Source organism: Adiantum capillus-veneris, chromosome 14 (assembly GCF_014529385.1).
Source record: "Adiantum capillus-veneris isolate H3 chromosome 14, ASM1452938v2, whole genome shotgun sequence".
NCBI lineage: Eukaryota > Viridiplantae > Streptophyta > Polypodiopsida > Polypodiales > Pteridaceae > Adiantum > Adiantum capillus-veneris.
In genome coordinates, this window is record NC_140944.1 from 53,446,045 (window position 1) to 53,590,223 (window position 144,179).

At 44.0% G+C, this 144,179-nt stretch overlaps 1 protein-coding gene across 7 annotated transcripts; it reads left to right on the forward strand.

Annotated features, from left to right (window-relative positions):
• Positions 1 to 23,455: 23,455 nt before the first annotated feature.
• On the forward strand, positions 23,456 to 105,128 carry LOC147442379 (uncharacterized). 7 transcript variants are annotated; one of them, XM_086528568.1, is made up of 18 exons: positions 23,457 to 23,652; positions 24,311 to 24,481; positions 64,439 to 64,609; positions 65,020 to 65,120; positions 65,202 to 65,310; positions 65,454 to 65,577; positions 69,772 to 69,909; positions 69,998 to 70,117; positions 70,194 to 70,249; positions 74,775 to 75,506; positions 75,601 to 75,759; positions 76,178 to 76,266; positions 76,391 to 76,475; positions 76,562 to 76,685; positions 76,763 to 76,884; positions 76,982 to 77,111; positions 104,151 to 104,206; positions 104,357 to 105,128. In XM_086528568.1, exons 1-18 carry the CDS (start codon positions 23,560 to 23,562, stop codon positions 105,050 to 105,052), a joined length of 3,276 nt encoding a protein of 1,091 aa, XP_086384694.1. In that variant the 5' UTR covers positions 23,457 to 23,559; the 3' UTR covers positions 105,053 to 105,128. The 7 variants fall into 7 exon arrangements, with proteins under 7 accessions (XP_086384696.1, XP_086384694.1, XP_086384695.1 ...); XM_086528569.1 differs by having other exon boundaries at positions 65,229 to 65,310; XM_086528571.1 differs by having other exon boundaries at positions 23,557 to 23,695; positions 64,420 to 64,609.
• Positions 105,129 to 144,179: the final 39,051 nt, after the last annotated feature.

Consider the following 144,179-nt stretch of genomic DNA (forward strand, 5'->3'; position numbering starts at 1 on the left):
CTGCCCTTCAAAGGCCGCACCTTTGGCATCACCAAAATCACCACTTGGACTTCAACTAGGAGCATCAGCACACTCCTCAGTGGGGGCACCAGAAGATGGAGAGGAGGAATGGGGGAACACAGCCGGCACAAAGACAAAGGCCTCTCTATAGCTCAGGGTATCCACAACACCCATATCCTCTCAAAAAACACCTTTAAAAACACTCTTCTCACTAGCAGACCACCGCCTGCTCATTTTCCACTGCTCATACACCACACAACGCACACCTACTGCCATGGCTGTCTCCACCCTTACACACACACACACACACACACACACACACACACACACACACACACACACACACACACATAGCCGCTCAATCTCACTCTCTCACACCAAACACCGTCGGTCCGGGGGGGAACACACATCCACATTGCCGGCACCGAGGGGAAACACAAGAGCAGGAGAAAGAGAAGGGGGGAAGGGAAAACGACAACAAGAGAAACACAATGGAGGCTTCACCTCTGCTCAAACACTCTTTAAAACTCATTTACATCAAACAATGCACCCACATGGTCGCCGGGCAAGAAAACACGCACTTGGGGCTTTGCAGGCACACACCTCTGCACAAAAAAACCAACCCAAGGACTCACACACACCCTCTAACTCGGCTCTCTGTAGGCTCACCGACTCAAGGCCCCTACTCTGGCCAAAAGCCTAAAAAATGGCTTATATAGGGTGCCCCTTTCAATTTGGGCATCTGGGCTCTGATTGGTCCACTTTGCATCTATATTTGGTAAGTTTCGGGAGGTAGCCGCCTCTGGCTTCATCTGCTCTCTTTATCTCTCTTTGCACTTGGGGGGGGGCATTAGCGATGTTGCTATTGCCCCTTGGTATTTTTATCTTTTTCTTTTTCCTTCTTTATATCACCCTTGGGGAGGCCCACTTTGCACTGCTCTCTCGATTTCTTCCTTTGACCACCTTTATCTGGCCCTCCTCTTGACCCATCTCCCACCAGCCTCCTCTCTCTCTATTTCTCTCTTCTCATTTGCTCTTTTGGTCTCGACCTCCCTCCTTGCCTTTGCCTTTGCTTTTGCTTTGCCTGCCTTGGGATGAGTTTGTACACATAGCGGCCCTCGGGCTCTCTCTTGGTCTCCCTTTGGGCTTCCCCTCTTACTCTCTGTCTTACTGGCCGCAGGACTGCTCTCCATCTTTCCATGGGACTGCCCCCTTAATCATGCACCGGGGAGGGGGGGCATTAGCAATCTCTCTATTGCCCTCCCCACTTTGACCTTCAAAAAGTGACCTTCAAGGATCGGAGCAGGAACGGGCCGGTGGCGGGCTTTGCCACATCACCAGCCGACACCAGCTTCCTCCCTGACTTGAGCACACTACCGTGCAAGGCCACCACAATGCGCCACCCACTAGGCCAAAACACCGTCGAGCTTCGCCCTCGCCACTCGTGCACAACATGGGAAGCACTCCGAGCTGCGCACGCCATCGCCCACTACTCCAAGTAGCTTACCCGCCACTACGATACACTTTAGCCTCCAATGCCTTGGCTCATATTCCCCATCATGCTTTATATCATCATGTGCATGTGGGACCATTGAAGGCCACGTAGCAGCTTCCAATCAAAAGCTCTCCATGCCTCCAACAAAATGCCAAAAGAACTTTATAAAGCCTCACTTTTTGCTCATGCTTTCCCTAGCCTTCCCACTGTCACCTGACGACCCATTTTTCGAGCCTCAAAACCCAGTCAAAAACTCACAGAGCTGACTTCGACTTCTACCAACCTTGCCGCACTCGGCGATTCCTCGAGCCCCCGAATCGAGGCCACAAAAATTGAGAAAGTCATCTGCAACCAACTCTAAGCAAATGCACCCAAATCTACCCGTCCGTAGCTTCGTGCTCGAGGCTCAGAATCATGAGCCATGACTTTCGGATAACTCCACTCGGCATGCTCTATCGGCTTAAACTCTGTCAAGGCCTAAAAAACGCAGACGGTGCATCCTCTGATGCGGTCAGGTGGGCACTAACCAGGCCCCCGGAAAACCTTCAAGTAATCATAACTTGCTATCTAGAGCTCCGATCCGCAATCCGAGAAAACAGGCACGCTCCATAATTCGAGCTTACACATGCATCTACTAACAGCAGCCTTGGCCACCTGTCCCCAGCTGTCCTGCTCATCGGGGATCTGCAACACCTTCTAAATTTGAACTTCAGTATCTTGCACATCAGGGCTCCGTTTGATGAGCCGTCTGGACCGACTTCTAGAACACATTGAACACTACACTCTAAAGCACTTGACTTGGATCTTCAAGCACCTTCACTTGCTACCCCAAATGAGACATCTTTGAGCCTCCTTGGCCAAAAAGCCGCTTTAGACATACTTTTCCGCTGCCACTAGTCTGCCCAGGACCTTGGTACCTACCCTAGCCTTCTGCACTGCACTTGCCTGCAGCCTTTGCTTGGCATAAATCACTTTCCAGCTTGGACCAACTTTGGCTGCACTGGCGTGTTATCCATCAGTTACAAGGTTATCTCCACTTTACATGGTTGGGAGGGAGGGCAAGACACGTTTGTTGGATCAGATAGTGTGCTGATAGAGTTAGATGTGTTGATGAGGCAAGATGACGATCGAAGAGGTGCTAAAGTGCTATGGGATTTTTGTGTGCATGGATGGCTACGTGCTTGGGTGAAGCACTATTGGAGGTTGATGCAGATGGATGGAAGACAGCAAAGCCAAGTATTTGATCCAGGTGGACAGACTATGCAGGGGGTGGGGCAACCCACTTGAGGATTGGTAGTAGGAGGTAAAAGTAGAATTTTGTGCATATGATAGTGGTTTTTTTTGTTTGCTCACAGTGTTGTCTAGTTTTGCTATTTTTAGTTTCAGTAGTTTTGTTTTTGGGCAACAAGGGGGTTGGGCAATGATGGTGCATCCAAAAGGTATCGATGCCAAAAGGCGTGGAAAGCAGTATCAAAGATGCTTACAGATGTGTGACTGGATGTCAAAGCATATGTGAAGATCCAGTGCGGGAAAAGGTATTCAAGATGTGTGTGCCTCCTCGGACCTCTGTGTGTGTGGGAGAGAAAGAGAGAGTGGTGTGTGCTAAGGGCAAAATCAGGTGTGTTCGGTTGTCAATTGTGTGAGTTTTGAGGGTGAACTCTAGTGGATTGGGGTGTAGTAATTATCCTGGGCTATAGAGAGGAAAGTTGTTTGAGTTCCAGGTGCGTTCCTTTTTTCCCCTATTCAGTGTTTTCAAGGGGCCATGCCCACGCCTCCTCCTTCACGGCCCAAGCTCGCCCACAGAGATGGGAGAGAGAGAGAGAGAGAGAGAGAGAGAGAGAGAGAGAGAGAGAGAGAGAGAGAGAGAGAGAGAGAGAGATCAAGCAAGGTAGCTTTTCCCCTCCTCCATAGCTCCTCAGAGAAAGAGAGAGAAATAGAGAGAGAGACAGAGAAATCAAGCAAGGTAGCTTTTCCCCTCCTCCATAGCTCCCCTCTCCCCTAAGCTTTGATACCAATTTAAGACCGCAGGGACTCAATCATGCAACTCTCCACCCAACCTCACTATATATAGACTTCCAGCTTGCTAAATATGGCACCCCTTAATTGCATGTGAGTCTTGGCCCTTGTCCCTGGCCCTTGGCCTGCTCGGTCTTATCCTAGGCCTGACATTATGTATGCCCAACTTGGTACTAATGTTCTTCATTCTATTGACAAGAGAAGGGAGATCTTTTGTTGGTTGGATCGTGAGACCATAGAGCTACATTTTGAGAGAAATTTTGAAGTGTTTGGCTATGATTGTAAAGTATCTCTCAAGTGTGACCCATGAATCATAGGAAATAGTGCATTTTTCTATTTAATGGATGTAATTGTCCGCTTCAGATGTGAGAAGAATTCCTAATGCTTGCTCATCTCATGTGAATTTTTCTTGAAACCACCTGGTTTTGATTCTCTCTCCCTCTCCCAATGGCTTGATTGTGGACCACAGCTACTTCTTCATTAAATACCCCTTTGTTTTGATTTTTGAGGTATGGAACCCTTGGCCATCAAAAATGATGAGTGATTCCTTGCCCATAGAGTATCCCAATGTGTGGTGTAAAGGAGGTCTTACCCCTTTGAAGTGGGGTGGTGTCTAATCTTTGTGTGTTTGTGCACTAATCTACAAGGGATTTTACAAAAAAGAGTTTTATGAAGCCACTCTTTACTTGCTATGAAGTATCTCTTCACAAAGCTCAGGAAATACATTTTTGGCTCAATATTCCTTTGAAGTAGGACTTACAAGAACTTGGGATTTTATATAGAGTGAGCACAAAATGCTCAAGGTATTTTTCAAATTTAGATGGTATACAAAGTTGGTTTGAAAATGGTCGAGCCTTTGTACATGGCTAGGATATGCAAGCACATGGGAATATCTTGTCAAAAGGCCCTTGGTCTGTCAATCTCTAGCACATGGAACCTCCTTCCAAAAAAATGAGAGCTCAAGGTGTGATTCATGTGGGAAATCTGGTGAGGCTAGGGTTGGGGTTGGTTAATAACCCGGAAGGAGGCCATGTGAATGCGAGATAGTAGGGCAGTGATCTCCAAAAGGCATGGTGTGAGAATGTGGCTAGCGGACCCACTCTGTAAGCTCACTCAATTGAAGACCTTTTGAAATCCACCACTATACCCAAAAATAGGGTGCATGCATTGACCCCATGACCTCTTATTTCACAATTGGATATGCACCACCTAGCTGGCCCACAAAACCCATTGCCTTTTGTTAGGGAAGAGTAGGTTACAAATTATATGCGCACTATAGCAGCTTGGTCGAGAGTCAATGGGTCAAAGTGCCCCAAATTGAGCATGAATGAGCTTATTTTGGTAGCTTATGAAATGTCCTTATGCACACACACACACACACACACACACACACACACACACACACCTTTTTGTATAGAATGGTGCCAATAGATGATGGCAAACTCAAGAAATTGGAACACAAATTAAACACACTACACACACAATGGAGTCAATCCAAAACTTGTTTCTATCCTAAATGCAATGCAAGAAAGTAGAGTGGTGGCCATTGCGAGAGAGAGAGAGAGAGAGAGAGAGAGAGAGAGAGAGAGAGAGAGAGAGAGAGAGAGAGAGAGAGAGAGAGAGAGATTGATTTTATTATCGTTTTGGGAGGTCAAATATGACCTATGGGACCAAACTTACATGTGATGTAGTATGTGTATGGCTGATGAGTGACTCTTGATGCTCCAAAATTGTGGTGATGAGAGTCGCAATGGAGAGCCCACACTTTGACTCGGAGAGGAAAGTGTGTAGGTCTAAGTTACGCCTGGAAATGTGAGAGAAGCAAGTTCAGATGTGACCAAAAGCTGAGCACTCTAGTAGTGTGTGGTACACACACACACACACACACACAGAGAGCTTCAATGGCCTAGCTTAGATGTGGCTTTGATGCAAATGCAAGCTTGATAGGATTTAGAGCTAGATTAAGATCTAATCTAGCTTTAAGCTCTTATACCACATGTAAAGTACATAGATTAAGAAGGATGGATCAGACTTGCATTCATGATGATGGTGAGAGCGTCATGTGCAACCACACCAAGCACAATTAGGAGACTCAATGCACAAAGAGAATAAGCACAAACTGGATTTATAATTGAACGAGAGCAAAAGCATCGTGAACCATAATGTAAGCTTCTGGAGGGAGCTTTGGATGACATCATGGGTGATGGAATATATGGATATCATCTCAAGTCATCTCTTGGTCATTCATGCTTCTCCATGGGGTGGGGCGGGGGTGGGGGGGTAACCATGTAAAGTCATTGCGAGCATCAACTAAAACTGGTAGGAAAATCTAGCAGGCAGATACAATGAAAGTGAGATAAGAGGAGAGCTCCATGGTATGAACTTAGGCTCAAAACATAAAACATGAGGGGTTAAAGGGACTTTCAAAATGTGAAAAAAACATTTGCAACTATCAGCTGCACCACTTTTGACAGACATGATATTCACGAAGAACTTGCTAGTTTGGAGATGTGGTTTGCCCAGTGGGATCTTAATGTGTCACAGTGGGGAGAGACATGTGTGATTCAAGATGAATCTAGTACTTTTGTGATGAGCACAAATTTATACCAAAGTAAACGTACTACATGTGGGCATCTACGATTACAAGGACGCATTTGGGGCATAAATGGCAATGGAAGTCATGCAAATTGTAAAGTATGATGCTTACCTCAAGGGTATCACAACTTCAACTAGCCTTGGAATTCATGACTTTTGGAAAGAGATTCTTGAGCCAACCATCCAATGCTTCAATTACGAAGACATTGGTTGATTTAGTACACTCTTTCATGTGAGAGGACATTGGTTGATCTAGTACATGTTTGATATGAATTGCTCAATCCATATTACAGTTGTCATTTTTTTGTCTTTAGTCACTTGAATTTTCTCTTGCTAATGAGAAATACTCGCTCAGAGATAGAGATTTCTTCTTACCCATAACAATTGATACTCATTGTGAGCTAGCAATCTTACACGACATCACTCTAAGAAGAATAGCATATAGTACGACAAACATGCATGAATTTGGATCTATCAAGCTACATCATGAGGCTGAGCTCATTGAGTGAAATGTAGCATTCCCATACAATGGAATACCAAGTGATGATTCTGAAGTAAATGATGTCAGAATAGAGTCAACCGTGTTTCTACTCCTATTCACATTTAGCCAGGCAACTACCATGGTGACATGAGCTTCTTTGTCTATATCAAGATGAGAATAGGTAGCCTATTCTTTGTATACCATAGTGTACAAGCCATACCTGTTCATAATGTACTAGCTCAAACAAGAAATAATGATCATAAATTCTTTTAGTAGCACAATGCTACAATGTGAAATAGACACATACACTAGGAAGAACAAGAATGCTTCCACTCATGATGCGTTAAGGAATGTTATCTGATAGAATCTTCCATTTTGTATGCATGGGATACCACCATGGCATCGGAAGAACTTGAGATATGTTATCTGATAGAATCTTCCATTTTTTATGCATGGGATATCATCATGGCACCGAGATCTAGGATATGTGGGGCTTATTGGATCTATTCCTCACATTGATAGTTGATGAGGTGACAGATACAAGATAGGAGAACATTGAAACCATCGAGAAATTGGCACAAGGATTCAACAAAACTTACACTTAAAAGGACTGGCCCATTGAGTGTGCAGTACTATTCCATGAGTGTCGACATATTTTTGGGAATATGTACATACTTAGAGGAAATAAAATCCTAGACAAAGTGGAGCACCATGTTATATGGTACAAGATCCAAAAGTGAGGTTCACTACATGCTCAAATAATTCTATGGATTTCAAAGACCGACATAGATCATGTCTCTAATAATATACCAGTGTACATCCCCAAACCACAGCAGAATGTAGCAGACTTTTCAAATGACCTACAACACCTTGTGTTGGCAAAGAAAATTGGTGTATGCAAGGCTGCTTATACATTTTTTGGAAGAAATTCAGTTTGCAAATATGGATTTCCATTTAGCCCATAGCCACATCTAGAACCAGTACTCAACCCATGCTCATTAAGGTGGTTGCACTACCGTCGTGGCTATGAGCATTGCAATGTGGCTGCATATCATGCACATTTTGTTGCTTTGGAAAGCACACATGAATATACAATGGATGACAAAATCATTCATATATATACACACAAAAACTAACACAATTGGTAGATTAAACCTCTCAATTGATATTGCAACAAGGCTTTTTCTATGTGGCTTGGACATAAAATTTTGTGTGATTGGAGCATATCAACAAAAACATTGAATGTCTTGGGGTTTCGAGTGATCACAAGAAGTGAATCCACGAAACTTATAGATGCAGTAAAAACAACAGAGTTTATCTTTGATAGAGATCAGTAATACGATAACAAACCCAAGCCAAGTAGTACCACAAACGTGCGAAGGTTGCTCTGTGAGTTCCATCTCCATATAGTAAACGACCACCATAACACACCTCTCTTTCAAATACACACACTGAAAACACACACAAGGCTAAGTGAGGGGCAAAAAGAGTCCTCACCTTCTTAAATAGAAGCAGGTTGAGGATGAATCATCATGACGAGCATCCAACAGTATTTCCCATCATAACCAGCATGATTCAGCAATGCACCATTCCTTATGGTCACAAATGCGGCCACCATAGAGGGGGATAAGATTATGTTGCTTTAGGTTAGGGTGCAAAGAGCGACCTGAGAGCAGAAAATGTGGTTGAGGGGGAGAGGGAGAGAGAGAGAGAGGAGACAACAGTAGATGCATGAGACTGACTTTGATAAAAGTGGGAAATTAACCCTCCACATTCTATCTCACTATCATGAGGTTAAACTTACAAAGCACCCTTAACAAGGGTAAATTCTCACTAGGGAAATAATCCACAGGTAGCCAAGTGTTAAAAGAAAGAGAACAAGTCTTCCTAAGTAGGTAGGTATCCACTCATCAACTCTTTGTTGGGTCAGCTCCAGACCTATTATAGCCATGAGGGTTAAATCCCAAAGGAGACCTGAGGAGGATATATTAAGGAAAAAGTCCTTTTTTTAACCTTTCAGAGCAAGTAGCAATACTAGAGAGTGTGTGTGTTTGTGTGTGTGTGTATGTGTGTGTGTGTGTACCTGCCACCCTTTCCCAAGCACCATACACAAGGGTCCATAGTAGGCCCATTGTGTATGGGCCTACTACCTAATCAAAGAGATGAGATCAGTGCAATAAAGACTTAGTCCAGGCCAGTGATTCAGTGAAATAGCTTTAATGATGGTATAAATTAGGTCACTTCTTTTGAAACCATTGCGGCATAATTTTTGAATAAGAAGTCTAATGTCTTCCGATGCTATGAGGCAATTAGAAGACGAATAAAGGATCATGTAGAGAAGACTAATACGGTTGCTTTTCTTCCTTAAAAAATCTATGGAAGATACATTGTTGATTTGGTCCCTTTTCCAGATGAATCGGTAGTTACCATTATAGGGATTGTGTAACAACATAGCGAGGTTAAGGAATTTTATAGAGGTGGAAAAGAACCTAGAAGACGTATTAAATCCTTCACGGTAAGTAGGCTCAATCTTAAGGCAATTAGGGTAAATAAGGTCAATCTCATCAAGGAAGGTTCTATTATTGAGACTCAGGATATCGTCCATATATTCTTCAAGGTCTCTAGAAACCACTTGTATTAAAAAATGGCTAAGTATAAATTGCACATAAGGGGAGAGCAAGAAAATCCCCATAGGGATACCGAGGCTCTGGTTGTAGCATTTGCCACCAAAATGAATTGAACAATTATCAAGAAGCCATGTAATGTGATCACTTAACAAAGAATTGTCTTTTTTAATCCATCTAGGCTTATTCACCAGAGAGATGTAGGAAAAAATCTTTTAACCGAGCATTGTCAAACGCAATCTTAAGTAATTTCTTTAGAACATTCTTCATCCTGTGTCACCATTAAGGGGTATATTTTCGTAACATTGAGTGCTATCAGCAAAAAAGAGATGAAATATCTGACTGGGAAGGTTAAGAGTGACCTCAATGAAGTTGTTAACTAGCCAAAAGGGGTTCTATTTAAGAAAAATTGAGCAAATTTTTTGTTTAATAGCACAAGCGGGTTGAAAGAACAAGGTCAAGGCATGACATAATGTCATTAGTAATATAATTAAATATCCCATTAGAGGCATCAAAAATCTAATGAAACTTATGTTTGTGACGCTTGTAGGTGCAAAATAGAACATGAAGTTTAACCGACTTAGGGGAGTATCCAAGATTAATAAGGTGTTTAATAATATTGTTGGTGACCTCATTAGGAGAGAGGTTAAGCAAGGTAAATTCCCCACCATAAAGGCATGAGTGAGCGGCTTTCCAAGCAAGGTTCTTGCAAATGATGTGGGACAATTGGTGCTTTTATCTAGACCAAAAACAAACCAATCAAGTGCGAGTTTTTGGAATTTCATACCTAGGTCTGGTGTAATCCAAGTGTTATTTGTAGACAACCAATTTTGAGGTAAGAGGGAAACCTTTTTGAAAGAAGCAATGTTGAACCAATTTGCTTAAGTCCAGTAGGACGGTCTTCTCTAGTTGGAGAGTACTGACAAGGTCAATCAAGCAGCTAAGTAAAGTTGTATGGACTTTTTTGGGGAAAATAGGGATGTGATTCAGTCCTTTTGCCAAAATATTATAAATGGTGGGGTCATTAATCACATTTAGATCACAAGTGAAGGAGAGGAGCCAAGAGCACAGCGGAAGCAGAAGAAGAATACGCGCACACACACTCACTTACTCACACACCACCATAGCCACATACACAGGTTGGAGGGGGAGAGCCAACACGTATTGTGTGCCCCTTTTCTTTCTTCTGTATCTTATGCACTAAGGCACAATACACATTGTACTTACTGTTAGTGGCTCACACAAGTGTATAGATGTACACTTAGGGTTAGTAGAGCAGTTAGTGATGGGCGATCGGCCACATGGCCATTAAACCTAACATTCTCCCACTTGATGGCCAATGTGGGAGACCATAAGAATGGAAGATAACCACTCTTCTGCCAATGCCCATCAACTCACGAGTGTTGAAACTGATTAATGGAGAGACTTTTAGTGAGTGCATCTACTGTGTTCTCTAATGTAGGAATCTTCACTAAATCTAGGCTCTTGTTTGCCAGGCATTCACGACTGAAGTGATAACGCACATCAATGTGTTTTGTTCTGGAATGAAACACTGGAAAGTTAGCCAAGGCAATAGCACTCTAACTGTCACAATGAAGAACTGGTGTATACTGCTCTAATCCAAGATCTTTCACTAGGCGAGCAAGCCAAATAGCTTCTTTGCATGCCTCACTCAATGCAACATACTCTGCCTCTGTGGTAGGAATGGATGTACAGTCTTGAAGAACGGATCTCCAAGAAATAGGAGAATCAACAAATGTGTAAATCCAACTTGTTGTTGATTTACGACTGTCAACACAGCCTGCATAATCACTATCTACAAATCCCTGAATGGATGACTCTCCACGACCATAGCATAACTGTCTATCTGCAGTGCCACTCAAGTATCTGAGAATCAACTTAACAACATCCCAATGCTTTTTACTAGGGTTAGACATAAATCTGCTGACAAGTCCCACTACATGTGCAATGTTAGGTCTTGTAGCCAGCATGGCGTACACGAGACTACCACAAGCTGAAGCATAAGGAACCTTAGTCATTGCAACTTTTTCCTCAGTAGATTTGGGACAGCCGTTCTTGCTAAGTTTCAAATATGCACGCAATGGAGTACTCAAAGCCTTCCCCTTCTGCATGTTGAAACGATCAAGAACCTTGTGCACATACTCTTTTTGAGAAAGGTACAACAACCTCTTCTTACAGTCACGAGTAATGTGCATACCCAAAATGTGATTGGCTTCACCCAAATCTTTCATGTCAAATTGACTTTTCAGCTTGGTTTTCAAGTCAAAAATGTCCTTCTTGGAATGACCAGCAATAAGCATGTCATCTACATAAAGGATAAGCATAATAAGCTTTCCATTTGGTTGTCTTTTCACGTAAAGATATGGATCCTCATTACTGCGCTTATAGCCTAGGGAACCCATAAATGCATTAAACTTTTGATACCATTGTTTAGCTGATTGCTTCAAGCCATAGAGACTTTTCAGAAGCTTACATACCAAATGTTCCTTGCCCTTTAGCACAAACCCTTCAGGTTGCTGCATATAAATCTCTTCCTCGAGATCACCATGTAAGAAAGTGTAATGACATCCATTTGATCAAGCTCCATATCTTTAGTGGCAACCAAAGCAAGCAACATTCTCAATGTGGTCATCTTGACCACTGGAGAAAAGATTTCCTGGAAAATCGACACCATATTCTTGATTGAAACATTTCGCCACTAAACGAGCTTTGTAATTGTCAATCTTCTTCTTGTAAATTCATTTACAAGGCAATGCTTTCCTACCTTTTGGCAATGGAACAAGTTCCCATGTTTTGTTCTTTGCAATACTAGACATCTCCCTCTTCATAGCATGTTCCCACTGAACCTTATCATTGGCTAGCATAGCCTCTTTGTAACAAGAAGGCTGACCAATATCTCTCAACAAAATAAAATCCACACATGGAACAAAACGTTCTGGCGGATGTGAGACTCTTTGAGATCTCCGTGGCGGCTGATCAAAACTCGTACTAGCCTGTGTAGTAATTGGCTTGGGAGCTGTCTGGACAGGAGGTGATACATCGAAAAATGTCACTTTTTGAAATTCAACCTCTTTCACTGGTTGTCTATGCATTTTAGTCTCATTAAGGACAACATCACTACTTACGGACCACTGATCGACTTTTCGGATCCCATAACAATAGCCAAATTGACCATCTACACCATAGCCAATGAAGATGCATTTCCTAGACTTAGGATCTAGCTTAGCACGCAACTCCTTGGGTACATGTGCATAAGCTTCACAGCCAAATGTGCGGAGTTTTTCATAAGACAATTTATGTCCTGACCATAACTCCAAAGGTACACGAAACTGTAATGAAGCATGTGGTGATCTATTGATCAAGTACACGGCTGTGTATAATGCTTCAGCCCAAAACACTTGCGGTAAATTAGCATGTGATAGCATAGACATAATCCGCTCTTGTATGGTCCTAGTCATTCATTCTGCAACACCATTTTGTGCAGGGGTATAACGAGCTGTAAACCTGTAAACTCTTTGGAGACATATTCTCCACCATTGTCTGAGCGCAAAGCTTTCAACTTATGTTCAGAGTGAGTTTCAACGCTAGATAAGAACTTCTTGAAGCAAGAAAAGGTCTCATCTTTAGACTTCATGGCGTAGACCCAAAAATTCCGTGTTGCATCATCAAATGTAACATAGTAGGACGCACAACCATGGGATTTAGAAGGCATATGCCCACATTAATCACTATGCACAAGCTCTAAGGGTTTTCTTTCTTTGTCAAAAGAATGTGTACGACATGTCCGTGTTTGCTTTCCATATTGACAGTGCTCACAAAAGGGAAAATTAAAAAATGACAAAGACGATAAGTAGCCCAAATGAGAGAGTGTCTCCATTACCTTCTTTGACATATGTCCTAACCGGCTATGTCATAAAGCAACGGTTGGCAGCTCGATTACGGAAAGAACATGTTTTTATTAGATACATAAAGAGGATAAAGTGAACCAACATCAGAACCATGGGCTATAATAAGATGACCCTTCACAATATGCCACGACTGCTTATGAAAAGTGACTTTATAACCCAAGTCATCGAGACGTCTAACCAAAATCAGATTGCGTGTCAAGGCTGGAACATGACGCACATTATGGATGATAAACTTCACCCCATTTGCCATAACCATGGCAATATCACCTATGCCAACAATGTCACAAGAGTAACTGTCACCAAGTGTAACAGAGCCAATGGTTTCCTTGTATGTAGTAAACCAATGCCTATGAGGTGTGACATGCAAAGAAGCACCCGATTAAGAATCCATGTATGGGATATTTCACCACTAAGAAGGAGTTCAACTGGCATAGAACTCTGCAAAGATAGAGTTTCATGTGCATCATAAAAGACATCATTATTATCAGTCAACATATTAATGTCTTGCACATCACTGTCATCCTGAACTTTGTTCAGTTCTTCAATCTCAACCGAACTCTTTGGTTTTTTCTCTTTATCATCATGATCTTTGCCTTTACCTTTTCCCTTCTCTTTGCCACGCTTCCAAGCATAACAATCCTTCTTTATGTGACCAAACTTATCACAATAATTGCATTGAACATTGGCGCGACCACCCACAAGACTTTGATCTACCCTTTGATGCATCTCTATTACCCTATTTCTTGGACTCACGTTGCGAAGAACAATCCTTACGTTGTTTATCATCCCTTTGCACATAATGAGCTTCGCCATAATGCGAGCTAGTCATGGTCTTCTCACGCATCTCCTCTGACAGAAGTGTACTAGTAACATCATCGTACTTTAGCGTACCATTAGGAGTAGAGTTACTAATAACAGTTGTGCAAAAGATATCCCAAGAGGGTGGCAACGAACAAAGCAAAAAGATTGCTTTCATCTCATCATCAATGGTCATGCGATGTGCACGAATCTAGGCAAAAAGAGAATCAAAATCATTGATATGGCTGTCAACGCTAGTTGACTCCTTCATACGAAGGTTGAAAAGTTTTCTCATAAAGAAAACCTTATTGCTAGTTGTATCCTTTTCATAAGTGTCGCATAATCTCTGCCATAAAGCACGAGCAGTCTTGCATTCTAACACTGAAAAGTACACCGACTCACCAAGGTGCAGTCTAATCGTAGACCTGCATAGCTCATCAAGCTCTTCACACTGAAACTGAGTCATGTGCATATCTTTAATTCTAGCGGCATGGGCAATAGGCAACTTTTGCTTCTTTTGGACAAGCACATCATGCATATGGTTCTTCCAAAGCTAAAAATTAGTGCCATAAAACTTCTTCATGTCATAAATGTCACGGTCTTTGCTAGTAGACATGGTGACAAAACTACCAAAAGATTCTGGAAAAATTTTGGCAGAGTCTCCTTTGTATTTGGGACTATGTCAACCAAAATACGAGACAAAATGACCAAGTATGTGACTCACAAAGCATAAAAGAGGGCAATACCGCTCAGAAGCACACTATATAGAGACCAATTGAGGCACATAAACTGTCAAACTAACCATAAACCGCCAACTCGGTGTATGTATACCACTCTATAGATGTTTTATGGCAAGGCCTCGTAAGGGATGCTCTAGCTACCTATATCACCGAAGGTATCTCCACATTTGAGAATACCCTAGCTCAATGAAAACCTCACGTTATCAACCCTCAACAACGTAGCTTATGCAGCAAAACGTATAGCCAAGTCTCACAAATGGCTATCATCCGGACCAAGTATTAGAAATGGTCGGGACTGCTGTACTATCCAACAGATGGCTCCACAAAAGCGTACAATGGAAGTATCCACAAAGATGTACAAGTCTGTCATGACGCTCAAACAGGCGCCAGAAGCATGTGCATGCAAAGAAATATTCCTGCGGGGAGTCAAACCGCTCTCAAAAGAGATCAAACACTATCAAAAGTGCCAACATATGCATGTACGCATAAAAAACTGCTCCACTGGAACCATAATATGGCAAGCGCTGAAACCTGTAGCCTGAGAGTTGATGCCAATGCCGTAGCCGAAGCCAAGATCGAGGCCGAGAAGCACAAAGAAATCTAACCAAGCCATTCTATGTACATATACCTATACTTGTATCTATACTTGTGGTAGTCAAAGAAGACAATGCCGTCAAACTCTCAGTCTATGTGTGTGTATGAGGCCACTCCGAAAGAGGCTACACACTCTTGAATGAGCGTGGGCTCTCGTAGGTGGAAGAGACTTCAACAATGATACTTGTAATGGCTATGGAAGCTCTGCAACACAAACTACCAAAAGAGGGCTGAAAATTTCAGCTCCTGAATTGTAGCTCAAATGAGGTTTCTGGTGGCTCGAATGGCTCCGAAAGGGGGGTTAAACTGCAGGACATTTGTTGGAAACGCTCTAGAAAAGCTTAATTTTTCGATGCCAAAATCGAAACCCTCTTTGCACTCTTGAAAGTGCGCGTGCACGAAAACGATTTCGGGAATGAGATGGCTTTAATACCAGATGAAGGAGAGGAGCCGGGAGCACACCAGAAGCAGATGAAGAATACGCAACACACACTCACACATACACCACCATAGCCACATACACATGTTGGAAGGGGAGAGCCAACATGTATTGTGTGCCCCCTTTCTTTTTTCTATATCTTATGCACTAAGGCACAATACACATTGTACTTAGTGTTAGTGGCTCACACAAGTGTATAGATGTACACTTGAGGTTAGCAGAGCAGTTAGTGATGGGCGGTTGGCCACATGGCCATTAAACCTAATAGCAAGTGCAGACATGCTTGCCTAAATCACCAAAACCTTACAAAAAGCGGTATTCATATCACAAGCACAATCAGGGATATTACTATGTCTCAGAAAGTCATTGTTGTAGACTAGACTTTTAATCGGCTGATGATATGTCCAACCAACTACAATTTTATCTGATAAATTATGGTTACCAAAAAGTACGTCAAAAGTTTTACAAAATATCACCTTTGGTAAAAACCAATCCAAAAGTTCATTTTGGAATAGACAATGTATGTAGATAAGATCCTATGCAGAGGTCTTTTTGGGGGGCCGCTTCCTTCCACAAGGGCCAACAATAACCTACAAGGTACATATGATTACAAGTCCAGGAAGTGGCGGATGGGAGTGACTCTTTCTTTTCCCCTAGTCAAGCTGCGAGATCTTCCTCTATTAAAGCTAGAAGAAGTACTAGGTGTAAGGAAAGAGTAAAAAATTTGGTCTTTTCAGTGAGGGAAAATCATCATCATTAATGCATGGTTTGAGTAATCTAATGATGATTTTAACACCTTTGTAACTAGCATAGGTGGTGAGATACCTTCCCGATTGTTCAGATTTGCGTTTCTTAAGAATATCAAGCATGAGACCCTGAAAGATGTTGAAAGCAATTTGAACAATAACAAGTTGCTTGGCCTACCCACCCAACCAAGGGAAAATGAGGGAGAGGTGAAAGTCTACAAGTTTCTCTAGGAAGAGATGTTCCAGGTGATTGAGAATATACCAGATTGCATGGTCAAACCACATGATACTAGATTCACAAGCGGCTTTAGGGTCAAGAAACTTGCAAGCACACTAAAGTCTTTGTTGGGGAGGACCCAAAGATGATGGTCTACACCAAAAGACTCCACCTCAATTGTTTAACATGTTAAAAAGGAAAAACTTTAATAACTTTAGGCACCATCTCCAATAGGTTAGCATCATTGAGAGAGCAAAGGTTGTTTTGAAACTCCTTGACTACTTCCAGAGTAGCACTATCTCTGCAAAAGATACCACCAGTTTGTGGGATAGCTGGAGTGGTAGGAGCACTAATAAAAGTTGGATTAAGGCTACAAAGCTTCTTAAGAAAATTGGAAAGCACCGCCCTTGATGAAGAAAATTGCGCTACTTCTTGGTTGTATTATAAAGAAAGTACGGGAAATTGAGAAATGTATTGGGAGATCAAAGAAATACCATCTTTACAATCTCAAGACAAGGGAGGTTGCTATAGAAAGAGGTTCAAAGGATAGCTCGAGGCCTTGGGAAAGAGCAAGGGCCTGTAAAACACAAAATACATAGTTAAAAAGAGTTTACTTGGGGTAGGGGGTCACAATGCTTTTTTTGCCTTTTAGGCAAGAAAAGTTATAGTTCTAAGGGCAAGGGTTTTCTTTGAGGGGTGGTCTTTTAAGCGAAATCTAATCTGTTCTAAAATTCTTGCATGCTTTTTTGGGTCCTAGATGACTCTCGTGCGAGCTGTTAGTTTATAGTGAGTGTGATCTTGAAACATAGTATATAAACAAATCAAGGTTAGTAGCTTTGAATAAACCTGCAACCCTTAAAGTGGCAAAGTCCAGGGACTATGATAGCCATGAGCAGGAATCCAAAATTATAGTCTAAGAGGGACCACCTAGAACCAACCAACCTAAAATAAGAAGTATAGACAGTGGGTCCAACTTAGCCCTATGATCCAAACTAGTTTCCAAAGCCAACATCTTGGTTCTCTTAGAAAATTGGGATAGCCTTGTGTGTAGGACATATGTGTAGTTGTTTTACTTAAATACATAAACGCGAATGAACATAACAGTTCAAAGGACAACTGCTTTAGAAAAGTGACTAGGGGTAGCACAAAAATAACTCTATCTTAGAATCATTTTTGTACATTGCAATAAGAATGAGGTCTCATTTCAGTGTATAAGTATAAAGGAAGACTTGTATTGTTTGCTTCATGAAGTGGAAAGAGTCTGGTACAAGAAGGATGGACAACATCCAAGCCAAAAAAAATTCCAAGAAAGGATAGAGTCCTTACCTGCATCCATTCAAACAAGACAACATATATGTTAGCCTTGAATGTGTTCTACATGTGTCAATGGATTTTATCAGTTGTTATCCATGTCCATCTTACAATCTTTTTAACTTAGAACCATTGCCCAAACATATACGTCAGTTTTTGAAAAAAGTTTCAAGGTGTGAGTTTTTTTGTTCTTTAAAATAAAATAAAAAAAACTTGTAATAAAAAAGGCCGTCACTCCTTTAAGATACATGTGTGTTACTATAGGTTATGAATAAGGTTATTACATACCCTATTTTTAATTATCTTTTTTATTAGCTTATTCGAATAGCTACATTTCTGATCAGAAGGCCACACCCCTTTCAATCCAAGTGTCTTAAACCCTATTTTTGCGTCTTTTTTTACCCAAAGTTTTTTGTATGTACAGAGTCAAAAAGCACCAAAAATTACCCAAAAACTATGTATAATTCATTCACACAAAAACTTTATATTTTGCACAATTAAAACCGGTCAGTCATCATAGAGTGTAGGTTACCCAAGAGCATAAGTAAACCAGTAAAGCCTCAAAACCTACTTGCTATTATAACCATGGCATACGTTGTGTACGGTGAGAAAACACCTCTTTAGCTCACTAGGTCAAGAGGAGGGGTGGTTAGAAAGATAGTAGTGCCAAATCCCCTGAATACCAGACAGCCCGGCCTACTAAACATGTCAGTATCACGATTCAAGGCTACATAAGATTATCGTGCAACGGATCAGATAGTTTGGTACCTACGACATACTGTATACAGAAAAAAATCACCTTAGCTCATTGTGATGTAATAAAAAATTCTCAGAATGTTACCTTAACCAGAGCCCTACGGGCAAGAAACCAAACATCCATGGTGTTGCAACCACCCACAACCATTACTCTTAGAGACAATACCTAAATCTCATCAGAAACAAACCAGACCTAACGTTTCCCCATCTGAGAGGTGCCACATTCCTCACCATACTATCACACATATGCTAACCAATGTAAGACACCTTTATAAGGTGGCTTACCATCACCTTTATAAGGTGATGGTAAACAGAACAACATGCATATCTTCATAAATAAGCCTTATCAAACCCATATGTGAAGATCAGGGTCATCATCCAAACGCCAAGGGTTTTTTTTCAACGATACCTACAGAACATAGGGTTTTTTTTTTAAAGGAAACTTTTTCCTCTTTCCAACAATCATGTACTAGCTAGTAGTGAAAAATCCATTTAAACAAATCTCAGTTACCGTGTTCCTACCGAAACCTATAGATGTAGTAAAAACTACAGAGTTTCTCTTTCAATAGAGAGCAGTAATACGATAACAAAACCAAGCCAATTAGTACCACAAACCTGCAAAGGTTGCTCCGTGAGTTCCATTTCCATACAGTAAACGACCATGATCACACACCTCTCTTTCAAATACACACACTGAAAACACACACAAGGCTAAGTGAGGAGCAAAAAGCACCCTCAACTTCTTAAATGGAAGTAGGTTGAGGATGAATCATCATGACGAGCATCCATCATTAATTCCCATCATAACCAGCACGATTCAACAAGGCACCATTCCTTATGGGTCACAAATGTGGCCACCTCAAAAGGGGGTTATGATTTAGGTTAGGGTGCACATAGCGACCTGAGAGCAGGAAATGAGGCTGAGGGGGAGAGGGAGAGGAGACAACAACAGAGGCGTGAGTCTGACTTTGGTAAAAGTAAAAAATTAACCCTGCATGTTCTACCTCACTATCATGAGGTTAAACTTACAAAGCACCCTTAATAAGGGTAACTTCTCACTAGAAAAATAATCCACGGGTAGCCAAGTGTAAAAACAAAGAAAACAAGCCTTCTTGAGTAGGTAGGTATCCACTCAACTCTTTGCTGGGTCAGTTCCAGACATATTATAGCCACGAGAGTTAAAGCCCAGAGGCGACTCAGGGAGGATATATTAAGGAGAAAGTGCTTGTTTTAACGTTCAGAGCAAGTAGCAATAATTGAGAGAGAGAGAGAGAGAGAGAGAGAGAGAGAGAGAGAGAGAGAGAGAGAGAGAGAGAGAGAGAGAGAGAGAGAGAGAGAGAGAGAGAGAGAGAGAGAGAGAGAGAGTGAGAGTGCTTGCACACACACATACTCAATTACCCCTTTTTTTTCACTTGCTACCCTTGCGCTGCCCTTCACAAAAGTGATTGTGACTGTTGAGAGAGTCTCCATGAAAGCAAATATGAAAATCCATCAAAGCCAAATTCATTGTCAGGATCTACCAATGGCAGCAAAACAAACACGACCACAACTGCAATCGCTAGCATGTAGATCATAGGTACCTTGAACAAGAGCTAGACTTCTCATCCTTTAACTTTAGTGCTGATGTTTGCAGAATCGCCTACACTTTCTTGGCTATTCGATTTACAGAAAATTTCAATTTCCTACGTGGCTGTTTTGTTAGATTGTTGAAGCCTTTTCAAAGCTAAGGTTCAGCTCCGCCTAAATCTGAAAATTCTTTGCCACGCCTTGAATTTTACAAGCTTCAACATTTCCTTCCATGTGTAATTGGGGGAAGACACCACATTAAGGAATGACATGTGTGTATCCTTTATTAGTATATGTATATGAAGAGCATGGGAGTTAGTGTGTAGAGGGTGGAAATCATGGGCAATGGACCACATTCCTTTACCCCAACACACAACAAACATTGACCTCACAATAGGTGTACCAAATGGTGCCAATTGTGGAGTGGAAAACATATCATGATATCACATGACATTGGTAGACAGGTCGTAGCCATCAAAGGTGAAAATAGATTGAACTAACAAAACCCTTGTAATCCAGTGAAGAAAGCATATAGACAAAGCACTCAACAGATTTTGGTACCACAAGACAACATTCTCGGTGACACTAGCATATGAAATAACAAGGTACAAGGCACAAGGTGCAATAATTTTTGTAAAAAACCATGCTCAAAATAAAGACAACGTTCGCACGAGGGCTAGCTTACATAAAGCTGTCACAAGTAATAGAAAGAAATCACTTGAGATTATTACAACTACCCACTCCTAAAATGTTCATTCCCATGATTGATACACTCTCTGAATACCGATACTATTCGGCTCCCTCCTCATTGTAAAACAAGAGTCAAATAGTAATTCCTTAGAACCTTTGGCTAATATTTCTTAAAGTTTAAATATCTTTTTGCCATTGTAGGTTCAAATACCCAAGTACGAGAACATGGATGACAATAAGGTAAATCAAGCCCCCATTATATAATGCAAGCATGCCATTTTCAAAGTCTACACACTTGCTAACTTTTGCCTCTTTGCTTTCAATTATTTGACCTCAAGTTCACCACCACATCGAGACAATGGATCAAAAGAAATTCCTACCTCCTCACAAATGAAGATGGAAAAATTGGTGGGAAAATCTCCCTCCACATACAATCAAATCCAAAGTACTACCATAAAAACTACATTAGCAATGCAAGAAGATCCTGGAAGAATAGAACAAAGTGGATGCCAAGCCTATACAAGGAACTAGTACAATCACTTGACATTGATTGTGACGAGACCAACTAAACACTCCTCCAAGGCTGACACACAAGAGCTCCTACACCCAAAGACAAAGGGGATCTCAACATTCTCCCTCAAAATGCTCCATTTTTTATTTAGCATTGTTCTTAATAAATAAGAAACTACAAGGACAAGGGGTGTATCAAGTGGACATTGCAACATCAATCTCCATTGACATGCCACCAACAAAAAGACAACGACACCTGAGGAAACCAAATACATAGTGTACTCCATTACATGCAAAATCAATGAAAAGATGTACATAGGTGTCACGAAGGACTTTGAAGCTAGGAAGAAAGCTGATAGATGTGAAAGGACATCGAAGCCTTTAAGCCTTTCAATAAGAATTTTGTTTTTGAAATTTCACATAGGACTAGAAGTAGGACTATAGTAGTAGCGTTAGAGAGACAAAACACTGTTTTGCATAACACAACATCAAGCAAATGTTATTATACTTTAGTAGGACATCCACCTCATTGTGTCAAGTACCACTTTTTGAAATCCCACAAAAAAAGTGATATTTCATTCCTATATTTTGTTGAGCCTTTTATTTGATTGAGTTTTTATTTACATATTCTCTCTTTACAATCTCCCTTAATGAAAGTATACCTTCTACTCTTTACTTCAAGTTCAACTTGATGAAATACCACATTGTTTTGTTTCTCTCTTTGTGTAAGTACAAACACTATAAGTATGCTGTTTTAATCCACCCCATAGTTTTCATTTCGAGTCAAATTTATTTGCGTACTCTGTTTGGTATCTTGCTTCTAATGACCACATTTTCCTCGATATTCGTATACACTTTATCCCTTCAAGAAATGACGTAGGTACAATTCAATCTTAGTGATTAAAACGGTGAGCACATTAAGCAAGACTATACAACATAAATTGTGGTACGAAAAACAATAAACTCTGTCCGAAAAAAATCTAATTGAAGAACATTTGTGATAATATATCGCAAGCAAGAAGTTGACAATGTAGCAAAGGGTTTACTAGTAGATGAATTTTATAGTGCCTTTTAACAAAAGCCTTGGCTTGTGAAATGTGGGAGAGGTGAATGCTTACAAAGCTCAAGTTGATTGTATGAAGGAAGTCTAGTTTATCCAAAATTTGGGTGAACATCATGAGATAGCGCTCTGCTATGACATGCATCTAAAACTTTCATGCCAATGTCAAGTGTTCTTTTGCTTCGTTCCACTTTGCACAGTGGAGTGCCCAAAAGTTATAGGTGCTATAAGTTGTTAGCCAATCGTTTGCATTTACACGATGAAGCTGTTCTTGGGGCCACTTCCACATGTTCGCCTTGAGAACTTTTAATCGCATATTTCGTGGCAATGTACATTACAAGCTCTGTATAGCTTTGGTCAAATCGTTTAGAGTAGCATTTTTCTTATTATGTTCGCAACCTACATAATTGGAAAGAATGGACTTGCAAGGCTTTTGAAATAAGAAGAGCATGATGGTGGGCATAATAGAATTGAAAGTGATAGTTCCATAAACTCTCATCATTCCTGGTTGATACAATTGAATTGTACCTATATGATTTTGTTGTACCCATTATGGCGACTGACCCATTTGGCAATCAACACTAGTTGAGTTTTAAGATGAAACAACCATGCAAATGGCCTGGCGCGTCGCCTCAACACTAAAGGGCACAAAGCCTTTATGAGGGGCGAGCGGTGGGATCAACGGGGTCGAGAGAAGTGCACGAATCTCGAGGCAAATGGAAGGTGGAAAAAATAGGCGTGGGAGGCAGGCACCCGGACTCGAACCCTCGCCACTGTCGTGAGAGTCCCGATCTCCGTGTCTTAGTTTCGCTATCGTAGATCGCACCGCTTAGGGCTTAGGCTTCATTAAATTGGCCGCGCCCTCCCCCCCCCCCCTTTTATTTTCCCCGGAGGTAAACAGAAATTATTTCCGGACTCTTTGGTCGTCATGGCAGTGTTGATCGCCCATTGAGCTGCTTCTAACAGGTGGTGGCATTCGCTTCCTTGGGCAAATGCAGGAATCCATGAAGGCCGTCCTGCTCTTGCTTCCTTTGCTTCTTCACGAGGCGCTTGCATGGGCTGCTCCTACGACCTGTGTTTTCCCGGTCAGGCGATCTCAAGCTTTGCATCCGATCATTCAATCAAATTGCAAGTATTTTGGTTGCGTTCAGCAATTCATAGATTGCCGGAACTGTTTCCTTTACATAAGAATCACATCCATTGGTTTACGCATGCATACGCATATACATATGCGTTTTTGTATAATGTGTATTCGCACACATGCCCCCCCCCCCCCCCCCCCCCCCCCCCCCCCCACCAGCAGCCCACACACACACACACAAACACAATGTATGAGTGTGTATACACTCATACAATATTCGACCATCCACACCTTTTGCTCAATTAGCACCTAGAAAATCTAAAAATGATTACTTTTGCCACATCTTGTTTTAATGTAAGAAGATACATGTATATCATTGTTTAAAATGCCAGGAGAGTACAAGAGGCTGCCATTATGTTGTTGGATGTTTGAATCCTAGATAGTTGAAAAAAATGGCAAGAATATTAGTCCTTCGCTACAGCATGGATTGTTTCTTTACCAACTAAATGCAATATATTGAATTCGCAATCCACAGATGTTTTCTGAAGTTCACAGTGCATTGGTGAAGGGCTGAGCATGGTGCACATTGCACATTTTTTAATTATATGGGCCTGCATTCAGTACTGATCATGATGAGGCTAAAGTACAAACATCCTTTACAGAACTTTTCACACAACGATAAGAATGCTCTTAACTGGCTAGAAAGGAGGATCACAGGCGATTCTTCCAAGTCAAAAGCTAGGTGGCCTCCTGTGAACTGGCCAAAATATACAAAACGCAAGTATCGACATTTTGCAGTCAGTGGAAACACCTCGTGGGATGAGTTTGAGCAGGTGAGTAGAGGTCAGCTGCTAGCTTCACATTATGTGTTAACATTTGCACATGGATTTAGGGAAAACATTTGATTGTTGGACTTGGAATTTACAAAAGAATGATGAAAATGTGAATTCCCGACTGTGTATGCATTGGAGATATCCGTCCTTATTGGTAGCAGCAGCCATCTTCAAATACCAGGGCGAAACTGGTAATTTTGAAGATGATGCCCCAGTCCTTACTTCCTCTTTCTTTTCTGTGGGTCTGGTGTGCACACTTCTGCAAGGTTGTAAGAGTTTTTCTGCGTACTGACCTTGAGAGATGATGCACGGTTCTTCCTGTTTGTCCTTTTTTTTGTGTGTGTCGTGAACAGGGGTCTCTAAGATTACCTAGAACCATTGGATGGACCTGAATAGGGTCATATGGAGCATGTTGTACTTACGCTGACATAGGTTTGCATTGAGACCCATAGTGATAGATAAATGCGTCCCTTCATCTGTACTTATCGCCAGGTATTACTTTTTATCGCACTCTACTCATGAGGACACTATCATTCCTCTTGTATTTTCGAGGTTTATGCAAGACTTACACATTTGCACATGGACTATCTCACAAGCTAGTTTTCTATGACTGTTTACAGATGTTAAATAAAATCTTTCTCCTTTTCTCTCTCAGAGGGGAAATGGTGCTATATAAGATTGATATCAAATCCACCAAGCTAGTCAAACATCTAGGGACTGTTGCAAAAGGAGAAGTCTGCACCAGAAAAGGCGGCCTCAGATGGGGCTGTCCCTCCCAAGCCACATGGCTCATAGCGAAAGCACTTCCAAGAGATCGCCTCTCGGCATACGCGTGTCTGGTCCCCTGCGTCTCAGGAGGAGTGAGAGAGGGTGCGAGAGATGAGGCTGTGGGCCCCACCGAGGAGAGAGGAGGGACGAGTGGCGGGGATGAGGGTGGAGGAGGGGGAGGAGGTGGGGGAGGCAGCTTCTGAGGGAGGAGGTGGAGGCGGAGGATCTGAAGTGGATGGGGTCTCCTTAGGCGGGTCCTGTTGAAGGGGGTCAAAACGGTTCCGTGTCGAAACCCAGTGCTGTTGAGCTGCAGGAGGTCGGCCACCAGGAGGAGCAGTGGGGTGAGCAAGTCCCTGTCGACGTCGGCCAGGCACCTGTTGCCAACTGTCAGCTATCTGATCGTTGGTCTCTGTTGAGGTACCAGCCTGTGTGTCTTGTGTATCTGGTTGCTGGACATGCTCAGCCTTGGGAGGTTGTGCATGTGCTGTGGGTCGAGATCTCCTGCGAGGACAGACCTTGGTAAATGACCCATCTGTCTGCAAATGAAACACTGATTCAGGAGACCCAAATACTCCACACTCTATCTGATCCAGCCCCCACTCACCCGAGGCAACAGTATCACCTTCGGGAGGGAGTGTGTCTTGTAGAAGAACCCGCACAGTAGGTAAACCTGCGGCCTTGGCCACAACTGAAGCTGCAGTGCGCGGAGACTCCAGAACCGTCCTCAACAAGGAACCAATCGTGGGGAGAAGAGGGAGGTACTCTCGCCTCAGGCTCGGGAAGAAGACCGAAATAGGCAAGTCAGCCTCCTCCTCAAGTACATCTGTAGTAGGGTCAAAACCATGATGCCATCGTCTGAAGTAAGCTCGAATTGCTCGGATGCTGAGCGGGCTCATTGAAATTACCTTGGCCGTCATCTCTGGAGACTTGAACTCTATGTGGTAGTACCCTCTCCCGAGGATCTGGACATCGGTGACCTTGTCACACATCGGAGAGAAGGCGGGATCCCGAACCTCGCCCCGACTGGGCCGAGTGCCAATGATCTTGCAGATAGCTGAAGTGGCTTGCAAGCGTTCCACTTTGGCCATCATCAAGCTCGCTTGCCCTTCTGGCGAGAGAGCAAGTCGAAGGGTCGGCTCCGCAGTGTCGGACAAGGGGGATTCTGTAGAGTCCCTCTGAGGTGGAGTAGAAGCCGCCATTATGTGTTTGTTGCTAAATCGGGAAGGGCGGTTGTGATGAAGCACTCATAGCAGGCTGAAACACAATCTACCTGCGAGCTGAGAACGTGACGCGAAGGGAGGATAAGGTTGGGAGAAAGGGGTGAGGGGGCGCGAGGCTAAGGCGGGTGGGCACGAGGTGGAGGTGGATGGGCGCGGGGCTGAGGCGGGCGGGCTGCGCATTGAGGGCAGCTGCCTGCAGAGCATCCAACAGCAGCAACAGTGCGTGTGTCACGATTGTGACGTATTCTTTACCTTCTTTACGTGATTCTCTTACAGATACATAGACGTACCATATCAGAGACCCCTATTCTCGAAAGGATGCGTCTCTTCTACCAAGAGTTGCACCTGTTCGGCGAATAGCCATGCCTCTTCAGCGAATGGCTACACCTTTACGCTGAAGGGTTACAACTCTACAGCAGAGGGACACGACTATTGGCCTAGAGTCATGTCTATTGGCCTATGGTCATGTCTTTTCATCGTGTCTTTTCAGATTCTATATAAGAACCCTCTTGTAACAGATTCAATCAATCAAACACACATTCCTCTCTTGTGTCTTTGTCTCTAGTCTAGTTTAGTTTTCAGTTTTCATCTAAGTACAGTTATGAATAAACACACTGAGTAGTAGTGTTCTTCACAGTGGTATCAGAGCAATTTTTTTCCCGGGCCTCTGGACTTGGCTTCTACCTCGCCGTTGCTCACCCTACCCGCGACACTCTACGTGTTGTATGGCAGCAGAAGAACGGTGGTACACACACGAATCTGAGTATGAGGTAACTTAAGTGTTTTATCCAATTCATACTTATACTATACTACAGCATACAGTGATGTGTGTGTGTGCGACATGTGTGTGTGCAATGTCCCCGGCAACTTGCGAGTCCTTGTTCAAATTGGCCGCTCGCACCCTTTCGCATGAAAAGTCTTTCCAACAGACACACCCTTTGGGCACCAAGAGACAGGACTCTCTCCAAGCGGTACTACTTTCCCAGCGATTGACCCCTTGCAGCGTTTCACACATAGAATTCGCTGGCTGGCTGCTTTTTACGTACTGCACACAAATTACGTGGCTGAAATTGCACTTTATCGCTGGCTGAGTTTTTTTTTTCTACGCTGGTTAATAACATACGCTGGCTGTCCCTTTATAAACTTGTATATTATTACAAGTGCCCGGCCGCCCCAAATTGGAGTGACCGGCCATAAGAGGTTTTATTAACTTACCATATTATACAGCATGGCTACATTATTTTCTACGCAACGAACCAGCAACACAGGGCAATTTTGCAACGCTGGCTTGCTTGCGCTCTTTTCTTCTGGACACACACTCCACGTCGCGGGCTTTACTGCCTCATGGCCGATGACGCATATGATGTTCCCGTTCCGTACATGTCGTACGTAGACGGAGTCCCAGACGAAATTCTCCCAGAGAATCCCATTCTGCCAGAACCTGCTCCTGCGCCCGTTTTCGAACCCATTCCAGTTTCGGAAATTCCCGCAGACATTCCATTGCCGGTTTACTCTCCTGAACCACCGAACCCGCTGGACCGTGAATATTTGGTACACATATGTCAGCGCCGCTTTGGCTTCCAACGTTGGTCGATTTGGAAAGTGACCATTCAGTGTCAACAGGACGAGTTACAGCATTACGAGTTCATCCTTACTCGTTTTCCGCACTTGGCACACCATATCCCAGCTTGTTTCGTTGATAGTCTTTCGGAGATTCAAACTGCGCACACGTTGGTTCCTTTTCATTCGGAGGAAATTGTGCCAGATTATACTCCTCTTACCCCAGAGCCCGACGAGGTCGAGGATCTCGCAGAGGACGATCCGGCGTTTGCAGAGTTCTTAGAGCCAGTTCACACACCGCCAACCTTGGCTACAGGGTGGAGTTTTTTAGCTTCGCCTCGATACGAACTCTGACTTCATCATGTCAGAGACAGACCCAGGCCAGGGACAGATGGATGCTACTGCACTCTTGGCTGCTATCCAGCAGCAATTCGCAGTCCAAGCGTCACGTCAAGAGCAATTTGAAACACTACTTCATTCCTTATCAGCAGAGGTCAAATCATTGAAGCAATCGACTTCTTCGCCAGATTCTAGTGCAGCTTCTTCCGTGAAGGGCGGAAATCATCCGATGCTAGATCAACCATAACAAGTTAATAATCCTGAACTTCAATATCTTTTCGCTTACTCACAGAATCTAATAAAAAGAAAGTAGACATTAAACCGCCAGAACCCTTTGATGGCCGCCGTAATAAGCGAGTCATTGATCAATGGCTGTTCAAAATGGACACGTATTTCAATAATCTTGAATTGCCGGATGACAAGAAAGTGGCCTTAGCTGCTAGTCTCCTTAAAGATAGCGCCTTCCTATGGTGGAAAAATCGGGTAAAGTTCAGATGGCAACTCTGTTCTTACAATATATCTTTCGATTTCATGGGATGCCACAATCTATGGTTAGCGACCAAGATCCGCGTATGACAAGTCTTTTTTGGAGAGCTTTCTTTGACAACATCATCACTACATTGAAGTTCTCATCTTCATTTCATCTTCAAACTGATGGGCAATCTGAAAATGCTAACTCAATTGTCACAACCTGTTGACGTGGCGAGCCTTGATAAGCGGGCCAACTTGCAGATCTTGATGAAGGGGCCTAAACCGTAGTAGAAGGAGAAGAAGAAGAAAGATTCCCCAACTTTTAGGTTCTTACTGTTGTAATAGACTTGGACACCCCAAGTAGGGAATTCGGCACGACACAAGGGAGAGGAACTGAAAACAAACTTAAATCACAATTAATTAGAGGCGACATGGCCCGGCATAGTTCTGTGCCCAAAGATATTGTCCCCAAAGTTTGGCGCCCCTTTCGGTATTTATTTCTATATTAATGCTTGATCAAGCACAAAGTCAGAGGTTCTTCTCTGCTCAATGCTCTCAACGAAACTGAGGGAAGAGAGCCTCTAGTTATAACTTTATAGGCCTTAGGCCTTCTCAAAAGCAATTACATGAAAAGCTTCAGCCTCAAAAGCTTCAGGTCTCAAAAGCTAGCACTGCCCAACAGCCAACGCAAATTGTGGAATTCCGTACACAATGCCACGTCAGCAGCCAACACATTTTACGGACGTCCGTACAGTCTGCCACGTTAGCACTTCTTTCGCTAGTTGATTTTCTTGCATTATTTTAATTGCCTTGTGGCCCCTGGGCCCCATCGAACGAGACCCCATACATTGGGAACCACTTATAAATCATTTTGTCCATCAGGTCACGCCACGTCATCATTTTGTGACATACCCTCCTCTTGAAAGCATTGTAATTGCCCTCGATTATGCCCTAACTCGGTAAGGTGGCCGGTTTGGTGATGTATACTGGGAATCAAATCAATCGTATGGTCTCCAAGATGTGGGGACGGTAACTCGCTTGGTAGGCCTTCAGAGAAATAGTCAACATGTCACAAATTGTTGATGTGTCAAGCCACTGAAGAACGGAGCCGACTTGCAGATCCCGGCCGAGGGGCCTAAACCTTAGAAGAAGCAGAAGAAGAATTGCGTGGGGAATTGATGACGTGGCAAAGTTGTACGGAATCCCGGATTTCACGTTGGCATGTTGACGTGACAATTGTACGGATTTCCGCAAAACGCGCTAGCAGCTTTTGGCACTTCTTGACCAATTGCTTTTGAGTTTAGAGCTTTTTATGTAAACTGTTTGGGCCTAGGTCCTTTAAATATAAGGCCATGGGCTCATTCTTTGGCATGCTTCTAGACGAGGGTGTAGAGGATGGAGTACCGGCTTGTACTCAGTTGTTGAAATATAAAGAAATATCGAAAGGGGCGCCAAGGTTTGGGGCCAATACTCTCTGGGGTGGAATTCTGCCACTCCGTGTCGTGTGTCGTCTCTCTTTCAGTTCAATTGTTATTTGAAGTGCCTAAAGTTGTTCAATCTGTTCTTTTCTACTGGCGTGTGGTGCCCGTCTTGTGACATAGCCTGCGCATGCAGAAATTCTTGCCGTTCCGTTTCTAGATCAGACATATTTGATCTTTGTTCATCATTTAGTTCTTTAAAAAAAATCGAGTAAACAAAAGTTTGGATTTTATTAATTTGGAAACGGTTGACGCCGATACAGGCGGGACAGACTCACCCTTCAACTTTACATCAAGTACAATCTCTAGACCCTTTTCATTCTTCAAAATGGCTTTCCTTGCCCTATAATCGACCATGGCGCTATTCTTGTGGAACCAAGGGATTCCTAGGAGGACATCACACCCTTCCAGAGGCATGATATAAAAGTCCTCGTGCCCTAGATACCCCTGACAATGCAAACAAAGTTTGCCAATGATGGGTGTAATGGCAACATCCCGTTGGGTGCTGCTAGAACAGCCTCCGCCTGTGGCCCCATTTCCTCACGGCGTAATTCCAAGTCGAGCTGCCAATTTGGGTGAAATAAAGTTGGCCTTGGCTCCTCTGTCAAAGAAGATTAGGGCTTCTTGGTCTTGCATTTTCCTCCATGCGCGGCAAAGTTCAGTACTTTCATCGATCTGATCAGGGTCGCTCCCCACACAATCTGATACTAGTCCTGCTTTCGTCTTTCCTTTTCTCCCGCACTGTTCAACTGCTCTGGAACTCTCTAGCCTATCTTCTGATTGTCCTCTGGGGTGCCTTTTTGGGCACCGTGCTGATATATATCCTTGTTCCCCACATTCAAAGCACTTCCCAGTTTTGAAGTACTCGGATTTCTGTTCGTCTGTCAGTCGGGGACGTGTATTTTTCTTTTTCTGAAACTTCCCTCTTCTTCTGTTACCATTATTCTAATTGTGTCCGGTCCTAATTGTGAAAGGTTGATGAGTTGGATACGTAAGAGTACCCGAATGCATAACAAACCCTTGCTTAGCATGTCCCATCAGTTGTTGTATGGACTCGGACTTCTGCAGTAAGCAGTAATCTCGTATCTTCTTGGGTAGACCACAACAAGATCGCTCGATCTCTTCCTTAAAAGTGATCTTTTTAAAAGAAGAGGCTGATAAGAAGGTATCCCAAAATCTCTGACAATAAGTATCCAAACTATCTTCCTTGATCATCCGAAGGTGATTCCAAGTGGTAATCACATCACATTCGTACTCTTGAATGAGCCAAGAGGAAGTGAAAAGTCGCTTGAACTTCAGCCACTTTGTCGGTGCTTCCTTCCGTAGCAAGAGAGTGGACCACCATATCTGTGCATTTCCTTTCAAATAGGATGCTACCCTCTGAACTTTTGAGTGCTCTGAATAGCGCCCTCCAGAATAAGCATTGTTGAATAAAAGAGGGGTATATCGGAAGCCTGAAAAAGTATCTAAGTGCTTGTCCACCTCCCCTTGAAATCTTTGGTTTTCTTGGTCTTCTTGTTCTTTCCATGTCTTTGGATTTTTCATCGTTTCTTGCCCTTTCTGTCCTCATCATTGGAATCAGACGAGGAAGAGCTGTCGGAGCTATTAGAAGAGGATGAGGCTGAATTATGCACACCCTCGAAGCGTACACGCTTCTTTGTTTTTCGTGCATTTGCAAACGTAGACTTGTGACCCAAGTACCCAAGGTAGTCTGTTGATTGACTGTGTTCCTTTGAATGCTTCTTGGTCTTCAGGAGTCAGTTGACTCGTCTGTCGACTACGTCGTCAAGTTCATCTTCAATGTACATCCGCATACTCCGTGGGCCGGGGTGGCCCGTACTCTTCTTCTAAATCTCCAGAAGGTGGCTAGCATCCGTTTGAATCTTCCGTGTTTTCTCCCGTCCCGGAGTTAACAAGTGGGTTGTTCTGGTCCTTGAGGGATTCGTCGACTGAATCCATGTGTGTCGTGATAGGATGGATTGGATTCTCCTGGGAAGAAAAATCGACTGAGCTCTGCTACCATTGCAATAGACTTGGACACCCCAAGTGGGGAATCTGGCTCGACACACGAGAGAGGAAATGAAAACAAACTTAATCACAATTAATTAGAGGCGACACGACCCGGCATAGTTTTGTGCCCAGAGATATTGGCCCCATAGTCTGGCTCCCCTTTCGGTGTTTATTTTTATATTAATGCTTGATCAAGTACAAAGTCAGAGGTTCTTCTTTGCTCTCAGCAAAACTGAGGGAAGAGAGCCTCTAGATACAAATTTATACGCCCTAGGCCTTCTCAAAAGCAATTACATGAAAAGCTTTAGACTCAAAAGCTTTAGGTCCCAAAAGCTAGTGCTGCCCAGCAGCCAGCGCAAATCGTGGAGTTCCGTACACAGTGCCACGTCAACAGCCAACGCGTTTTGCGGATGTCTGTACAACGTGCACCTCTTTCGCTAGTTGATTTTCTTGCATTATTTTAATTGCCTTGTGTCCCCTGGGTGGGGACCCCATAAGTTGGGAACAACTTATAAAGCATTTTGTCCATCAGGTCATGCCACATCATTATTTTATGATGGCTGTCATAGACTTGGACACCCCAAGCTGAAGATCTAGAGCAACACACGTGAGAGAAATTGAAATAATCGAACAAAACTGAGAGAAAAAGACGACATGACACGACATGGCACGGCAGACTTCCGCGCCTAGATGTAGCGGGCCAGCGGCCCTAGAGATTGGCACCCCTCTTCGGTCTTTCTTTATTCTTATGCCTCAACCAATATAATGTCCGAGGTTCTTCTCTCTCTGCAGTGCTCTCAAGGAAATCTGCCAAAAGAGGAGGCGGCACACTTATAAAGGTCCTTCGCCTAATCAAAAGCAGTTACATGAAAAGCATAGGGCCCAAAAGCTTCAAACCGCAAAATCATGCACCTTTGGGCTCTTCTGTAATTTGCGGAGGTTCCGTACAACCACGTCAACAGTCAATGAGATCTACGGGGGTTGTCACTTTTTACGCTAGTGAATCCTTGTGCTTTTATTTTAAAGGTTTTAGGCCCCTCGACCGGGTTCCATAAGTTTGTTCGGGTTAGGTTTTTAATCCTAACCCCTTTGGGCCCCCTTGAAAGGAACCTACAAGTTGGTAGAACTTTTTCTGCCTTTTTTGCTAGGGTTTAGGCTATGCCACGTCATCACTTTGTGACATATCCACCTCTTGAAAGAATTGTAAGCACTCTCTATAATGCCTGCAAAACGGACATAGGACCAAAACTAGTTCAACAGACTTTAAGTACTTACGTACTAGACCACATATATCTAGCACTTGCATGAAGACGACAATCATTGAACATTAACATGACATTCACATCCCTGTCCCCGTCGAGATCTTAGATGAGAATCATGATCATTGTAACTTATTTAGCAATCGCATCCAGACCGCGCTGATCTCTGTTAGATGTCTTGATTGTCTAAATCTTGTTACTATCATATCCACATCACCCCTCGGGCCCTCGGGTGAACAAGACAAAATGTTGCAATCATTTGGTCTTTCAATCATGCACTTAAACAATACACACATGAGAGAGCACATGTAACAAATTCATTTCAGGAATTCCCAATTCAAATGACTTCACATAAAGTCATTCAAGAGAACACTGTGAGCCCATCAGTATCCCTGAAATCTCAAAAGAAATCAATAACTTTATTTCATCAAGGTAACCTGTGACAAAGGAGCGGAGTAACTCTTCTCTTGTGCAGTCTGCACCGCACCAGATTCAACCTGTCGATTCATTGGTAACTCTTGGAATAGTTGGTGCTAAACCAAAAGCTTCAAGGTAAAGCTCTAAAATTTGAGGAGTATCTGCTACGTCCTCCTCCTCCATCCACTTGGCATGCGTGTAACAATGGTATCGAAGCTTTAGGGGTGTGCTTGTTTGAAAGCATACCGGTCCTTCAAGAGCACATAGAGCATTCAATATTTTGTTTGTCAAAGAATCTTCGTGTCCTTGCCCCGGACTTACTACCACTCCCATCCTTAGTCCATCGCGCATTGAGCGTGCTCTCGTCTTCATCGCTCTGTCTTAAGGGGCATAAGCCATAAAGAACCCAAGAGTGGGCGACACCCTGAAATGCCAGCCACGGAAAATTTCCAGCGGGGGAGTTTGCGAGAGGAGAGTACAAACATCAACTGCAAGTTGACACGTGTGTGAAAAGACTGATCAAGTACACCAGCGACCTGAAATTTGCGAAACACTTGAAGAATTACCCGATTGATGAGATTCATTCGAGATGGTGTGAGGCCATTGATTCTCCTCTCAGTTCGGGAAGAAAGCTGAGAGACAAATTGTGCTCGTAGAAAGAGTTGGATAGAGCTCCTGACAAGAAAATGAACCCGATAATGAAAGGTTTGAAGCACTCTCGGAAGAAGAGAAAATCGGCGGATTTCCCGGGTTATTTTGGCCGGAAGTAGACTTTCGAGGTGGCAAGCAGATCCAAGAAGCGTGCTCATTTTGAGGATGACCCAGATTTTTCTTCATCTTTAGAGAGTTTCTAGTTTCCGTGAGGATGATAAAAGGAGGAAGAAGCGGAGAAAAGGCAAGAAAAGGAGATTTTTGGAAGGCTTGAGAGGCCATCTAGCAGTTAAGAGGAGGAGAGCTCGTCCTCTTTTGATAGTGAAGGGATGAGGAAGAAGCCCAAGGAGTTCAAGGAAGCGGGTCAGGTGTCACGTGCGCATTGCACTTACGCCACGTGGACAAGCTTCCGCTATTTTCTAGCGTCAGTCTTAGCTTAGGACGTAGCCTGGCACCCTTGTGAGCCTCTAGCAGGACATGCATGTTAGGCCGATCATAGTTGCATACCCTCTCTTGCACAGTATAGTTAGTCTGCATATAGGCATTCAAGCATGTGAACCGTCTCTTATGTGCTCACTTAAGTTCTAAGTGACTCGTGGCATCATTCTAATAAATCGTGGGGCTGAATAGATGCTGCTTGACCCAGCTACAAACCCATATATGTATGCATGCCCAGGGCGCTAGAGAAGAGCAGGAAAGGGAGAAGAACCAAGTGCCTCCGCACCGGCAATTTCCTCGGTAGTATCTTGGCGTTTGGTGACAATTCAGCCAGCGTTTTTCATCAGCAATTCCAGCGTTTTCAGCATCAGCCATCGGCGCCTTTTCCCTCACCATTCAGCTCTTTGCCTTGTCGCAGCAGATCCTCAGCGTTTTCAGAAGCCAGCATCAGCCTTGCCAATGTTTTGGCATTCAGTAGATTGCCAGCAACTCCAGCGTTTTCAGCCTCAGACCATCAGTGTTTTTCAGTTTTCAGGCTATCGCCGCCACCGGCGATAGCGGATCAGCCCATAGCCTGGTCGCATTCGTCGATTCCAGCAAGCATCCCTAGCGTTTTCAGCATTTAGCCATAGCCTCGCAACACAAGCATCTCTACCAAGTATCATCATCGAAGTACACCTTGTCGTCGTCGTCGTCGTCGTCGTAGTACCCCAACATCTAGCAGTGTCACAAACCGATGACGTGGCATGCCTAACAAACGAGTCCCAACTTATGGTCACTTGCTGACAGGGCCCTGGGGACACTAGCATAATAAAAAAAAGGCTGGCGGCTGGCTGTACAAAATCCCGCAAATCGTGCTGGAGTGCTGACGTGGCTGGCCATACGGAATTCCACATAATGCACTGGCTGCTTTTTGGTTGAGTTTGAAAGCTTTTCTCGTATTGCTTTTCCATGGCCAAGGGCCTTTAAGTAAGACCCCTGGGCCTCTCTTGGCTAACATGTGTTGACGAGCCGGTGAGCAAAGAGGACCCGCGGGCAATTGTACTTTGCTCAAGCATCGATACAAAAAGAAATACCGAGAGGGACGCGAGTCTTTGGGGCCAATCTCTCTGGGTACGGCACGGAACTACACTGGGCCGTGTCAACTCAATTGAACTGTGAATTAAGTGTGAAGTATTTCAAAGTCTCTCTCGTGTGTCGCATGAGATTCTCGACTTGAGTTGTCGAAGTCTGTTACAATGGTATCAGAGCTCAGTTTATTTCTCTCCTACCGGGAAATCCGATCCCTTTTTCCTCGACACACATGGATCCCGGCAAGAATCAAAAGACTTCGGGAACGGGAGGTAGCACGGGAAATTCGAATTGATCAGCATATCAAGAATACGGGCCACCTCGGCCTACGGAGAACCAACTAATGGAGATGCAACGTTAGCAGCAAGTTGATGAGTGCGCAAAGCAGATGCTCCGGTTTGGGAAGGATCCACAATATGCCAAATTTTTGACCCGGCACCCCGATTGACAAAGTGCATACGCATTGGTAGAATGCCATCGACACACCAATAAAATTGGCCCTCAAGAAACCTTCTACCCGAAGGATGTTTACTAAAGAAGAATTTGATGACGTTGCCGAAAGACGAGTCAACCAACTTCTGGGGGCAAAGAAACAAACGAAGAAACGCAACAAGGGGACTGACTACCCCGGTTATTTGGGCTGTCAATCTTCTTTTGCAAGTGCAAGAAAACATGTCACGCGACACATCCAACCCTATGTGCTCGTGGACAAGCTACAACATGATCAGGGTTCAGTCAGTCAAGTCAGTCTAGAATAGGAAGTGATCTGGCACTTTTGTGAGTCTATTCGCAGACCGTGCATGTCCAGACACTTAGATTAGATGCATATCCTCTGGTTGCACACAGCATGACCATCAGATTCCAGTCAGATCCCATCAGTAGCATTTTTACAGTGCATAAGCCTATTTTCCCTATTTTTGACATTTTTCACTTATTATTTTTAAGTGACTTTTGTTGGAAAGTAGGTAGGGCAATTTTGCTAAGTTTGTATAAATAAAGACCTAGCGCTAGCACTTTTTGGCAGAAGAGGCAGTAGGAGCACCGCTCAACAGGCACCTTCTCAGCAGGACCCTCGATTGCATGACCTAGCGTTTTTGCATCCCCAGCATCAAGCTAGCGTTTTGCAAGATCAGATCAGCCTTCACGCTTTGTGCACAACAGATCAGCCCCGGCGTCATCACGACACAGTAGATCAACCTAGCGTTTTGCACTTTCAGAACAACTGGTGACAGCAGCAGATTTTCAGCCCTAGCATTTTTGCATCAGCATGCGATTTGCAGATTCACCGCGACGGAATCCCCATAAGCATCAGCGTTTCCAGTTTTCAGCCCTTGACACCGCAGATCAAGTCCCGAACCTCGCAGATCTCACCTTCCCGTAGTAGTTCCTTGCTGCACGTTGGAATCCATCGAAGTTTACAGTTTCAGCCCGGAAAACGCAGATTTCAGCATCTGCGTTTTCAGCGCGTCGTCGTCGTACTGTTGTCATCGACATCGTCATCGACATAGAGTCAGAATTCAGCAGATAGAAGATTTCCAGATTTCAACCATTAGCGTTTTCAGATTTCAGCCCGTCTCGTCGTCGTCCTCATCGTCGTCGACATTGTCGGCAAGTCCAAGCATTGTAGAGATTTGTGCAATCATAAGTAGACCGCTCTCGCCATAGAGAGTGGGGCCTTCAGAGGAGGGTTGTCACGTGACACATCCAACCCTATGTGTCCGTGGACAAGCTACAGCACGACAAGGGTTCAGTCAGTCCCGTCAATCTAGATTTAGAAGTGATCTGGCACTTTTGTGAGTCTGTTCGCAGACCGTGCATGCAGATGCATATCCTCTGGTTGCACACAACATGATCATAAGCATTCCCATCAAAATCCATCAGAATCCTTTAGGGGAATTTCAAATGCATTTAGCTTATTTTACCTATTTTTGATATTTTTCACTTATTATTTTTAAGTAACTTTTGTTGGAAAGTAGGGAGGGCAAATTGAGTAAGTTTGTATATAAGCAAACGTAAACTAGCACTAATTGGCAGAAGAGGCAGCAGGAGCTGCATCGCTCAACAGGCAACTTCTCATGCAAGAACCTTGGTGGCGGTTTCTCCTCCCAGCAAAAACCCTCTCTCCCCTAGCGTTTTCCATCAAGTATCATCGCCAGCAGATCCAAGCCTCTAGCGTTTTCCAAATTTGCAGCCCTAGCGTTTTTGGAGCCCAGATCGCCCTCCCTTGTGCATGGCGTTTTTAGCACTAGCATCAGCAGATTTTCAGCAGGTAAAGATCATCAATTATCAGCCCTAAGAACCATCAGATTTCAGCCCAAAGTAGCAGCAGATTTTCAGCCATAAGGACCAGCAAAATCAGCGTTTTCCACAGCGTTTTCAGCAGTAGCAGATTTCAGCCAACAGCGTTTTTGGACAGCAGTTCATAAGCGTCAGATTTCAGCCTTAGGTCGGTCTCGTCATCCCCGCCGTCGTCATCAATCTAGCCTAGACTTGCATCAGTCACATGCATTCAGTTTGTATGAGTTTGTGCAATCAATAGTAGATCACTCTCGCCGACGAGAGTGGGGCCTTCGGAGGAAGGTTTTACAACGTCTCTGGTGTCGTATTTCTCTTCTCCCTCTATCTCTCAATCTCATGCACTTGCACGCACAGTGTCCACTCACTTTGTTCGTAATCATTGCACTCTCTCATTAAGAACGGAAGGCTCTCCCTTCTATAAGAGAAAAAAAGGAACCTTAGCACAGTTCGGAGCACTCATCTTGAGCAAAGTTCAACATTCATTCCGCTGCACCTAACAAGGGTTTTACAACGTCTCTGGTGTCATATTCTCTTCTCTATCTCTCAGTCTCATACACTTTCACGCACAATGTCCATTCACTTTGTTTGTGTTCATTGCACTCTATCATTAAGGACGGAAGGCTCTCCCTTCCATAAGAACAAAAGGAACCTTGAGCACAGTTCGGAGCACTCATCTTGAGCAAAGTTCAAACATTCACTTCCGCTGCCCTTACATTGGTATCAGAGCTTTGGCAGTGTTCTGTATCACTCAAGGAAAGAACCACAAGAATCACAAGAATTTTTTTTTGCTTGTTGCGGTCACGAACCCAAGTTCGCTTGGGCGTGTCGATTCCTAATCGTGTTTTTGAAGAGTGACAGGAATCCCAGGAAAGAAGGGCTTGTCCAGCCTCCCCTTGTGCCTCTTTTCACTCATTGAGAGCGGACCGTGCACTTAGCGGCCGTCCAATCGACATGAGGTGGGAAAAAGCAACCTTGGTGTGAGCGCAAGGCCGCCAAGGGGTGCACTCGTAGAAAAGAGCAGAACTCGGCTGAAGAGAAGATCCTTCTCTAACACAGAATTGCAAGCAAAAGAAGACCCTCAAGACCCTTAGGAACCTCAAGAACTCAAGACCCTCAAGAAGTCAAGAACCCAAGACCCGCAAGAACCCATGTTCCTCGTGAACTTAAGAACCCAAGATCACAGTATATGGTCATCACTTGAAGCGGGACGGATACTTTGCTTCGAGGTGATGAGCATGAGAGAGGCGACGAAGAATTTTTTCCACCAGGAGGTTTTTCCGACCCTCCCCCTTCCCCATCTACGCCACGAATTGTACCAAATCCTATGGAGGCGATGGTCAAGTCGATGTTGGACATGGTACGACAAGAAGCAACTCGCATTGACAGGGAACGCGAGCATGATGAACGCAAAGAAAGAAAAGCAGACAGAAAAGCGGCTATTGAGCGTGAGTGTGAGGAAATGCGCTTGGAAGCCGAAGCAAGAGGAGCGGCCTTCGAGGCCGATCGGGAGGTTCAAAGGGACCTCCTCACTCAAGAATTGGTTCGACAAGTTCTTGCCTCGAAGTCTGAACCAGCCAAAGATGTTGGTAGTTCATCAAGTGGCGCAAGCCGAGATTCGGACTACAACAACCCAGTCACAGAGAAGATCCAGTTCAGTAAGTATGATGGTAAGATGGATGCTACGGTTATTCATTCTTGGTTGCATCAATTCAATGCTTATTTTGGAACAACTAAGAAAACAGGAAATAGCAAGGTTTTGATGGCAGCTATGTACCTTGCCGGTGATGCCTTCAATTGGTACCATGCATGGCAAGAGGCACGGTTAGCCGCGTACCTAGAGGAAGCCGACGAATTCACGCCCCTTTCCTTCAATTGGGTTGATTTCCAAGATAAGCTCAAAGCGCGGTTTATGCCACCTCAGTACCTCGCATGATTGAAAGAAGATTGGCGCGGTCTCAAGCAAAATGGTATGCCAGTTATATCTTTCTCTAATCGTGTTTTGCAGCTAGGCATCCAATTACGCAAGGCGGATGATGAGCGCAAAGAGGCATTCCTTTATTGATTGGACGAGTATATCAAGTATCATGTCGAGGTGCTCGATCCAATCGATCTCAACAAGGCGGTAGCGATTGCTCTCGCACAGGAGATGAAGCACAACAAGGGAAAGCCCAAGGAAAACAAGACTTCCACAAGTACCTCTCAGACTTCTCAGAACCCTCAGAACAGTAAGAACGGTAAGAATGGTATGAACGGTAAGTCTTCTAACCAATCTTCCAATAGTCTCTCAGAAAAGAACTCTCAAAGTGAACCTAAGGGTAAAGCTAACATAATTGCTAAACCTAAGCTCACTCTAGATGAAAAGGTAGCACAAGGAATTATAGGAGGATACATCACGTGGGAAGAGCAAAGCACTTATTCTAAGGAAGTTCGTTGTTTTCATTGTCACATTAAGGGTCATATAAAAAGAACATGTCCTAAGCTTGACTCTAAGGAATCTAAAGAATCCACAGACCCACTTTCTCTGTCAATGCAATCAATGACAACACGAGTGTGTCCCAAGTTTCTCATGACCCTCCCATTGATGAGTCCCTCATTAAATGTTATGGTCATGGCAACAATATGAATGACCCTCCCATTGATGAGTCACTCATTAAATGTTATGGTCATGGCAACAGTATGACTTGACCCTCCCATTGATGAGTCCCTCATTAAATGTTATGGTCATATGACGGGGTAGCGTTGTCATATTGTTTGACCCAGGTAGTATGCATGATGTGATTAGTCCCTCTCTTGTTGAGAAAGCCTGCCTAGAGGTTAGTCAGAAATTTCCTCTCGAGGTCTCTGGCTTTGCTCCCGGTATGGACTGTCTCATTACGAAAGAGTGCCTTGATGTGTTGTTTACAGTTCAACAAGCTGCTTTCCGTAGAAATTTTTTAGTCTCTCCTCTCTCAGGATGTGATATGATTTTGGGCATTCGATGGTTTTGTGATCATAACCCTCTCATTGATTGGGTGGAAAATACGTTCACTTTCAATGCCAAAAGTGACTCTCCCATAGTCATTTGTGGAGAGCAAGTTATTCATTCTCCATCTCTCATTGCTAATGTGCATGCGAAGATTGAACGGATTCAGGAGAAGGAGACTCTTTCAGTCTCTTCTTCTCCAAAGCATGATACACAAGATTTGCATGATGATAAGCATGATGAATTGAATGATAATGATAAGCATGATGATTCGGATGACAATAACAAGCATGATGATTTGCATGATCAAGATGTGATTTCTCACAAGCATGATGATTTGCATGAAGAAGATGTGATTGTTCACAAGAAGGATGAGTTAGTGGATACTTTTTCTAGTGAAGCTAACCTCATTGCAGATTCGATCAACATGAAGAATTGATCTTGGCTTTCAAGTGGAGGTCCACAACACTCTCCCAGGCAGATTCGATCAAACACGACGAACCGATCTTGGCTCTCGAGCCTAGGTCCAAAGAACCCTCACAGGAAGTATTATGTGTTCGCATGATCAGTCAGCACGCATTGTACGAGTGTTTCATTCGTGATCGTTTCCTGTATTTTAGTCAGCGTCTTTATGTGATCCCTTTTCCTAGGCATGACATATTGTACGTTGAGCACGTTTCACTCACGAATGAGAACTAATGTATGCGGATTGTTCATGAAAAGCTGAAAAGTATGCATTCAAGGAAGTCACATTCCATGTCTCTTCTTTGGCATGACACATTTGTAGAAAGAGCACATGAAAGTATGAGCACCAAGTATGGGCATTTCCGTTGTGAATTGCCACAGTTGATTGATTTAGATCAGCAAGACAAGATTCTATCTCATTGTTTGCGTGTATGTGGTGAACGGTTTGGTACTCCGTCTATTTGTTCATCTACATTGCATGCACAGTCTTTGAGGAAGACAAGATTTTTTCCAGTCACTTTACATGGAATAGGTATGTTCATGGTTTTGTGTTGGAAGTGGTTTCATGAATTTTCAGCTGTGGAGATTCTTGAAGAAGAAAGAAGCATGACTCTAGACGAAGTTGAGCATCTCGAAGGAGCCTCTTTGTGTCGCTTTCGGCGTGGCCCAAAAAAGCAAGCGTTGCAGACCTTTATGAAGTTCAAGTACCGCACGACCGACACATCAGAGTGGGCCGGCGAAGAGTCCTTTCTAGGATTCCGGATGCTATTGGCGATCTCCCTCGAGGCCATGCAGTTCGGTACCAATACCTCACTTTGAAAAGGAGGGGATGTCACGTGACACATCCAACCCTATGTGTCCGTGGACAAGCTACAACATGATCAGGGTTCAGTCAGTCAAGTCAGTCTAGAATAGGAAGTGATCTGGCACTTTTGTGAGTCTGTTCGCAGACCGTGCATGTCCAGACACTTATATTAGATGCATATCCTCTGGCTGCACACAGCATGACCATCGGATTCCAGTCCCATCAGTAGTATTTTTACAGTGCATAGGCCAATTTTCCCTATTTTTGACATTTTTTACTTATTATTTTTAAGTGACTTTTGTTGGAAAGTAGGTAGGGCAATTTTGCTAAGTTTGTATAAATAAAAACCTAGCGCTAGCACTTTCTGGCAGAAGAGGCAGCAGGAGCACCGCTCAACAGGCACCTTCTCAGCAGGACCCCCGACTGCATGACGTAGCGTTTTTGCATCCCCAGCATCAAGCTAGCGTTTTGCAAGATCAGATCAGCCTTGGCGCTTTGTGCACCACAGATCAGCCCCGACGTCATCACGACATAGCAGATCAGCCTAGCGTTTTGCATTTGCAGAACAACCGGCGATAGTAGCAAATTTTCAGCACTAGCGTTTTTGCATCAGCATAGCGTTTTGCAGATTCACCGCGACGGAATCTCCATAAGCATCGGCCTTTCCAGTTTTGAGCCCTTAGACACCATAGATCAAGTCCCGAACCTCGTAGATCTCACCTTCCCGCAGCAGTTCCTCGCCGCACGGTGGAATCCATCGAAAAGCATCGGCCTTTCCAGTTTTGAGCCCTTAGACACCACAGATCAAGTCCCGAACCTCGTAGATCTCACCTTCCCGCAGCAGTTCCTCGCCGCACGGTGGAATCCATCGAAGTTTAGAGTTTTAGCCCGGAAAACGCAGATTTCAGCATCTGCGTATTCAGCGCGTCGTCGTCGTACCGTCGTCATCGACATAGAGTTAGAATTCAGCATATAGAAGATTTGCAGATTTCAGCTATTAGCGTTTTCACATTTCAGCCCGTCTCGTTGTCGTCCTCATCGTCGTCGACATCATCGGCAAGTCCAAGCATTGTAGATTTGTGCAATCATAAGTAGACCGCTCTCGCCATAGAGAGTGGGGCCTTCGGAGGAGGGTTTTACAACGTCTCTGGTGTCGTATTCTCTTCTCTATCTCTTCGTCTCATACACTTTCACGCACAGTGTCCATTCACTTTGTTTGTGTTCATTGCACTCTATCATTAAGAACGGAAGGCTCTCCCTTCCATAAGAACAAAAGGAACCTTGAGCACAGTTCGGAGCACTCATCTTGAGCAAAGTTCAAACATTCACTTCCGCTGCACCTTACAAAACAGAAGAAGCATGTATGCTTTGAAGGACTGTCCAGTTCGTCCTCATCTTCTTTTGACAGTTTGGATACCTCTTCCTCTTCCGATTCTAGTGATGAGGACAGAAAGGGCAAGAAACAAAGAAAGAACTAGAGATTTGGAAAGAAGAAGAAGAAGGCAAAGAAGAGCGAACCATACCGCAGATCTCGACTTGTTACTGATGATCCTTTTGGGCTGAATTTGCTACTCTTTTAGGGCTGAATTTGCAGGTTCTTTATGGCTGAAAAACGCTGCATGCTGAGGGTTCATCTGCTGAAGACGCTAGGTCAGGATCTCCAAAAAACGCTAGGTCAGGATCTGCTTGGCAATGAAGCTTTGTTGCAGAAAATGCTATGGACTGGGAGTGTGTGGGCGATGACCACCTTGATGAAAATGCTAGGGATGAAGCTAGGCGATGATGTCTTTGCTTGGAGGGGAGAACCGCCAAGGTCTTGCTTGAGAAGTTGCCTACCGAGCTTGGCTCCTGTTGCCTCTTCTGCCATTTAGTGCTAGCCTAGGTTTGCTTATATACAAACTTACTCAATTTGCCCTACCTACTTCCAAACAAAAGTCACTAAAAAATAATAAGTGAAAAATGTCAAAAATAGGTAAAATAGGCTAAATGCACTGGAAAATTCCCCTGAAGGATTCTGATGGATTTTGATGGGAATGCTTATGATCATGCTGTGTGCAACCAGAGGATATGCATCTACACTAAGTGACTGGTCATGCATGGTCTACGAATAGACTCACAAAAGTGCCAGATCACTTCTAAATCTAGACTGGCTGGACTGATTGAACCCTGATCATGCTGTATCTTGTCCACGGACACATAGGGTTGGATGTATCACGTGACATCCCCTCCTTTTCAAAGTGAGGTACTGGTAACGAACTGTATGGCGTCGAGGGAGATCGCCAATAGCATCCGGAATCTTGGAAGAGACTCTTCGTCGGCCCACTGTGATGTGTGGGTCGTGCGGTACTTGAACTTCATAAAGGTCTGCAACGCTTGCTTCTATGGGCTGCGCCGAAAGCGACACAAAGTCTTCTTTGGCTCCTTCAATGCTTCAACTTTGTCGAGAGTCATGCTTCTTTCTTCTTCAAGAATCTCCATGGCTGAAAATTCCTAAAACCATTTCCAACACAAAACCATGAACATACCTATTCCATGTAAAGTGACTGGAAAAAATCTTGTCTTCCTAAAAGACTGTGCATGCAATGTAGATGAACAAAGAGACGGAGTGCCAGACCGTTCACCACACACACGCAAACAATGAGATCGAGTCTTTTTCTTCTGATCTAAAGCAATCAACTATGGCAATTCACAACGGAAATGCCCATGCTCGGTGCTCATACTTTCATGTGCTCTTTCTACAACTGTGTCATGCCAAGGAAGAGACATGAAATGTGACTTCCTTGAATGCATACTTTTCAACTTTTCATGAAAAATCTGCATACATCCGTGCTCATTCATGAGTGAAACATGCTCAACGTACAATATGTCATGCCTAGTAAAAGGAATCACATAAAGACGCTGACTAAAATACAGGAAACGATCACGAATGAAACACTCGAACAATGCGTGCGTATGAATCATGCAAACACATAATACTTCCTGTGATGGTTCTTTGGACCTAGGCTCGAGAGCCAAGATCGGTTCTTCGTGATTGATCGTCTCTGCAATGATGTTAGCTTCACTCGAGAAAGTATTCACTAACACATCATCCATGTGAATAATCACATCATATTCATGCAACTCATCATGCTTGTGAGAAATCACATCTTGATCATGCAAATCATCATGCTTGTCATTATCATCCAAATCATCATGCTTATCATTGTCATTCAAATCATCATGCTTATCATTATCATTCAATTCATCATGCTTCTCATAATCATGCAAATCCTGTTTGTCATGCTTGGGAGAAGAAGAGAGTGAGAGAGGCTCCTTTTCCTGATTCTGTGCAAAGTACGCTTGCACTTGAGAAAAAAGTCGCCACAACTCTTTCATGTGTTGGTCGCCTCTCTTGTCTTGCTTTGTTATCGCAATCATATTCTGCTTGTCTTTCGTTGTTTTCGCGATCAAATTTTGCTCGTCTTTCTTTGGCTTCCAAGCGTGCTTGCTCGTGCTCACGCTCTATGGCTGCCATTCCTTCTTTGTATTCACGATCTATGGCTACCCTTCGTTCTTCGTAGGCCTTTCTTTCTGCTTCTCTTTTTGCTTTTTTCTTTGCATTCTAACTGTCTTTCCATAAACAATTGCTCCAACTCTTCCATAGGAGTTAGTGCAATCCTTGGCGTAGATGAAGAAGGGGGAGGGTCGGAAAAATCTCTTGGTGGGGAGAACTGTTCGTCGCCTCTCTCATGCTCACCTATGTGAAGTATCCATTCCGCTTCGGGTGATGACCATGCACTATGATCTTTGGTTCCTAAGTTCACGAGGAACTTGGGTTCTTGGGTTCTTGAGAGTCTTGAGGTTTTCTTTCGCTTGCAATTTGTGTTTGAGAAGGATCTTCTCTTCACCTGAGTTTTGCTCTTTTCCGCGGGCGTATCCCTTGGCAGCCTTGCGCTCACACCAAGGTTGCTTTTTCCCACCTCACGTCGATTGGCCGGTCGCTAAGTGCACGGTCCTCTCTCAATGAGTGAAAAGACGCACAAGGGGAGGCTGGACAAGCCCTTCTTTCCTGGGATTCTTGTCACTCTTCAAAAACACGATTAGGAATTGACATGCTAAAGCGAACTTGGGTTCGTGCGGCCGCAACAAGCAAAAAAAAAAAAAAAAAATTCTTGTGATTCTTTCCTTGAGTGATACAGAACATTGCCAAAGCTCTGATACCAATGTTAGGTGCAACGGAATGAATGTTTGCGCTTTGCTCAAGATTAGTGCTCCGAACTGTTCTTAGCCAATATCTTATAAACCACCGGTAGCAAAGTAATTGGGCGCCAATGAGAGAATCGCTTACAAAGCGCTTGCTTAGGCAACAATTTAAGCAAACCTTCTTTCCAAGATAGTGGCAAATCCTATTTCTCCCATGCCGCATTAATCATGAAAAGCACTGGATGCTCAAGAGCCTCCCAAAAGGAGAGGAAAAATTCCACTGTAAGCCCATCCCATCCGGGAGACCGCCAACGGCCCAAAGCAAGCAACACACTATGCAATTGTGAAGCAGTGAAGGGGTCCTCAAGGCCACATGCATCTTGCGGGAATATGATCGGAGTAACAAAGGAAAGCATCAATTGACGCGCATGGCAAGCAGTCGAAGATGCCTGAGAAGGAGCAACAAACACCTGTCGATAATGCAAAACCATGGCATCCGCAAGTTCTTGCTTTGAAGAAGTCCAAACACGTGAGGAAAGCATAACCCGCTTGATTGTGTGCGAGAGCCTTGAATGATGCAAACGCTTAAAGAATTGCTTCGAAGCACAACCTTTATCCATGAAAGCTTGTTGACGGGCATGCGTCTGCCATTTAGCAAGCTTTCGCTTGTCATTACGCTGAATGAGCGCAGAAGCTTCACATAACTCCATCATCTCAGGATTAGACAGAGGCTGCAAATCAGCCAATGCTTGTAGTCGTTGATAAGCATGCTTCACATCTTTGACATCCCCTCGAGTGCACTGCATGTAATGCTTGCCATAGTCACAAGTAACACTTTGCACCCTCATAAGAAAGCGATACCAGGCGGCATCGAGATCAAGATGCATATGAGCAAGCTGAGGGGGAATAACCTCAGAAATCATGTCACGAAAAACCGCATGTGTGAGATAAGCATTGTTAACAAGTAACAGGTTTCCTGGGAAGAGCCCGATCACAACGAGTCTTGCCTAAAACTCACATCCAACAAAATAGGGTAATGATCCGATAACTGCAAGGTGTAATCGATGTTGACCTCACATACGAAATTAATCATATTGTTGCAAATTAAGCAAATACCATCTATCCAACCGCGCTCGATAAGAAGAGTGGGCAACATGCTGAAAAGTAAAACCAGAGGCATTTGGATGCAAATGTTGCCATATATCAATCATCTGAGTAGAAGCAAAGAGATTATCCCATTCTTGCCTTTCCGCAAACAACATATGTGAATTGCTGGTGGTACTATCAGCCATCTCAAGGATATTATTAAAATCACCGCAAAGGAATGCACTCGAGGTCCATGAGCGAGAAGAGATGTCTCGCCATAGAGAAGCCCTATGTCCAGATGATGTATAGGCATAAATGCCTCCAAATTTGTACACGTGACCGTTCAACAAACATTGAATCACCATCCAACGGCCATGCGGATCATTATACAAGAGAACTGGTTGAAGCTCATGTCGAACCAGCATCAATAAACCTGAGTAATCTTGCAAACCAGCATATGCAATCCAGTAACCTGCAAAATAAGAACATTGACCAGCAAAGTCATGCTAATTGTGTTCTTGCAAAACCACGTTATCTGCCTTATATGTATGTACATAGTGCCAGGTCAATCGCCATTTATCAAGGTTACATAACCCATGCACATTGTACCGTGCATTGGAAACCATACTTACAACGGCAAGAAACACAGGGATCAAGTCGAGATGCCCATATGGACATCTCCATCCAACCCATCCATGCCAGAACCCATCCGCGGAGTCAAAGCAGGAAACTTGTCCATAGAAACTGCTTGAGAAGTGGAAGCCTCACCCAAAAGTACATCCTTATAAGAGTACATTGCTTTTTCCCTGGGGTCAATCAATGTGCGATTATCATTGCAAGGAAGTTGCTTTAATGATACATTCTTATTGGCGTTAACCAGAGGAACATAATTACGGGATGAAGGTGGAGTACGAATTTTCACTGTCTTTTTAGGTATCACCCACGAGCCAACATCAGTTGACGCAGCATTTTTGCCTTCCTTGTATTTACATTCCCAACATCTGCAGCCGACGGATTTTTGTTTTTCCCCTTATCTGCATTGGAAGTCACCTTCATAGCAGGGACTCCATTCGATTTAGCTTCACCAAGAGATTCGCCTATAGGGGCAGGGGTAGAGGAAGGAACAACTGAAACAGGGGGCTGTAAAACAAGTTCAGGACATTCAGATTGCATGTGACCGAATTTACTGCATCGAAAATAGGAGTTAGCAAATTTGCCTCATTTGAGTTTAAAAGGGCGCTTGCCCACCCAAGGATCACGTGAATCCATCATAATTCCATCCCGGGTATGCTTATCCGTATACCACAAAATCCAAAACCTGTTAGTGTTTGCGTCCAATTTCAGAGGGCAAATCACCTTACCAAGTTGAGCAGCCACCAAAGGGAGAAAATGCCTCCACGTGCGAGGAAAATCAACAATTTCCACCCACACAGGACATTTGTGACGAATAAGACTTTGATAGTCCTTCGTAAGTGCCCAAGGCAAAACATGAGTCATCTGCGTGCCAAAAAAGAGGGGAGACATTCCAACAGGAGGTTCCTAGCCTCAGTATGTGCCAGTAGCACCTCATAGAAACCCCGAGCACCAAAATAAACACCTCGGATGTTTAAGCAGGAAATCAACCCACTCTCCGACATCCTGTGCAACGGGCATTTTGCCAGGGAAAAACAAGATGACCGCATTCATGGCATATTGCGCTACCGGATCCATTAGGTCTTGTACTAGAATTCGCACCTCAAGGGCAGGTGCCTGACCATTCCAAGCTTTTCGGGCCTCTTCGAAGTCTTCGTACAGACAATGTTCAATTTCAGAAGCATCTCCGAAACACTTTCCATGGCTTTACGACGCTTGAAGACACATGGGAACTCTGACATGCATCAACCGGACCACGACCGAAAACTAAAGCAAAAGACCTTTTTTGGTATTTTGACAGTTTATCTATTTACAGAGACCTCAGAGACATGTAAATCTCCCACAGTACTCATACATCTGCTAAAAACTTTGCCTGGAATATTGTAAACTGTCCCTAACTGTAAAATGTATGACACTGATGATACAGCAGTTCGTACAAAATTCTGACAGTAGCGAGGAGACTCAGGTGGGAGAGAGAGACCAAACTGCAGACATGCAGTTGAACGAGCAGGCTGTCTCCACGTAGAGCTATTGGCCACACATGCTGTTTGCGTGCAGGTTGCAGATTCGCGCAGTGAAACAGTATCGTGCTGCCAGGTTTATAAGGGGTGCAAATTCGTTGCGCGCTGTCTTTGATTCTCTTACCCACACACACACACACACACACACCCATTGGCGCAGGTGCAGAGGTCTGCAGCAGCGCGCAGGAGTTCACGTGACAGAGGGGCAGAAATTTGTCTCGCTACACCTCACACACACACCGCACACACTCTCTCTCTCTCTCCTTTCCATTGCTTGTTCAGAGAGGGCTTTGACCATTCTCTAGAGTCATGCGGTACGAGGATCAGAGATGCTTGGGTTTGTGTTTGCTCGAGCTGCGCAGACACAGAGAGAGCTTGATGAGAGGAGAGGCTAGCCAGTCTCAGAGACAAATCACAGACTTCTTTAGAGCTGCCATTGGACACGTGGAGGAGTTACTAATAGCAGAGCTTGTCGCTTTACACTAGAGGCATATTGATCGACCGAGCGATTGAGCTGGGGAGACCCAGACGCCCACGACTGCGGAGGACTACACAGCATCGACGGAGGCTGCATCAGAGGATTCGGATCACTTTGGCTTGACATGCACGACGCCCGGTCAGACTACTCACCATGTAGGAGATTGATGAGATCTGCCAGCGACCGATGTTGGATCTCCTGTGATCTAGCTATCCCAGCTAGCTGTTTAGCTGCTTAGTTCACACCTAGCAGTTTAGGATTCCATAGTATTTTATTTTGTCATTTTGTCATTTTGTCATTTTGTCATCTTGTTACTCTGACTTTGTATCAGGTCCACCACATTGTAACTTTCTGGTCTCATAGGTCACTTTGGCCTTTTGAAGACGTTAATATAACATTTTATTTCATCACACACACACACACACACACACACACACACACACACACTCTCTTTTTTTTTTGGTAAATCTATTGGATTAATTTACATGTGGGAAGCCTCAACGCGAGGAAAACCCACCATAAAGATCTCTACAACCGAACATGAGGAAGTCGCTCCATATAGGAGCAAACTTCCAAACTAGAAACAGTCATAGAAAAGTGTCAAAGTCGTGATGTCTATGTCTTTTAGTCTACAACAGTCAAACAAGGATTGCCGTAGAGAGCCTCTAAAGTGAGCGTAGAGCTGAAACTGTCGAGATTCAAAAAGAGTAACATTTCTTTTGGACTAGATCGAGGAGAAGGCCCAAAATCTGACCCAATACATGAAAATCGCATGCGGACGCAATTGCAATGTGAGTTTTCCGAAAACCGAGAAAAGTTTCCCAAATGCAGCAGAAGGAAACCTTGAACGCAATTGCCTTGAAAGCACAAGCAAGAAATCCCGAGAGTCGGGGCAAAACCAAAGAAGATGAGGAACTGATTCCATTCGATTCGAGCATCTTCGGCAAGATGAAGAGGCAATGCGACGAGAAGCCACAATCTTACCCACCGGTAATATGCCAAGCATGCATCTCCATAGAAACACTCTTTGTTTTAATGGCAACTTGCTTTTCCAATTGATGGAAAGAACCATTTCCACCACCGCATTGACTTATGCATGTGCCAAAGCAAATTGCCATGAGACTGTATCCACGGAGGAGGCACAATAGCTCTGTAAATTTTCCTTGAAGTCCAATTCTGCATAGAAACAGGTTTGGAACCTAGGAAATTACCAATGAGTTCCCAATCTTTAAGCCTATCCTCCTCATTGAGTATTGGTATAGGTATAAGAGGAGCAAGCAAAGCACATATGTCCCTCCATATTGGCCGATGGTGCATGCCCAAATTAAGTGTCTGACAAGCACGGGGAAAAGATAACACACAACCATTTTCATCCACAACATCCTCAATACTCCTGATACCCATTTTCATCAAGTTGTAAGCCTTGACCGGTTGAGTAACTGCCAAGGGAAAAGGAAATACTGTAGACCAGTGAAGGCTTCCTTTCCGCAATGAGTTACCATTCAAAGAGGATCTCCCGGACCACTTAATCTGAGAAAGTACATGTTTCCAATCCAATATCAATCTTGTAGAGTGAGGGCAGCCAGGTATGGTACCTTCAAAGCGACCCAATACAACTTCCCATTGATCAGTGATCCAATTACCATATGCCTTTGTGTTCATAGAACTGCACAGAGTAGCTAGCATGCGTGACCAAGGTTGTACTTGCGCGAAAGAATCAGCCAGCAGTGTGGCTTTGCGTGCCAAAAGATGGAAATGTATGTTCAATATATTAAGCCCACCATGCGATCTTGGTGTACAAGTAGACTGCATTCTCAACAAGCGTAAAGCTTTGCGTTTGAGATGTGTCTTCCATAACAATTCCATTGCCTGCAACATAAAGGTTGAAATGTCTTTATGCATCCAAGACAGCAACGGCAAATAGAATTGAACATGTGCCATCACAATGGATTGTACTATTCGCAGTTGTACATGAAGAGGCCAAGTGGACAATTTCCAATATCTCAGTTTCTGTGCAAGCTTAGCAGTCACCCATTCCATTTGTTGTGTCGCTGTAATGAACCAACCAATCGGATAACCAAGGTGATGTATCACGTCATGTGGTGACAGCAGTTGTCCAGGCCCTAAAATAGAGTGCCAATCGCAAGAATTAAGAGGCAGCAAAATGGACTTTTTGAAGTTGATATGCAAACCAGTTGCCAGCCCAAAATCTGACAAAATCTTCATCAAAGCTTGAAGATCCGCACGATCATTTTTAGGCATAAAAAAAGAGTCGTCCGCATATGCCTGAGGAAGAAAAGGACTCCCTGGAATTTGCACTCCATGTAACAAACCAGCGTCAACCATCTTGTCCACATATAAAAGCAATGGGTGAGTGGAAATTGCATAAAGCAAAGCACTCAACGGACAACCCTGTCTAATAGAACGACCCAGTTCCCAAGGGTCAGAGAGCCCGTCCGCAATGATAGCACGAGTCGTAGCCTCAGGATACAGCTAGTAAATGACATTAATCCATTTAGGACCAAAACCCAATCTAGACATAATCTGAGAAATAAAATCCCAGCAAACCGAATCAAAGGCTTTGGCTATGTCTACCTGCAATACAAGTACATCCTGAGAGGAATATTTTGCATCTTCAATGGCTATCATAGCATTCGCAATATTATCAACAATATGATGTCTCGGAATGAACCCATATTGATGAGGATGAAGGCCACGATGAAGAATCTCCCTTACTCTGTGCACCATCATCTTGGCAACAAGTTTGTATACGACTGGCATAAGAGTGATTGGTCTCCAATCATCAAAGATTTCAGCCAAATGCTTTTTTGGGAGCAATTTCAACAAACCTTGTTTCCATGAAGATTGAAGCTGCTGTTCCAGCCATGCACTGTTTATCCTGAGCAATAAAGCATCTTTCAGTTCATCCCAAAAAGCATGAAAAAATTCAGCAGTAAGACCATCCCATCCTAGAGCTTTCCCCTTCCCTAGTGCTTTCAAAGCATGATACAACTCTTCATCTGAGAAGGGTTGTTCCAATGCATTCACTTCATCAGAATCCATAATCGGGGAAACAACTTCTAGAAATTGCAGTCTAGCACAAGATTCTGAAGTAGATAAAGGGGCAGGAGCAGCAAACAATCGAGCATAATGCTGAACGCATTCCTAGGACAGTTGCAGTTTCGAAGAAGTCCATGAGCCATCTGAAATTTTGATGCGAGAAATGGAGTGTCTCTATCGCGAGCATGCAAACTTTTAAAAAATTGTTTGGATGGACAACCTTTGTCCGCTATCTGCTTTTCTCTAGATCGTACTTGCCATTTGTGAACTTCACGCATTTGATTGCATGAAATTACATGGTTTGCCTCACATAACAATTCTTGAACATACTGAACCGACAAACTATCAGAATCCGACTCCATAATACATTGTCGATGTTGTTTTGCCCAAGCCGATGCTCTTCTTTGATCCCCAAGATACCATATTCCAAAGTCCTGAATAGCGATTGCATATGTACCACAAAAGAATGCCATGCAAATTCAATGTCAGCATGCGCATTTATGAAAAGAGGATGTATAGCCGTGACAACCATTTGACGGAAAACCTCATGCGATAGGTAACTGCTATTGACATGTAATAAACGGCGAGACGGCAAAGCATCCTCAGTTCGAGACATATCAAACAACATCTCCAACCATAATGGAGCATGATCTGATAAACATATGGAATGATCTATCCACATTTCACATACAAAAGAGTTGTACTGATTTGCATTGAGAAGATACCACTGATCTAGTCTCGCTCGATAGCGTGCAGAAGCATTATGCGTATATGTAAATCCCGAGTTGATCGGATTTGTACAAAGCCATAAGTCCTCAGCATGCAAAACCTCTAGTAAAGATGACCATCTCTGTTTCTCAAACTGAAGCATATGCGAATTCTGAGAAGTATTATCTCGAGAAGATGGCGAGTTATTGAAATCACCACAAATGAAAGCATTTGAGAGCCAGGGATAAGTACTCAAAGAACTCCACAAGAGAGCCCGCGTTCTAGAGGATTGCGACGCATACACACCAACAAACTCCTATATTTCCGCATTTATGATACATTGGACAACCATCCATCTACCGTCAGGATCATTGTATGCGACATGCGGATTCAGTTCATTGTGGACTAGCATAACCACTCGTGAGAAATTTGTAGCGCCTGCATAAAAGATACGGTAGCCCACAAAGAATCCAGACTGACCAGCCAAACAATGTTGATTGTGCTCTTGCAAACAGACAACATGAGGATGCATTGTATTGACGTAATCCCAAAAAAGCCTCCATTTATTTACATGCGAGAGGCCTTGTATGTTAAAAGAGACACACTTAAGTGAAGAAGACATTGAGTATATACATATGTACAGATCCTTGCATAAAAGATCAAGCAACAGCCATATCTTCATGCTCGTCAGGCTGAGCATGAACATGAAGAACATCCATGTCATCTACATCCAGCAAAGGCAACCCTTTTTTCAAAACATCAATCCAAAGTCTAGAAGTTGGAGACGTATCCACTGAAATCTGTCCCGGCGTAGGAGCCGTCGCACTCCAATTTCTAGATTGGAGAGGCTTTGTCTTCGGCGAGAGAACTTTTTTTGGCTGTTGCCAACCATTAAGATCAGCTTTTTTAGCGTCTGCCATCAAAGCTTTCCCCTTGTCTTTAACTTTCGAAGACTGTGCAACTAGCTGAGGAGCAGACTTTAAATTAGCATCGACAGATCCCGAAGGTTTAGCTTTTTCTGTTACTAAACAAGCAGGAACAATGTCCGATTGAGGGATAGCATTTGGGGGTGGCTTATGAACCACCTGTGGACACTCCGAAGCAAGATGTCTAAATTTATGGCATGTAAAACACGTACACGCGCCTGCAAAAACTCCCCATTTCAAATCAAAATAGGTTTCCCCCATTTCAACATCTTCAACCTCAATTGCAATAGATGGCGGAGTGGGTTTATCAGTGTCCCACAAAATGCAAAACCTGTTTCTGTTCCCAGTGGGACGAGGAGGACAGATTACTTTACCCAATGAGGCAGCCAAACCAGGGAGCTCCTCTCTCATATAGTCAGGAAAATTCACTACTTCGACCCATACTGGACAAGAGTGACGAATCAAATTCTGATAGTCCTTGCTAGGCGACCAAGGCTAAACATGAACCATCTGCCTGCCATAAAACAATGGCGAAGACTCAAGCAGTTTTTGCTTATACAAGTGATCTGTCAGATGAACCTCGTAAAATCCACGAGAAGCAAAAAAGACTCCCTCAATAAAACATCCACCTAAAATTGATTTAATCCATTGCGCAACATCATTCGCAAAGGGCAAACGTCCTGGAAAGAAAATTATGACTGCCGACTGCGTTAATTTTCTGAGGGGGGAAAAACTATACTGGGTATCTTCATTTTATATTTCAAGGTGGGCACAGGCTTGTTCCAATTCGATCTGTTCTGACCAAATTCCTCATGAAAAGCATCAAATATATACTGAGAGTCAGAATCCGCCGTATCATTTACATGCACACTATCCACATGTTGCCTTATGAAATCTGAAGAGCGGTCTCTTCTACTATACGCCTGCGAAGAGGAAGGATCCATTGCGAACCCGGCTGCTGCTGGACTCTGTCTTGTATTTACAAATGACATTTACTAACTTTTTTTTTGTAAATCTGCTGCTGGACTCTGTTTTGTATTTACAAATGACACTTATTAACACCCAGACACAGACACAGACGCTCACAGACACACACACACTCGCAGACACACACGCACACAGCGTTGTACAAAGGCCGACTTCTGGTTCACGATTCTGTATAGCTTGATGATCTGCTGGGCAGCGAGAGAAGGTTCAGCAGCCGACGAGCTTGCTGATGCAGGTCCCGCAATTACACAGGCTATGCAGGGCACAGTCCATGCAGAGACGCAGTTCGCGCCGGAGGTTACTAGCGTGGAGCTCGCAGCCAGACAGGGCGTGTAGGGAAACCTTCGCGCAGGGGCTTTAGACACCTCTCTCTCTCTCACACACACACATACACACATACACACACACGCACACACCTCTCTCTCTCTCTCTCTCTCTCTCTCTCTCTCACACACACACACACACACACACGCGCGTGCGCGCATGCACGCACACCACACACACACACACACACACACACACACACACACACACACACACACACACACACGCACGCACAAAGCGAGAACTGAAAACTGGATGAGCTGTACAGAACCTGCGGGGGACTGAGGAGGGCGCAGAGGCATATAGCGCACAGCGCTGCAGACTCGTGAGTAGGAGCAGGTCCGTGCAGAGGAACAATGGCGCACACAGGGCGGACCTGCCACAGAACAGGAGAGTCGCGTGCAGGAGCAGTTACTCGCGCAGAGCAGACCTGAGAGGCAGGGGCAGACTCGCACAACGCACACACATTCTCACACTTTCTGTCTCATGATCTCTACTATTGGTTATATATCAAGTATTCAATAGTTTATCAACCATCTGTGAGCTGAAAATTCTGTTCTGGGCTGTCCATTACCACTTGAGAAGTAGGCCAGCTGGTTACATTCCTTGAAGGTGCTATTGTTGTAAGAAACTTATGTACATGACCTGCTGTGAAAATTGCATCAGCCCATAATTTCTTGGAAAGACCAGAGTATAAAAGCATGCATCACAAATAAGTTAAAATTGTTGTGACTTGAGGAGATCAGGCTTTGGCAGATAGGCCACCAGGCGCTTCTACTAGTTCACTTATTTGTTCACAATTTAGCATTTGTTGCGGTAGCCTTTTGTGTTTTCTATACAGGACATTTGAATCATATGATGATGATATATTTTTATGGTCTCAAAGGTCATTTAGGCCTTTTGTAGGTGTAAATAAACATTTTGTTTCATTCTGTCTCTCTCTCGTGTTCAAGTTCTGGTTGTTCTTGCCGAAATGCATTGGTGAATCTTCCTTTGGTTTCCAAATGTGATGACCTGACGATTGAGTGATGAGACTGTTAAATTTTTTATAAGCAGGCATCTGGGTTGGACTCCAGTTTTTTTTTTTCCGAGAAAAAGATCCTTCTATTAGTTAATGAAAACTGCCCATAGGGCTACATCCACCTCTGCAGGAGAGGGCTACAACAAGTATGATGGGGAGACTCTCCCAATGAAAAAACAGCATATATACAATGGGGCTAAATCAAGAGATGGGAGGAGGGAAGAGCCACACAGGTGGACAGTAGTGCCATCTGAGCACCCCCTGGACCATGGTGTAGAAAGGCCCAGGGCGCCAGAGTCGAAGGAAAGCCTCGCGGCGCTCCCGCATGCGGTCGGAGCTGCCCTGTAGTCCCTCAAGCTGTCCTCTGAGAGTATGGATCAGCTCTAGCCAAAAGTCACGAACAGTCTCTGCTGGTGGCACAGGGCAAGCCTCAAAGATGCGGAAACAGCGGGCCCGCCAGATGAATCAGAGAGCTAGGCCGCTGATGAGCTCCCAACACTCCTCTCTCTCACTGCACCACTCCTGTGGAGTAAGATCTGTAGCAGGCTGGAGTGTAGGTCACCCCCCCTGTATCACTATCATCCTGCTGGTGGAAGATAGCTCAAACTGAAGTGCCGGGCCCGTGAGGGTGGACCAAGCCGCTGCCCCCCAAGTGTACTGTCGAGCCGTGGAGAGGGCAGGCATCAGTTGAAGAACTCGTAGCCACGCCTGTTGGGCCGAGGGACAGTCCCAAAGACAGTGACGCTGACTCTCCACCAACTGGTCACAGGCTGTACATGCGGCCGAGAGACCACTATGCACAAGCCAGCTCCCTATTGCTGTGGCTCTGTGTGCAACCAACCACTGGAACAAAGTGACGCGCCTCGGCTGTCTGGAGTCCCACAGCCTCTGCCAAAAAGCTACCAAGAACTCGACTGTGAGGCCCTCCTCCTGCCAATGACGTTCTGCAGCGGGGCGGGCCTCTTTCTGTGCTGCAAGTATATGACGTCCAAGCCGAACAGTGTACTGAAAGAAAGGGACTCCTGGGCGGTCTGCAGAAGAGAAGGGGTCCCTCCATAGCCACTCACCAGGATCCCACTGTACTCGTGCCAGTGGACAGCACTCCCAAGCCCATAGCCTCTAGTGTCCTGCCTCAAGAGCTGCTGGGTCAGGGTCTATGACGCAAGTCCTCCCACAGATGCCCACAACTCGGATCCTCTGGAAACAGCACTCTGCTACCTGCGGGGCCTCTACTGCAACTCGCTGTAATTGTCCCCCACCCTGAAGCTCGAAGAACAGGGCTGGGACAGTCTCTGAACAAGCCCTGACTGAAATGAGAACCTCCAGTCGTGTGAAGGCTCCCAGCCATCGGGGTGCTACTGGCTCGAGAGGCGTGAGCCACTCAGCTGGAACTGACTCTAAGATGTCCTGACACATGCTCTGAACCCCTCTCATGCCCTGTAGCTGGATAGCCTGCACCTCCTCTGACAAACCTCTGAACTCTAGCCAGTCACCTAGAGAGCGCGCTGGACCTGCTGCCATGGGACCCCAAGAAACATGAGCCGTACTCCCAACCAAGTGGCCTCTCTGAGTGCTAACCATGGGGTTCCAGACGAGGGGCTGCTGTAGGCTCTCCTCCCTGAGAACAAGGAAGTGTGATGACCGACCAAGCCACCTTGGCTCGGGCAATCTGAGTGTCGCGACCTGACCAAAGGAAGTTCCTGATCAGCCTCTCTACCTGGCTGATACAAGAACTCGAGAAGATCCAGCAAGAAGTGATGTACCACATAGTCGCCAACAACACCTGGTTGGCAACTACTACTCTACCTGCCAGGGAAAGTCGTGCTGAGCTCCAATGTAACAGCTTTCTCCTGATGGACAGGAGAAGAGGAGCAATCTGCTGCTCGGGGGACAAATCCAAACCAACCTGACAACCCAAGTATCGAACTGCAGTCCCTGGAGGAATCCACCGGAAACCCTCTCCTGGCATCCAATCTGGCAGAGGAGCACTGCCAACCGAGAAAGCCACTGTCTTTCTCCAGTTGATCAGTGCGCCCGATGCACAACAGAAGGTCTCCAAAGCCTGCCCACATCTGTGTAAATTGGCCTCCTGGCCCTCTAAGTACAAGGCCGAGTCGTCGACAAACTCAGCGTCCAGAAGCTCATCTCCCCGTATGGGAGTGCTAAGCCCCTCAAACCAACCTGCTGTGACACCAAAAATTTGCTCATCGCCTCCGCATAGAACAGAAAGAGAAAGGGGGCAAGAGGACAACCCTGTCTGACCGATCGTGTGAGCATGAAGCGCTCACCTCTACCTCCTGCCAAAAGCACCTGACTGTGAGCCCGTCTGTACAAAGCTGACACCCCTCTGATCCAAGCATCTGAAAAGCCCATCCTGCGAAGCGTGCCCTCTAGAAAGTCCCAGTCAACTCTGTCGTATGCCTTCTCAAAATCGAGAAGAAGAATCACAAGGTCCTCTCCACGGAGACGTGCCAGGGCAGAAGCCTCCCAAAAAGTGAAGATGTTGTCAAGGATACTGCGTTCCTTGACAAAACTTGTCTGAGTCCCATGTATAAGGCTCTCTAAGAGTGGCTGAATCCTCAAACTCAGAGCCTTGGCAAGAATTTTGTAGGTTGAGTTGAGGATGGTGATGGGGCGCCACTGTCGAATCTCATCCAAGGAGCCACCCTCCTTTGGAATGAGGTAAATCAGTCCCTCACTCATGCTATCCGGCATCACTCCTGTGTGCAGAATGTACTGAAAGGCACTACAAAGATCTGGGCCAAGCAGGTCCCAGCACTCCAAGAAGAAGCTGCGAGTCAGCCCATCCTCACCTGGACAGCTACCACGAGGGAGGGCCCTAAGAGCCGTGTGCAACTCCTCACTCATGCTATCCAGCATCACTCCTGTGTGCAGAATGTACTGAAAGGCACTACAAAGATCTGGGCCAAGCAGGTCCGAGTACTCCAAGAAGAAGCTGCGAGTCAGCCCATCCTCACCTGGACAGCTACCACGAGGGAGGGCCCTAAGAGCCGTGTGCAGCTCCTCTAGCTGAAGAGGTATCTCTAGCCTCTGGCTCATCTCCTCAGTCACAAGACAAGGCATCTGCGCCCAAAACTGCATGCATCCTGTCTCTCTGACTGGGGCTCAGCCGACAGTAGCTCACGGTAAAAGTCAGTAGCAATTGCACGCATATCCTCAGGCTCACAAACAACTGACCCATCGGGTCTCCTCAGCTGATTGACCTTGGCATGCGAGTGCCGAGGTCCCACTGTCGCAAAAAAAGCACCTGTCACTCTGTGACCCACCTGAGTCCACTGAGATGCCTGTCGGTGAAAGGCAAACTCATGGCGTCTCTCCTCTGTGCAAGCAAGCTCCTGTCGAGCCTGCTGTAACTGCTCCTCCAACCATGGACTGTCTGGATGCTGCTCCTGCATCCTCTGTAGTGAAGCAATGCCTCGTCTGAGACGCTGCTCCTCCTCTCTCGCTGCAGCCCGTCGAGCCAGAGACTCCTGGAGAAAAAAGTGGCTAAGCTGAGCTAGGCCTAAGGCCACTCTGTCTGCAGGTAGAGCATGGCTGTCCATGCCCTCTGTCCAGAGAGCCTCTACCCTCTCTTTGAGTGCTGAGTCCAACAAGACCCGCTATGGGATGCGAAGCATCGTGCTCCCACTCCTCTGCCTGTCTGCCACTGTGAGGATTACTGGTGCATGGTCCGAGAAGGATGTCCCTGCCAAGATGCTCACTGATCCCCCCAAGTCACTGAAGTGGTCACTAGTGTAGAAGCGATCTATCCGCGATAGATTCACTCCTCCCACTCTGCGGTCCAATCTAGAGAAGGCAAGACTCTCTGGAGGCCTCACAAAGCCAGAATGCTGCCATGTATCCGAGACCCTCAAAGTCATACACAACCTCTCCCAAGCTGCTAACTCGACTCCATGCACAGTAGCATGGCTGCCTCCGATCGTGTCAGAGGGGTCCTCCAACATGTTGAAGTCCCCTCCTACACACTAATGGTCAACCTGTGGCAAAGACTCAACAATCTGTGACCAAAACTCTGCACGAGCACTCACCACATTGGGCGCATAGATGTTCAGGAAGCCCACAAGGCCATCTTGAAACTGCAAAGTAATCCATTGAGCCCTGCCTGGCACAATAATCCCTCTGCCCACAATGGCCTGCTGCAATGAGTCTGCAATAGTCATACATACCCCACCCTGGATGCCTCCAGGTCCAAAAGCAGCTGACCAAAAGGTATCATAACGTCCACGCAAAATCTGACCACATCGCCGAATGCGGCTCTCAGACAGAGGGTGCTCCTGAAGCATAAGGAGATCAATCTCTCCTCCCACAAGGCAACGTTGAAGCTCCTGACGCAATCGGCCCCGCTGTCGCTGAAACTGGGGCCCACCTAATCCCTGCACGTTCCACGAGACGATCCTCATGGGGAGCGAGAGAGAACAGATGCTGCCGCAGCAGCAAGACGGGCTATCTTCGAGGCAGGCTTGGATGGGGAATAATCTGCATCCAAGCGTCCTCTAGATAGGCGAGCCTGTAGTGACTGCTTGGCCCAAGCCCAAGCAGAGCGATCCGTGCGTAAGGCAACTTCCTCTGTCCAGGAGTCCTCATGTATGTATACATAGCAAGGCAAACACTGCGTATCAGCAAAAAAGTACACCACAATGTGCCTACATCTTGCTGAGTCTGGGGGTGTCACCGCAAACTTGGCCAGTGGCCACAAAGTCTGCAGCAAATCTGTAACTCCAAGTTCTCCCATGTGGTGAGAGAACTCGAGAACCTGTGTATGCAACCATCCCACCACTGAGTCGAGGGACCACTCTGTCTCGGTCCTACCACAGAGGGGAAAGGAGAAACCAACTGCTGAGTCCAAGGCCTCTGTCCCCGTAGCGGCGAGGAACAGAGCGTGGACCCTTGAAGCAGGTTGCCTCGTGGTCTGCTGCGGAATCGTCGAGAAAGCGAGTGAATCCGTAATCGAAGAAATCCCAGCGGCGTCGGAGGTCAATGCTCGTCAGACCACGAGGGATAGCTGCAAGGGAAGATGTCTGAATCTGCAGAGAGGGCCGCAAGAAGGGCTAACCCTCTCTTGCTAGGCGACTCGTGGCAAAAGCGTTGCCAAGAGATCTCCTAGCCGTCGGCGAGGGACTAGTCTCCTGAGTCGACTGTGGTACTGGAGCAGGAGGAGGGGGAAAGCCCCAGGCTCGGAGGGTGGCTCAGAATCTGTGCGCTGTGCCGCTGGCTGTGGCTGCGGCCCAGCCTTGGCAGGCTGGGACTGAGGCTGAGGTGCAGGTCGAGGCCTCCTCCGTGGACAGGCCTTCGCTAGGTGGCCCATCTGTCTGCAAATGAAGCACTGGTTCGGGAGACCCGAGTACTCCACACTCTGTCTAAACCAACCCCCACTCACCCGAGGCAGAAGGATGACCTTCGGGAGCGTGTGGGTATCTCTGACCAAAACTCGAACTGAAGGGATGCCGGCCGCCTTGGCAGCTACTGATGCTGCCGTACGAGGTGTCTCCAGAACAGTCCCGATGGCGGAGCCAATCTTGGAGAGAAGTGGAAGGTACTCCATCCGTAAACCCGGAAAGCAGACTGAGATGGGGATGTCTGCCTCCTCTACTAGCACATCCTAAGTCGGTTCAAAACCATGTCGCCCCTGTCGAAAGTGGGCGCGTGATGCTCGGATAGCCAGTGGACTCATAGCTATGACCTTGGAGGCCATCTCGGAAGTCTCTAACTCGATCTGGTAGTACGCCCGTCCGAGGATCGGGACATCCAAAATCTTGCCCACCTCTGTGAGAAGGTCTCGCAACTCTCCTCTGCTAGGACGGGTGCCGAGAACCTTGCAGATGACAGAAGTCGCCTGCAAGCGCTCTACCTCTGCGGCAAGGCTCGCTTGCTCTGTCGGCGAAAGAGCAAGTCTAATGGTGGGCTCAGCGGGGTCGGGCGAGGGGGACTTCAGGCGAGTCCCCCTGTGGCGGAGCTGGAGCCTCCATCTGTGTCTACTGCTGAGTCGAAGAAGCGGACGATGAAGATAAAACTGCAACCGAGTGTGCCGAACACTTGTCCGAAGAAAAAGTGTTGCAGAGCCGGGCGCAAAAAACCTTCAGGGACAATGAGGATGGGGGGGGGGGGGGGGGAAGGAGGCAAGGATAAAGTGGCGAGCGAGGGTACAAAAGGCCCCGGGGGGGGGGAGGGAGATCAAGCTGTTTCGCCAAAAAACAGCCAAGGAATGGGGGGCAGCTAGGGGCGAGGGCGGCGGGCAGCAGGGGGCAGTGGTGGCGGGCTGGGCTGGGCGAGGGAAACAGCGCGAGAGCGAGAGGGGGCAGGGGATGCAGCGCAAGGGCGAGGGGGGGGGCTGGGGGCAGCGCGAGGGCGAGAGAGAGAAGGGGGGTGAGGGGCAGCGATGGCGCAGGGGGGGGAGCGTGCAGCAGCAGCGAGCGTACCGGTTGGACTCCAGTTTAGATCATGGGTTTTCATAAACTATTATTATTTCGTGTTTTCGTCAAAGAACGCATATTAACACGTACTCTTAAACATTTCTTAGGGAATATGGCTTATTGTTATGCCATCAAACGTTTGAAAAGCATTCTTGAGCAAAGCAAAAATTTTCAATGGCTATGTACGTACTCTCAAAGATTTCTTAGGGAATATGTCTTATTGTTATGCCATCAGATGTTTGAAAAGCATTCTTGAGCAAAGCAAAAATTGTCAATGGCTATGTTTTTCCTTGAATTGTTTGGGGAGAATAGGGACATGCACCTTTAATTATATGACTCAAAACTTCTTTGTTGTAAATTTCTTTTACAGACTTTTATGTTCAATGCAGTATCTGACCTGGTTGCATAAAGAGGATCATGTGAAGTCACGCAAGTTCTTCCTTAGAGACACAAAACGGTTCAATCTGAAAGCTCAAGGTACAACGAATGGAAAAGTATTTGAACCAGTGGCAGTTGCTTCTATGGATTTGCAAGAAAAAGAAGTACTGTTGGAGATACCTGTGAGTTCTCAAAACCCTGTGATTTGTGCTGATTGTGCTTTTTAGCCTTTTTTGCAGACACACCATGTAATAGAGAGGAGTGCCTTGGTTTATGTTATTGGGTGGTGTTTGTGCGTGCGAGTTGTTTGCCATCATTTCTCACTGTTAATGCTACTAAGATGTGGGGAACACGGGATATGCAGTCATTTAGCAACGTTTCATTTCTTGAAGGAGCCACAGTCATCCTTCATTTTACTTTATGCTTTCATTTTATTGATTGTTCAAAATGTCAAAACATAGTGCCAGGTCTGCTTCGCCTATGTGTCATTCTGGTATTGAGGTTGGTGCTAGCTTTCTGATGGGTTTTGTTGCAGGAGTGTAAACTAGTATTGGTATGTCTCTTTATGTGCCATACTTGATTTTGTTCCCAGTTACGTAACTGCATTTCAGACCAAGTCTCTGTGGATGATCTTCGGTCACTACATGAAGCTCCTTGGGAGCTACGTCTAGCTGTAAAGCTTCTTCAAGAAAGGTTTTTAATGGTGATTTTGGATCTTTTGCTGTACAATAGATTACGTTCCTTGAAAATGGCTTTATGTACTACTTTTAACAGGTTAAGTGCAAATGGTGCATGTTGCAGGCCAAAGTCTGAAGGCTCAATTTGGTATTACTTTATCAGGCTTCTTCCAACCATCAGGTTACCTCTGTTCTTCTCAGAATCAGTGAGTTGATAACAATTCTCCTTGAGCACTGCTGTCCCGTGGCTGTCGTCACATCCTGATAAGGTCACACCAGAGGTGATCTCAGATTTTCAAGAATCAAGGATCATTTTTCACCAAGACAAGGTTCCTTGTTCTGAATACAGGAGCTTGAGAATGTTGAAGATGCCTCCATCATAAGTGAAGTTTTGTCAATGCGGAGTTTCATTTTGTCATCATTCTATGGTCTTTACCAGCTTGAAATTGCTGGCTTTACCTTCAACGATTTTGGTACGTCCTTTTGTAAAATGATTGAATTCGTAGAGACCTCACACGGTCGGCAACTTATTCTCACAGTTCTGAATATGAACATAAGCAGTAAATAGATATAGGATAATATATTCATATGCATGTTTGTGCATGCATTCACAAATTTATTCATTCACACAGACCCACGCTGTCGTGTCATGTTGCGTCCATGAGGAGAAAACCCGAAGGGAGATGTTTAGAGCAAAAATTGTTTTACTTGGTGAAGTTTTGGGTGATATTTATGCACAATGTTGTGTCTCTCCGGAAGCTAAGAATTTTCATGAAGAAACTCTTGTCTTGGATCGTACACACACAAACAATCACTCACCAATGATCAGTAGGCTATATATGACCCTTATGGCTATTGATTTCAATCTTGGAGCACATCACTACTTAGAATAAAGGCACAATCGTACAGATTTATTAAGCTGACATTGCGCGCATTCCCGCACATACTTTTCAGCAAAAGCTTTCATGCAAGGCCAATAGAAATATTGGCTCACCAATGCCAAAGTACGGTGTATGCGAGGGCCGCATTAGGTGCATCGTGACACCCAAAACAAAATTGTGTTGCGGATATCCTCATCAACGAGCACACTCTCTTTGCCTTGCTTGAGAAGAAGTCTACGATAAATGGAATTCTTTTCTGCTACCTCTCTCTCCCCATAGTTGCATGCAAATTCGTTTGCAAGATTTTGCAAATGTTTGCAAACGTTTGGAGTTTGCATGCCTTTGCAAACTTGCCTTGCAAAATTTGAGCGTTTATAAAAAAACTGGCACACTTTACGCTTAGTGTGTTAGGCTTGTTGCCTTGGGGCTAGAGTCTAGTACTCTTAACTTATGTACTTCACTCTTTATGCCATAATGTGAGTAGTGAGTACATTTCCAGCACTCTCGAGTCTTTAGTCTTAACTTTTAAGTCCTGATTTTCATTGATGATGCATTTGGTGCTTTCAAGTTTCAAGTTTTTCATATTGATTGTGTATGTATTTTCAAGTTTAAGTCACCAGGACACCGGTCATGAAAGCAAGCTCATCCACCCTTGATGCATTCTTTTGCAAACTTGACAAACTTGAATGCGAGTGCACGTTTTCAACATTTGCATGCAACTATGTCTCTCTCTAGCCGGCCGGACAGGCATTCGGACGGCCATTGCTCTCTGGGCTGCATAATCCCTCTTGGACTTGTCACCAAATCTCACCAAAGTGAGGATCTGTCTGGCAACGCCCTTTGAGAGAAAGATAAAAGTCAGTTGAGATCTCAGTAAATGAAAGAACATTCACCTCTGAGATCCTACTAAGAGCATCAGCTGCCCCTTTGATTGCACCCTAATGGTAGCGTATCGACATGAGCTCGGCCCACCTTGCCTTGCAACCGCGACGGTCAGGCTGATCATAGTGTAATGAGGAGCGGAAGTGATTTATGGTGATAACTCACTCAAGGTTCCTTTTACTTCATGAGAGAGATGTGCAATAGAGTCGAGAGAGAAGAGAGAATGATATTGTGAGTGAAGGTTCTGTGAGTGATAGTGAGAGAGAGAATAGCACCGGATGGGGTCCCAAACCCCCCTCCAAGGGGCCCCCTCTCTATCGCTAGAGAGGTATTTGCTTTAGATTGCACAAATGCTGATGCAATGGTCCTAGATGCTGAGATGGTAATGGGATCTTGCTACTGATGCTCATATCTGAGAGGCTAAGGGCTGAAAATGCAAAACACTAGTGAATCTGTTTTGGATCTGCGACTGAGACGAGGCTATGGGCTGATCTGTCATGATCGATGTCGAGGGTATTGATGATGACGATGGAAAAAGGGCTGGATTCTGGAAATGGCGGCGGATCTCCAAGATTTGGGCTGACTTCCGAAAATGTTGGCTGACTTGTGAGGCTAGGGCTGAAATTTACTGTTGCTATGGATATCTGCTACATATTGGTTGACTGGTGCAAAAATGCTGGTGAAGCTATGCTAGGCTGATGCAAAAATGTGAGGGAGATGAGAGGATATTGCTAGCCAAAATCACTAGGGGGCTGGGTACTGCTGCACATGAGGTGTTGGGCACTGAACGGCTGATGGTACTGACTTATGAATGAGAAGTGACCCTTCAGGTCACTTATATATATGCAAAAAAGCTTGGGTTGAGCATGCAACTAGAGAGCCCCACAACTCATTATTAGAGGTGCTTCACTTGTGGTACTACCTAAGCCAGATACTATATTGGACCATGGGAACACCCTTAGTGCCTACCCTTAGCAAACACTGGGGATGCTCATGTGCAATTGGAGGGTATGCAACTACACTAAAGTGTGTGGACATGCACGTCTTGCCTACAGGCTCACAAGGGTGTCAGAATACTTCCCTAGAAGTAGGAGTTAGCTTGTCCACATGCACATAAGGTTAGATGTGCACGTGACACAAATATTTCAATGAATGGTAGTTAGTCCATACCACAAAGTGGGCACCATAGAAGTATTGATGCCAAATATTCAAAGCATGGATGACTGCTAATTGTTCCTTCTCTTGTGTGGAGTAAAGGGTTTTGCGTGTCCGTGAGCTTGTGACTTGCAAATGCTAAAGGTTGGCCGTCTTGGTAGAGAACAACAGCCATGGCATAGTTGCTGGCATCCGTAAGGGTTTGTTAGGATCCCACTATCTACAACATGTGTAAATGGAGTAGCAGCTTCCAAGGACATATATATATATATATATATATATGTATATATATATATATATATATATACATATATATACATATATATATATATATATACATATATATATATATATATATATATATATATATATATATATATATACATACATATATATATATATATGGGCAAAAAGACACACCCAACATCCACGTGACTTATGTTAGCAACAACCTCCACACACGAGAATCCATGTGCAAAACAAAAAGGGAAAAAAGACTTTACCATAAATTCCTACTATCGGCTTGCATGTGTCCCCCTTGCTCTCCTCTCCTTCTAGTAGCGTCCCATACCGCCCTATGCAAGAGTTTAGAGAGTTTGTCAGGCTAGGCCATCACGGCCTCATGAGCTTTGATGGTTTTTTGCACATTGCCATGCCGTATGAACGAGTAGGAAGAAGCTCTGATAGTAATGTTAGTCCCTTGCTGGATCCATCGTGCACACATGACATGACACAAGCCCATACTCACGCATAAACAAGCGTTGAGAGTGGACATCAGGCTCACCTCCTAGCCATAGAGCCAATATGGGCTAACCCCTTAGCACGGGAGCCTAGGCCCTATAGGCAACGGGCTAGCCTCTACCACAAGGGCTGGTGTCCCATCAACCAAACCCACACCAGACGGTTATGTGGGACCCAGGTAGAGCTACCAACGGCCTAGAGTGGCGATCACACAAGATGCATCACGAATGAGGCTTGAGTCCTGTTTATAAGACTCTCCCAAGAGGTGGCCATGTTCACACTTGGCCGGACATAGCTCAAGCGCCCATCCTGATGTCTTGGGACCCTCCAGCTACTGCAAATCCTGCAGATCTAGGAGATTGCTGTGATGGGGTTGCTCTACGAGGTTCCACATTCGGAGGTTGCTGCTGTCCGCCATCGGACATGAGAGGTTGTGCACTTGTTGCCACTGTTTTCAGCCATATCTATCTATCTTCTGCTGCCACTCCCGACAAATCTTTGTGGCCGCAGTCCTTTCCTGAATAATCTGCTCTTTATGCTCTCATATCTCCTTCTTGCATGCACTACGTCTTTTATTATTGCAATTTTATACTGATTCTCTAGTTGCCATGGCACTGCTATTTTGCTCATAAAGATGTGTCCTCTTAATCCAATGTTTTTTACCTATCTTCTCTGCCCCTTCTCACCCTCTGTCATCTCTGTGCCAAAATTGACTGGTCTCTTCTGTTGCTCCCCAATTTTGGGAAAGGAAAGATGATCTACATTCTAAGAGCCTCATCTGGTGTGATTTGTGGATAAGTGTACACTGGTCTGGCCCCCCGCTTTGACTTGAAAGGTCTGTCAATAACCTTGCTTTCTGTCCAGATTGCAAGCTTTTTTGGCTCCCTTAGTGGGCACTGGGCTTAATAAAGTAGCACTTTTAAGAGAGCTTGCATATGCATGAGGCTGGTGTATGTTAAAGCTTTGTTTGTACTAGATTTGGATATTCATTGTTGTAATATGTCACAGCCTGGGCTCTGGCTGTGGTTTATTCCTTCGCATGTAGACTTGATGGTTCTTCCATTGGAGGGAGTGGATTGCCTGTGGCCACTACTCATCTATTGATACCTTTTATAAGCAGTTACAACGATTCTCTGGAACCAGAAGGTTAGCTTTTTGTATACTATCGATTTTGTGGATTTGCAGCAGCACGAAGCAGAACTCTATGCACTAACTTATTTCATTTCTCTATCAGCCACTGTTGAGCTTCATGGACAAGTGTTGAAAGTAGTCATGTTACAAGATGCTGCAGAAGGCAGCCTATTATCTCTCAACTACTTTGCTAGCACATCACGAGACAATTTTCTGTACCGCGGTAGGAAAAGTCATCTCCGAGCTGTTCAACCCTTTTCAAAGTCATTATATGCTTTTGAAACTTAATGCTGTTCCAGGATTTGTTCCAACGAAATGTCCGCATGACAAGGCTAGAGTTTTTGAAAGCTTGCAGGTATATTCATGGATGTGTATAATGCAGTTCACTGAGTTTTCTGTCAAAGTGCTTGTTCATTTAGTTTGCTCAGTCAAACATTTATTCTTTCAACACAGCTTGTACGGCCACAGCAGTGGATGAAGATAGATATTTGGAAGCCAATTTTGTCCTGGCTCGAATGGTTCACTGTTTGTAGACACATGCTTGCTGCTTTGCATATTGCATAATCTGGACATCGAATTGATGTCCACCAGACTGTGGATGTTGCAGTATATGGTGGGAGGAGGTGCGATGTTGTTGACTGTCCATGTCCTTTTGTTGGAACAAAACAAAAAAACTTGAAAGAAATAACTTATTTAAGACACCCAGTCACTATTAGGGGTACAGATTTCTTAGCAACAGCTTGGGAAGATGGCATGTTAAGGTGAAGTCCTTTACGAAGTTCTACATATGGGTATAAGAACAATGATTTGTATCATGTGACAAGAGCCTGAGATGCACTCCCAAAAGATTGCAATGTATGAGCACACCTTAATCCATAAGATAGATGTGTGTGCATATAGCTGGGTCGAATCACAAACCCATCCCCTATGAGTTGGAGAAGATGCTCTCTATAGAAAGCCATCTTCGTGCCCAACTCCTCTGTCGGATCTATCCATTTCCTCTCAGTGTCCCAACTGGATGAGTCTAGTAATCTCCACTTGTGTAAGAGACAGCGATGGTGCATCAAGGGAGTATTGGAAGGGAGGCAAGCTATCCATGCTGAGGCCATGTATCTAGAACCAAGATGACATTTGTGCATACCAGCATGATGTGTCCCCTTGCAAAGCTAATTGTTACGGAGGACTCAAGGGCCAATCTAGCATATTTGTCTCTAGTAATATCCCATAAGCTGTGTATAAAGGAGACGGATCTGGTAACCGTCTCTTATCTCCATAGGTGGGGCTGCTAACTCCCCTCTAATGATCTTGTGTGGCACGTAGGCCTTGGCTCTAATTAGCCGAGAGATGATAGATACCAAGGGCCTCTCCATACCTCTCCACCCATCAGGACCCATAGAGGACCCCAAACCTGAACCTCATACAATATAGCTGAAGCAAAACAAGGTATCAAAGAGCCATAGCTTTGTTCGGGGTTCCTGGAACTGAACCTGCGAACATATCCTCTCCAATCCTCCCAAGGCCGCATACGCTCTAGTCAGTCTAGTCTTTGCTTCTCTCTTCAAAGAAAACCTTGGCCCAATGAAGACTACCTCAAGATAAGTGTATGCATCTGTGTACTCCATAGTCTCCTAACCATATGAATGTAGATGCTGATCAATTGATCCATTGCGGTGTGGTGTTAAACACCATAACCTTGGTTTTACCAAGGTTTACAGACAATCCAATGTTCTTTGCAAAGCTACGTAATGCATCCACATGCTGCTGCATACTCTCCGGTGAGTCAGAGATCAACACAATATGATCAACATATAACAACAATAGCATCCATGTCTGTGCCAACTGGGCACCTCTGTCACCCTCTCTGTCAATGTAATAAAAAACCTCATCTATATACATACTAAATAGAGTAGGAGACATGCACAACCTTGTTTCACTCCAATAGTGGAGTGAACTAAATCAGATATCCCCTCTGGAGTGCGCTACCACTGATGTGTATAGAGTCCACTGTTCTTTGCAAAGCTACGTAATGCATCCACATGCTGCTGCATACCCTCCGGTGAGTCAGAGATCAACACAATATGATCAACATATAACAACAATAGCATCCATGTCTGTGCCAACTGGGCACCTCTGTCACCCTCTCTGTCAATGTAATAAAAAACCTCATCTATATACATACTAAATAGAGTAGGAGACATGCACAACCTTGTTTCTCTCCAATAGTGGAGTGAACTAAATCAGATATCCCCTCTGAAGTGCGCCACCACAAATCAACTCAATGGGCACTCCCATCTCCTGTAGTCTGCGCATCAATTTGGATCTGGGCCCGAGATGATGATATGGCTGAATGCCGGGAATTACGATGCGGTTCACAACAGAAAAAGCTGTGGGAAAAGTGGGCCGTATAGATGATGCTGCGGCACAGTTTTTGGGACGTCAATTATTAAAGTAGTTGATTGTTGACTTTTTGGGTCGATGTGTATTTAGCAGGTAAGCTTTTGGAGGCACCCAACTTTTGTAACAATTGCTTGTGGGCCTAAGTGCCTTCAAATATGAGCCTTGGGGGCCCTTTTTGGCTGATCAGTAAATGTTTGCGCATCTGCAAGTGACTCCCCAACAGTTGTACTCTAGGGTTATATAATCTAAAAAGAAGTACCGAAAGGGGCGCTAGAGTGTGGGGCCAATGCTTTTGAGAGAGGAACTCTTGCCACTGTGTGTCTTTTATCTATTGTGGGGAGTTGTGTCCGTGTTTCAGTTCAGTTCAGGATTGTTGCAGTGAGTTTACCGCCTTTGCCAGTGGTTTGCGAGTTACACCACTGTGAGTGTTGTTTAATGACTGTCCAAGCAACTTTGATGCATGAAGGCTGTCCATCTTTGCTAGAACATAGAAAGTTCTTGATAAGCCGTTGAATCTGGTGCTCGAAAAGCTCCAGCGTGAGGTAATGTACCACATTGTTGCCAAAAGCACTTGGTTGGCCACCAATGCGTCACACCGATAGGCCAGCTGAGCTCAATTGTACAGATTTTCTTCAAATGTGAGGGGGGCAAGCTGGTGCCCTGGTGTCAAGTCAAGCTCGACGTGACAACCCAAGTACCGCAGTGTTACCAAGGGGGGGTGTCTTGCCAATCCAAAAAGCAATTGTCTTGCGCCTGTTTCTCAACGCATGTGAAGCTGTACAGAAGTTTTCAAGAGCGTTCTTCCCTTCCGCATATTGGCATCATAACCATCCAAATACAATGTAATGTCATCAACAAAATCCGAATCCAACAACACCTCCTAGTGCAGAGGCATTTGTAAGCCTTTGAGCGCAACGTCTTGAGCGGTGAGATAGCTGCTCAAAGCCTTTGCAAAGAATAGGAACAAAAAGGGGGCAAGTGGGTGCTGTTAGATCTTGTTGCGGCCTTTGTTTCCTTGCAATCAGAACTTGAATGGGAGCATTAGAGTACGAAGCAGCAACGCCTCTGATCTAGGCCTCATAAAAAATGAGCGTCAGCTTGGTACCCTCAAGAAAGCTTCAATCTACACGATCATAAGCTTTCTCACAGTCAATTAGCAAAATCATTTGCTCCTCATCACGCACACGGGCTAAGGCTGCAACCTCCCAAAAAATGAATATATTGTCAAGGATATTGTTGCTTGACACACTTATGCGCGCTCTAGGAGTAGGCAACACAATTAGGAAGGCGTACTGCAAAATAGTTTAGTTGCTGGACAAATGCTGTGTTATGGCACCCATGTATGTAGGACATGCATGTCCATGCACTTTACAGTAGTTGCATATCCTGTGATTGCACACGAGCACAACTAGTGTCTTCTAGGTGCAGGCACTAGGGAGTGTTCCCATCAGATCATTATTACCCAGCGTAGGTAGTTCACCGCATACAAAGCACCTCTTATATGATTCATTAACTTATTATTGACATACTAGCCCAGAATTACCAAGTGGGGCTCTAATTGCCTTGCCCTACCTCACCTACCAGGCCCATAAAGGTGACCCCTGGGGTCACCATTCATGCATTTAGATTCACATGGGCAGCAAGCTCCCCTAGTACCCAGCACCCTCCTGGCGTTTTTCAGCATTCAGTTGGCGTTTTACCCTTGGCCTCACACCTGCAGAGTCAGCGTTTTTTTATCAGCCCATCCTCACCAATAACCCGAGCAATTTTGCATCATCAGGACAGCAGTGCAGATTTCAGCCAGCACCATTAGCATTTTTGTACCATATCAGCCTACAATATCGGATCAGCCTCTAGTACCTCCTCAGCACCAGCGTTTTCAGTTTTCAGCCCATCGTCATCGCTGACATTAGCAAATCAGCCCATAGCCTTGTCAGTTTGCAGATCCCGCACCAGATCCATTAGCGTTCTGCATTTTCAGCCCTTAGCCTCACAGATCCAAGCATTAGTAACAAGATCCCATCAGAATCCCATCATCTAGGACCATTGTATGAGCATTTGTGCAATCTAAAGCAAATACCTCTAGCGATAGAGAGGGGGGTCCTTGGAGGGGGTTTGGGACCCATCTGGTGTTAAGTCTCGTTTTTCACTCACAGAACCTTCACTCACAGTATCTCTCCTCTCTCTGTTAGTCTTTGCACATCTCTCTCATGAAATAAAAGGAACCTTGAGTATGCACTAAGCACTCATCCTGAGTGTTCACCACAAATCACGTCCGCTGCACATTACTATCCATCTGCATTATGGATTTTTGGAGACATTAGGAGTTCCCTATCCTGGAACCCCTTCTAATGTGTGTCATTGAAAGGAATAAACATTCTTTATAGAGAGTGCAATCTGGTAATTTTATCAATTTTGTGAATGCTTGCTAATGAAGTTAACATTGTGGATTCAATAACGTGTAAATGCAACTGATTTTGTAGGATCTAGTTGAGTGGTATCTCTCAACATTTAACAAAGAGGATGATAAGAAAGGTTCATTGTTGTCGGTTCATGCTGCTATGCAAATGGTTGGCCACCAAGTAAGCAGGGACAACTTTGACAAATCAATAATGTCGTACCCAGACTTTTCTGTTGGGCTTGATGGCTATTTTGATCCATACATGATTCTTGCATTAAATGCTTTATCCAATTCCAACAAAGAAATGCAAGGAGGCAGTGAAGTGTTCGAAGTATCTGATGTGAGAATTGAAGGTGGCTCACTTCTTGAACAGCCCACAATTGGCAATAACAGTTATATCTCTAGCAAATTTTCTGGTTCATTTTGTATAGGCAAGAACACACCCTCGATTGATGGATTGAATAAACCCTCTTCTGATCACCCAAGTGTGGCTTTGAGAGGGCGCATCTTAACTGTTCTAAACTCCCTTTCTACAACATTAGAAGAGGATGAAGCGGTCTTGAAAGCAAGCATGTGGGAAGGATTTAGTGATGATGAAGGTGGAAGTCATCTGTGTGAGACATGTCAATGGCAGACAGAGGAGCTCAGTTTCAATGATGTCTTGGCTTTACAATACCGTGTCAGGAAAAAACATGTGCTTCTTCATGTGCTATCAACTCTTTCTGATGATTGTACGGTGAATGAAGACAAACACCTAAAAGCAATAGACATAGAGGATGCTTCCCATGATGTTCATACTAAAGACATTGACGAGGTTAGTAAACACTCTTACCAAGGTTTTATTCAACTTGAGGTAAATGTTCATTAGTTGCTCTTCATTGATGGATGAAGTATTTTCTATGTGGCAGTTTTTGAAGTGGTGTGAAGCGGAAGGTGCACAGATAACAGAGGCGCTAACAGTAACACACATTTCCGCAAGATCAAACCTGACTGATTCAAGCACTGTGGTTCGCGGAGTTGAAGCTTTGCGAGTTTTTGAACAAGGGGAGACAATTTGTATACTTCCGGTATGCTCTAATGCTTACCATAACGACTGGGTATCAAGGTTTCACTGCTTGTTGGTTTCTTTGAAGTATACATCTATAGTTGTTCCAGATAGGAAATTTGGTCAAAGAAAGTCAGTCCATGTTTTGCAATAGATATAGACCTTGAAATACTTATCCTAAGACGAGGATTATCTCCAATGTGGTGGAACCCTTTTGAACTGCCGCTTGTTTAGGTTCTCAGGACTATGTAACATTGATTTGATTTGAACTGTTAGGAATGTATTCATGGGACAAGGAGGTTATATATTGACAAGGAAAGTGCTGCGGGATCATCAATCAAGATCTATACTAGGATTGGATGAAAAGCATTCTCATTAGCATCTACAACCTTGTACTTGTGTTTTTTTCTGACATCATTGTTTTCTTTCTTTTGCTGTAGCTCAAGCTAGGTCTTTTTGACAAGTCCTCTTCTCATTCAGCTGGAGCTGACAGTTGGCATCTGGCAGCTGCTCATCTTTTGCGTGAAAAGTAGTTTCTTATGTGGCCTTTTTGTTTGTTTAATAAGAAAACCTTGAAAGTTTACAGGACTTCTCAGCTAAGAGAAGCTCATGCTACTCGAGTGAGCACTAATATCTGATAATTTTGGCAACAGATCACTTGGGGTAGCCTCAAAGTGGGCGTCGTATATAAACATACTTCCGAAGACGATGCAAACACCGATTTATTTGATGCCATATGTATGTGTCAAGACCTGTTTGTCTCACCTTTGAAGGAAGTTACTGCTTAATTTATATTTGCCATAAGTTTTTAGTTTTATATATAGGAGTTACACGAAGTGCAATGGTGGCCAGTGCTGCGGGAGCTTATCCAAGTACGCCGTGCAATAAGAATGAGCTTCTCTCGGCTTACTGGCCAAGAGCTAGCTTGGGCAGATTTTGAACAATATAGTATGCCTTATAGCTATTTGCATTTGGGTTTTTTTTTAAAGATTAGAGAACAAAGAAATATTTCGACTTTTGTGCAGGATGGGCTGTTATTATGGTGCATAGCCGTGCGTTTACGCTGCCTGTGGGCAATGACGATGAATATGCTTCTTATGTACTTATGCCTTTCATGGATATTATAAACCACCATTTTGAATACCAGGCATGTAATAAATGTCTATGTCGATCATTATTTGCTACCTGTCATTTGAAGGCCCTCAAGTTAGGTAGAAGTTATAACTTGGTAAGTTTTTTTGCAGGCTGATTGGATGTCGCTACCTGTACAGAATGGTAAACTTGAGATAATTGCCAAAAGACATGTGGATAAAGGTCAACAAATATTTGCATCATTTGGTCCACGCTCAAACGACAACCTCTTCCTCTATTATGGTAGTCTTCTTTTGGTATACGTGTGCTTTGTGAGCAAGATTGAGAAGACTGTGCCATTTGTATCATGTTGTCAATACACTTTGATTCTTCTGGTTATTCTTGTGTTTGTGCACCTGCGGAGATTCAGAAGTATATGTCACACATGGAACATTTGCTAGATAAGTAAGAGTGGCAATAAAAGAAGAAACAATTAAGAGGGTCTTGTGTACTAATCAACACTTCTATCTTTTCCGATGCAACTATTCAAAATATGATCTTGTTAATACCAATGATGGAATGCTGATGAAACAATATAAGACAACCTGCAGTAATCAAACTAAGTTAGACTTTTTTGCACATAGCAACATGTAACTTGGCTGCGGGGTGCTACATAATCATGGTTGGGGCGTGTATGCACATACTTTGGACTGCAAGGGGACTTGTTTCCCTCACTAAGAGGATATTCCATCTACCATTTTCTGATTATCTATCTAGGGCTAACTTATCTTTGGATATTGTCACTTAAATAACATACTGTGTTGTGTGCTTTTAAGCTTCACCTCCTCCACGTATTCTGTATATTTTCTACCAAGGATAGGGACGATTGCCTGGCATGAGCCTATCTGATGCCCATATTTTGGTTGCAAATGGCTTCATGTGGTTGATCTTAGTGAACACTGAAGGTACACGTACTATGAAGGATGGTGTAGGTTTCAAATATGTTTCTAGAAACATACAAGCTCTGGCAAGTCAATTTTAGGGTTTCATCACCTAAAAGTGAGGGAGATTTTGAGGGTGTTGGAGATGCTCAAGCTCATACCTTGATTATGATATTTGTTAACCTATTGTTATCCAAGATGTTTAATCATCCTAACAATGAAAGATCTTCAAGATATAGTTGCTATTTTGTGCAATCTTAAAAAATGAGGGCTCAAGTTGCTTACCTACATAAGTCGTTATAGAGTGAGCTTATTAATGAAGGTTACAGTGTGGATAGTTTCTTGACAAAGATGAGGGATTCAAAGAACAGTCAATTGTGCGGATGAAATTCTACCCTGCCTGCTCTTGTTTATAGATTGTGCTCAAGTGCCTTTTTATCTCTATGTTTAGATGTATGGTAGAATCTTATATTCACATATAGGAGAGGGGAGCTACTCTAGGCTGCATTTGGCATTGGTGTTGTGCTTGAGCGGACGTCAATGAAAGTGGGCCATAACAAGAGACCCCATGCCTTATTTGTGTTGGCAACCACCACTAGTAGAGTGCTAGTGGAAAGCCGATGAGGCTAGGCCTAGGTTGTGTGCCCAAGTGGTATGGGATTTGAGATGCATGGTCTTACAAGTTCTCGCATGTGATTTCAGAGACATTGGCTTTTTTTTTTCCGAGAAAAAGATCCTTCCATTAGTTAATAAAACTGTCCATAAGGCTACAAACCACCTTTACTGAAGAGGGCTACATCCAAAACATGGGGACACTCTCCTAGTGAGTAAACAAAGTATGTACAATGAGGGCTAAATCACAAGATGGGAGGAGGAAAAAGCCACACTTGTGGCCGGTAGTGCCATCTAGGCACACCCTAAACCATGGTGAAGAAAGGCCCCAGGCGCCAGAGTCGCATGAAAGCCTCTTTGCTCTCCCGCATGTGGTCGGTGCTGCAGTGAAATCTCTCAAACTGACCCCTGAAAGTGTGAATCAGCTCCAGTCAAAAGTCACAAAGAGTCTGTGCTTGTGGGACAAGGCGAGCCTCGAAGATGCGGAAGCAGCGGCCGGCCAGATGAACGAGTGTCAGGCCACAAACATGCTCTCAACACACCTCTCTCTCACTGCACCATTCCTGGGGGGTAAGCTTTGTGGCAAGCTGGAGTGTAGGTTGACCCCCCTGGATCATTATCATCCTGTTGGTGGAAGCCAACTCAAAATGGAGCGTAGGGCCCGTGAGAGTGGACCAAGCTACAACACCCCAAGTGTACTATCAAGCTGTGGAAAGAGCTGGCATCAGCCGAAGAACCCAAAGCCACACTTGCTGTGCCATGGGGCAGTCCCACAGATAATGACGTTGACTCTTCAAAGGATGGCCATGAGTTGCACAAGCCGACGAGAAGCTACTTTGTACTAGCCATCTCCCAACTGTTGTAGCTCTGTGTGCAACTAGCCACTGTAACATTAAAATCTCCTCGGCTCCTTGCAGTTCCACAACCGCTGTCAAAAACATGAGAGGAACTCAGCTGTGAGACCCTCCTCTTGCCAATGAAGTGCTGCAGCAGGATGAGCCTCTCTTCATGCTGCTAGTATGTGACGTCCCATGCAAACTATGTACTGGAAAAAGGGGGTCCTAGGGTGATCGGCTGAAGAGAAGGGATCTCGCGAGAACCACTCTCCAAGGTCCCACTGCACTCGTGCCAGAAGGCAGCTCTGGCAAACCCAGAGCCGCCAATGGCCTATCTCAAGGTGTGCTAGATCAGGATTTATGACACAGGTCCTCCCACAAATGCCCACAACTCGTATCCTCTGAAAGCAACACTCTGCAACCTGTGGAGCCTCTACTAAGACTCTATGAAGGCGACCCTCTCTCCAAACCTCTCTGGGGTACGGACTCTGAGGAAGCTCGAAATGCAATGAGGACCTTCAGTTGCGTGAAGGTCCCCATCCATCTGGGAGCTGCTAACTCTAGAGGGGTGAGCCACTCAACTGGTAAAGCCTTTGTAATATCTTGACTCATGCTTTGCACCCCCCTCATGCCTCGTAGCTGGCTCCTTTGAACCTCCTCAGACAAGTCTCAAAACTCAAGCCAGTCGTCGAGAGTGTGAACCCTCTGCCATGGGACCCCAAGAAACATGAGGCCTACTACCAACCAGGTGGCCTCTCTGAGTGCTAACCATGGGGTTCCGCTCCTCTGTGCAAGTGGGCTGATGCTGCTCTAGGCCACTCCTCAACTGCTGTAAGGTGCAGCGGAAGTGAATGTTGAACTTTGCTCAAGATGAGTGCTCCGAACTGTGCTCAAGGGTTCCTTTTACTTACGGAAGGGAGAGCCTTCCATTCCTTTAGTGAGAGAGTGCAATGGACACAAACAAAGTGGATAAACACTGTGAATGAAGGTGTTGAGACTGAGAGAGAGAGAGAGAGAGAGAGAGAGAGAAGAATACAACACCAGAATGTTGTCAAACCCTCCTCCGAAGGCCCCACTCTCTATGGCGAGAGCGGTCTACTATTGATTGCACAAATCTCTACAATTCTTGGACTTGCCGACGATGAGGACGACGACGAGACGAGCTGAAATCTGAAAACGCTAATGGCTGAAATCTGCAAATCTTGTATCTGCTGAATTCTGACTCTATGTCGGTGACGATGTCGAGACGACGATGCATCGACGACGCGCTGAAAACGCAGATTTCAGTCTGCATTTTCCGGGCTGAATCTGCAAACTACGCAGGATCTGACCGTGCGGCGAGGAACTGCTGCGGGAAGGTGAGGTTTGCGAGGTTCGGGACTTGTTCCACGATGTCTGACTGCTGGAAACTGAAAACGCTGGTCCTTCTTGATGTCTTGTCGCGACAGAATTGCAAAACGCTAGGCTGATTTGGTGTCATGGGGGGAGAATCTTCTAACGCTAGGGCTGATCTGTTGTACTGCTGTCGCCGGGGCTGATCTGCAATGCAAAAACGTTGGAGGCTCTGCAATGCTGAAAAACGCTAGGCTTGGTCCTTGGCTGAAAACGCTAAGTTTACCGCCGGTGGGGGTTTTTGTTGAGAAGGTGCCTGTTGAACGCGAAGTTCCTGGTGCCTCTTCTGCCAGAATTGCTAGCGCTAGGTTTTTCTTATATAGTCACTTACTGAATTTGCCCTACCTAGTTCCCAACAAAAGTCGCTCAAAAATAATAAGCGAAAAATGTCAAAAATAGGGAAAATAGAGAAGTCTATGCACTGTAAAAATGCTCTTGATGGGAATCTGATGATCATGTTGTGTACAACTAGAGGATATGCATCTACTCTAAGTGCCTGGGCATGCAGGGTCTGCGAACAGACTCACAAAAGTGCCAGAACACTTCCTAAGCTAGACCGCATACATTCGTGCTCATTTATGAGTGAATCGTGCTTATCGTACAATATGGCATGCCTACGAAAAGGGATCACATAAGGACGGCGACTAAAATACAGGAAAGCATCATGAATGAAACACTCGAACAATGCGTGCAGACTAATCATTCGAACACATAATACTTTCTTTGGGGGTTCTTTGGACCTAGGCTCGAGAGCCAAGATCGGCGCTTCATGATTGATCGAATCTTCCTGTGAGGGTTCTTTGGACCTCGACTCGAGAGCCAAGATCGGTTCTTCGTGATTGATCGAATCTGCAAGAGGCTAGCTGCACTAGACAAAGTATCAACTAAACCATCATTCTTGTGAACAATCACAGCTTTTTTCTGCAAATCATCATGCTTGTGAGTAATCACATCTATATCATGCAAATCATCATGCTCGTGAATAATCACATCTTGATCATGCAAATCATCATGCTTATTATTATCATGCAATTCATCATGCTTGTCGTTAGCATTCAAATCATGTGTGTCATGCTTTGGAAAAGACGAGACTGAGAGAGTCTCCTTCTCCTGAATCTCTTGCATCTGTGTGTGCACTTGAGAAAAGAGTCGCAACATCTCTTTCATGTCGGTCGTTCATTGCTTTTCTTGCTTTGTTCTCGCGATCAAATTGTGCTTCTCTTTCTTTGTTTTCTGCTTGTCTTTCTTCGCGCTCACGATCCAATTTGGCTTGTCGTTCTTTGGCTCGTGCTCACGCTCTATGGCTGCCACTCTCTCTTCGTATTCACGATCTATGGTTGCCCTCCTTTCTTCGTATGCCTTTCTTTTTGCTTCTCTTTCTGCTTTTCTTTCTTCGCGTTTCTAACTTCCTTTCCATAAACAACTGCTTCAACTCCTCCATATGAGTTAGTGCAATCCTTGGTGTAGATGGGGAAGGGGGAGGGTCGGAAAAACCTCCTCATGGGGAAAATTCTTCTTCGCCACCCTCATGCTCACCACCTTCATGCGAAGTATCCATGCCGCTTCGGGTGATCACCATCCATTGAAGTCCTGGGTTCTTGTGCTTTTGGGTTCTTAAGTTCACGAGGAACTTGGGTTCTTGGGGGTCTTGGTTCTTGCGGTCTTCAAGTTATTGAGGTTCTTCTTTCGCTTGCAATCTGTGTTAGAGAAGGATTTTCTCTTCACCCGAGGTCTTCTCTTTCCTACGGGCTCATCCCTTGGCGGCCTTGCGCTCACACCAAGGTTGCTTTTTCCCACGTCACGGCGATTGGCGGGCCGCTAAGTGCATGGTTCTCTCTCAATGAGTGAAAAGAGGCACAAGGGGAGGTTGGACAAGCTCTTCTTTCTTGGGTTTCTTGTCACTCTTCAAAAACACGATTAGGAATCGACATGCCCAAGAGGACTTGGGTTACGTGCGACTGCAACAAGCAAAAAAAATTATGTGGTTCTTTCCTTGAGTGGTACAGAACACTGCCAAAGCTCTGATACCAATGTAAGGTGCAAGGGAAGTGAATGTTGAACTTTGCTCAAGATGATTGCTCCGAACTGTGCTCAAGGGTTCCTTTTACTTACGGAAGGGAGAGCCTTCCGTTCCTTTAGTGAGAGAGTGCAATGGACACAAACAAAGTGGATAAACACTGTGAATGAAGGTGCTGAGAGAGAGAGAGAGAGAGAGAGAGAGAGAGAGAGAGAGAGAGAGAGAGAGAAATGAAATGAAATGAAATGTTATATTAACGTCTTCAAAAGGCGAGAATGACCTATGAGACCAAACTAATACAAAAGTGGTGAATTTGTTACAATGTCTGGGTACCTTAGTACTAAAGTACTAAGTGTGAAAGTGTGAAAATAAATGTGAAAAACTAAATACAAAGTATTAAATAAACTTCTTAGGAGCATTCTGGGTGTCTGGCTAGAGAGAGAGAGAGAGAGAGAGAGAGAGAGAGAGAGAGAGAGAGAGAGAGAGAGAAGAAGAATTACGACACCAGAATGTTGTCAAATCCTCCTCCGAAGGCCCCACTCTCTATGGCGAGAGCGGTCTACTATTGATTGCACAAATCTCTACAATGCTTGGACTGGCCGACGATGTCGACGACGATGAGGACGACGACGAGACGGGCTGAAAGCTGAAAACGCTAATGGCTGAAATCTGCAAATCTTGTATCTGCTGAATTCTGACTCTATGTCCGTGACGATGTCGATGAGGACGATGCGACGACGACGCACTGAAAACGTAGATTTCAGTCTACGTTTCCCGGGCTGAATCTGCAAACTACGCTGGATCTAACCGTGCGGCGAGGAACTGCTGCGGGAAGGTGAGATCTGTGAGGTTGAGGACTTGTTCTACGATCTGACAGCTGAAAACTGAAAACGCTGGTCCTTCTTGATGTCTTGTCGCGACAAACTGCAAAAAAGCTGGCTGTTATGCTGCTCCAAAAACGCTAGGCTGATTTGGTGCCATGCGGGGAGAATCTGCTAATGCTAGGGCTGATCGGCTGTACTGCTGTCGCCGGGGCTGATCTGCAATGCAAAAACGCTAGGCTTGGTCCTTGGCTGAAAACGCTAGGTTTACCGCCGGTGGGGAGTCTTGTTGAGAAGGTGCCCGTTGAACGCGAAGTTCCTTCTACCTCTTTTGCCAGAATTGCTAGCACTAGGTTTTTCTTATATAGTCACTTACTGAATTTTCCCTACCTAGTTCCCAAAAAAAGTCACTTAAAAATAATAAGTGAAAAATGTCAAAAATAGGGAAAACAGGTCTATGCACTGGCAAAATGCTCCCGATGGAAATCTGATGATCATGCTGTGTGCAACGAGAGGATATGCATCTACTCTAAGTTCCTGGGCATGCACGGTCTGCGAACAGACTCACAAAAGTGCCAGAACACTTCCTAAGCTAGACTGACTGGATTGAACTAAACTCTCTTCATGCTGTAGCTTGTCCACATACACATAGGGTTAGATGTGCACATGACAACTGCTCCCAAGACCTAAGCAGGGTCGCAGCAAATCGGTCCTCCAATCTCTTGCTCAGACCAACTCTGTGCATCTCTATAAAAATCCACCTGATGGACGGGCTCCAAGGGCCGCCCGCATGAGGGACTCGAGCTCAAAGCCGATGAAGCAACAACTCCTAGGGCTCCTCCCCTAGAAGCAATCCTCTGACCACGAACTTCACAAGGAGGGCTCTGCTCTGCTGTGCTAGGTCAATGATCCCTAGCCCCCCTGAGAAGATGGTAAGGTGATGACCTGCTAGGACACTTTGGCCTGGGCTAGCTGGGTGTCACGCCTTGACCACAGAAAGTTCCTTATCAACCTCTCTAGCTGGTTCATACAGGAGCTCGAGAAGATCCAACAAGACGTGATGTACCAGATAGTAGCCAATAGCCCCTGGTTGGCCACTACAACTCTGCTTGCCAAAGAGAGCCGTGCCGAGTTCTAATGAGGCAGGTTCCTCCTAATGGAGAGGAGGGGAGCAGTCTGTTGCTTAGGGGACAAGTCCAGGACAACCTGACAACCCAGATAGCGTATTGGAGTCCCTGGGGAAATCCACCTGAAGCCCTCATCCAACGACCAATCAAGCGTAGGAGCACTGCCAATCCAGAAAGCCACTGTCTTTCTTTAGTTGATGAGTGCTCCTGATGCACAACAAAACACCTGAAGAGCCTGCTCACACCTGTATAGGTTGGCCTCCTGGCCCTCCAAGTACAAGGCTGAGTCGTCAACAAACTTGGTGTCAAGGAGCTTGTCTCCCCTAATAGGGAGCTCCGAGCTCTAAACCACGCAAGCTAACCTTGTGTTTAGTCAAAAATCTGCTCATCACCTCAGCGCATAAAAGAAAGAGGAAGTGCAAGAGGGCAACCCTATCTATGCATGAGCATGAAGTGTTCCCCTCTTCCCCCTAGCAAGAGCACCTGACTGTTCGCACACCTATAGAGAGCTGACACACCTTTGATCCAAGCATCTGAGAACCCCATCCTGCGTAAAGTACCCTCCAACAAATCCCAGTCAACTCGGACAGAGCCACTGAGCTCGGGAGAGCTAGACGTCCACGTCTACAGGGGCGACCACGACATCGATGGAGGCTCCACCAGAGAATCAGGACTATTCTAGCACGACATGGTAGATGCCCGGTACGACTATTTGCAGAGGCGGACATTGACGAAGCTCTTCAGCGACCAATGCAATACTTTCTCGGACAACGCGCGATGCCGGGCATCTTCCGGCATGGATGATGATGGTGATGATATTCAGTCTGACAATTTTAGTCTTAGTTTTAGTCTCTCACTTTACTTCATATTATTTCTGTACCAAGATATTGGATTAGAACCACAAGGATTGTATCAATTTGGTCTCATAGGTCATTTTGGCCTTTTGAAGACGTTTAATATAACATTTCATTTCATCCCCCCCCCCCCCCTCTCTCTCTCTCTCGGGATAGTTTCCTACGACGTTAAAACTCTCTTCTTCTTCTTCTTCTTCCATCTGCTGCCATGCTGCTCTGACCCAGCATTTAAAAGCAGATCAGCCATCACCAGCCAGCACGTGTGTTTGGGAGCAGTTCAGCCGATCACCACCCAGCAAGCAGCAGCGTTTTCAACCAGCCCCAACTTCAGCCTTTGTTTTGCACAGGACCTGTCCACAACTACATCTTCCAATCGTCGCTGGGTTTTAATGCAGCTGAACCCTCACCATTCAGCCTTTTCAGCCATACGTATTCAGCTTCTGCCCTCAGTAGTTCTCAGACAGTAGTACCTCCAGTGTTCAGCGCTTACCTTCAGTTTCGCAGTACCTTCAATTTCGCACGAGTATCTTCAGTTTCGCGGGCTGCCCTCTGCCTATGTGTCCATGGTCTTGCTGGGTATTGCTTCACCCTCACAGAACATGGAAACCATCTCCCCTGCTCCACCTTCACAAGACACCTACTTGCAAGCCGCAAGCAAAGGCCACCTTCATGCTCACGAACAAGCGGATGACGCAAATGGAAAGGGAAATGAAGGAATGGAAAATAGAGATGGAAGGATGGTGGAAGGAGAAGGCTAATATCCTTTAGATGGTCTTCAACGAAGGCGCACAATGGAAGAAGGAGAAAGAGAACTAAAACGCAGAGATACAAGCACTTAAGGCGAACTCACAGACACTGTCACAAATTGCTGACGTGTCAAGCTTTGAAGAATGGAGCCAACTTGCAGATCACGGCCGAAGGGTCTAAACCCTAAGAAGAAGTTAGAACAAGTAACAGAAGAAAAGTCCTACCAACTTATGGGGATCCCGTTTGATGGGGCCCCAAGTGACATAAAGGATTAAAATAAAGCAGGACCCACACACACACAAAGAAAGACTTGCGCAAACTGATGACGTGGCAGTTGTACGAACAACCCGGATTTTGCGTTGACAATGTTGACGTGGCAGATTTTCGCAAAACGCGTTGATAGTGCTGACGTGGTAGTTGTATGGAATTCCCTGATTTACGTTGGTAGCTTTTTGGCATTGCTTTTGGACCAGAAGCTTTTCAGTTTGAAGACTTTTCATGTAAACTGCTTTTCATAGGCCATGGGCTCATTCTCTAGCATGCTTCTAGAGAAGGTGCAGAGTCTGGAGAACCGGCTTGTACTGTGTTGATGTAATATAATGAAATACCGAAATGGGCGCCAAGGTTTGGGGCCAATACTCTCTGGAGTGGAATTCCGCCACTCCGTGTCGCGTGTCGTCTCTCTCTCTCTCTCTCTCTCTCTCTCTCTCTCTCTCTGAGTTCAATTGTTATTGAAGTGCTAAAAGTCTATTCAATCTGTTCCTTTCTATTGGCACGTGGTGCCCGTCTTGTGACAGTGGTAGCAGAGCATCAATCGTGTGCTTTTTTGAAAGCATACCGGTCCTACCAAAGAGCAGACAGAGCAGGATCGCACTTCCAAAGCTCATTGGAAATTTTAGCTTCGTGCTCCGACCCCGGACTTATTAGCCACTCCCACCCTTACTTCATCGCGCATCGGGCGCGCTCCTGTCTTTACCGCTCATGTCTTACAGGGCATAAGCCAAAAAGATCACTTACAAGAGAAGGATCCAAGCTTTGTTTCAAGTCACTGTTTTTCTTAAAAATAGTGCCATGGAGATGTTTATGTCTATAGCTACTAAGCAACACACTTCAAGTACTTGGAAAGCTTTCGAGAAGTTTTTTTGCCCGAAGTTATATGGTTTCTGACATCTTCCTTCGGAGTGTAACTTCTGGCAGAGTGGGGTATCCTGAAATGCTTGCCATGGAAACCCTAGCAGATTATATTTTGAAATTTCTCGACATCTCTCAGTAAATGTCTTTTCTCGAGCTGATAACCTTGGAGCTATGTCTTGGGACTACCATCACTCCAAAGAAACACTGTGTGTCCAAGAGTTGATGGACCATGCCGTGTTCGGCTACGACCTTATGGAAAGAACCTAACCCTAATTTTTTATGCAGGTTTCAGGATGGAAAGTCAGTCGACTTTTCGAGCTCGACTGATGTCGAGGTTGCTTTTAAAGTTTGAGTCTGTTTGAACTTGTTTGGTGATCTTGTTTGAAATCTGCTTGAAATGGATGATATCTGTTTTGAACCTGTCTTGGTGCCGATTTGAATTGTTTGACTCTGGTTTTAATACTGGTTTCAAGGATTGGTGATTTTTACTCCCGGTTGGAGTAGTGAGAAACAATGTTTGAGAATGCTTGTTCATACTCATGGCCCGGACCCTTGTGGTTATTTTCGGGGGGAGTATTGAATGATTGAAAAGTGTTGTTTTAACTCATGGCCTGGAGCCTTGTGGTTATTTACGGGGAGAGTATTAAGAATTTTGAGCAGTGGTTACTCTTAGCACCTCCAAACAACATAGGCTGCGGTCTGGGGGGCGCTTGGTTGTAAAAGGCCTCTATATCTCATGGCACGGACCTTTTTAAGGTTATTTGCGGGAGGAGTGATGAGGGAGTCATTGAACAGCTCATGACCTGGACCTGGATAGTTATTTGCTGGGGGAGTGTTCATCGGCGGCTTTATGTTTCTATGTCTTGTAACATGCATATTTGAGCATTTGTGCTGCATTGTGATGTGCCAACTACTGAATATTCCTAACCGGATGAGATTGCTTGGGTATGTAATTTTAGTGCATCAAGACACCCATGGAAGATCAGTGCGGTCTGGGTGTGATGGCTAATCTCACTACGCCAGCATATCAAGAGTTCCGAATTGGACGAAAGGAGAAGCCAACTCCTTGATCAAAAGAGCCGAAAGGAGAAGCCAACTCCTTGATCAAAAGAGCAAAAAGGAGAAGCCAACTTCTTATTTTAAAAAAATAGCAAATTGATTGTCCCTCGGAATGACCCTAAATTTTTTTTGAGCTTCCTTGAGTTGTTTTGCAGATATGCTATAACCACGGATGATATTTTCTTTCTAGAAGGGGGGATGTCACAAATTGCTAACGTGTCAAGTCCTGAAGAATGGAACTAACTTGCAGATTACGGCCGAAGGGTGTAAACTCTAAGAAGAACGCCGAAGGGTCTAAACCCTAAGAAGAACAAGTAACAGAAGAAGAAGTCCTACCAACTTATGGGGACCCCCGTCCGATAGGGCCCCAAGTGACATAAAGGATTAAAATAAAGCAGGACCACACACACACAAAGAAAGACTTGCGCCAAAAACTAATGACGTGGCAGCTGTACGGAGAAAGAGGTCACAAGCCTCACATCCATGATGGGGGTGGAGAAGCCTTTGCACACATAGGCATGGAGAGTAGGCAAGGAAAGTGATGGCCCAGGAGAGTCTTCAACGGAGAGAGCTCTCCTACTACGCTTCCCCTCCTTGGAAGAGAAGAAGGAACTCTTGAGGAAGAGGCCTACTTTCAAGAAGATGGGTATTTTCCTCGGCAATGACCTTACTCTCTCACAACTCGCACATATGAGAGAGGTAATGTCGGAGATTATAGGGACAAGGGAGAAGGGAAAGATAGCCTTCTACAAAGATGGTCGGGTGGTGATTGTAGAGCGGCGCGTTGCATGACGGTGCGAGACCTATGGGACCACATTGAAGATTGCTACTCGGAATTGTAATGGGTCTATGAGGTTGGACGTTGGTGCATTTGAGGACAGTTTTAGAGTCAGGGACATTGCATTCTTCTCACAGACTCACCACGCCCCTGGACAGGTGATACCACATGTGGTGGGATATAGATGGGAGATAGCCCACAAGAGTAGCCCACAAGACAACTACGAGATGTGAGCATGGGTGTAGAGGTTCAGGAGTAGCAGCAGTGCTATTTAGAGAGGAGCTACAACCACTACTACACATTACGGATAGATGAGCATGCTAGATACATGTGGGTGAGACTGAGAGCTGACACAGGTCGATTTCTATACATTGCCATATGTTACTTTCCTCCCAGTACGTCAGTATATGCTGCATCTAGAGAACAGTCGCCTTTCTCTATACTTGACGATGACATATGAGAGTTTTCTAGGGATGGTGATATCGTTCTCCTAGGGGACTTCAATGCATGAACGGGTAACTCTCAGATAGTCTTCTACGACACTTCAGATGAGATGCTTAGAGAGCTAGATGTGGGTGAGTTGGAGCTTGACAGACGCTCACATGACAGAGCAGACGAATTTCTGGGAGCATGCCCCACAATAGTTGGTATGATGAGGAGTGCAGAGAGATGAGAGCCCAGCTTTAGAGGGATCTTCTTTTTGGAGTCATCACTTAGAGACAATCTCGAATTGCTTCCCGGCCCCTTGTGCAACGGAAGAAGCGAGCTTACCTGGCTCAGATGGAGGGAGACTTATATCAAATGTTCTTGAGTAGGGACTCAGAAGAGGCATGGCGACTCTTTCATGAGCACTCCCCTCCCCCAGTGATTACTTCACGTGATGTGTGGGGCCAATATGCGGCATCGTTATATACGGTTCCTGGACAGGAACCCCTTCCAGACCCTACAGAGCCATGCCCAGCTATACGAGCGCCTTCTTTAGCACTGGGATGGTACAGAGGGCCATTGACAGGATGAGGACCGGGAGGGCATATGATCATGACGGTTTAGTAGCGGAGCGCTTTATACATGCTAGGGATATGTTGATGGAGGTTCTTGCAGTGTTGTTCAATCATGCCATGTGTGAGGGGTTACTTGAGACTTGGAGGTTGTCTACTATTGTGCTTATCTTCAAGGCGGGTAATCCTACAGAGCCTGGGAACTACCACACTATTATGGTTGGACACACATTGGCACGGTTGTATGCATCCATTCTTGAGCAGCACTTGAGTAATTGGACCGAGGATGAGGGTGTACGAGCAAAGGGTCAGGCCGGTTTTAGGAGGGGTTTCTCCACTCTTGATCATATGGCTGCCCATTGTCTCCTACTCTATTTGGTATGTATGTTGATGAGGTATCTGATTACATTGACAGAGAGGGTGACAGAGGTGCCCAGGTGACAGGGACGTGGATCCCATTGTTGTTATATGCTGATGATATTGTGTTGATATCTGACTCACCAAAGGGTATGCAACGACATTTGGATGCACTACACAGTGGATTGTGTGTAAACCTTGGTAAAACCAAGGTTATGGTGTTTAGCACCACACCACTGTGGATCAGGAGATAAGCACCTACTTTCACATATGGTCAGGAGATTGTGGAGTATACAAATGCATACACTTACCTAGGGGTAGTCTTTACTTGGCCAAGATTTCTTTGAGAAGAGCAGCAGAGACTAGACTGACTAGAGCTTATGCGGCTTTGGGAGGATTGGAGAGGACGTGTTCCAAGGTTGAGTTCCAAGAACCTAGGACAAAGTTATGGCTCGTTGATACTTTGGTTGCCTTTACTATGCTATATGGGGTGCAGGTTTGGGGACCTTCTGTAGCCAGGATGGTTGAAGACGTATGGAGAGGTCCTTGGTATCTATGATCTCTCGGCTGATTAGAGCCAAGGCCTCCGTACCGCATGATATCATTCGAGCGGAGTTAGCTGCCCTCCCTATGGAGATTGAGGCGCTTACCAGATCAGAGTCTCCTTTGTACTCAGCCTATGGGATACCAGCAGAGATAGATATGCCAGGTTGGCCCTACAGTCCTCTAGACAGTTAGCTCTACAGTGGGATACATCATGCTGGTATGCGCAGATGACATCATGGTTTCAGACACATGGCTTCACCATGGACAGGCTGTCTCCTTTTCAGTACTCCCTACAGGCACCCCTAATGTCTCTGACACGGGTGAAATTACTAGACTCATTCGTCAAGATCTGATCCAGCTGGCCATGAGGAGGACATGGATAGAGCCGGTACAGGAGTTGGGCACAATGATGGCTTTTTATAGAGAGCATCTTCTCCACCTCATAGGGGATGGGTTTGTGATTAGACCTAGCTATATGGACACACATCTTTCTCATGGTTTGCATTGTGCCATTGGCCAGATACGCACATCCTCACATCAGCAACAGATTGAGATTGGCAGATTCAGAGGGATACCATCGGATAGCAGGATATGCCGCTTATGTCATCTAAAGCCAGGTATAGAGTTACATTACATATGTCATTGCACAGTGCACTAGGAGATACGAGGCTGTTCATTGTCTATTCAGAGAGGGGTTCTGGCCTCTATCTAGGGTCATGAGTTATGAGGATCAGAGATGTCTTGGACTGTATCTACTTGAGTTACACAGGCATACAAACACTTTATTGAGGAAACCTAGAGAGAGACAGTCCTAGAGACAGATTATAGATACACTAAATATTGGACACCCAGAGGAGCAGCCACCATTGCAGAGCTCTACCGCATCCACACTACCACTACTGACACTCTCATAGACCGAGCATTGGAGCTAGGGAGATCTAGACGACCGCGATTGAGGAGAGGAGCTACACAGTATCGACAGAGACTCCAGCAGAGGATTCAAGCCATACTTTCTCGACGTCCAGAGTGCAGATGAGGATGGATCTCTACCATATCTCCCCCCTCCCCCCCTTCTCTCATTGTACTACACATTGTACTGGGCACCTTTTGTAGTAGCTGGCACATCCATACATTCCCAGCTTGTAGTAGTTGGATTTTTGTTTCAGTTCTTCTTGATTCCGGATATGGTATCAGATTCACTATGTTGTAACAGCTTGGTCTCATAGGTCATTTTGGCCTTTTGAAGACGTTAATATATCATTTCATTTCTTTCATCTCTCTCTCTCTCTCTCTCTCTCTCTCTCTCTCTCTCTCTCTCTCTTAGAGCTCGACTGATGCAAAGACTACGTGAGATGTGAGTACCCATTGGGGAGTCATGGCTTTATATAGGACAATCGTGGGACAGGTTTGAACTTCCAAGGGGTTTTCCGAGCATATTCACTCCACTATTGGAGTGAAACACGGATGTTGAAACCGGCCCGTGGGGCGGTAGGCGTTGGCTTTCACCCGAAATTCTTTACTTTAAACACACATAGAGAGAACGTGCGAAGGAAACCTATGACGGGAATTAACACTTGAATACACACACGGCTCAGAAGCTAGAATGCCCCGAGTAGACGTTGACAACCTGTAGGCCCCAAAATTGGTGCCCCTTTCGGTATTTCTTTATTCTTTGAGAGGGTAAATTACAAAGTAAGGTCCTGGGACTCCTTTACCTGTATCACGCTAGATACTACCTGATTTGACCAAATTTCGGCAGCATAACAGCCCCAAAACTTGCGCGAAATCAATTCCCCTGCTGGATCTCAATTGCACTGGCGTAAACCCTCTGATTCCTGCCCAAAAACAGTAAATTCAGCTCGCTGTATTTACTGGTTTTTGCCCTGTTTTCAGCCCTAAACAGTCCCCGAACTGTTCTCTGCCAACGGGCACGATTCCCAAAGGTTTTGGCGTCCATATGGTTGAAAAACAGTCAATTTTCTGCGCGTTTACAGCGCTGAATTTGCACCTGTACGGTGAGGTTATGACCCTCTCCGGTGCCTACTTTGGAGTATTCCGTTGGGCTCCCTCGCTCCCAGTGGTCATCTGACCATCTATCCTCATTGGGACCGCATCCAAAAGTGCAATGTGGCCTAGCTATCGGATACTTTCAGTTGGTAGTCCACCTTGACTTTATGCCTTTATTGAGTTCACTTCCTAGTATCCACCAACTTGCTAAGTGCGACGGGGGGACCTATATGATCTTGCTCTGAGCGTAGACATCCTCTTACTATACGAATTCCAGTGCCGACCACTTCCCATCTGCGGGTGAAACTACCGTTCACATTGGCCATACAATGTCTGACCGTTTGCTACTTCAAAAAGAGGGTCTCAAAAATAAAACAAAACCCATTGGAAAGAAACCAACAACTAAAGTTAGCAGTTGCCACGTCTCCGTGACATAGTTAACAGCTGCCACATCCTCGTGACATACCCCCCTCTTGAAATCGCAAACGTCCTCGATTGCATACCATAAATACACGCCACTGATGATCTTGTGCTATTAACACTCTTTTATTATCGCATGTATCCGCAAGAAAGGTCGTAACACATAGATACAAATGACTTAATGAGACCTTCATACTTTTGTCATTTCCATCTATTACACTGAATTCATATGTACATTTGATGTGCTAGCTCTATCATTACCCCTCCTTTGCACACGTTGGGTTGGGGCATAAATAGGTTGTAACCCAAAGGCTTCAAGGTAAAGCTGCAATACATTTGGTGACTCTGACAGTTCATGCTCTTCCATCCACTTTGCATCCATAGGCGGATAGTTCTTGAACTTCACCAAATAATGACTTGCAACCTGTCCTTTAACTTTTCTGTCCTTATGTGCCAAAACTTGCTGAGGTACCAGGATCTCATCAAGTTCCTCAACTTCTGGCTGATCCTCATCTGTCATATCTTCTGGCACATCACCCACGAAGGGTCTTAGAAGACTCACGTGAAACGCATTATGAATCTTCCATGCATCAGGCAATTTTCAGCCTGTAAGCCACGTCGCTGATCTTGTCAAGCACTTGAAAAGGCCCATAGTAACGCATGCTGAGCTTAGGAAACAGCCGTTCCTTGCCCTTCATCTTCTTTAACCTTGCCTTTTCGAACCTTAACAGAACCCAATCACCAGGTGATAACAGCAATTCACGACGGTGACGATCAGCAGCCATTTTCTGTTTTGCCTGAGTCTTCTCCAAGGCAACTTTGATTTTCTTGTACATTTCATCCATGTTCTCAACATATCGATCTGCCTCAAAGATCTTGTCCTTTATATGCAAAATGGAAGGAATCTTTTTGCCGCCTTCAACAATCTCGAAAGGTGCTTTGCCAGTTAACGAATGCACCGTATTATTGTACGCATACTCAAGCATAGGCAAATACTATTCCCACTTGCCTTTATTATCTGACACATAGCATTTTAACGGATCTAAGACAATAGGATTAGCCTCTTCTGACTTGTCCACAGTTTGTGGATGAAACGAAGACGAGAACTTGAGCGTAGTGCCCATGTTCTCAAACAATCCTCTCCAGAACAAACTGGTCATGCGAGGATCACGATCACTGACAATCGATTGTGGCATACCATGGTACTTAAACACATTGTACATAAACAAGCGTGCCATCTGATCAGATTTTATCTTCTTCCTGACAGGGATAAAATGGGCTTGCTTGCTGAACTTGCAGATAATGGTCCATATATTATCATTCCCTGTTGGCGTTCTTGGAAGATCAAAGATAAAGTCCATAGCAATGCTTTCCCATGGCTTATCCGGAATCGGCAGTGGTTGTAACAACCCTGGTGCCTTTTGCCTGTCAAACTTGACCTTTTGGCAAACTATGCATGCTCGCACAAAGGCATCCACATCTCTCCTCAAGGTAGGCCAATAGAAGAATGTCTCTACCGCTTTCACTGTCGCATCAATACCATGATGCCCTGCATATGGTGGGACATGACTCTCTTCTATGACCTTATGTCGCAATGGCCTAGTGACACAAAGTCTGCCATGCATCATCATAAAACCATCTCTGAGGAGGTAGTGCTCATGATGTTGCCCCTCTTGTAACTGTTCAAAGATCCTTGCAAAATCTTCATCAACAGTATACTGTTCCTTCATGTCATCTAACTCATGATGATAAGGAATTGACAGCTGAAATTTGTGGCTTTCTTGATAAGGCATCAGCCACAACATTCTTCTTGCCTTCCACATGCATAATCTGGAAGTGGAACATGGAAAGAATGTTTGCCCATCGCATATGCTTTTCGGATAACTTTGATTGTGTCAAGAAGTATCGCAAGGCCTAAATCTGTTTGGACAACAAAATCAACACCTAAGAGGTAGTGCTTCCAGCTAGAAAGCGCATGAATCACGGCCAAGAGCTCTTTCTCATAGACTTGCATAGTCCTCTCTGGCCCTTGCAAAATTCGGCTTTCATAGGCTACTACCCGTCCATCTTGCATTAGCACTGCTCCGATGCTACTGCCACACGCGTCACACTGGACCACAAATGACTTCCTGGGATCTGGAAAACAATTACTGGATCTGAAGTCAACTTTTCCTTTAAGAGACTAAAAGCTGAAATCTCTTTTTGGGTCCATCTGAAAGCGACCTCTTTCTTTTGCCAAGCGTGAAGAGGCAATGCCATCTCTGCAAAATTTTTGATAAACCTTCTATAGTAGGAACACAATCCCAAGAAGCTTCTAACATCGTGCACAGTCTTCAAGTCTAGCCATGTCTTGATAGCTTCGACCTTTGCGGGATCCATTCTAACACCATCCTTTGAGACCATGTGGCCAAGAAAGTGGATCTCTTTGAGGAAGAATTCACTTTTCTTAGGATTGACAAGTAACCTGTGACTGCGTAGCTCTTCAAACACAATGGTCAAGTGACGCCTATGCTCATCTTCATTCTTCGAATACACTATCATGTCATCGAAGAACGTCCCAACAAACTGCTGATGCGAGCGGAAAATCCGGTCCATCATTCTGTTGAACGTGGCAGGAGCGTTAGTTGCCCAAACGGCATCACTAGAAACTCATAGAGACCAAATGTCGTTCTAAACGTAGTCTTGTGCACATCCTCTGGCCTTATACGAATCTGATGGTACCCACTCTTAAGGTCTATCCTGCTGAAGATTGCAGCACCCTCTAAACGATCGAGAATATCATCAATTCGAGGAAGGTAAGCATTGAACCCAAGCCATACTCTGTGCATAGATCTTCATGCAGATGCTTGAAAAACGCAAGATCAACGCACGGTAATCAATACACATGCGCCATGAGCCATTCTTCTTCTGCACTAGGAGCACTGGGGAGCAAAAGGGTGAAGAACTAGGTTGAATCAACCCCTTCTCTAATAACTCCTCAACCTGGCCCATAATCTCTTTCTGTTGCGCCGCGCTAACCCTGTAGGGAGGTCTATTTGGTGGGCTACACCCTGGCACCAAATCTATCCGATGGTCCTCAGGTCTCTCTGACGGCAATTGCGACGGTAATGAATCAGAAAAACAGTCACTAAACTTTTGCAAAAATGCTGACCTTTCTTTATCTAACATAGATAAATTTGACTGATCACTATCTGAGACATCACGTGCAAAAATCAAGCACACAAAAAGATGATTCTTTATTACAGAAGTGATAGCAGAAGCAGTTACAATAGGGACTGACTCTCCTTTAAGCTTTACATCCAAGATGTGAGTTTTGCCCCTATGCTGTATAGTGATCTTTTTGTTGTAGGCATCCAAGACTCCATACAGTCGGAACATCCACGGAATCCCCAACAAGGCATCACATCCTGCCAGCGGCATGATGTAGAACTCTTCTGTGTCCACATACGATTGAATATGTAGACGCAGCTTTCCAATGATGGGAGTAACACACTCTGAGTGGCCAAGACATGCCAACCCTGCCTCTGCTATGTACCCTATCTCTTCATCTCTGATGCCCAGCTTCATAGCTAACTATCGTGAGATAAAGTTGGCTTTGGCACCTGGATCAAAGAAGATGAGTGCTGTCTGATCCCGAACTTTACCCCAAGTCCTGCATAACTCACTGGCATCTGTACTGGGCCTGTCACCCACCATGTCTGGCACCACACCTACCGTGGGTTTAGGCTTCTTGACTTTCTGGTCTTCTTTATCATCAGAGTCAACTGGTCTTTTCCTTTGTGGACAATTGGTAGCAAAGTGACCAGGCTGCTCGCATATAAAGCATTTGTTTTCAGCCATTAGGACCTTCTTTTCCTCGAGCGACTTGCGCACAAAAGGCTTCCTTTTCTGTTTCTTTGCCTGCGCTCCAGAAGTCCCGGCTGAATCCTTGTCCTTGGTGGCCTTTTCTGACCCTGTGACACATCAGGAGCCGTTTTCACAAAGGGCTTCTTCACTGAATTTTTCTTTTGCTGCCCTTCTTTGTCGTTGCTCGGAAACCCACTGTCCTCTCCTTTCAACAAGGCAAGACCAGTGTTCGCAACTTCCATAAGCTGAGTGAGGGTAGCCACTCTGTTCTTGGTACAGTAATTGCGAAGCCCTTTAGGCAGTCCACAAGAGTACTTCTCTATCTGCTCTGTCAATGGCACAAATCTGTAGGTCACTGAGAGTAACGCTTTACAAAACCTCCTATTGTACTCCAGCAAGCTCTTGCACGGAGCTAAAGTAAGCTGGTGCTAATCTGTCATGACGTCGGCTTCAAATTCACTTGACAGCCAAGCAGATGCAAACATTTGCTTGAAGTAAACCCAAGTGGCGGGTGCCTGTCCTTGCATTAACAATGTCGTCCACCAAGTAAGCGCATTGTCCTTTAAGAAAGTGGCAGCTTTCCTAACCTTCGAAGCCTCTGTAAAATTCCCTCTTGCATAAGCTGTATCAAATTGCTAGAGGAAAGTGAGAGCCTTTGTCTTATCCTCGAAACCACTGAAGGTACTGAACTTTACAGCCGCACCACCTTCTTTGTAAGCTTTCGGCTTCTCTAGTGCCCCCAACTTATCATAAGGAATGGTCTGCAACATGGGCAATGTAGTAGGCATGATCGGCACATCTTGGCCATTCACATTTTGCGTCAGAGGTGCGATATTTGGCTGCTGTCCAGAAAAACCAGCCGTGCCAAAATGACCTTGTGGCACCCCAAACTGGCCCTGGTTGCAGTGAAAACCTTGCTGCATGCCAATACTACCATACATGGGGTTTGGCATGATTCCTTGCATACCCCCAAACACTGTTCCTGGCATGTACGGCTGACTTCCAAGCGCATAACCAGCCATACTTTGGAACACTGATCCACCCCCGAAATACCCAGGATGTACCGTGGGTGGTGGAAAAACTGAGTACATAGCCTGGTATCCAGTTCCCTATCCATTCAAGACAACATACTGGCTCTGAAAGGTGGCCGGCTGAACTGGCATAACCTGTGGAATAGGCGTTTTAGCCACCTGTTCAAGCACTGGAGGAACCAGTTTTGGAGCCCCCGACTCCACAACATGTGAGTGTTCCCTATCCTCCTCAGCCGCATGAAGTACCCGGGTTTGAGCCTCAACAAGCTCCGTACGCGGCGTAGGTTGCCTATTTTGCTGTTGCACTGGTGGCGCTTGCAAGAACTCCCTAAACCTTGGCTTTTGCAAACAGCTGCGAAAAGACATTCACCGTGGCAACTAACTGAGTCCTGAACACATCATCCTCAAGTTGCCCAGTCATAAAGCCCTGTACTACTGGAAGGACATTCACATTGACAGGAGGTACAGACTGGCGTGGCCATGAACTCTCGCCATCTCGAAGACCATATGAGAAAAAAGTGATTGATATCCGGCAATGGAACCCTCTTCCATAATGCCCTTCCCTTTGTCGGCCATAGTGTAATCCCCCGTTCCTGCACTCTGTGTCTTTACCCAAAACAACCAAGGTTCACTCTTTGAGGAAAAAGTGATTGATATCCGGCAATGGAACCTTGAAACCGGCCCGTGGGGCAGTAGGCGTTGGCTTTCACCTGAAATTCTTTACTTTAAACACACACAGAGAGAACGTGCGACGGAAACCTGTGACGGGAATTAACACTTAAAACACACACGGCTCGGAAGCTAGAATGCCCCGAGCAGACGCCGACAACCTGTAGGCCCCAAAATTGGCGTCCCTTTCGGTATTTCTTTATTCTTTGAGAGGATAAATTACAAAGTAAAGTCCTGGGACTCCTTTACCTGTATCACGCTAGATACTACCTGATTTGGCCAAATTTTGGCAGCTTAATAGCTCCAAAACTTGCGCGAAATCAATTCCCCTGTTGGATCTCACTTGCACTGGCGTAAACCTGCCCAAAAACAGTAAATTCAGCTCGCTGTATTTACTGGTTTTTGCCCTGTTTTCAGCCCTAAACAGTCCCCGAACTGTCCTCTACCAGTGGGGCAGGACTCCCAAAGGTTCTAGCATCCGTATGGCTGAAAAATTGTCAATTTTCTGCGCGTACACAGCGCTGGATTTGCACCTGTACGGTGAGGTTATGACCCTCACCGGTGCCTGCTTTGGAGTAGCAGCTAGCTACCCTTGTTCCTGCTCAAGGAGGTTCTTGCCTCAGCACAAAAGCATGAACCCACACAACTGTACATCAGTCAAATGAAGAGCCCTCTTGTGGGGCATCACATAACTGCACGTAGGGGAGAGAGAGAGAGCAGAGTGTAGTGTGTAGGGCATCACTCCTAGCACCACACTGTACATGGGAGGGAAAGAAAGCACTCCATAGCTCTTAACCTGTGACAAAAACCCAAATGAAGCCTCTCCCAGCTTAAAAATCAGCGTCCTTTTTTCTGCATGAGGCAAGTTCATGGAAAAGTGACACTTGCCGCCTAAAAATCTCCCAACTGGTCGCCCAGTTGACTTCACGGCAGAGTTGTAAAATGATCCCCTAGTCATATTGGAGGTAATGAGCGAACACATTTCACAGCCCAAAATAGCAGTTCCCTAAATTTTAGGAAATGATTCCGTTGGGCTCCCAGTGGTCATCTGACCATCTATCCTCATTGGGACCGCATCCAAAAGTGCAAGGTGGCCTAGCTATTGGATACTTTCAGTTGGTAGTCCCACCTTGACTTTATGCCTTTATTTAGTTCACTTCCTAGTATCCACCAACTTGCTAAGTGCGACGGGGGGACCTATATGATCTTGCTCTGAGCCTAGACATCCTCTTACTATACGAATTCCAGTGCCGACCACTTCCCGTCTGCGGGTGAAACTACCGTTCACATTGGCCATACAATGTCCGACCGTTTGCTACTTCAAAAAGAGGGTCTCAAAAATAAAACAAAACCCATTGGAAAGAAACCAACAAGTAAAGTTAGCAGTTGCCACGTCCTCGTGACATAGTTAACCGCTGCCACGTCCTCGTGACAGATGCCCACTCCCCTACATTGTTTGGTTTGTATGTAGATGAGGTTTCGGATTACATTGAGAGAGGAGGCGACAGAGGAGCACAACTAGCAGGGACCTCGATCTCATTGCTATTGTGGTGATCTTAGATTTGCTAGAGGGGATGCAGCGACACTTGGATGCATTGAACACTTTTGCTAGTGATAGCGGCTTGTTGATAAACCTTGGCAAGACCAAAGTTAGGCTATTCAACACCATAGCACAGTGGGTCAAGTGATCTGTACCAACCTTCACATATGGTTAGTAGACGGTTTAGTATACACATGCATACACTTACCTGGGAGTGGTCTTCAGTTCTCCTTGAGGAGAGGAGCAGAGAACAGACTAATGAGAGCGTATGTTCGGGGAGCATGGAGAGTATGTGTTCGTAGATTCAATTTCAAGAACCTTGAACAAAGCTTTGGCTATTAGACACATTGGTTACTTCAACTATGCTTGGTGTACATATGGGGACCATCAATAGACTATCATAGCCAAGCTGGCAGTATTGATGGATGGAGATGTATGGAGAGGCCTTTGGTCTCTATGATTTCCCGAATAATTAGGGCCAAGGCCTTTGTACCGCACGACATTAGTTGTGCAGAGCTTGCTACGCCCCGTTGATCATTGAGGCACTTACGAGATATCTCTTTTATACACCAGTATTTGGGGATCTTCCCAAAGATAGATATGCTTGCCTAGCTTTGGAGTGTTCTTGACAGCTTGTCTCACATGGAGACGCATCTTGTTGTTATGAACAATTGAAATCATGGTTTCAGCTACATTGATTTAGTATGGACAGACTACCCCCTTTCCAGTACTCGTGGGATGCACCCTCCTTGTCCCTCACACGGACCAAGATTACCCCCCTCATCGGACAGGATTTGATTCAGCTAGACACAATGAGGACATGGATAGAGCTGACACGAGAGCTTGGCACGAAGATGGCTTTCTATAGAGAGCATCTTCTCCAGCTCACAGAGGATGGATAGTGACCTGCCAAATGGACACTCATTTATCTCATGGGATACGATGTGCTATTGGTCAGATGCGCACATCATCGCATCAGCTAGAGATTGAGACTGGCAGATATAGGAGAGTATTAGCAAAAGCCATGATTTGCCAGTTGTGCCATATAGAGCCAAAGATAGAGTTACATCAGATATGTCATTGTCTGGTATACTATGAGATATGAGGCCGCTTTCACTGTCTATTCAGAGAGGGCTTTGGACCACTAGCTCGAGTCATGAGATACCAAGATCAGAGATGCCTCGGGTTGTTTTTGCTAGAGCTGTGCAGACACAGGGAGTCTCTTGAGGAGATTAGACAGTGGGAGACATTCACAGAGGGAGATCACTGACTTCTTTAGAGCGGAGACTCGGCAATCAGATGAGGCCTCATGCAAGAGAGTCTGTTGAGGGTCAAGCCCAGGTCCCTTATGCGTCTCAATAGGGCACACATGTTGCGGAGTCAGTTGGGGCTCCCAAGACAAATTCCTTCTATCCATGAACAAGTGCTTTGGACACCAATTCCACATGCTTTGCTAGTTCAGCCAGCCACCTTTCAGAGTCCAAATGTTGCATTAAATGAACAGGGAACCAGTTTTTAGGCAGCAGGTTCTTCCACCACCCATGATACATTCAGGGTATTTCGGTAGTAGTGAGAGATTCAAGGAGGTGATAGTCAGATTTGGATTTGGAGTCTGGTGGGGTGGCTATTATTGTGCTTGTTCCGGACTTTACTCACTTGGTTCACCTACCTTCATCTTCACCAGGGACTCACAAAGACTTGCGGATGGATAGCACTCTTGTTCGATTTCTTTTTCAACACCAGGCTCAGGTGGTTGCTCCTACTTTCTTGGTAGAGCCTATCCAGACCTAAGAGCACACTTTTCCATATGAGCACGGCAATGTCGCCACCAATCTTGAAATACCACTCTCTGAAAAAAGAGGCATAATTAGCATGGCCCTGCCTTTTCGGGTGTAACGTGTTGTCCGCTATGTTTTCCGCTGTGAAATAACTCCTTTTTGCCATGCATAGACCAAGCCGACGATTAAGACAAATAGAAAAACGAAAAGCAAAATTGTGGCAAAGGCTTTTGAACAGAAAATCGATTTGATGGCAAAGACTTTCAAGGCTCGATAGAACGGGCTGCTATTCAGTCTTTAGAGGATGGTGTTGCGGGCTAGTCAAAAGTTGTCTATCTTTGAGGTGTGGCCGATCTCCAACTCTTCCTATAACCTATAGCTATTGATGACATGCTGACACGGCCTGCTGTACAGATGGAGGAGCTCTAGCTTGTGCTGGTGATACAGGTTCCATGGGCCTGGCTAGCACTTGTTGCCATTGGTAGATGCAGTGGTGGATTGGACTTGCAGGTTCCTTCTTGAATTTTGGAGTTCCTCGATCCATGGTCTTGTTGTGTACACAGCTGAGAAAAATTTTATCAGTGGCTATCTTGACGACTGAACAAATACTGTACGGATGATTGGACAAGGCCGGTTCGGACAATTTCTGATGTGGCGCTGCTGTACAGATGCAACCTGTTGCAGCAGTCCCATTGTAGATGCTTTTTGTGAAGACCCGTATGCGGGCAATTGTTTATACAAGTTGCTTTTAGCAATTGCCTTGTGGGTTGTGAGTTGTGCTTTTGGCTATCAGGTTGTAGGGTCGTTTCTTGAACATCATGATATATTAAGAAATACGGCCAGCGGTGCCTAGCTTAGGACCAACAGGAAGGAACTCTGCCTCTCTTTTGTCTTGTGCAGATTTCCTTCTGAGTGGTGTTTTCAGTGTTTTGATCTCGTCTGTACACTTTTCTACCTTATTTCGAAGTCAGTCGGTTTCACGAATATCCATTATCCATTTCATTTGAGAAGTTTTAGGAGATTGCTATTGGTGGTTTGATCCGATTGTTCAAAGAAGTTTTTTTGGAAGATAGCTTTGCAAGTTTCAGAATTACATTTTCTGCACCTTGAGCTCAATCGTGACCTCAGGGAGTTTGATTGGTATTGTTGCCATCGAGCATGTACACCCCATAAATGTTGCAAACCTATCATGATGCTTGGGAACTCTGATATGATGATACATGCCACTTCTTTTTATAGGTGGGTGTTGTGATTATATTTCATGTGAGCCTACAGTACAGATGTCTTCATGTTTATTATTTTTTTCCTGCTGAGTTTCTGCTTGCCATTCTACAATTGTGGCCGATTGGTTTGACAAATTCAAGGGTCAGCATTTCCTATGGGAGACGGAGCATATTGGATAGTTGACCTCTTGCCAGATGCTCTACTTGGCCCTCTGGAATTTGGCAGGAGAAGGGAAAAGAAAAATATTCTAGCATTGTTGAATAATACTTGTTGTACATAAGTTCCAGCTACAGCTCAGCAGTTTTTTAAGTGTAAAACACATTACAAAGCTTGCAGTCTTCTCCTGCATCAGATGCTTCTGTGGCGAGATTGCAACAAAAATTGCACCTCTTTGCATTCTTATAAATCACATAACTAGCATATTCAAAGAGAGTGATAGTGGCTGTTAAATGTGATGGTTAAAGCTTAGCACAAAGTTGGAACGTCGTTAATATCACAAAGGCCATAGGTCTCCGAATGTTGTCACTTGGTTCTTCAAGAAAAATTTATCGGACTTACTAATTGCTTCGTAATTTATGACATCTCAAATGTTGCTTGTTTGTATTCAGGTTTTGTTTTGGAAAACAATCCCTTTGATACAGCACAACTATTTTCGTCCTTTGAGGTATCCAGAAAATTTTGTTTCTTTGTATGCCACTGATTCTTTTAAGAGATTTATGTTCTGTTAGTAGATTGTGTTCTTTCTGAATAATATGTTTTTTGGCCGTCTCTGCTCTATTCGCATGCAGTGCAAATTACATTGACTTCTTTGCAGGACGCAGTTCATTGGCTGGTGACTCTATGGAGTACACATTGCGATGATAGTATCGGGCCTATGGTAACAGAAAAATGTACACAAAAGGTGAAGGAGCAAATGTGGGCAAAAGCTCAGAAAGCTATCGATGATTACGCAGCAGGTGTAACAGAACAACGGCCAGAGTGGTGGAAGCTTATCAACACATGGGCCGACTATGGGTATGAGTACATGCAGTTCCAGCCAAGTCCCTCAATATATGAAGGGGGTATAATAGATCCAACCCTTTCTGTTGCCCTCGAATCGGTCCTTGGAGCTTTGCTGCTTGACAAAAAGATTGCATTCAAAGGATGTACGCATGGTGAAAGCAATTTTTTGGATGTAAAATCCAATCTAAATGCTTTCTTTATGTGCTTGGACAACTTACAATGGAGGAGCCCAACTTGGGCTTTGCATTCATCTCTTTGCTCAGATTACGCAGGCCGAGCGTTGGTTTCTCTGGGTGAGAGCAGATGCGTAAAGACAATGGTGAAAGTAAGCATGTCCCTTCGTTGCCTTGACATACTGAACTCATTCCCTACAACTATTTTAGAAGACAAGCGCCTTCTAAAGCACACCATGCATACTAGCAGTCATGTACAATTGGCTAGGCAGTATCGGTACATAAAAAAGTTGTTTTTGATGGACTTCATCCACCATGTGACTGAACAGGATTGAAATTGTCGACACACAAATGCTTGCTTGAGGTGCAAGTTCGGTGTTTTTTCCTCATCTATGTAATTGGCCTTACTAACCGATCGACTCCTGCATAAAGGTTGCTTTGTAGAGGGATATGAATAGAAGGAAGCAAATGAAGGAGCTAACTTACTGGCTTTGAATCAATTCAAAGCTAGAACAAAGAAATGTAATGCAGCTGAAGATGCCTTAATCAAAGAGCTTCAGGAAGAAAATAGTACAGCCAAATATAATTTAACAATATTTTCCACTGCAAGAGGAAATAAAAGAGGTAGAGTCACATGTAGAAAAGGAATGTGAACCCTTCACTGATGATGCATCAAAAGAAAGAAAAAATGTGCAACGTGTAAGGAAGAATGCCATGAAAAACCTGTGTGCATTGCTTGTGTTGGAAGAGGGGCGGTCTATGGAGAACAATCACAGTGAGAAGCAAAACCAAGCCAAGAAAAGTGTCCATTATGGATTCATAGAGAGTTGATAAGAGCCACGATAATCAGAGTACGCATTTTGCCGTTCTAGGGAGAGACGATTATTTTGGATGCCACCCATCCTCAAGGCAAGGAAAGGGATATATGTTCTATCATGTGATGCTAGACTGATCAATTACAGATTGTTGATTCAAATTATGATAAACTTGCCATAATATGTAGCACATGTTAATATGAAAGTCTCATGGATCGATGAGGACACTTTCATGGGTCATTTAATGATGTGCATATAGAAACACATCAGTGTGATCCTATGAGGACTGATGGTTTTGTGTTTGGATGGAAAAGCAGATCTTCTAAGGTTGGCGGATACGAGCTCCAAGTTGTTTATAGAGATGTAGAAGTTTGTGTACATATAGACATACCGTGTGTGTGTGTGTGTGTGTGTGTGTGAGTGTGTGTGTGTGTGTAGCCATATGCTATTTTACCCAATGCATTCTGATGTGCCTTCCTATAAAGGTCTCCTTATGCACCACAATATCAGCATATTATTAGGTACTTGAGGGCAAGGGATGCATTCAATTACACTTTGATCATTGCACTAGCCAATAATGAGATGTTTCAAGAGCTTGCACTAGAGGAAGTGGACCGCTAACATTACTCTGGGATAGGGAGGTCATGCAGTATTGCAAATATCTACTAGAACTATTCTAATGGCTTATCACAGTGGTCAGGAACAGGCGTTACAACTAAAACACCAAGCGAGGAGCAAGCATTGCAGATGATGTTATTGAATCACCAAACTTGGATCACCAGGCTTGATACCATACATCCAAAGGTTTAAGACATTGGCTACCTTATACAAAGCAATGACAGGTGAACTACATAATCATGATGGAACGTCTTAGCAACAATGTTGGCATGCAGTAGGGGTGCCACGACACTGAATAACACAACGTCCAATGAAGGGAGGGTGAGGGAATTAATGGCGTTGTCAAGAGTTTTTTGGAGCAAGGGATTGCGCATATGTACATATACATGCATGGTGTATCAAATAAAGAATTGTCCATTTTTCAGGGCCAGGTGGTTACGTGGGGCCACATGTGTACCGGTAGGACAGGGTGTACATAGTGCATCGATTTTCACTATTACCAGTACCATTGTGTTTTTTCTACTACAAGGAGGAGTTGGTAGCGCGTAAAACTTCTTGAGGAAGCTATCCGCGGGCCGACGACATGAGGTAAGCAGGTGCGTCAGATGGCATCGAGTGGCGTCAGGAGGCGGAACGGGGTCAATATTTGCACGTGGATGAATACGGACACAAAGTGTTGTTTTCTTGTGAGAGTTATGCAGAAAGGTCATCATTAGGACCACTTTTTGGGGCCACTTCACGTGGTTGCGAGACGCATTATTGAAAAGAAATGAGTGTCAGGTGTGCGGATGATGCAAAAAAGGTGACAACTATGCACTGTGAGGTCAGTTCTTGACCTGTTCGGGGTCCGTTTGAGGTCATCTAAAAGGCCAAGGGTGCCCAACTAATAAATCTAAGTGTGGGAACTGAAAAAACAGAGAGAAGACCAAAAAAAACATGGAGAAGAGTGGAGGAACAATCGTAGGTGTGTTTTTGGGGTTTTTGGAGCCTGATTTGGCCGCAAACTGTTCATTCGAGGTTGGATTTGAGCACTTTGACATTGTAAACTGAATTTTTGGGCCGTTTCGGACGCAATGGCGTTGTCCATTTTGCCAAATTCCTCACTGTTTTCTTGCTGTTTTTTTGTGTAAGTTTCTCCTATGAGCGAAGTTTCTGCTTTAGTTTGTGATTGTATCTGGCTTATTTTACCCATATTGTGTGAGCTATTTGTCCCATTGGTGTTGGCCGAAGCTCAATTGTATCTAAACATCAGAAATTCTCCTCTTTTGAGCAGAGTTTTTTGGGTGTGTGTGTGTGTCTGTGTGGAGTGGGCAAGTGGATAGTCTCTCTCCTCTCACTCCAGAGGTGTGTTCCCTGTCTCGGCCAGGTGTGTTGTCTAAGCCGAGTGGTGCCCCATAGTGTGTGTGTATTTTCCCAAGAGTGTGTGTCGAGTCGTTATAGAGGCGCTGTGTGTGTTTTCATCCCGCTCACATTCTTTTGGTGCCCCCATTTATGATCTTCTTCGAGTATCTTTTGTTTCAAGCTTCGAGCTTCGAGCTTCGTGATTACAGGTTGCAGGTTGCAGATTACAGGTTACAGGTTACAGGGACAGGTAGAGGTACAGGTGATTCACACAGGTACAGGTAGCTGGAGTACAGTGATATACTAGTAGTGATGTCACTTGCAGTTGTTGTGGGTGTGCATCACTTGGCGCCTGTTTGAGCGCATTGTCTGCTGGATTGTACGTTACTTGTGGAAACTGCCATTGTACGCATTTGTGGAGCCATACTTGGTTGCATTTGGCAGTCCTAGCCATTTTTGAGACTTGGTCTGGAAGATAGTCATTTCTAAGACTTGACTATACACGATTTGCATTAGCCTTCGTGTGAGGGTCGATAGCGTGAGGTTTTTATTGAGCTGGGGGATTCTCAAATGTGGAGATCCTTTCGGTGATACAGGTAGCTGGAGCACCCTTTTTGTCACCTCGCCATAAGCTATGTACTAGTGAGTCCTACTTGATGCTCGGGTTCTATTGTTGACAGTTTATGCATACATATACAGTCTATATTTTGGGTTCCTACTGCTCTATTTCTGAGGAAACTTTGCCAAAATTTTTCCAAGTTATGATGGCTGGTTTTTTGGTCTTTTGAGCCATTTATGCTGTTATGTTGCTAAAATTTTGGCAAAATCAGAGGTTAAGTCAGGTGTGCCTTCTTGGGAGCTTCATGGTTGGCTTTAATGGATGATCAAAATGGCCCTCAATTCACTCCATTTCATTTAACTCAAAGAATCCAGATAAATGTTCATGTGTCCAGGAAGATTTTTTTTCAGCAGCGCATAGTCTTTATATTTGGGCCAAGAAGATTACGAAAGATCTTTGAATGTCCTTTGCCTGTTGTAATTCCGATGATCAACTATGAAAACTCATTTGATGTGCATGTGTTTTTCCTTATCTAAAGTTGAGCTCCATTGAAGTTTCTGGGGATTGGGTAGTCAAAAGTTTTGGGTTCTTGCACGTGTGTTCAAAGGGGTTCTCAAAGCATTGAAACTTAAGTAGCCATGGCTTTCTCTTATCCGGAGTTTCATGAAAGAAGTGATGAAGATGTGGAAGAATTTTTGAAAAAGATGGAGATTGCCTGTATTAGCAACCAGATTCATGACCCTACGCAAATATTACGCCTTCTCCAAATTTGTTTGAAGAGTGATGCATGAGTTTGGTCCAAGGCATTTGAAGAGGAGTTGCGTGCAGCGGATCCACCTATAAGATTGAGTTGGGACAATCTAAGGCATGGATTGGAAGTGGAGTTTGTGAAGATAGAAGATCCTGACAAAGTAGGGCAAGTAGTACAAGGTTTGGTGGAGAAGGAAGGTGAGCCAGTAGATGCGTACATACGTAAGTTATCATTGGCATGGGAGCGAATGTGCAAGGCCTTAGCACCACAGGTACCCCCGCCTGACATGATGAAGAAGAACAGGTTCTTGGCTGGTCTTTGGGAGAATATACGTTGGAGAGTGGAGCTAAAGAAGCCTAGGACATATGAAGATGCACTAGAGGTAGCAAGGAACAAAGAGTGGAAGTTGAGAAAAATGAGCCAGTTAGGGGTGGAGTCTTTGCCAATGAGGTCTGAATTTCAGCCTATAGAATCTTTACAAGGTCGCATGTCGGGGGTTCATCACGAACCAGTGGTTCCTGTTACTACTCAGGTTATGCCAGCAGTGGTCACTACAGCAGTGCAAGATGATGGGCTAAGGCAAGACATGAGGCAAATGGTAGATTTGATGAAGAATCTCAGCCTAAACATGCTAAGTCAAGTGGGAAATTATCGAGGTCGAGGGAGGTATGTAAATCAGCCAGGAGGTGAAGAAAGACCTAGGAATGGTGTTGGACAAAGCAATGGTAGGTTTTGGAGGCAGACGCCCACCTGTTACAATTGTAAAGAGTTGGGTCACATCAGCCCGCAATGTGATAAGCCACCAAGGATGGGGGGAGACATGTATCCATTGCCAAGACAGGTGTTAACTAAGTCAAATGATTATGGCATCAAAATTAAGGGAGACGAAGGAAACAGTGGACTGACCCAGGAGGAAAAAGGAAAGACAAAAGTGCTAAGTGTAGTCACCTTGGAGAAGGCATCAAAGCTAAAGAATACATTAGTGATGTCTATTGGGAAGAGGACCACAGAGGAAAAAGAAGGAAGAAGGGCCCCAGGTCCTAGTAAGAAGAAAGGAAAGAGCCATGAAGGCGAGGATGTCAAGGCCAAGAGGAAAAGGAGAGCTCGTCGAAAGTTTCATGTTTCAGATTTTCCACTAGGAGATGGGCAATTAAGCTATGACTTGAAGGAGGATCTGACGAGCAGGAAGGCAGATGTTACTTTTGGGCAGCTTATAGAGATGGTGCCTAAGCTAAAGCGACAGTGGAAGAGGATGGTTAACCCAATGGAGAAAGAGCTAGAGAGAGGTTCAGTAAAGGTGTTGGCAATGGATGAGCTACCAGACATTTTTCCAATAGTAGATGTGTGGCATAAAAGGAAAAATTGGGACAAGGTTATGTAGATGGCGGAGCCCAAATATGCGTCATAACACACTCATGCATTGAGAAGATGGGTCTCACAGTGGCTGGGTGTCAAGGTTTCGGATCAAATTGGCAAACCATCAAAAAGTAAAATGCTTGGGTGTTGTAAAGAGCTTAGAAGTGGAGGCATATGATGCAAAGGCAGTGGTTGATTTTCATGTGATGCCAGCAAGGTTGGGAGCACATCTTATTATACTGGGCAGACCATGGTTACATGCAGTGGGAGATGTTCAAAATTGGCGACATGGTACGATTATCCTCTATGGAAAGACACCTAGGTACCAAGAAGCTTTATAATATGGACACAAGGAAACGATTAGAGGAGCTTTATGAAGATGAGTATGAGTCTAGTGATGAAGACTCTTCCACGATGACAGATGAGGACAGTGATAGCACTACCAGCAGTGATGAGGATGCTGATGTTGCATTTGTGAATGAGGTTGAAGATGAAAGTGAAGGGCCTTATGAAGTGATTGAAGGGCTGATGCAAACCAAGGTTGAGTTGTCAAAGAAGCAAGAATTGATGACACAAATGATCAGTGGAGACCTCTCAACTATGGAGAAGGATATATATTTGCACATGCTGGCTAGTTTTCCTGACTTGTTCATTACTTCATATGAAGAGATCAGAGGGTTCAAGGGCGAAGAGATGCATATAGAGCTGAAAGAAGGTGCTAAGCCAGTGCGGCAAAGGCTAAGAAGGATGGGTCAAGAGCAAATGAAAGCCTTGCGATTATTGAAGGCAGGGTTCATAGTCCCTGTGGAGACCACAGAATGGGTGAGTCCAGTTGTAGTCAGTCCAAAGAAGGATGGGAAGTGGAGAATTTGTGTAGATTTTAAATCTTTAAACGCAGCCACTAAGAAGAACCCATATCCTCTTCCATTCATTGATCAGATCTTGGATTCAGTGGCAGGTTATGAGAGGTTCAGTGTATGTGATGGTTTTTCATGCTATTTTCAATTGAAGATTGCTCTTAAAGACCGCACAAAGATCACTTTTATTACGCCATGGGGCTGCTATTGCTACACAGTATTGCCATTTGGGTTGTCAAATGGACCTTCCTTCTATCAAGAGAGAGCAAATTGGGTGTTGGACCCATTCATTGGTAGTTGTGTTAAAGCTTTTATGGATGACTTTTGTGTTTATAGCAGTAGGGTTGCACACCATGAGAAGCTGCAGATGGTATTGGCTCGATTTTATGAATGTGGAGGACAACTAAATCCAAAGAAATGTCATCTAGCACAGCCAAGGGTGAAGTTATTGGGCCACATGGTGTCAGAAAATGGCATTAAGGCTGATCCAGACAAGGTTAATCTATTATTCTTCTTCCATCACCTACGAGTACGAAGCAATTGGCAACCTTTATACACAAAGTGAAGTACATGTCTAGGTTTATTCCATTGTCTTCTCAGATTCCTTATCCATTACAACAAGTGGCAAAGCATGATCCATTGCAATGGGATGACAAGTGTGAAGAAGTGTTTCAAGAGGTGAAAGAGTTGTTAGGGGGTTTGTCAGCCATGCAGACTCTTGATTGGGAGAAAGTTTTTTATGTAAATCCCTCAGTAGGGGATGATGCCATTGGAGCCATGCTATTGCAAAAGGGGAAGGGCAGCCATTATATGAGGCCAGTGTATTGTGCAAGCCGAGTGAAGTTGGTAGCGGAGAGAAAGTTCTCGGAAGTAGAGCTAGTGATGGCCATTGTAATATTTGCTAGTCGACGATTTCGTCATTACTTGCTACTACGGCCTTTTGTTTTCTTGACGATATATGCCTTTTCGCCATAGTTAATTAATGGTACTAACATGTCAAATGTGGTGAAGAAATGGGTAATTGAGCTGCAAGAGTTTGAGTTCTCTTTTTTAGTGGAAGATAGTACAAGGGCTACCCTAGCTGATTTGTTGACCTACAAGGAGAATCCCCTTATTGTTAAGGAAGAGGTGGTGAGAAAGGTAGTTGAAGAAGTGCCACAGATCAAGCAATGCACATGTGTTGTTCTTTGATGGTTCATACAGAAAGAGCCATGATGCAGCTTCAGGGGGTATAGCACTTTATGATCTAGAGGGGAAGCTAGTATGCAAGAGAGGGTTCAAATTGGATGCTCATAGTAAGAATGAGGCTGAATATGCTACTCTGGAAGCCGGATTACACATTTTTTTGAAGCATGGGATTCGAAGGTTGAGCATAAGAGGTGATGCCTTGTTAGTGGTGAAGCAAGTGTTGGGTGTGTGGAAGAGCAAGAACACCTCATTGAAGGAAATGTGCTTCAGAATTAAAGGCCTGTTAAAAAAGTTCGAAGCATGGATCATCAGACACATTGAACGTGCTCTAAATGGAGAGGCACATGAAGCAGCTCAAGGCATGATTGGGGAGCTATTTGTGTTGAGGACCACTTTACCTCTTTATCATGGCCGGGAAAGTTTGGATCAAGAAGAGGAGTTTTTGCTAACAGGAATCATTCCAAAGGAGATTCAGAAGTCTAAGAAGTATGGCTTTGTGCGTAGAGCATACAGGTACAAATTGATTGGTGATGTCTTATACATGAAAGGGGCCGATCTCGTGTTGAGACGTGTACCTTGGCGGGAGGAGCTTTACAGAGTGTTGGAAGAGAATCATGAAGACGCATGTGGTGGCCATTTTGCTCTAAAGATCACCTTGCATAAGATTTTGCAAGAGGGGTATGTATGGCCTAGTTTGCACAAGGATGTTCACCATCGGTGTAGGTCTTGCAATAGGTGTCAAGCATTTGGGAAGAGAGTGTTGAAGCCAGAGCTACGAAAAACCATTATGGCGTTTGATGTGTTTGAAAAGTGGGGGATTGATGCAATAGGCCAGTTACCTATCACAAGCAGGGGCAAAAGCTATATTTTGACGGCAGTGGACTATCTTTCTAGATGGGCAGAGGCTATAGCAGTAAAACAGATCACTGCAAAGGATGTGGAAAAATTTGTGTATGATGAAATATGTTGCAAGTTTGGGGTGCCACTGGAGCTACTTTCAGATAAGGGGCCTGGCTTTAGAGCTAAACTGCTAGATTTTTTATGTGCAAAGATGAAGATTAGGCACCAGCATACCAGCATACCAGTATACCACTCCTTATGTGCGGGTAGAGGTGGACAAGTTATTGAAGGCAGGGTTCATAGTTCCAGTAGAGACCACAGAATGGGTGAGTCCAGTAGTGGTCAGTCCAAAGAAGGATGGAAAGTGGAGAATTTGTGTAGATTTTAAACCCTTAAACGTAGCCACTAAGAAGAACCCATATCCTCTTCCATTCATCGATCAGATCTTGGATTCAGTGGCAGGTTATGAGAGGTACAGTGTGTGTGATGGTTTTTCAGGCTATTTTCAATTGAAGATTTCTCTTAAAGACCGCACAAATATCACTTTTATTACGCCATGGGGCTGCTATTGCTACACAATGTTGCCATTTGGGTTGTCAAATGGACCTTCCTTCTATCAAGGGTGTTGGAACCATTCATTGGTAGTTGTGTTAAAGCTTTTATGGATGACTTCTGTGTTTATAGCAGTAGGGTTGCACACCATGAGAAGCTGCAGATGGTATTGGCTCGATATGATGAATGTGGAGGACAACTAAATCCAAAGAAATGTCATCTAGCACAGCCAAGGGTGAAGTTATTGGGCCACATGGTGTCAGAAAATGGCATTGAGGCTGATCCAAACAAGGTTAAGTCTATTATTCTTCTTCCATCACCTACGAGTACGAAGCAATTGGCAACCTTTATACACAAAGTGAAGTACATGGCAAGGTTTATTCCATTGTCTTCTCAGATTCTTTATCCATTACAACAAGTGGCAAAGCATGATCCATTGCAATGGGATGACAAGTGTGAAGAAGTGTTTCAAGAGGTGAAAGAGTTGTTAGGGGGGTTGTCAGCCATGCAGGCTCCTGATTGGGAGAAAGTTTTTTATGTAAATCCCTCAGTAGGGGATGATGCCATTGGAGCCATGCTATTGCAAAAGGGGAAGGGCAACCATTATATGAGGCCAGTGTATTGTGCAAGCCGAGTGAAGTTGGTAGTGGAGAGAAAGTTCTCGGAAGTAGAGCTAGTGATGGCTAGTGTAATATTTGCTTGTCGACGATTTCGTCATTACTTGCTACCACGACCTTTTGTTTTCTTGATGAGTTATGCATTTTTGCCACAGTTAATTAATGGCACTAACATGTCAAATGTGGTGAAGAAATGGGTAATTGAGTTGCAAGAGTTTGAGTTCTCATTTCTAGTGGAAGATAGTACAAGGGCTACCCTAGCTGATTTGTTGACCTACAAGGAGAATCCCCTTATTGTTAAGGAAGAGGTGGTGAGAAAGGTAGTTGAAGAAGTGCCACATATCAGCAATGCACATGTGTTGTTCTTTGATGGTTCATACAGAAAGAGCCATGATGCAGCTTCAGGGAGTATAGCACTTTATGATCCAGAGGGGAAGCTAGTATGCAAGAGAGGGTTCAAATTGGATGCTCATAGTAACAATGAGGCTGAATATGCTACTTTGGAAGCCGGATTACACATTTTTTTGAAGCATGGGGTTCGAAGGTTGAGCATAAAAGGTGATGCCTTGTTAGTGGTGAAGCAAGTGCTGGGTGTGTGGAAGAGCAAGAACACCTTATTGAAGGAAATGTGCTTCAGAATTAAAGGCCTGTTAAAAAAGTTCGAAGCATGGAGCATCAGACACATTGAACGTGCTCTAAATGGAGAGGCACATGAAGCAGCTCAAGGCATTATTGGGGAGCTATTTGTGTTGAGGACCACTTTACCTCTTTATCATGGCCGGGAAAGTTTGGCTCAAGAAGAGGAGTTTTTGCTAACAGGAATCATTCCAAAGGAGATTCAGAAGTCTAAGAAGTATGGTTTTGTGCGTAGAGCATACAGGTACAAATTGATTGGTGATGTCTTATACATGAAAGGGACCGATCTCGTGTTGAGACGTGTACCTTGGCGGGAGGAGCTTTATAGAGTGTTGGAAGAGAATCATGAAGGCGCATGTGGTGGCCATTTTGCTCTAAAGATCACCTTGCATAAGATTTTGCAAGAGGGGTATGTATGGCCTAGTTTGCACAAGGATGTTCACCATGGTGTAGGTCTTGCAATAGGTGTCAAGCATTTGGGAAGAGAGTGTTGAAGCCAGAGCTACGAAAAACCATTATGGCGTTTGATGTGTTTGAAAAGTGGGGGATTGATACAATAGGTCCGTTACCTATCACAAGTAGGGGCAAAAGCTATATTTTGACTGCAGTGGACTATCTCTCTAGATGGGCAGAGGCTATAGCAGTAAAACAGATCACTGCAAAGGATGTGGCAAAATTTGTGTATGATGAAATATGTTGCAAGTTTGGGGTGCCACTGGAGCTACTTTCAGATAAGGGGCCTGGCTTTAGAGCTAAACTGCTAGATTTTTTATGTGCAAAGATGAAGATTAGGCACCAGCATACCACTCCTTATTACCCACAGTGTAATGGCTTAAATGAAAGATTCAATGATGAGTTGGTACAGATTCTTTCGAAAGTGACAAAGCATCAAGGAAAGAATTGGGATTTGGAATTGCCTAGTGCATTATGGGCTTACCGTACTTCGGTGAAGACAGGTACAGGGTTTACTCCATTTCATTTGGTGTATGGAAAAGAAGCAGTATTGCCTGTGGAAGTAGAGTTGCCTGCGGTCAAGATGTTAGAGAAGTTGCTTGGGCCGCCTAGTGATGCATTCGAAGAGAGGCTCTTACAGCTACAAGAGGTTCAGCTGGATAGGATGAGTGCATTGGAACATTATGGGCAGATGCAAGATAGGGCTTTAGCAAAGATAAATGAAAAGTTCAAAAGTAAGGGTATCAAGAAGCATGACTTGGTTTTGCGCTACAACAGTAAGCTGGAAAACACCTTCCAAAAGAAGTTTCAAATTAAGTGGGAAGGCCCTTTCAAGGTAGTGGAATGTTTTCCAAATGGCACATATCAGCTGGCTAACCTGGATGGTGTTCTACATAAGTCAAGGGTAAATGGATTGTGTCTTAAATTGTATCATGCTAGATTGATGATGGTGGAGCAAGATGAACTGTCTGTGGAGCAAGCAATGTTGGTGAAGGATGAGGAGACCTGTAATGCGGCGAGTCTCATATCGCTCTTTGTTGCTGCTGATCATGAATGATCTAGCAGGCTAGGGGATGGGCAAATTATGTTAGGAGTTTTTTGGAGCAAGGGATTGCGCATATGTACATATACATGCATGGTGCATCAAATAAAGAATTGCCCATTTTTCAGAGCCAGGTGGTTACGTGGGGCCCACATGTGTACAGGTAGGACAAGGTGTACATAGTGCATCGATTTTCACTATTACCAGTACCACTGTGTTTTTTCTACAATAAGGAGGAGTTGGTAGCGCGTAAAACTTCTTGAGGAAGCTATCCGCAGGCCGACGACATGAGGTAAGCAGGTGCGTTAGATGGCATCAAGTGGCGTCAGGAGGCCGAACGGGGTCAATATTTGCATGTGGATGAATACGGACACAAAGTGGTGTTTTCTTGTGAGAGTTATGCAGAAAGGTCATCATTAGGACCACTTTTTGGGGCCACTTTACGTGGTTGCGAGACGCATTATTGAAAAGAAATGAGTGCCAGGTGTGCGGATGATGCAAAAAAGGTGACAACTATGCACTGCGAGGTCAGTTTTTTGCCTGTTCGGGGTCCATTTGAGGTCATCTAAAAGGCCAAGGGTGCCCAACTAATAAATCTGAGTGTGGGAACTGAAAAAACAGAGAGAAGATCAGAAAAAACGTGGAGAAGAGAGGAGGAACAGCCGCAGGTGTGTTTTTGGGGTTTTTGGAGCCTGTTTTGGCCGTAAACTGCTCATCCGAGGTCGGATTTGAGCACTTCGACATTGTAGACTGAGGTTTTGGGCCGTTCCGGACGCAATGGCGCTGTCCATTTTGCCAAATTGCTCACTCTTTTCTTGTTGTTTTTTTGTGTAAGTTTCTCCTATGAGCGAAGTTTCTGTTCTAGTTTGTGATTGTATCTGGCTTATTTTACCCATATTGTGTGAGCTATTTGCCCCATTGGTGTTGGCCCAAGCTCAATTGTATCTAAACATCAGAAATTCTCCTCTTTTCAGCTGAGTTTTTTGGGTGTGTGTGTGTGTGTGTGTCTGTGTGGAGTGGGCAAGTGGATAGTCTCTCTCCTCTCACTCCAAAGGTGTGTTCCCTGTCTCGGCCAGGTGTGTTGTCTAAGCCGAGTGGTGCCCCATAGTGTGTGTGTGTGTGTGTATCTTCCCAAGAGTGTGTGTCGGGTCGTTATAGAGGCGATGTGTGTGTTTTCATCCCGCTCACAGCGTGGAAGTGGGTTGGATCACTTCTAACATTAAAAAATTCTGCAGATGTAGAACTCAACTTGTGACACATCAGCAGTAATAACAAACGATGGTAATGACACAAGTCAATAAAATAAAAAAATCATTGCCTCCCAACCCCTCTTCTACCAATGTGCGCTCGACAAGTCAGCATGATGAATAAAAACTTTGGCCCCCTCCCTTGGACTCTTGATGACTGCAAAAGTACCCCTAGGTCAGTTTCCCCATAATAACTACTCCCACCATGGCTCTTGGCCTTCATCGGTCACCGTGTGGTCGTAGTTATTACAAGGAAAGGACCTAGCCAGTCCAGTCATTTGCACCTACATGAGGGCAAACATGGTGATTCTTATTTATTGCCAATCGAAAGGGATCTCCTTGAAAGAAGCCTTCTGATGTAGTCGGCACCGACTCTTGGAGTTTTGTTTGTTCTCATGATGCAAGATGGACAATGGTCACTTCTTTTGAGGAGCTCCATTGAAATCCATGCCACATCTGTCTACACTTCGCTTGCTCGCGCTTCTGAGCGTGTGCTGCGGGCGTATCTTTTCTCGAAAAGCCATTCTATTTTGTTTTGGCATTAGTGGCTTTGGATCATGCTCGTGGTTTGTCTTACTTGCATCAAGAGATTGAAGACTTTGGGCTAGCTAGATAAGGCTTGAGATGGGGTGATCCATGTTTCAACTTCGGTAGTTGGGACAAAAGGTTATGGAGGTCTAGAGTATGTACAATAGGACATCTTTCCTCAAAGAGTGATATTTGGATCTTTGGAGATGTTTGAAATGATGACATGCCAGAGGTCTGTGGATTGAAATGGATAGAAGAGTGAGAAACACTTGTTAGATGGGGATTGCAAGCACAAAGTATGACAAAAAACAAGCAATGGAAAGGGTGCAACATGCAACATATTTAGCTAGAGAGAGAACATACCCAATCAAGGTTGTGCAAAGAGTATAGTATCCTAAGGGACGGGGTATTTGTATCATAATTGCCAAAATAATTTAGCATATCAGAAAAGGAGCTTAGTTGCCAAATTATAGAAGTTGAGGCCACTTATTTGTTGGCATTGCTTTGTTTCCTAGAGGAATCATTGGCATCATTTTTCAAGGCAACCTTGTTAATCTAAAGGGCAGTTTGTGACTACAAACATTGCAACCATATATCTCAAAACAATGAAAGCTCTGTTGGTAGTGAGCATGATGTTAGGGTTGTGAAGCTTGTTGTGGCTTGGGGGTACACCTTCTAGGTATATTATGTGCGCTCGACAACAACAATTTTGAATTCAATTTTCAAAAACTTTTAGGTTTATTAAAAACGGGGTAGTTTTATTCCAATGTGCAAAGTGTGCAAAATGTTTTTTTTGTTAAGCTCTAATCGCACCCCGACCGCACCCGAAAATTATGGTGGTTTTAGTGCTTAGCCATCTCAATGTTGTCTACAAAGTTACTCCAATTTCTTTCTATCTTGGGTTTCCTTGGTGATCACAAAGTAGGTGTTTGTGCAATTGAAGAGGCTCTTAGAGGTGGTGGTGCATGTTTTTGTTGTCATTCCATGTTATCTTGTTGTCCTTCTTCTCCATCCCACTAGAGCGACAACATGTGCAAGCAGCTGGAAAAGTTCTTTGTATACTTGATGAAAAGTATCCCAAAAGCTTCTACAAAGGGAGCGCAACATTATGAAGCTAGATGAGAGCTTGCATTTGACGACGGAATCCAAAGTTTTTGAGTTGCATTCTGTTATGAAATAGGTGTAAGCTATATGCTACAACTTGAACGGGAGAATGCACAGAAGGGCATGGAAAGGAGGTTGTAGAGAAGTTTGTTAAGGTCCATGGCTAATTGAGGGGAAAAATGTATGGAAAAGTGCTTGCAGAAGAGCAATATATGTCTAGAAAGGATTTCATCAACTCAAATGAACAGAGAAGCGTTGGCTTGAAAGTGAGCTTCTTCTTGTGGAAATCGTTGTCCAACTAGCATCAAAGTTAGATATAATTTTTTCCTATTGTTTCTCAATGTTTCCATAGTTTTTCTCAAGAGATGAGGAAATTTCCTTCAAACAAATAGCTAGCTTCACATAATGGTTCTATGTAAAAGTTTGTTGCATAGATGCAAACCAAGTAGGTTGTCGAGCATGTGAAAGCTAGATGACCTTGTGGTGTGGATACTCCCATGACACAAATATAAATCAACCATGTAAGTTGTACAGAAAATTTATTGATTAGATACTTACCCTTGATAACTAGAGATGACTACTAATACTAAACACAACTCAAGTGTAACTTTTCTATGACAACCAAGAAAGTAAAACAATTCTAGTAAAAAGCACATCATGCATGGCCATTTGGTTTTAGTTCCTCATTAAACTCTCATATGTAGGACGCACCTCTGTATGCCACCATATGAGTTAAGTCTTTTGGTAGGTTATTAAACCTAGACGATGGAGGAAACTTGGTAGGCCACCCATGGAGGAGTTTGTCCCTCGTAAGGGAACTTGACTAGACAAAGTTACAAGATTGTTTCTAAAGTTTCAGAGCATTGCTTGTGTGTAAAGATCTTTTGTGAAGTGTGTGTAGACATTAAATTCCAAGGTGACTTAATGTGCTTGATCAACACATGAGTTCAAATCTCTAAGTGGAATTCGATGTCACGACAGGTAGCTAGGGAAACTATATTCGCACATGAAAAAAAATAAGATAGTTTTATTCTATTAAAATAAAAGATTTGGTAAGTTTTTACTTCAAACTTCTTGTCTAAAAACTATACATGCAAGCAACATGAAGAATATGTCATGTGGTTATAGTATAAGGGCAAGCTTCTCTTAGTCTCTCTTTGGATATCCAAAACTTAATTCGAAGTGAATTTTTTTCATGATATAACTGAGATAGTTTATACATTTTAGTACCTCACAAAACATATCAACTCATTGAAAGTTGTGATTTGTTTTTTAGAAAGTCTAAAAAATACCTAGACTCGAGTAAGAGTCTAGTGCAAGATTTTACAATTACATTTCTTAGAATAGAAAAAAAGTGAATGAGCAATTTCATATTGACTCATTACACTCTTATGTGGGACAAGAGGTCTTGAGTAAAAGAAAATGTGCAAAAAAAGAGTTTCATTTGATAGCATTCTCTTGTCTATGTTCGCCAAGGCAGTACAAGGGCAAAACAAGGCAAGAGTTAGGGAGACACTATCAAAGTGTGGTCATTGCCATGACGCGATGGTAAAGAGCAACTTATTTTTACTATTCCTTTAGATCATAGAAGAAACATCGTCTAAAGAAAATAGATGTGAGCTCACAAAAATAAATAGGTCATTGTGATTCTCATGATGACACCATTTCTTTGTTTTGATTAAGCAGACCAATATTATTGAAAGAGGAGTTGGCTTAGCTGCATGGATTATTTCCCAATGTGGTATGAGACACATTTGCCAAGTATATATGTAGCTAGACATGTTGTTAAATTATTATTTTCTTTATTTTGGTTAAGTAGACCAAGATCTTGAAAGAAGAGTTCACTTAGCTGGGTGGATTTCTTTAAAGTATAGTATGTGACACATTAGTCGAGTATCTTTGTAACTAAGGTAGCAACTTAAAATTCTAGGTAATTAGCTATCATTGAGGAGAATGCATATTTTGAAGGGATGGAGAAAATAGTAACAGACTTTCCTCTCCATATAAACTAACAAGTACTCCAGAGATCAAGACCATTACAACCATTAAAATAAAAAATTATAAATATGAATTCATGAACTCTAATATGGTTGTTAGGTCTACTAATAGTTTTTTGACCTCCTCACTTGTAGCTATATAGTATGTGGATGTTGAAAGGGACAATATTGCAGCCCAAGTTTGGACAATACACAAAATTAGAAACTAGTAAGATGGCCATAACTAATTTATTCTTAGTTTGACGTGTTTTGTACACTAGAAATTTTATTGTTTTAACACCTTCAAAAGTGATCATTGAGGACAATGATCTAAGTTAAGGGGGTGAGAATTTTAGATATCAAGTAAAACATGGAATATTCAACAATTAAAAAGGTCATATTTACCGTCAGCTAGGGTCTTTGGACAAGATCTAGGGCCTCAAATCAACCAAGAGAACTATGCTCTTTAATTTGTGTCTCCACTAGAGAAGCTTGCTATTGCTTGCGCTTTCCCATTGTCGCCCATCGTAGCCCCCCCCCCCCCCCCCCCCAAAAAAAAAAAAAAAAAAAAAACTATGTCCTTTCTCACCAGCTAATGGTGGACTGCTTTTACCTTCTTGATGGCCTTTGTCATTGTTTTTGTCTTCACTTCCTTTTTCTAGCAGCAAACATAGAATGATAGCCCTTACTCCACCTCAGAGGGACTCTATTGAAGCCCCATCGTCCGACACCGCAAAGGTGACCCTTCGACTTGCTGTCTCGCTAGAAGAGCAAGCAAGCTTGATAGCCAAGGTGGAACATCTTGAAGCCACCTCGATCATTTGCAAGATTGTTGGCGCATGGCCCAACAAAGGAGAGGTTCAGGACTTGCTCCAAGCCCAAAACATCACCGAAATATCATTGATGTGCAGATTCTCGGGAGAGGCTAGTGCTAATAGAGTTCGTTGGCACATGACCCATGAATGGAGAGGTTCGGGACTTACTTCAAACCCGAGTCCTCATCGAAGTGGGCAAGATCGTTGATGTGCAAATTCTTGGGAAAGGCTACTACCAGATAGAGTTTGAGTCTCCACAGATGACAAAGTGATTTTGATGAGCCCGCTAGACATTCGGGTAGCTCGAGCTTACTTCTGATAGTGGCACCACGTCTTTGACACGATTCCAAATGTGCTTAAGAAGGTGGTAGATCTTCTTATCTTTGTCTACTTTCTAGGACTGAGGCGGGAGTATCTTCCGTTACTACTCAAGATTGGATCCATGATTGGGGTGATCTTGGAGACCCCACACTTTAGCTTTAGTTGTGGCCTAGGCCGCAACGTTACCCTCTATGCACGTTCTTGTTTGAGACACACATACACTCTCAAAAATGGTTCTACTACCTTTGGTTAGTGGTGGTTGGAGCAAACATAGTGTATAGTACTTGGGTGAGTGGTGGTTGGATCATCATATAGAGTGTGGAGTATTTGGGCCTGGAGAAGAAACAATGTTTCATTTGGAGACAAATGGGCCCTATCACAAAGGCCTGCCCACACAGACGAGCTCGACCAAATCCATAGCTACATGCCCCTAGGGCTCACCATCCATCGAGCTTCAAGGTCCCCCCATCTAGGGCTTTCGAGGACCCCACAGATCCAGCTTCAGCAGTGCCAAATGGCTAGAGTGAGGAGGGAAGGCACCAGGTTAGGAGCCGCCATCCACATGTTCAAGATCCTCTCATGGATAGCTCTTCTACTATTCCTTGTTGACAAGAGTGGGGTTCCTATGAGAAACTGCTTTAGACCTTTGCAGCAAGAGACCGCCCCATACCCCTCCCCCTCTTCTATGTAGGAGGATCCCTCCCACCCCCCTCCTTGCCCCCCGCCCACCTTCAAGCCCCCTACGCTCCCCTCTTGCTCCCCCACGCGTGACAATCCCCCCCCCCCCCCCCCCCAACATCTCCAGCCTCATCTTCTTCGCCTTCGTCCCCCCTTCTCCTCCCTCTACTGGTTTTGAGCACACTCCTGCTGCATGTCACTATTTCAGCAACTCTTTTGTTGCGAGTAGGTAAATTTAGGAGAGGTAGCCTTTCCTTTGACCTCCCCTCTTGATTGAGACCTCGGCCTTTGGGGCTATACTAGAGGGCCTATCCGGTTTCAAGTTTCAACCTCAGCACACGATGGGACCTCTTCATCTATACCTTCATCCAATTTCTTGGCAACCCCCATGCTGACATAGAGGCGTATCTTTTTTGGGTTCATGTCTTATTTCTTGCATCGTGTGGTACAGACCCTAGAATCTACTGTAGGATACTCTTTTTCCCTATGTGATCGAGATCAATAAGATGGAACCTTGGACTCAACACTTATCTGGCTACAGACTCAAGCCCTTGAGTTCTCTCACCACGCAAGGGACCTCAAGATGACAAATTTTTGGTGTAAACTCTACGGCCATTGGCCAAGTTCACAGTGACTGTGCCCAATGCCACAGTCTATATAGACGTTATTATTCACTTTTTTACAGATACTCAACTCTCCGTCCTTGTTATGTATAAATTCATGAGGACTCTTGGGCGGTAGAGGGTGTGGCTCAGAGGACTGCACAAACCTTTGGGCATGAATGGGACATGTGTTACAAACTCGTTTATCTTGAGGTCAATCGGATGCAGATTACTCCCCATCCAAACCTGCCTTGAAGCCTGCTCGCTTGGCTGCTGTAGCAATGTCTATTTTCTCTTATTGACCCCATAAGAATTATCTAATGGAATATCCAGGGCCTTGGAGGACCACAATTTGTATGCCATCAGGTTCGTTTGAGGCAGGAGCTTCAAGGATGCCTTATGGGTGGATCTATTGATATTATTATGCTATGGGAGTACCATCTATGTGAGAGCCACATTTGGTGACGCGGAAACATTTTGCGAGGTAGGTATGAGACCTTTTAATTAGCTCCTCAAAGACCTGGTGGCATTTAGGGAGGTGTATGTATGATTATTTGGACTCATAACAGCAAGCCATTTATGGATAGAGGTACCATTGTGCTAGGTAGGGCCCAATGGGTCACTGTACAAGTGCAAGGGCTGAGTTTTAGTTACATATTGTGGAGTTCTTGCCTCATGCAGCATAGTGGTGCATTTGGGGGGACATCAACATGCTAGAAGACCCCTCAGATAGAATTAGAGATATCCATGCTACTCTTCAAGGGGTTGAGTTGGCTGCTTGGGAGCACCTATGCATGACTATTGTTGGGTTCAAGCCCTGTATCCTCTACTTGTGGGAACATATCCCTGTAGCATGCAACTGCAACTACACTACTTCTAGAAGTGTGCATGGCACTTTTGCTTTATATATTGTAAGGTTCTTTATAAAGAAATATAATATAGCATAGCATGCTCTTGCAGTGTTGACTCTCTCTCTCTCTCTCTCTCTCTCTCTCTCTCTCTCTCTCTCTCTCTCTCTCTCTCTCTCTCTCTCTCTCTCTCTCGTTCCTCAACCTTTTTCCTGCTCCTCCATGCCATGGTATCTTCAATACGGCACCCACCATAGGCCTTCAACCTAGCATCCAGAGTCTCTTGGTGGCTTGTGCTTGGAAAACAACGTGGGAAAGGTTGCCTATGACGAGGAAGGACAGACTAACAACGTCCATACAAGCGCACACAACAAGCATCAAACAGGTCACCCAAAACTTCTAAGGCAATAACGACACCACGGCATCGGCTATTTATCCTTCCAGCGCTCGCTGTGAGCAAGTCGTCATCCATCTGTGCTGTTGGCGTTTGAGATTAGCAATTTGCCAATTGTTTTCTTTTTGTTTCACACTTTGTAAAAGTTTCTAGTCCATTACCTCTAAGGCTTTTCTTAGAAGGTCTTCACACCTTTGGCTCTGTGTTCGGTGCTTGGTGCCCATTGAAAAGGCTCACAAAATGAAACTTTCAGATTTGCAGCATATCACCAAGGGTGTGGCATCATCAAAGTTTCCTCTTGAAGGCTACAAATTGGCCTCGAGAGCTACTTGTTTAACTTGCCATAGTATTTCAAGACACACCTATTTCTACGAGATGAGCATCATATAAAAGGTTCTAAGATGGTTGATAAATCTCCAAAAAAGCAGTCTATTGATGATCGTAAGGATGCTAATGTTGAATTTTCTCTATGGGTCGACAACTCGGTTTTGGCTATTGATGCTGAAGAAAAGTATAAGAGCGATTTCAAAACATCAAACCTTATCAATAAAGAAAGCGAGTGAAGCACCATCCAACCTTTCCAACCGTTTTCTGCAAGCACTTGGTACATTAACAAATGCTCCACATGAAGATCTGCTTCGAGATTGCAGTACAAGTTTTCACAAATTATTTTACCAGTTTAGTGTCATAGTTTTTTTTTGTCTGTTTGTCAACGCAAACATATAGTTTTCAATCAAAAGCCTCTTTTACTTTATCTGTTGTCAGTCATGCCATGATAAAAATTTGCACGGGTTAGACACTGCCACAAATACATAAGTGGTAATAGCTCCCAAACACATTTGTTCTCATCCCTTTTTTGTTGCACTTCTCATGAGGTTACTGGGTACACCTTAAACCCAAGGTTTGGCACTGAACCGAAAACTCATTTAGTGGTAGCTAAATTTTTTTAACCTACACCCTATCTGTTTAAGGGGGGTTTTACTATCATAGCACCAGGTTATGGATACACCAAAAATCCTTGGTTGTGAGAGAACCTAAAACTTACGATTGACGAGTACACCAAAAACTCGAGGTATCGTAAGAGTGGCATGTCAAGTTCGGGCTTAAGGGGGGGATTGTTGGGTTCAAGCCGTGTATCATCTACCCGTGGGAACATATCCCTGTAGCATGCAACTACAACTACACTACTTTTAGAAGTGTGCATGGCACTTTTGTATTATATATTGTAAGCCTCTTTACAAAGAAATATAATATAGCATAGCGTGCTCTTGCAATGTCGGCTCTCTCTGCTCTCTCTCTCTCTCTCTCTCTCTCTCTCTCTCATTCCTCAACCTTTTTCCTGCTCCTCCACACCATGGCAAAATGGCACCCACCATAGGCATTCAACCTAGCAACTATGAGGATTTTGGATTATGGCAGCATGCCCTCAAATACCCTTTCCTTCTCTTGATCTGACGGCCAAGTAGGGTGGGTGAATCTATCCATGATAGATTGGTTCTATGCTAGTGACCACTTTTGTTACATGGGCGATCAATATACATCTTGATAGGGACTCGTTTTTTTAATCATGCGCCAATAATTCTTATTGTCAGATAGATAGAGGAGTGGAAGTGTCATGCTATGATGTCATGCCGTGGCACATGTATCTTGAAAACAAATGTTATGATTGCATTTTTAGATGCATGATAAAATTTGCAATAATATACATAAATGTGTGTGCACTATAAGGCTAAGTTATCTATCTTATTTACCTAATAACCCTTCATTAGGAAGAAGATGGGGTCTAGGAGGACCTCTCTATTTTCCATGAGCTTATGGAGGTAATTAACCTTTTGAGGAATAGGTATATGCCATGTGTGAAAGAATGGTGGGTGTGTAAGAGATGTGTAAGAGTGGTCAATCCACTTTTCTCCCCAAAAAGGAGGTGGATATTTTTATGATTTTTGGCTCTTCATAACTCCCACCTATGATCTCCAATTTGAGCGAAGATCATAGATTTGCAATCTACATGTCGAGATCTTTCCATAGATATGCTACATGATATGGTTTTATCCGTTAGATTTTAAATTCCATTTTAGGGGGAAATTTGAATTCAAATAAACTAGCCGTTTTGCATGTTTGAATTCAAAAGCTATCCTTTAATTACTTTCTTAATACTAAAGGTTTGACTTCCTTAAACTTCAAATAAAGAGGCTCTCCTAGACCCCATTCTCTTCCTAATGCAGAGTAACGAGGATAAAAATCCTTAACATCTATGAGTCTTATTTTTACTTATCTACTTTCATCTCATATTTAGGTCTTATAGCTATCATGATTATACTATATTTTTTCTACTTTCTATTTTATCATCTTTTATTTTGTATTTTTATTATATTTATTTATTTATTATGCATACAAACTCTTGGACACTCTTTTCAAAGATTAAGGTCATGCTTACATGCACCATGATGTGTTCTCGGAGCCATAAAGAAATTCAAGGTTCAAGGTTATGCTTACATATATCATGATGTGTGTATTTTTGGAGCCATAAGGAAGTTCGACGCAAAATGGTCCACTCAAAGACTTTTGTGCAGAGAAAAACACATGTTTTTGTGGAATTTTTGGCATCCACCAAATATGATAAAAGTGTTCAACATAAAAGTTTTAGCTTGTGAGATAAAAAATATGCTCATATGTTTTTATACGTTTTGGAGCTATGAACGAAGACATATGATTAAAACAGTAGACCACAATCTACCTATCCACACCAAAAGAACAGGTCATAAGTTCAACTCTCCTCATCTCTTGTTTACATTGAATTTAGTGAAACTCTTGAGGGTTCTCCCCATATATATAAAGTACCCTGATCTCCCTTGTAAAGAGATTAAGAGTTAGTGAATGGGGTGATATTAGTGGGAGGGAGTGAGACATAGAGAGGACCCTAACTTCTATGTATGCCTTGGGAAAGTTTTAGCACACACACATTTTCATAAGCTTGTGATAATATAATGTACACATCTTTCACTCATCCATAAAGGAGTTTGATTGCCCTAGGAAGGTATCGAAGGCTACCAATCATTTTCTTCTTTCATAATTCAACAACATACTTGTGTGCGTATTGTGTAATGTGTTACTCTTTACATTCTTTGTTATTCTATCTCTCCATCTTTTTCTCTCTCTACCTAAATCTATCTTCTTCTCCCATTTTTTTTTCTTTTTTCTCTCTTCATCTATTCCTCTCTCTAACCACAGATCTATCTCTACATATACCTCTTTCTCCATCTCTATGTTTCTCATATCCTAGCTACCACCCGTAGTAACTAGATCTTTTTCTTTATGCTTATATTATCTTAAGTGAATAACCCACATAAATGAACCCAAAATTCTAGCAACATACTACGGAATTTCATCCTTTCCATTTCGTGCAATCTCTTATGATTTTAATTTGTGTATGTCATAAAATATACTTCCAACAAAGAATTGTTCTTTCTTGGACCTAAAAGACTACAAGAAATTCTTCTCTCTCCATGCTCGATTATTCTACCACACCTAGGTCATTCTTATTTATTCTATACAATTATTTTTTTTGCTCTAGAGGGTGAGTCTTGCTTGATTCGTCATGAACCAAGAAGACTTATATGCACAACTCATTCCAATCACTAGACAAATTATATACATAATTGTGAGCACAAAATTACAGTTTTAAAGAACAATTTGGGTTTGTATGGATGAAAAAGGTTAGCTACTATAAATGCATCGATAAAACCTTTCATCTTACCCTTGATTAGATATGATTTAGGCTTGGATCTTTCCATCTTTGCCTTATTTTGAGAGTTCTATGTGTACATGATTGTGTAGGAGACAGACTGTTAGGAAATAAGACGTAGCTAAGTAGATAATTGAGTAGAATACTTACTAGAGAGAAATAATTTTCACACACAAAAGATTATAGAGTAGAGAGAGAGAGAGAGAGAGAGAGAGAGAGAGAACACATGATATACGTGGTTCACCCAATGTGGGTTACGTCCAGGGGAAAGCAGCCACTCAATGGCTTTAGTACTTCAAAACAAGAAGTAGGTTATAAAGGGATTATACCCTTTTGGAGCTCTCGCCTTGCTTCACTCTCACCACCTCACACCCACCTTGTTGCATCAACTTCACACTATGAAATGTGTGTAGAAATGGCCTCCTTTTATAAGCCAAAAGGGCTACCCTCTCTCATGAGAGGCAACCATGTGTAGCCGCCCTTGTGTAGATAAGTCCAAATCGGACCCTCCAATCATCCCATGTGTGGCCGTCCTTGAGAAGACAAGTCCGCTTTTGAATTCGGCCACCGGCCACCGGCCATTGACTACCGACCACCGGCCAACCGGCTAACCGATCAGTCGTTTTTTGACCACTTTTCGACCGCCGTCCGGCCATAATATTCCGACGAAAAAGAATATTCCGGCGATGAAAAATTTGGTTTCCGGCGAGTGATCTTATTTTCTGGCGAGTTATTTTTCTTCACGCACAATGGCTTCTCCTCATAATGGGGGCCTTACAAATGTGCGTTTTTACCACATAAAATTACAAGGGGTAAATCAGGCTCCATACTTAACCATCTCCCACTTGGAGACTGATCTCCAAACCAAATCTGTGACTGCTTTTCATCTTAGCTTCTTATCCTTGAATGCCGATTGAAGATGAGAAAAAGCTCAACTTCTCCTTGTTGACCACCTTTGTAAACATGTGTGCAGGATTTTCACTTGTATGCACGTTTCCTAGCTTTAGTTGTCCCTCTTCCAAAAGAGTGCGTATGAAGTGATATCTCACCTCAATGTGCTTTGTTCTTGAAGGAAATGCTGAGTTCTTCGCAAGATGGATAGTGCTTTGGCTATCACTATATCAGACACAAATGTCTTGTTTGAATCCAAGCTCTTCTAAGAATCTGTGAAGCCACAGAATTTCTTTGCTTGCCTCCGTCATTGCTACATACTCTGCTTCCGTGGTAGAAAGCGAGACCACTTTCTGCAGCTTTGAAGCCCAGCTTACTGTTGTGCCTCCAACCATGAAGACATAGCCCGTAGTGCTCCTTCGAGTATCTTTGTCACCTACCATATCTGCATCAGCATACCCTTGAAGAAAAATATTAGTTCCTCCAAAATACAAAGCATTTGTTGTTGTCCCTTTTAGATACCTAAATATCCACTTCACAGCTTGCCAATGCTCTTTACCTAGGTTGTCCATGAACCTACTTACAACTCCCACTTCATGTGCAATGTCTGGCCTTGTCCAAACCATAGCATACATAAGAGAACCTACTGCTGCAGCATATGGAACTTTAGACATATAGGCTATCTCCTCTTGTGTCTATGGACACATATCCTTGGTTAGTTTAAAGTGACCAGCCAAAGGTGTATAAACTGGTTTTGCATTTGCATTGCAAACCTTTCTAGTATCTTCTTGATGTAATCCTCTTGAGATAGCTTTATTGTCTTCTTCGTCCTGTCCCTTGATATTTTCATACCAAGTATCCTCTTTGCAACACCTAAATCTTTCATTGAAAAAGAATTAGATAGCTCTCCTTTTAGGTCTTTGATATCCTGCATGTTAGCACTTGCAATCAGCATGTCATCAACCTACAACATTAAGATGATGAACTTCCCATCTCCCAAATTCTTCGTGTAGACGCAGTGATCCGAGTTGCATCTTGTGAATCCATGATCCAACATCCATCGATCAAACTTCAAGTACCATTGTCTTGATGCTTGCTTTAAACCATACAAGCTCTTCTTTAATCTGCAAACCATTTTCTCCTTACCTTTTACTTCATACCCCTTTGGTTGAAGCATGTAAATTTCCTCCTATAATTCATCGTGAGGGAATGCCATATTTACATCCATTTGCTCGAGATTTAGATCATGAGCAGCCACAAGGCTTAAGACAAGCTTGATTGAGTTCATTTTTATAACAGAAGAAAATATTTCATTGAAGTCGATACCTTTCTTTTGAGAAAACCCTTTTACCACAAGCCTAGACTTGTACCTTTTCTTTCCCACCTTCTTCTTCCTTCATCTTGTACACCCATTTGTTTAAAGTGCCCGCTTACCTTTAGGAAACTCAACCAACTCCCATGTTTGGTTGCAATGTAGTGAGTCCATCTCCACTTGCATGCTCTTCGTCCATTCTTCTTTGGATTCATGTTGCATAGCTTCTTTGTATGATTCCGGCTCTCCAGAATCTGAGATCAAGAGATGGTTGAAGGAAGGAACAAACCTTTCTGGAGGTCTACTTGCTCTTGTAGATCTTTGGGAAATAGGTTGAGGCTCCTCATTTGGTTGACATTGTTGCACATTGTCACCGTTTGCAGTCCTCGATTTTTCACCGTCCTCAAGCTCCATGTACTTATCACCTGTTTTTATTTTTTGTTTTCTTTCCAAGTAATCTTTGTACATATTTTGTTCGTTAAAAATTACATCCCTACTCCTTAAGATTTTACCATCTTCAGGATTCCATAGGCGATACCCAAAGTCACCTTCTCCATAGCCAATGAAGAAACACTTTTTGGACTTTGCATCTAGCTTTGATCTTAGGCTTCTATCTATGTGCATGAAAGCCTCACACCCGAACACTCTGAGAAATGCATAATTCATCGGTTTACCTGCCCATGCCTCTTCTGGAACTCCCCCATCCAATGTTGTTGAGGGTGACCGGTTGATTAAGTACACAGACGTACTTACAGCTTCCGCCCAAAGCTCAAGCGGTAGGCCTGCATATAGCCGCATGCTTCATGCTCGCTCCATGATTGATCTGTTCATCCTTTTTGAAATCCCATTTTGTTGAGGTGTCCTTGGGGTTGTCCTTTGCCTCCGAATTCCATTGCTAGCACAAAAGCTTGGCTGCAATATTCGCCTCCATTGTCGGATCTGAGGCATTTAACCTTGGTACCTGTTTCATTCTCCACAAAGGCTTTCCACCTTTGAAATATGAAAAATACATCAGACTTATTCTTCATGACATAAACCCATGTTTGTCTAGTTGCATCGCCTATGAATGTTACATAGTACAATGAGCCACCAAGTGATGGTGTACTTGCAGGACCCCAAACATCAGAATGAACCAACTCAAAAAAATTATTTTTTCTTTCATTTCTTGATTTTTGAAATATTTTATCCTTTTTGTTTACCATAAACACAATCTTCACAGAACTCTAAGTCCACTTCTTTCAAACCTGGTAGAAGCTTCTTTGTTTGTAGGATTTTCATTCCTTTGGCACTCATATGCCCATCGCACTGTCAACTTCTCTAGTTGCCACACAAGCTAAAGGTTGCGTGCTAACAGTACACAAGTAAAGTGTATCGACTTTTCTCCCTTGGCAACTACTAAAGACCCTTTTGAGATGTTCCACCATTTATTTCCAAATGCAATGTTGTGATCTTCATCGTCCAATTGTCCTGTAGAGATCAATTTTTTGCAAAGAGAAGGAACATGCCTAACATATTTAAGCTTCCATTCATTTCCGTTAGCAATTTTGACAGAAATTGTACCTTTGCCGACAATCTCACAAGCTTCATCATCTCCCAAGTATACATACCCAAAATTACCTTTGGTGTAATCTTGGAAATGTTTCTTGTGTGGTGTCGCATGGAATGAAGCCCCGGAATCTACTATCCAGGAATTAGACACATTGTCTAATGAGAGAATTAGAGCATCTTGTGCTACTTTACCTGCCACATTGCCCCCGATATTGGCTTGTTGTCTTGAGACTCAGTCTCCTTCTTCTTCTTAGACCAGCAATCCTTCTTGACGTGGCCCTTGTTGCCGCAGTTCCAACATTCAAGAACTGACTTTGTGTGTGACTTACTCCGTCTTGAGCAATCATGACCTTTTGGTTTTTGAACCTCTCCTTAGGCCTTCCTCTTGTTTCCACTGACAGTGCAGCACTTGATGATTCTCGTGTGCTTCTCCTTCGTATTTCCTTGCTTAGGAGAACACCCACAACATCATCAAACTTAAGAGTATTTGTACCAAAAATAGAATTACTTACAGCCATTACAAGGTTGTCCCAACTATCAGGTAGAGATGATAGTATAAGGAGAGCTCGCACTTTGTCATCGAAATTGATTTTCACCGATCGAAATTGACTTATGTTTGTGTTAAAGTCATTTAGGTGTTCTGCAACTGAACCATTCTCTACCATCTTTAGATTGAACAAGCGCTTCATAAGAAATACCTTATTGGATGCCGATGGTTTCTCGTAGAAGTCGTCAAGTGACTTCATCAAGTCCTCCGTGGTCTTCATCTCCGAAACATTGAAGGCCACCGTTGACTCCAAGCTTAATCGGATTGTTTCCAGTGCCTTTCGATCAAGGACAATCCATGCTTCATCTGCCATTGTTGCTGGCTTCTTCGCAAGATCGCCTAGTGGCAAATAGAGGTCCTTCTGGTAGAGATAGTCTTCAATCTGCATCTTCCAACGTTGGTAGTTTTTTCTGTTGAACTTCTCAATCTTGAGCTTCCCTTCCTCCGCCATAACTCCCACTCAATTCAAGGAATCCTTTCCTTGAGATAATTTAGCTACGAGCAAACTTTGCTCTGATACCAGTTATTAGGAAATAAGACGTAGCTAAGTAGATAATTGAGTAGATTACTTAATGGAGAGAGATAATTTTTACACATAAGAGATTATAGAGTAGAGAGAGAGAGAGAGTACACACAATATATGTGGTTCACCCAATGTGGGCTACATCCACGGGAAAGCAGCCACTCAATGGCTTTAGTACTTCAAAATAAGAAGTAGGTTACAAAGGGATTATACCCTTTTGGAGCTCCCGCCTTGCTTCACTCTCACCACCTCACACCCACCTTGTTGCATCAACTTCACACTATGAAATGTGTGTAGAAATGGCCTCCTTTTATAGGCCAAAAGGGCTACCCTCTCTCATGAGAGGCAACCATGTGTAGCCGCCCTTGTGTAGATAAGTCCAAATCGGACCCTCCAATCCGCCCATGTGTGGCCGCCCTTGAGAAGACAAGTCCACTTTTGAATTCGGCCACCGGCCATTGACTTCCGACCACCGGCACCGGCCATTGACTACCGGCCACCCAACCGGTCATTTTTCGACCACTTTTCGGCCGCCATCCAGCCATAATATTCCGGCAAAAAGGAATATTCCGGCTTTGCTCGAGATTGGCGGTGAAAATTTTGGTTTCCGGTGAGTTATTTTTCTTGAAGCACGATGGCTTCTCCTCATAATGGGGGGCCTTACAAATGTGCGTTTTTACCACAAAAAATTACAAGGGGTAAATCAGGCTCCATACTTAACAGAGACTTCTATGATTACATTTTAAGTATTCATCACCAAATACTAAACTTCATTAAGTGAATCTTTTGCTACCTCCTCATAAGCTCTCACAGCCAGAGGTTCGATACCCTCTTGCCAAGCATGCTAACTTCTTGACATATTCTTGATGAGCCGGACACAAAAGCAAGCCAGGGTGAGAGTTTATGGGAGTAATGGGTTACCATGCAAGGCAACATGATGTGCAATTTGATCCGGATAAAATGAAAATGTATAAATAATTTGCTTCATTTATGCAACACCAACATGCTATAGCCTAAGACGAGAGGTGTCAACAAGCAAAGCTTTTCAATAAGCTGTCAAAAAAATGGATTAGTTTGATGGGAAAGATGTGACAAATTACCTTTGTGGATAGGTGAAGGAGATGGAACTGCATCTAGTACTAGAAGGTGAGAGAATACAAAGCTTTTAATTGGTTGTGAGATTAGGGAGTATGTAAGAGCAATTAGAGAAAGGCATGGAGTAAGTTGGGAAGCATTAAAATTGGCCTTAAAAGAGGAGTACTAATTGGAAGATTCAAAGAGAGTGACAAAAAGAACATTTTTGGACTCCATAGCCAAGTCAAAGGAGGGACTCTCTCCAACAGAGTTGTTCAAGAAATTTGAGCAATGCTATGTTCACTAGCAAGGAGAGACAAGGCCCCATTCAAATAATAAAAGACACAGCTTTTCCTACAAGCAGCATGAAAAGAACTTCAAGGAAACTTGGAGTTTCTACTTAAAGACAAAGATTCCAAGTAAGAACTATAGACTAATTGGAATGATGTTGAAGATGTTGTCTCACTCCTTGCAAAGCTACAAAGAAGAAGAGACAAGATGGTAGTCAATACTTCTACTCCAACCTCCTTGTCTCCTAAAAAGATGGTGAGCCCTTCTATTTTAGCTCCAAATGTTGATAAACTTGTGCTAGATGAGATTCTGAGAGACATGTGTGAATCAAAGCTAAAACTTGTAAATCTTGAAGAGAAGGGACAACCATCAACACTGCCTTCAAGGTAGAAACAACAAACCAAAGAAGGGTTTGCTCATTGATGTATATGGTGTGATAGCACACGACATGTAAGAAAGGATTTTCATAGTTTTAATGATGCTTTAAAAAAGGAATTGTGCTCTTTAAGGATCGTAAGATCCACTCAAGGGAGATAGGTCTACCCTTGATAACTAACTTTAGGATGAGAGAAATGCAAAATTTAGTAGCGAATATGGCTTTTAACCATACTGTATCTGTAGTTAAGGCCGTTACTTATGGAGTAAAGATCGATAAATCCAAGGGTTCTATGAGTAATGATGATGGTATATCGTGGCCAAAAGTCGTGGAGCTATCTAGGAAGGGAAATCTTACAAAGGAGATCCTACATGAGGCAAGGGATTGCATACGCCTAGAAACATGATGGAATGATCCAGTGGACTCATTGTCAGTGCATGCCTACATTATGGAATGCCAAAAAATGAGGCTATTGTAGAAGCAAAGTGTAGACATGAGAATGTTGATGAAGGACCATCAAAAAGAGCTTCTAGAAGTGGAGGAAGAAGTGACTCTATGCCTTCCCAAAAATCCCCCGACAAAAGGAGCATCTCCACCTCAAGGACTTATGGAAGAGTATACAATAGGAAAGAATAAAGAACCAACAAAAGATAAGCCAAAGGGCCTATATTATAAAGTAAAATCTAGTATTGAGGTTTCTACAGAGTTAAAGAAAGTCTTGGAGATAGCATTTTGAGTAGCAAGATTGAGTTTGATTTGGGAGCAGTCCTTGGCATTGCCAAGTGTGAATTCCATGAGCTAGAGATCATTGATATCATCAAGAGAAAGAGACAAACTCTTGTTGAGGTCATTCGTCCGTAGGTTGGGCTGAAGGTGAAAACTCGAAGGCGCATGGGATGCAATTTCAAGATAGGGAGGATGATAAAGGTGTGGTAGGATGCTACCAATCCACCGGAAGAGTAAAGCGAGTGAATTTTTCTAATGATGACAAAGAAGTTGAAGCCATTCCTAGGAGCCACTATTCATGAAGTCACTAGGCTACTACAAAAACTTTGTTCAAGGTAGGAGATCCAGAAGAGCCATTTTTTGCCTTAATTGATCATGGTTTAGAAATAAATATAATGTCAAAGAGCCTCTATAACAAGTGCAAATGGCTGATGGACATGGATCATGGTTGGATGGTGACAATGTCAAACAACTCAGCTGGTGACTTGTATGGAACATGCTTAGGTGTGAAGGTGACATTAGGTGATGTAAAATTGACCAAAACTTCTTTTTACATGAGACATATTTATATTATCTTATCTTGGGACAACTCTACATCATAGGAGTTCGACTAGAAACAAAAGTAATGGATGATGTTTCAACGTATGCTACATAAGAAGCAAAAATGGAAAACATGCCATTCAATTTCTTATTGTTTGTGTATACCATGAAAGAAATAGAGAAAACCTTTGAGAGCACCCTTTGCCAGAAATGAGTAAAGAGATTCATGACCATAGAGAGATGATGGGTTTTGAGAGAGTACCATTGTGAAGCAAGACTGTAGTGGTACAAAACAGGGAGGGTTCTTCCTTGATCCAGGAAGACAAAAAGTATTTTCTATAAATTCCTCATAAATTCACAGATAACAAAACGTGGATCAATATGTTTTACAAAATTTGAGGACTTGAAGAGATGTGAGAGAAAATATGTACATACTGTGCAGAAAGAATTGGTGAAAAATGGTTTGCTTGATCACAATGAAAATGTTTTTGGTGTATTTGAGAAAAAAAAAATTGTGGATAATATGGGTAAGCTTGATAAAATAATGGGGTCTAGTTTGCATTGTGGGACTAAGATTGTGGAAGTATGCCCTATGGAGATGTATTAGGTGATAGATGCTTTTGAAGAGGAGAAGTGTCTAGCAAAAGTGACTGGACCCAAAGTGCATGTGGAACCTAAATACAAAAGTGTTGCAAAGAAGGTGGAATTGGTGGCTTCACCTTTACCTCCAGACAATAGGGACAAGATAAAACAAGCTTCTTTGCAACCAAGGTTAAGGATTCCTAATATGATTGGGCACAAATTCACAAAGAAATCTTTCCAAGAAAACTTTCTAACACAACATGAGAAGAAGTGTTTTGAAAAATGCTTTCAAAACATGGTAAGGATTTTGCACTTAATCCACATGAGGTAGGATGTTTTTATCATTATGTTGTGCCTTGAAATCTATGAAGGCACTTCCTTTAGGGATTTCTCCTCTTTAGAAGCACCGACTTTGAGGAAGGTGAACCACAAATGTGGAAGGCTAGTCACTGTGACTATGGATACCAATCTTGTAGGGATTTGATGGGCAATAGGCCACAATGGTAAAGAAGATCGGTGAGGTATGGGGCTAAGGTTCTAAGTCCTCATGAAAGGAACTATCCTCAAATAAATACAAAGTTGTAATTTGCGGTTACCCCATTGAATAATCAGAAAGAATATCTAATTGGTGCATGTGTAGTTATACGAACAGATTGTTTGTCACTACTTTGAATGATTGCAAGTTGTTCAATACTAGATATTGCTATGTTGCAATGGATTGCCTACATTAAGTCCTTAAATCTTGAATTTAAACATATTGTAGGTAAAGACAATGCAATGGAAGATATGTTGTCTAGGGCAAGGTATAAGGATGAAGAAGAAATGATTGATGAAGGCAATAATGTAGGCACAAAGTTCTATTCCACTTTTCAAGTCAAGGGTGATTATGTTTACATGTCTAATGCACTTGAGTCATTTTCGGAGGGGTTGTATGAAGGTGAGTGGTTGCTCAAATTTGGATGCTAATTGAGCACATTTGAAAAAATAAGATAGTTGGTTTTAATTAGAGTTCAAAACAATATGCAGAAAGATTATGGTTATTTTTTAAAGGATGGATACTTGTGGAAGTATCCACAAAAAAGGGATGCTACAGCACAAATGATTCTATGTGATAGAAAAACCCAATGGAAATCTTAAAAGAAGTACATGATAGTATTTGGGCTAGTTATTGAGGTAGTAGGGAAACCTTTTCCAAATTGAAGGAGACGTATCAGTGGAAATCTATGTGTAATGATGTAACACAGTTTGTAGAAACTTGTGAGACATGTCAAATGTATTTAAACATCAAGTACCTCACTGATGAGTTGCATCCTTCATATCCACTAGCTATGCACTACAAATGGGTTGTTGATTTAGTCCCAATTCCTTTAGGAATGTGCTAGATGAGGTACTTGATCCTTGCATGAGAGGACTTAAATAACTAGGTTTAAGGGTGAGCATTGGGAACAACAAGCACATAAGCTATATGTAGATTCCTCCTTGATGATGTGATTGCTATGGTGGTATAGGAAAGATAATTGCAGATAGGGGTGAGCTAGATGCTAAAGAAGCAAGGGAATGCTCGTCCTACATTAGAATCAAGATTTTCCGTACTACTGCTTACAATCAAGAAGGTAATGGGAAGAGTGAACAAGGGAATTGTCCAATCATCAAAGCATTGGCTAAAGCTTGCGAAGGAAAACTTGGTGAGTGACCAAGATTGTCGCCATATGCTTTATGGACTGATCATAGAACACATAGCTCTAGAACTCGTTATATACCTATGAAGTTGATGTGTTGGCAAACGCCTAGCAATTCCCACATGAAATGTGCTACCTTGGCAAGATGGGCTTAGTAAGGAAGAGCTTCTTGCCTTATGTATAAGACAACTAGAAAGGAGACCTGAAGACATTGAAGCTGCAAACTTGCACTTGAAAAATGCAAGAATGAAGAACAAAGAATATTTTGATAAGACACACAAGCTTATGAGAAAGGCAATTAAAAAGGGTGATTGGGTTTTGATGTATGATTTGTATGATAGTGGTCTTGAAAACCAATATATTGTCATGCAAAAGCTCTCAAAAATATGGTTTGGACCATATGTAGTAAAACATGTGAAGAGAAATGCTACTTATACCTTGTGTGAGCTAGATGGGATAGAGTTGAAAGTTCCTATTAACGGGAAAAGAATCAAAGTGTTCAAAAGAAGAGGTGACAATTATGAATTTGTTGTTGCAAAGAAAGGTGAAAAAGAAGATTTGGATAATATGTCAGGTGACCTTAGGAAAGAAGGAAGTGAGGAGGGCATGAATAAGGATTGAACCTGCAAAAATCAAAAGTGTGCCACATATCGAAGGATGTGCAGGTTGTTTAGAGGAGGTGGATGTCGTGCTGTGGTATGATCATCATGGGAATCAATGTTATGATTCCACTTTTAGATGCATGATAGCATTTGCAATCAATATACATAAAAATATGTGTGTTATAAGAGTGAGTTACTTATTTCATTTACCTAATAACCTTTAGGATAACTTTCTGAAATTTACTTTTGATATTTACGAGGATAAATATCCTTCATGGCTGTGATTTTTTTTTTACTTATTTACTTTTATCTCATATTTAGATCTTGTAGCTATCTTGTAGAATTAAATTTTCTCCTATCAAATACTCTTTGTCACATTTCAATGATGTGACTACTCCTAATAACTTTGTTTTTACCTATGGATAGTTGCATTGGCCAGCACTTAGGACTTTTGCTCCAAATCTTACCACATATCGCTTGCCATCATCATCATCTTGCCGAATCACCCATCCAATTCCTATGGGGCTAGTATACACTATCACAATTACATATCTTCTACCTTCATTGCTTGCTTTCCTTAAATTTGGAGACATAAGCAACAACTTCTTTAATTTTCTCATGGTATGGGTATGCATTTCTTCCCATTGAAACTTTTGGTTCTTTCTCAAAAGTTGATACACCAGTTAGCAAGTAGCAAAGTGCAGGTGCATGTTGTAGGTTTATATGTGGCCCCACCACTTATGCAGATAGGGAGACTCTCAAAGAGGTTGAAGGGTTTTTGAGTGCACGGCAATGTTTAGAGGGTTTGTCCAAGTTGCAGAAGAGAAGAGTGGTGCAAAAGGCTCGCAAATTCACATGGTAGGGGAAGATCTCATGAACTATGGACGTGACGGAGTGCTTAGCAGGGTGATGTACAAAGAAGAGATAGGAATGGTGCTAGAGCAATGCCACGAGGAAAGTGAATATCAGGGCAAAGACCAGGTTCTATTTTGAGTGCTTAGAGCAGTTTTTTGGTGGCCTTCCATAGTGAAGGATGTGCATTACTGGTGCAAGACGTGCCACAAGTGTCAGACTATAGGTGAAAGACGATTGGTAGTGGAGTCAGAAGGTGCCATCATTGCACAAAGTTCTTTTGAGAAGTGGGGTCTAGATGCTATAGGTCCTCTCCCAAAGTCTACGAGAGGTAAGAAGTACATGGTGGTAGCCATTGACTACCTTACAAGATGGGTCAAGACTAAAGCTGTGAAAGAAGTAAATGCTAATGTGGTGGCTCAGTTTGTGTTCGACAACATCTGCTGCCATTTTGGTGTTCCATGGGTGTTAGTTTCTGATAGGGGTCAGGGGTTTAGAAGCAAGCTCATGAGTGCATTAGTGGAAAAGCTAAAGATTCAGCATCGGTTTTCCTCACCCTATCACCCCAATGCAATGATCTAGTCGAGAGTGCCAATGGGCAAATCATCAAAATGTTAACAAACCACGTGTACAAGCAAGAAGCTAAGTGGAAAACAAATGTAGAGAAGTGTTTGTGGGTGTATAGAACATCCTATAAGGTAGCTACAAACTTCACTCCAGTCGAACTAGTCTATGGTAAGGAGGTTGTATTACGATTGCATGCACAGTTAAGTGCTTTAAAGGGTATGTGGCATGTCAATGCCACTCAGCAAAGAGCTCTATAGGATTGGATAGCTAGCTTAGAGAATTTGCAGATGGATAGAGAGGCAGCAGCGGACTAGTATGTGAAGCAAAGAGAGAAGCGGGTTGCCAAGTTCAATCAGAACCTGCCAAACAAGAGGATAGAGGAAGGAGACCTAGTCATGAAGTATGAAAGCTACCTAGATTTCACATTCCAGAAGAAGTTCAAGAAGAAGTAGACAGGTCAGTATAAAGTGCAAAAGGCCTTTCCAAATGGGACCTATCAGTTGGTAAGAGCAAATGGCAAGCTTCTTAGGAACAGGGTGAACGGTGCACGGCTCAAGCTGTATTTTGAGAGGGATTTAGTGACCGAAGTGCATCAAATTGTAGTCAAGGGGGGTGGGCAACCCATCTAAAGCATGTGGAGTGCGAGAGAGAAAAAATAGAACTTTTTTACATACTTTGTACATAGAGTTATGGTTTTATAAGTGCTTCCCATTCTCAGTGTGGTGTGCCAGTTTTAAAGTTTTGTACATATGCTTTTGGTCGAGCATAAATGTTCGACAAGGGGGCAGGGCAATGTGGTGCAGCCAAAGTTGGTCCGGGCTAGAAAAATGGTCTATGCTAGGCAGAGGTTGCAGGCAAGTGCAGTGCAGAAGGCTAGGGCAAGTACCAAGGTCCACTTGCCCGCATTGAAGAATGTGCCATATGGAGTTTTTTAGGCCTTAACAGGGTTCAAGCAGGTAGAGCATGCCGATGGAGTCAACAAGAAGTCACGGCTTATGATTCTGAGTTTCGAGCACCGAATTACGGCATGGGGAAGCCTAAGGTAGTTGAATAATAAGTGTTTGCAGATGATTTTTCAAATTTTTGTCGCCTTGGATCGCGATCCCGGGATAGTAGAAGTTCAGCGAGCACGAGGGGAAATTAAAGTTGAGGACCGAGACGGTCGGGTGGAATTTCTACTCCGATCGTTGAGCTACTCAGCAGGGTAGGGCATGCATTCAAAAGGTGGGGAAAGAAGTGATGTCAAGTGAGAGTTTTTTGGGGTAGAATATAAACCCACGAGGGTGCATTGAACCAAAGAATTCCACGTGGCAGGGGGCAATCCCATATGTGTTGCCATGAAGCAGTGTTGTGGGGTATAAAGGTTGTAAAGTGCCATCATTTGGAGATGTATTAAGGCGAGCATGGGCTCTTGAGCATGTGGCGATGGCGTGAATGTGGAGGCACTGTGTGTCAAGCCTGTTGGCGTAGGGGTTGCGCGGCAACCTTTTAGTTGGCGGAGGCGGACTTGCCTGGTGGGGCGCCTACGTAGCCGGTGGCAGGGGGCGGCTAGTTGTTGGCCATACTCTGATGATGTGGTCGCCCACCCGATGGAGGCTCGTTCCCGCGGCCTTAAGGGCCCATTTTTTGAAAGCATGAGGGGAGAGCATTAGCGACATCGCTAATGCCTCCCCAGCATATAAGGGGTCAATCCCATGTGGAATGGATAAGTAGAGGAGAGTGGCCGGTTAAGGCAACCGGGCCCAAATCTGGTCAAGGCAAGAAGCAAGTCAAAGGCCGAGCAAGGGCCAGCAGAGGTGAAGGCAAGGCCGAGCCGGGGCAAGTGCAAAGCAAAGGACCCATTTTAAAGTAGGGCCAAACAAAGGCAAGAGCAAGGAGGGAGGCCGACACTAAAAGGGAGCAAATGAGGAGGAGGAAACGAAAAAAGAGAGGCTAGAGGGATTCGGATAGAGAAGGTCAAAACTGGGCCAAAGGGCCAGTGTAAGGTTTGAATAGCCCAAGGGGGTAAAAAATGAAGGAAAAAATAAAAAATAAAAAATAAAAAAAGTGCCTAGGGGGCAATAGCAACATTGCTAAAACACCCCCCCCCCCCCCCCCCCCCCCCCCCCCCCCAAGTGCAAAGAGAGCAAGAGAAAGTAGAGAAAAAAGTAAAGCGGTTCCCCCCTTCCTAAAGATGCCAAATCAGGGTACCAGATGGACCAACAAGAGGGCAATTTCCAAAATTGAAGCCCCCCCCTATAAAGTTCAAATTTTAATCAAATGAAGGGCTTTTGGGTCTCGTTTGAAGCCTGCAAAGTAGAGCTCTGACAAGCTAACCTCTTTGTAACTTTTTCTTGATGATGGCCATCGTGATGGCAGTGCAAGCTTGTGTACATGCCTTTTGAAATGCAATCAAGCCACTGTTGCCCCCTCTTGTTGTTGTTCCCCCTTCTCTTTCTCCTACTTTCATGTTTCCCCTTGGTGCCGTCTGTGTGGAAGTGTGTGCCCTACTCGTTCAGGCTCTCGCCTTGCATCTTATGCATTAGATTGTTATGCTTTGGCTGTGTCTAGCTTACATGATGTTGAGGAGCCTCTTTCTTTTGATGAAGCACAGAATTCAGAAAATTGGATGGCTGCCATGCAGACAAAACATGATGCACTTATAGAAAATGACACATGGACTTTATGTGATTCTCCTCCTGGCAAAAAGGCCATTGGTACGAAGTGGGTTTACAAGTTGAAATGCAAGCCGGATGGTGAGATCGATCGCCATAAGGCTCGACTTGTTGCAAAGGGTTATCCACGGCAAAAAGGCATAGATTATGAAGAGACTTTTGCTCCCACTTGTCGTATGACTACTGTGCGTTTTCTGTGTGCATTGGTAGCTCATTTTGGTTGGGATGTACATCAATCAGACATTGTTACTACTTTCTTGAATGGTGACATATTTGAGGAAGTTTATGTAACGCACCCTTGCGGTTTTGTCATAAAAGGACAAGAGGACAAAGTGTGCAGATGTAAGAAGGCTTTGTATGGGTTGAAGCAATCTCCTCGTGCCTGGTATGAAAAAGCTGACACTCATTTGGTCAAACAAGGCTTTCGTAACATTCCAACAGAAAGCACATTGTATGTAAAGCATGAGGGTGATGTACTTCTCATTGTGGTTCTTTATGTAGATGATTTGCTAATCACTGGACCAAATGAGAGACATATTGTTGAATTTAAGGCTGATTTGAATGCTACTTTCAAGATGAAAGATCTCGAGCTGCTGCATCATTACTTGGTTATACAGTTTAAGCAGTGTGATGGTGGTATTGCCTTGTGTCAGAAAAGTTACATAGAGACATTGCTATGTAAGTTTGGACTTGAGGATTGCAAACCTAGTGCCACTCCCATGGATATTGGTTTAAAATTGAGTCTTCAGGATGCTGGTGATCCTGCTAATGTCACTCTTTACCAAACTGATGTTGGCTACCTCATTTATGTATGC

Excerpts from the sequence above, each read along its gene's own strand:
- LOC147442379 (XM_086528568.1), top strand. The coding sequence starts at position 23,560 with ATGCAGGAATCCATGAAGGCCGTCCTGCTCTTGCTTCCTTTGCTTCTT. Across the intron at positions 23,653-24,310 it reads CTACGACCTGTGTTTTCCCG|AACTTTTCACACAACGATAA; the intron begins GTCAGGCGATCT and ends CATCCTTTACAG. Across the intron at positions 65,121-65,201 it reads GTAAAGCTTCTTCAAGAAAG|GTTAAGTGCAAATGGTGCAT; the intron begins GTTTTTAATGGT and ends TACTTTTAACAG.